General features: G+C 32.9%; 10 protein-coding genes across 17 annotated transcripts; 6 read left to right on the forward strand and 4 right to left on the reverse strand.

Moving 5' to 3' along the window:
* Window positions 1-13615: 13615 nt before the first annotated feature.
* Window positions 13616-15383, forward strand: LOC133689818 (uncharacterized). 2 transcript variants are annotated; one of them, XM_062109874.1, is made up of 4 exons: window positions 13616-14009; window positions 14474-14584; window positions 14780-14860; window positions 14977-15383. In XM_062109874.1, exons 1-4 carry the CDS (start codon window positions 13770-13772, stop codon window positions 15058-15060), a joined length of 516 nt encoding a protein of 171 aa, XP_061965858.1. In that variant the 5' UTR covers window positions 13616-13769; the 3' UTR covers window positions 15061-15383. The 2 variants fall into 2 exon arrangements, with proteins under 2 accessions (XP_061965858.1, XP_061965859.1); XM_062109875.1 differs by having other exon boundaries at window positions 13623-14009; window positions 14986-15383.
* Window positions 15384-21333: 5950 nt separating this feature from the next.
* Window positions 21334-25063, reverse strand: LOC133690204 (uncharacterized). The gene is made up of 3 exons (XM_062110427.1): window positions 23878-25063; window positions 23097-23301; window positions 21334-21943 (listed from the first exon to the last, which is right to left on the reverse strand). The coding sequence occupies exons 1-3, from the start codon at window positions 24778-24780 to the stop codon at window positions 21420-21422; spliced, it is 1632 nt and encodes a 543-aa protein (XP_061966411.1). The 5' UTR covers window positions 24781-25063; the 3' UTR covers window positions 21334-21419.
* Window positions 25064-49200: 24137 nt separating this feature from the next.
* LOC133687774 (growth-regulating factor 4) lies at window positions 49201-51777 on the forward strand. Of its 4 annotated transcripts, none has more exons than XM_062107088.1 (5): window positions 49354-49774; window positions 49940-50140; window positions 50254-50581; window positions 50854-51309; window positions 51419-51777. In XM_062107088.1, exons 1-4 carry the CDS (start codon window positions 49552-49554, stop codon window positions 51290-51292), a joined length of 1191 nt encoding a protein of 396 aa, XP_061963072.1. In that variant the 5' UTR covers window positions 49354-49551; the 3' UTR covers window positions 51293-51309; window positions 51419-51777. The 4 variants fall into 4 exon arrangements, with proteins under 4 accessions (XP_061963074.1, XP_061963072.1, XP_061963073.1 ...); XM_062107089.1 differs by having other exon boundaries at window positions 51524-51777; XM_062107090.1 differs by having other exon boundaries at window positions 49201-49774; window positions 50266-50581; window positions 50854-51777.
* Window positions 51778-52129: 352 nt separating this feature from the next.
* LOC133687773 (1,4-alpha-glucan-branching enzyme 2-2, chloroplastic/amyloplastic-like) lies at window positions 52130-69590 on the reverse strand. Of its 2 annotated transcripts, none has more exons than XM_062107085.1 (22): window positions 69302-69590; window positions 69051-69193; window positions 67500-67708; window positions 66299-66397; window positions 65436-65478; window positions 65032-65091; window positions 64267-64347; window positions 63577-63693; window positions 59243-59326; window positions 58455-58576; window positions 58186-58305; window positions 57408-57537; window positions 57189-57299; window positions 56772-56900; window positions 56570-56673; window positions 56308-56452; window positions 54686-54833; window positions 54445-54545; window positions 54141-54218; window positions 53103-53258; window positions 52744-52818; window positions 52130-52625 (listed from the first exon to the last, which is right to left on the reverse strand). In XM_062107085.1, exons 1-22 carry the CDS (start codon window positions 69438-69440, stop codon window positions 52497-52499), a joined length of 2523 nt encoding a protein of 840 aa, XP_061963069.1. In that variant the 5' UTR covers window positions 69441-69590; the 3' UTR covers window positions 52130-52496. The 2 variants fall into 2 exon arrangements, with proteins under 2 accessions (XP_061963069.1, XP_061963068.1); XM_062107084.1 differs by having other exon boundaries at window positions 69272-69590.
* Window positions 69591-74187: 4597 nt separating this feature from the next.
* Window positions 74188-83074, reverse strand: LOC133689578 (pleiotropic drug resistance protein 2-like). The gene is made up of 20 exons (XM_062109488.1): window positions 82056-83074; window positions 81862-81982; window positions 81549-81637; window positions 81251-81335; window positions 80840-81130; window positions 80630-80720; window positions 79442-80342; window positions 79049-79209; window positions 78792-78895; window positions 78481-78646; window positions 78311-78394; window positions 77816-77952; window positions 77027-77359; window positions 76606-76896; window positions 76414-76497; window positions 75937-76070; window positions 75625-75852; window positions 75240-75411; window positions 74845-75099; window positions 74188-74690 (listed from the first exon to the last, which is right to left on the reverse strand). Exons 1-20 carry the CDS (start codon window positions 82445-82447, stop codon window positions 74418-74420), a joined length of 4392 nt encoding a protein of 1463 aa, XP_061965472.1. The 5' UTR covers window positions 82448-83074; the 3' UTR covers window positions 74188-74417.
* A 7121-nt stretch (window positions 83075-90195) lies between these two features.
* Window positions 90196-95100, forward strand: LOC133689672 (serine/threonine-protein kinase KIPK2-like). The gene is made up of 3 exons (XM_062109640.1): window positions 90196-90375; window positions 91023-93260; window positions 93998-95100. The coding sequence occupies exons 2-3, from the start codon at window positions 91216-91218 to the stop codon at window positions 94830-94832; spliced, it is 2880 nt and encodes a 959-aa protein (XP_061965624.1). The 5' UTR covers window positions 90196-90375; window positions 91023-91215; the 3' UTR covers window positions 94833-95100.
* Window positions 95101-104940: 9840 nt separating this feature from the next.
* Window positions 104941-109059, forward strand: LOC133689573 (monodehydroascorbate reductase). The gene is made up of 10 exons (XM_062109482.1): window positions 104941-105135; window positions 105696-105767; window positions 106536-106587; window positions 106740-106820; window positions 106973-107091; window positions 107190-107409; window positions 107522-107640; window positions 107741-107866; window positions 108187-108327; window positions 108579-109059. Exons 1-10 carry the CDS (start codon window positions 105085-105087, stop codon window positions 108900-108902), a joined length of 1305 nt encoding a protein of 434 aa, XP_061965466.1. The 5' UTR covers window positions 104941-105084; the 3' UTR covers window positions 108903-109059.
* Window positions 109060-117888: 8829 nt separating this feature from the next.
* Window positions 117889-121749, forward strand: LOC133687808 (IQ domain-containing protein IQM3-like). The gene is made up of 9 exons (XM_062107135.1): window positions 117889-118269; window positions 118361-118469; window positions 118584-118649; window positions 118768-118856; window positions 119252-119339; window positions 119636-119773; window positions 119881-119973; window positions 120883-120984; window positions 121170-121749. Exons 1-9 carry the CDS (start codon window positions 118007-118009, stop codon window positions 121656-121658), a joined length of 1437 nt encoding a protein of 478 aa, XP_061963119.1. The 5' UTR covers window positions 117889-118006; the 3' UTR covers window positions 121659-121749.
* Window positions 121750-131244: 9495 nt separating this feature from the next.
* On the forward strand, window positions 131245-134667 carry LOC133688745 (uncharacterized). Of its 3 annotated transcripts, XM_062108348.1 has the most exons (7): window positions 131246-131419; window positions 131509-131708; window positions 132090-132245; window positions 132322-132399; window positions 132835-132900; window positions 133121-133186; window positions 133313-134667. In XM_062108348.1, exons 2-7 carry the CDS (start codon window positions 131556-131558, stop codon window positions 134186-134188), a joined length of 1395 nt encoding a protein of 464 aa, XP_061964332.1. In that variant the 5' UTR covers window positions 131246-131419; window positions 131509-131555; the 3' UTR covers window positions 134189-134667. The 3 variants fall into 3 exon arrangements, with proteins under 3 accessions (XP_061964331.1, XP_061964332.1, XP_061964330.1); XM_062108347.1 differs by having other exon boundaries at window positions 131245-131708; window positions 132093-132245; XM_062108346.1 differs by having other exon boundaries at window positions 131246-131708.
* A 611-nt stretch (window positions 134668-135278) lies between these two features.
* Window positions 135279-139846, reverse strand: LOC133689433 (subtilisin-like protease SBT4.15). The gene is made up of 11 exons (XM_062109290.1): window positions 139760-139846; window positions 138844-138932; window positions 138421-138518; window positions 138164-138307; window positions 137962-138067; window positions 137099-137603; window positions 136878-136978; window positions 136456-136677; window positions 136222-136330; window positions 135944-136157; window positions 135279-135846 (listed from the first exon to the last, which is right to left on the reverse strand). Exons 1-11 carry the CDS (start codon window positions 139844-139846, stop codon window positions 135299-135301), a joined length of 2223 nt encoding a protein of 740 aa, XP_061965274.1. The 3' UTR covers window positions 135279-135298.
* Window positions 139847-144179: the final 4333 nt, after the last annotated feature.

Below are 144179 nucleotides of genomic sequence, written 5' to 3' on the forward strand. Positions count from 1 at the left end.
ATAATGGTTTCGTACGCTTCTTCTTACAACTTGGCGTTCGGTTATCATCTTGAATCTTGAAAAAAAAAATAGAGACGGTGATAGTAAGATATTAAGGTCAAGAAAGACAAGGGAAAAAAAATATAATTATGTTGGGTAGTGGTGTATAAAATATGATGATTGACTTTGTATCTTGTTTAGTTATAATAAATAAAATAAAATAGAATATGAAAAAATTTATTTTATTTTTAATAAATATTATTGTCAAACTTACATGTTTGAAAAATAATTCAATATTATTATTTTTTTAATTTAATTTATATTCAATTTCAAGATTAATAATTTTATAACAACCCTAGTTGTAAATCCAGGATTGGCCTAGCAGATTGATTGAGAACCAACCAATTTGAGGTTTGAACTAATCAGAGTTTAAGAAGAAATAGAGGAGAGATTGACTCGATCTAATCCAATAAAAAACTCAGGTCAACTCGCAACCCGATCGACTTAGGATTAAAAAAATAATTGATTTTTTTTTTCAATTTTTTTTCTTGAAACGGGGTTGCTTTCATTTAAAAAAAAATGGATCAATTTAGGTTAACCCTTCAAATCCATGACCTAGGTCTTGTCCTATGTCAACTCCCAATACGGGTTTTAAAATTATAATAATAATAATTATTATTTTTATCCATACATTGATTTAGATCAACTTCCAACTCATGATCCTGACCTTGCCTTTAATTGACCCTCTAGTCGGGTTTTAAAACTATAATAATAATCAATTTTATTTTTATGTTGACTCGGTTAACCTGATTTGACTCTCTTGACCTGTGACTTTGATCTTTTCCCGAGTCAATTTCTAAATCGAGATTTAAAATTATGATTATAACTATTTTTATTGTTATATGTTTTAGTTAGATAATTTTGAAATTAAAAAGTTTTTTTACAACCCCCCCCCCCTCTCGCTCAATATATATATTACATTTTAAGTTGTAATTTTATTTTTCAATATAATACATGGATTTTTATCCTACAATTTTTAAAAGATTTTCATGTTTTTTTTTCATGAATTTAATGTTTAGATTCTATTTTATAGTCTTATGATTTATGAATGAAGATATGATTTATTTTTATAAAATTGATTTAAAAAATGGAATGGGTCAGAGTAATTTACCAAAAAACAACTTTAGAGTTTTTCCTAAGTAACTAGCCCGAGCATTCAAGGAGGTATTAAAAAACACAATAATACTCTAATTTTCTAGAAAAATAGAGTCAGAAAAAACAAAACTAGAATTTCATGTTTAAAAATATTTTTCCATCTAAAAATGAATAATATTTCAAATGTATACTAAGAAAAAAAAACACATTTTATAGGCTCTTCAAAGCTTTTCTTTACAAGTTTTTCATTGAAATAAAAAACATGTATAATATTTTTTTTCTATAGACAGATATCTTTTAACAATGTTAAATATAAAATTAAGTATCTCTACATTATCCTAAAAAATCGGAAGAACACTTTGTTTGCAAGGAGCCAAGGTTCGAATTGAAAAATCTTAGAGAAAGAGGACCAAAGGGAAACATTTAAATCCCGTGGGGGCCATGGCCTTGGATCCATCTCTCTCTTTTCTTTGGAATTTCAGAGCATTGCTTTGGAAACTTTATTTATTTAGCCACCCCACCCCACCCCACCCCACCCCACTGTTTGTTCTAAATAGTTAACCAATGCAATAAGGCCTCGATGCATAGTTTAATAACTATGCTCCGTTATGGGTACGGATTTGAAGTGTCGGTAATGCTCTTCTGAGTAAATAATCCACGTAGATTCATTAATCCGATCCAAACCTGATTTAATTAAGAAACAAATTATGACAAAGTTGTTCGAACTATTTTCTTTTAGTTTTAAGCAATGTATTTTTAACATAAAAAAAAAAATCAGATCGTCGGAAACTCTTTAATAATGTCATTTAACGCGACTCAATAAATTAACCTTAAAACCTATTGACCCAACTCCTTAATTAAACCAAGCTTCAAGTTAAAAGAGTAGGCGTTGTTTCCATGTGATCTAATCGACTTGACAAGTCCAAAGATAACTTGAACGACCAGTAAAAATGTTATTTGACCTTAAAAAAAATTCAAGATGATATATATTCTTTTTTAAAAAATATTAAAATAGTAACATCTTGAATTGACTCTGATTAACTCGGGTTAGCTTGTCAAATTTATGATCTAGGTCACAGACACGACCACAATGAGCTAATCTGGTTTGACCATTTGTCTCTTTCTTTTACTTTTCTTTCTTCTCTCCTCGGTTGGGCCCTCTTTAAGCTTAGGTGATATGAAATTTAGAACTAAATTGATGAATTATTATATAATTAGAGATAAAACTGAACAAAGATGGCAAAAGGTGTCTGGTGTGTGTGATATACGCGTTAGCTTGTGAGGAAAATTGTCACATTAAAGAGACGCGTACAGCTTTTTTTAGCTTTGATGGTGGCCTTCTTTAATGTTGTTGGAATCATCTTGGCAGGGGCTTTTTTCTACAACAAAGTATGGTGGTGATGCAGCTCCAATGTATCTCCGGTGATCCATTTTTTTTCCCTCTCTCAGCTCCTCATTTCTCACGCCTGACTTGTTATATTCGTCCATTCAGGGACAAAAAAGTAGAGGTGAGCAAAAAAACCAAAAAACCGATTAAACCGAGAAAACCGAAAAAAAATAACCGAAAAAACTAAACCGAAAATAAAAACCAATTAAACCGATTAGAATATTTAGAAAAATATCCAGTTCGGTTCGGTTTTTGGTTTTGTAATGCTTAAACCGGACAACCCGAACCGAAACGAACCGGTTCGGTTTAGAAATAAAAAAACTCTTTCTACCCATTAACCCTAGCAAGTTACAGTTCATATAGCCGCCCCCTCCCTCTAAAACAAGTATAAATACCATATTTTCTTCTAACTCTAAATTTTAACATTCTCAGCCGCCCCCCTCCCTGCTCTCTGTCTCTCACTCTTAAATTTGTCTTTTTATTTTTAGATAGCAAAAATCTCTCTTTCAAAAACCTATTATCCTATGCATCTTTACCATTCTTACCTGTTCCCTCTTGTTGGGCTCTCCTATTTGAGTGTGTGCTAGCTTTTATCCTCTTCGCTTTGCTTTTTTTTTTTTTTTTTGCATCTTTGGTCTCTCCCTAGCTTCAAATCAATTAGTGATGAAAGGGTTTTCCTGGGATTTCAGAGAAACCAAGATCTAAAAACTCTGCACTCTTAACAGTTTCTGTATCAATGCTATTGATGTTTTTCTTGTCTCTCATCTCTCAAATCTGTATTCTTCTCCTCCATGCTTTTTGATGATTTTATATTTCAATAAGTTTTGATTTTCTCTTTGTTTTTTTGCAGTCAAATCCTTTTGTTTTGTGTATTTTTTTGCTGGGTTTAACTTCTGGACAAGGAGAACAAAACGAAAATTGGAGTTGATTTTTTGGAAAATGGAAGCAAGTATAAAAATTTCGGTTTGAACCGGTTTGGAAGGGGAAAAAACCGAACCGAACCGAACAGAAATTAATCGGTTTGAACCGGTTTTCGGTTCGGTTCAGTTCTAAAATTAAAAATAAAATAAAATCAGTTTGGTTATTTATTTTGGTCCAAAACCGGACCGGACCGAAAATGCTCAGCCCTACAAAAGAAGGCTGCATTTTCTTTTTCTAATTTTCAATTGCAGCTATTTTATTTTTAATCTTTTAAAAAATAAAAAATCAAAATAATTTTCACAAAACTAAGCGCTAACCTAATGAACCTAATGAGAAGAATTTTTCTTACTCCACGAGAACCCCTACATCGAGCCCATTGAAACATACTATTAAAACCAACATCGAATAAATCAATATAAAAAAATCAAATTGAAATTGCTCCGTGAGTGCAATTATATGTGGATGCACAATAGAAGGACACAAAGGATTGCCTAGCTGTTTTCGAAACGGAGCTGAGTTTTTAGTTGAAATGGACATGATATTAACCCGTTCGCATCACCCAAGATTCTAATGATATGAATCTTCTGGTCAAACCGATCCGAGTCTATGTGTTGAAACAAAGAAGAACAAAATACTATTATTTTAATAATAAAAAAATTAACTTGAAAACCTGGAAAACTCGTATCCTTGTTGGAATCAGTTACAAGACAGGGTCAGGCAACCACCATGTCGGACGCATGACAAAACCCCGGTTTTATTCAAGATGGATTCTAGCTGGATGCCAACTTAAAAAGGCCACGCAGGCAGGCTTCACAAAAATCCACAAGCCTAAATATCCTAAACTGGGGATTAATTTCTCAGTTACAATTTACAAAAGCCAGCCAGCCAGCCAGCCAGCCAGCCAGCCAGAAAGGGCTAAGCTTAAGATTCCTTTTGGCTTTAACGGCCACCACAAAGATTCCCCTTGTTATGGGAGGATAGGTACACATTACACAATGATTTTGCAGATATTTCCAACACCATAAAATGTTTCACCTCTCTACGAAGCTTGCAATTGGGATCCGAGGTGGCCAGCCCTGCCTCCCTCCCTCCCTCCCTGCCTCACACTGCTCATCCGTTTTATTTCAAGGGATACGATGGATCTCCATATATCAAGGTCTTTTTTTCATATATATTTATATTTTATGTATTACCTTTTGGGATAAAAAATATACGAATGGATTTTAGGTATTCATATAAATAATATATATATATTATACAAATATATATCTCAGGTTAGATTTTGATTAGCTTTTTATCAGGTTTTTAATTGAATTTAACAATATTCATACAATATTCATTACTCATTAAATAGAATAATCATCTATAAAATCCATCCATTCATCATTGAGTTGAGATTGGATTATAATCGCTATTTATTCTTAATTGCTGGCATTTGGTGAAAGTTCTTTTCTTTTCTTTTTGTTTTGAGCAAAGCATGATGTCATTAGATGAACCCATTACCCATCTTTGCCACTTAATAAAGTTTTCGATTAAAAATATTTTGCAAAAAGAAAAGAAAAGATAATAATAACAATAATAATAGTAATGTGCCAGGTAGCAGTTAGCATGCACGCCTGGCCGTCCACTGACCCTGATGCTAGCTTTCATCAGTCACCGTTGGACGGCCCCACCACGAGATTCCTATGGCCACATTGATAAAAACCCATGACCTAAACCGTTGATCATTTTTCATAAACATTACTTAATGCTCCATTTAATTAAATAAAGTGCAATTAACGTTAGTTTGAAATTTGAACGTGTCAAGGTCCGAAACGGTCCCCCCCACACTCACCCGGAGCTGAGCTGGGCCGAGCTGTGAGAGAGAGAGAGAGAGAAGAAGGTTGAAAACCATTAACAAAGAAGAGAAGATAATGTCATTTTTAGAATATCTTACAGCACATCTCGAGCAAGCAATTTGAATATTATGTTTGATAATCAAAACAAATAATGGAGGGTGACCTATAAAATACGATTGGTTTAAATATTGAAGGGGCCATGCCATAGCCAGTGTGTGATGCTGGTCAAAAGGGTTAGCGACGCCGCCGCCACTGCCTCTTCTCCTACTTTGCCTTCGCTCTTACGCCTCTCGCTTTCATTGGTCTGATTTCGTGCAGATGATAGTGTAGGTCACCCTTTCTTTCTACTCCCCACCAAACCAAACGTTTTCCAGAAGCAGGGGGGTGGGCAATCCTGTACACAGATACACATTTTCATTGCGATTTTGTCTCTTATTAGCTTCCTTGCGCATCTTCTTTGGACGAAAGTTTTATCAGAGAATTTTTCTTTTGGGGCATTTGGTCCCTTTTCATTTTCAGCAAAAAGCGATTTCATTCTTGTAGTTCAAGTTGTTGATCTGCTTTCTTGTCGATTAGCATTATATTACTGTGTATTTCCAGCAAATGTTAAAGTGGCTATGAGCTAGTCAACTGTGGATGATAGATAGATGCTCCATTCTGTGTGAGTTTAACAATAAATTCATTCACACACATCATACCTTGTTGCTTTTCTTTTTCTTTTTCTTTTTTGTCATGAAATCCCGTAGAACTCCAGCACATCCCAACAAGAAACATACGAAACGTGTCGTGAGAGAGAAAAATATCAATGGTGGTCTTGTTTGATGCAAACTTCCATCAATTATTAATTCTGTCTCATCGGGATTATAGCATATTACCGATAAAATAAATTATTGATAATTTTATTGATGATCAAATACATATTATTAACACAATTAAATTGTCAAAGATTTACATATTATTAGCGGCAAATCCTCTGAATTTTTCAAACACTATGAAACTTTCTAAGGGACTTTAGTCTACCGATAATTCCATCTATAATTATCAGTAGCAAGGTCCTATAATTTATTTCTAACTATCTAGAATTTTCTAATGAACTTATTATTTCAGTCATTTTGTCTGTGATTCAAATTCTGTTGGTCATTTTGTCAGTATTGTATTTAATATTTTTTTAAAAATAAATTAAACAAAACGAAAAAAAAGTTTAGAACTAAAACAAAAAACCAAATTTTTATTATTAATTTAAAAATATTATTGAATACAATTTATTTAGTGGACAAAAGTTAAAGGAGGAGGAGGAGGTTTGTCGGGACTAGGTGGGCGACGAGATAGACCACATGTACCAATAAGGGTTGACAACGGATACTCGAAGACATTCACTTTATTTCTTAGGTTGACTATCTCATACGTAAGTTGGGCCGTCTCGACACTAAATCAAGTCGTCTGAGCTTCAACTTGTTCTCTTACAATCACATAGGTGGTCGAAGATAAAGAGCTTGAACCCGATTGCGAGGAACCAATGGTGATCGTCGCATGAAACACTTAAGCTTCACGTGCTAGATATAAGTGTCCCAGCTAGCCTCCGAGATGTGCAGAGGTCTGAAATCCCTCCACATTGCCACGTCTTCTCAACCTGAAAAACCTTTTTCTTTTGCATTTTTCTTTTATTTTTCTTGCACCTCATACCAGAAACCACGCAACCTGGCATGTAGAAATAAATTATCGGTTAAGATGATAAAAAATAAAATTTAAACCTTTAAAAAAATATCACATTTTGAATTCAATCTTACCTAATGGCATTGTGATTCTCCAACACCCTCTTGGCAATAGCGATGTCAGCCTATTCTCGGAAAAATAATTTTCCTTGCACTTTAATTTTATAAAATAATTAGTTTATTATGATTAACAAAGTGATTGAATTAAATACTATAAAAAATTGTTTATGTATATACTAACCTTGATGTTTTTGAACCAAACATCAACTATAAGCTTCTGTTTAGAATTTTTGAAAACCTGACTGTACTAAAACAAAGACACTACTATCGATGATTTTATCATTGACGTTATCGTGTGAGCAACCTCCATATTTGTAAACTTGAAATTCCATTCGTTCATTGAAATTAATTATTCAAAAATTATTCATTGTTGTTTGTTTTTTAATCATGCAAGAAAGGAAAACAAACTTACATGTTGTGGTCGGGTTTTCATTGAGCAATGTACTTCCTAGTATATACATCCTATTTAGAAGGGACATCACCTCTGAAAGGTAGCCTCACAGGTGCTTGTGACTTAGGTGTCTAGTCATGGTCGACACCTAGCAACCCATGGTCACTAGAAGCGCCGCCGGAAAAACCAATAACGCTCCTATCCATATTACTCATTAATGACATTTTCTTCATCATCTAAAAAAATCAAAGATTGAAAAAGGTAATAGCATTCTCATTATATTCTAATTAAAAAAAATGGCAGCACCTCCCCTATATGGGAGACTACTTAAAATTTTATTAACTGCAAAAACAACCCAATAAACATATATAACCCTAATAATTTTCTCATTCTATACTTTACATGTATCCCAACGAACTAAGTGACCCGCATTTTAAAACTAACTATAAATTCTTTTTAAAACCATGTTATCTAACCTAAAACTAACCATTATTCACTCATTTTTTTTTTTAAAAAAATACATTCATACACAAACAAGCATCTTATATGTTATAATTAAATTCTCATCTTCGTTAAGGCAATAGTTAGGACTTAACTTGTGAAGATACAGTAACTACGTTGTAATTAAAGAAAATATAGATTATATAGTGACTTAAAACCAAATCAGTGCACAAGTATAAATTGGCAATCGATCTTATTCTCAAACAAGCATTTTTCATACAAAAAAATGATATGTTCATAGATATTAAACTATAAAGTTAATCTAAATAGTAATCAATCATAAACCATTAAGTCATATCCAGTTATAAACAATCATATCCAAATTGATCATTAAACCTATCAAGTTATAACAATAATGTTTATAGAGGTAATAAATCATATTGATTTAAAAGGTTCACCATGCTTTATGCAAATTGGTCATAATAAAACTACAATAGTTCACATAAGTTATAAGTTATATTGACTTATTAATAAAAACCATTATTTAATTTATTAAGTAATAAATCATCCATTATTTAATTCATTAAGTAATAAATCATGAAGATTTATTACATGAAATCAAATACGTTCATATTGAGCATGCTTTATGTCAATTATGGTAAAACAAACTCATTTTAGATTCTAACTCTAAAACCTAAAAAGAAACAAGAAACTAAAAAAACAAGTATCTTGTTCATAAAAAGATGCATTTTGAGCTAAAAAAGTAAGCAATAAAGACAAGTTTAGGTTTTGAGCTAAAAAAATGGTGTAAAAAGGATTTCAACTTATATAAACCAAACAGTGGAAAAAAAGTAAGCGCAAGAGATTTACCTGGCGTGAAGGCATTAAGGATGAAGACTTATCTTTGTTGAGGATGAAGGTAGAGGGAAGAGAATGAGAAGGAAGATATAGAGAGAATAGAGGAAAAAGGCATACATGGAGAGAGCAATCATCATTAGTTGTGGTGCCTTACATTCTATTGGTGAAGAAATGAGTGGTTGTAAGTTATATGTTGGTTGAAAATAATTATTGGTCAAAATATTAGGTGTCTAATTTGCATGGAAAGTGGTTTGTGTTTGAACTATTAATCATTAGTCAGAAAAGATGGTGTCAACCAAGTATATAAAAGTGTGTGCTTATAGATGATATGTCAGTTAATCATAAAACAATATTGTGTTCATGAACTGTGAATGACGCCTCGTTCTGACTTCTTATGGATTGAAAAAATGTTCAAGTATGTGCATATTATACAATGTACAGTGGAAAAGAGGAAAGAGAGAGGCAAAATATGTGTTTGAGAGAGAGGAGGAGAGAGAAAAATATACGAGTGGGGAGGAGAAAATTTGGTCATTTCGGCCTTGGCCCAAACGACATAGCATGGATGGTGGTCACGAGTGGCGTGAGATGGTGACTACACATGGCGTGGGTGTAATTTGCTTGAGCTGTTCCTTGAACAAAATGCTTTCTCCTTTTCTTTCCTTATTTCTCTCTTTGATGTTTTTACGCACCATCATGTATTGTGTTAATGATTCCTCTTTTCATGTAATCTGATTTTGAGGGACAACTATTTGGCTTCCCAATTAAGTAATGAATATGCCACTCCCATTCCGATAGTATTATATTTCATAATGTCACCCTTAAAGTTTTTAAAATACTTCAAATCTACCTTTCTGTGTTTGATAATGCAACACAAGGTGCTTTTGAAAAATTGTTTTCAATTGAAAATATATGAAAATAATATTTTTTTTATATTTTTTTAATATTAGCACATCAAAACTATCAAAAAAATACTTAAAAACATCAATTTAATATTTTCTAAGCAAAAAAACAATTTAAAAACACTTTAGAAAGCATGTTAAACCACAAAAACAAACACTAAATAACTAACAAAACTGACTTTTATAATATTTATTGTAACAAAAAATGATAGTTATCTATCAGTTGTTACTAGCATTGGTGTCTATGCTTCATCGCAAGGCCGAATTAGGTTTTTTTACAAAAATAATGTTCAAATGCTGAAATGGGGTAAAGCAAGACAAAACAAAAATCGATCATGACAAACCTATAACTACGATATTCAAGGTCGCGCTAACCCGAGATATCAAGCCAAACATGTGACTCAGATCATGAAATTGAAATAACCCAATAAAAAATAAAGAGAATTATAAAGCCTTTTTTTTAAAAAAAATATTCTTAACTTTTCAAACCCGAGAACCAGATCATTAGACTAGAAACATCCAATTTAGAAAAACCATAAAGTCCAATTCCCAGTCAATCAAATATTGAAGGGTGGAATTGAAAAAAGAATTTCAATTATACAAAAAGATTTAAAAACATAGTAATTAAAAGAATGGGGATCAAAATTAAATTTCAAATTAAATTTTATATTTGATTGAAGGGTGAAATTAAAAAGAAAAATCAATGTAGTAAAAGGACAAAAAAATCAAAAGAATGAGGGTTAAAATTGACATAAAAAAATATAAACAATATTTTGATTGAAGAGTAAAATTGAAAAGAATAATAAATTTTATAAAAAGACCAAGAAAAATTATAAATCAAAACAACGAGGATCAAATTCAAAAATATAATAGCATCAATTTAAATTGAAGGATGAAATTGAAAACCAATAAAACTTTCATAAAAAGGATAAGGCAAAAAATTAGAAATTTAAAGAATAACAATCAAATTGGAGAATATAATATTTGGCAAATTTGGATTCAATGATGAAATTAAAAACAAATAAAACTTATACAAAAGATCCAAAACAAAAAATGAGAAATTAAAAAAATAAGGACTGAAATTTAAATATCAATAACCAAGTGGGTTAACGTATAATTTTCAGGGAGGAGAGAAAAAAAAGAAAGAAAAGAAGAGCCATCGAAAACATGCGCTGCACCAATAAGAAAATGACACGACGATGCTTCCAATGACAAGGCAAAAGGGTATTTTTGGATGACAGGAGGTGCCTCACGCTCCTTGGGCGTGCCACACGTGCATATCTGTTTTTTTTTAATTTAGCTAAATGCAAACTTTCTAATTAAGAAAAAACCATTGTGAAAAAACAAAAATATCCCTTGACCTCAAACTTGGTTTTTTTTCAAGGGTATTTTCATCATTTTATTATGCATTTTAATTATTTATTATTTATTATATTTGATCAAATACCAAATTGTCTCTCAACTTAAATTGCAATAACCAAAAAACTATTTTGAAAATACTCATTGATGTTAGGTTTATTTTTTTTGCTTCCAACAATATTTTAGTTGTTTCACTTTACAATCAAGATGAGAAAATATTTATTTATCTTCGGTCAATTTAAAATTGATAAATAGACCTCGTGAAAATATTTTAATATCCTTGAAAATCAGTTTAATTTTTTTTTTTGTATGAAGAGACAAAAATACATGATTATATTTTAGTAAACAGTGCTTCTCATGGATATGGAGCTGCAATATTTTTCATAGAAGCTTTAAGTTATTTTAATATAAAAAATATTGGTTATACATGTAACATGATAATAAAAAGTATTTAAAAAAAAATAAAACTTTAGTTCTTTCAATGGTTTGAAAAAAACTGGATGGGCTCAAAATCATTACTAATAATCATGCTTTTTTAGATTTTATCTGGTGTTATATTAATGAATGTTTTTCAAATGATTTTTAACTTGAAAATATATTTAAATAATATTTTTTTTATTTTTTAAAATTTATATTTTACTTTAATACATCATATGAAAAAAAATTAAAAAAATTAAATTTAATATTTTTAAAACATAAAAATCTTAATTGATCACGTCAGCAGTTCAACGTATAAATGGCTCAAACTGACCCCGGCCGTTACTTTCTACATATGGATCGAAACATCGATACAGACAAAAGCACAAGATACAAGTTTTAACATAAATGAGGAAAAAGGACACACTTAACCATTGAGCTGCGATTCTATTGAGGATTTTATTTTTTTGGACTCAATTCAGACTCAAGTGATATTACATTCGGCCGAATATGTTTGTTTTTATATTTTAAAATTATATTTGAAAAAAAAATAATTTTTTTTATTGTTTTAAATACTTTTTTATATATATATATTTTAAGTCATTTTAATATATTAATATAAAAATAATTTTTTAAAAATAAAAAATATATTATTTTAATATATTTTTAAACAAAAAAATATTTTAAAAAAATACAATTTTAAACATGACCGTATCCTTGATAAAAAAAGAAAAGAAAAGAGGTGATTTTTGTCAGTTAAACCCACAAAAATTTGAAACAAGAAGTGCTAATAAATAGACAAATTAGTGGTATTGTCTCGTGTCAATAACGCTAGACCAGGTACATTTATAGCTGGAGTTTTCCATCCACCAACGCCCATCTATACGGCAGCCCTCGGGCGAATTCCATTTCATATGGTAAAAACAAGACAGAAACCGGTGGGACTGCGGTGATATTACATGACAGTGACAATAAAAACAATGAATTGTTAATTCACGCACAAAGCATTATGGACGGCACTCTTCATCCTACAGCTTCTTTTTTTTTTTTTTTTTTTTTAGTTATTTAACTTTATTTCTTCTCAATCAAATCTTTCTAAGTTATGTTAATGTTTTTATGTTAATCTTTCTACATGTTTTTTATATAATGTTCTTTCTCTTGCAAAAAAAAGTAAATCAGCGCTCAATTTTATATTTGTTATTCAAAGAGTTATTCAATAGATGTATAAAAATGATCAATATGTAATTTCTCTATTGAGACTTTTTTTCACGATTATAATAATGTTTATTTTAAAAATAATACTTCTAATAAAAAACATTTTTTCATAAAAATAAAAATAAAAATACTTGAATAAGGACAAGAATTCTTTTGTTTTTTTTAAAATGATTTTTTTTATCTTTAATTCAAGTTATTAGAATATTTATTAGAATTGTAATTAGTTTCTATGCTACGAATCATGTTGTTGGTAACAAAATGACATGTTATAATCAAAACAAAAATAAATAAATAAATATAAATAAGAGTGGTCAATTTTTACCAAACGAATATATCATTTTTATTAAAAAAAATTAATCATTACCTTTCCTGCATATTTTTATTTTAATTTCATAAAAATAAATAAAAATAAGATTCGAGAAGTGCCGTGTAGCATTGCTTGCTTTTTCCTATGTTGTGTACCATAACTTGTAAATTTTCTTTCTCGATATCACCAGCACCGCAGCAGAGCACGACATCGAACTAGTTAAGATTAATCACAGATCTAGGTTTTTTTTACTCTGTCTTTTTATTTATTTATTTATTCATTTACGGTAACGAAATAATTAATTCAAAATTTGAAATCTGGAAAGGGTTTCTTAGCTTGTCATGTGGGGTTCAGGTGTATAATTATGTGAGAATGAGACAGACAGCATTTCAAAATTTTCAGGGTCGCATTTGATTCAGTAAAGTTGAAATCCCTAACTTTATCGGGAGGTTGTGGCAGTTTGGTCATTTCATCCACTTGCCCTTTTCTTGTAAAATTCTCAATTTTGGTTTATGAAAAAAAAAATCACAAAAACAGAGAGAATAAGCTGGCTTGCCGCTTTATTAACTTTTTCTAAAGCCAGCCAGCCAGCCAGCCAGCCATTTTATCTTTGTTTATATAGAACCACTTGCAACAGAAAAAGAAAAGAAAAAAGAAAAGAAAGAAAGAAAAAGGGCGCAGCTGTGCTAAGCCCATCATATCATAATACCCAAGAAAGCAAAAGCAAAGACACACACACACAGAGAAAGAGAGAGAGAGAGACAGAGAGACAGAAGGATTCAAGAGAGAAGAAGGGTTTTTCTTTCTGGGAAGCTTGAATTAATTAGTTGATGCAGAAAATGGAGCAGCAGCCTCAGCAACAGAACCAGCTAACGGTGCAAAACTCAGGCAGCCTTAGCTTTAGCAGCCAAATGTCTAAAGAAGATGAAGAGATGTCAAGGTCTGCTCTCTCTACTTTTAGAGCCAAAGAAGAAGAGATCGAAAAGAAGAAAATGGAGGTCAGAGAGAAGGTTCAAGCTCAGTTGGGCCGTGTTGAGGAGGAGACCAAGCGCTTAGCCATGATTCGTGAGGTACTACGCACTTCAATTAATTTGTATATTTCTGCACTTCTCTTGATTTTTGTTTTTTTAATCTCAAGTTTTGTTGTGACTGATTAAATGATTTTTCTCACTGATCTAAACCAGCCAAAAACATTGACATGAATTTCTTAGAAACACCTAGGGTTTTGATGCCAAAAGAAAGACTTTTTTCAACTTCAAAAAGTACAGATGCAATTACTAATTTTGGTTTTTTTTTCATAAATTTACTACAAGAACTGACGAGATTAACCTTGCCTGATTAATGTTTTTCAAGTCAACGACATGAAACAGGCTGTGAGACTTAAAAGCTCAAAAACCTCTAATGTTAGTACTAATTTTTTTTATGGATGTAATTGGGTTTTTGCTTTATAAACTGTCCGTCCTTGACATGAAAGATTTGTATTTTTATCTGGTAAAGCTTCCGGGCTTCAATTAATTTATAAATCTACCTGCAGGAGCTTGAAGCGCTCGCAGATCCCATGAGGAAGGAAGTTGCTGTTGTCCGCAAGAAGATTGATACAGTGAACAAAGAATTGAAGCCACTAGGACATACTGTGCAGAAGAAGGTAAAATTTCATATGGATAAAAATTAATTCAATTATCTGGATTTATTTATGTGTGTTATCACCCCGAATGGCACAGGACAATCCATATAGCCTACCCTAACTAGTTAGTTTGCAATTGAGGCTTGGTTGTTCTTGTTGTGTGTGCTGCTCACGCACGGAGAGGACCATTGAATTGGGATTTATGTTTTGCCGCAGGAGAAAGAATACAAGGATGCCCTTGAGGCCTTCAATGATAAGAACAAGGAGAAAGTACAGCTCATAACCAAATTAATGGAGGTGAGTTTCATATTTGGTTCTATTTATACGAGTTCATGAAACTAAAGCAGAAATAATGGAAATTGAAAGCATGTATATGCTCTTTTTTTCTAATTTAAATTCCTTATGTCTTTGAGTTTGAACAGCTCGTGAGTGAAAGCGAGAGGTTGAGGCTGAAAAAGCTGGAGGAGCTGAGTAAGAACATAGACTCCATGCACTGATTATAGAGCAGCAGCCTTAGTGGTGATAACTGATTAGGTTTGTGTGATGTATTTAAGGTAACTTTTTATAATTATATATTGGTGTTCTTTCTGGCTTGGTGAATTCTACTTTGTTTGTTTTAATTAGAAAATATTTGATGAAGTTTTAGCTGATTTAGGAGACGAAATACCTTATAAGCAGGTTTGTAACTAAATGTATCTTGCCTCTGCATTTTGCTTTCTTTCTTTCTTTTTCCTTGTATGTTCAACTTTGTAATGCTGTGTCCTTTAGTTTTACTTTGAGTTTGTTCTGAAGAACGGATGCCAAGACCGTCGTTTTACTATTTTCATCCCCATGATATGTTAAATTTTCGATCCCCATGATATGTTAAATAGAAGTTCAAGTGTTTTTTTTCTTCTTTTGTTTGCCCTCACGTAAGAAATAAATGGAAGCAAACTTCTGGTGATCATGAGGCCAATGGAATACTGTGAGAGGGTTTCACTTTTGAAGCTGTTCCTTGACATGGAGCCATAAACATTGCTGTTACTTGCTGTGGCCTGTCAAGAGCGCAAGTTACCTCTGTGGTTTGCCTCAGATGGATCGCAGTTTAATCGAATTCTAGTCCCCCATATTCTCAATTAATTCCCGACAAAATCGTGTTTGATCATTTGCTCAAATTCCGTTGGTCTCTCGCATAGCTAGAACCATAGAGATTGGACTCTCTGCCTTCCTAATTAACAGTAAGCCAAGCAAATTTGAAGGAAAGATTGGTTGCCTGGACAATCAGGACGACTGTGTGTTTTATACATGACAATTATACGTCCCGGAGTATATGCAAGCCAAGCAAATTTGTACAGTGCAGTGCTATGCTATTTCTTTCGTGGGAACTGCAAAGGAAAAATAGATGGTTTCCAAGAAAGGCGTATTTTATAGTTTTATTCTACACCTCCTCCAAATACGTAGAAAAAGTACACGAAAACAAGAGTGTTGATACACGGATGCTTTATTCAATATTTAGACTTAATTATTAAAAGAAACTAAAAGAGATATACAACATTTATTGTAGCCGTTTTTCTTGTATCACAATATTCATGTGCACTATGGATTGCAATCATAAATATATAATGTTTATTTTGTTGTTCAAGTGTATTTTTCAATCTCATCCTTTTAATGCTTTGTTGGTTTAGGATCTAATCTTATGGTTTGTATTAGCTAGCTTTGCTTGAGATTCTCATAGTGTTGGAAAAAAAATTGGTGCGCGATTTGAGAGAGAAAAAAACAAATTTGATTTCATTGATTTCAGACAATTAAAACTTCAGGGATAAAATTAAAACCTTTTAATTCAGGGACTGATCTGGATAAAAATAAAAAAATATTAGGAAAAGTTGCTTCCGCATGTGTAAGGCCTCCATACTTGGGCGATGTGTGTGGTGGCCTTCAACGTCCAATTCCACTCGTTCACGGTGTCTCAAATCGTCTTGTTGCGACCTACCTCCATGTGGCAATGTGCGTTGATGGTTGTCATCCGATTCGGCTCTAGCAAACCATTTTTATTCCTTTTTTTCCTATCTCTTTTATGTCTCATCACCTCAAATTTAACGTATACACTCTTTAAATATCAAAATGGGCTGTCAATTTTTTGTTAAATTTTTGTTTTTGTCAAATTTGATCATTATTTGGATTGTTATTTTTACTATTTTTTTTTTAATTTTATCATTCAATATTGAGCTTGTTGGTAATTGAGTGTAACATCCCCATTTTCTTATTAAGTAATGCACAATTTTGTTTCTAAATTTAGAAAATCACATTTTTTTTTGAAATAATAATAATTCACTGTCAGTTAGAATGGTCAATCGGTTCATATTGACACAACCAATCGGTTGATCAAATACTACTAAATTTCATCGATGTCCTTAACGGTAAAACAAACGGTCAGCTGGTTTTATCGATCAAATTAGATAGTAACCAATTTCATTATTCCTCCTATCAATTGGTTAACCAGATCATTTGGTGATCTTAAGTGGTCGATCAGTTTGTGTAATACTTCAGATATCAGTTTTTTAGACTTATCGTATCTTTACAACAAACGTATATCAATCAACACAAAACCGATCCGTTCATTTTGGGCCAATACTCAACTTGAATGAGACTTGACTCATTCATTCATTTATCCTTTATATCATCTTTCATTGATTTCATGTTGACAACAAATGCAAGTAACATATACTAATAAATGACATACAATGAACTAATTGAAAAGTAAGTGTGTGTGTGTGTGCATGTGACATCCAAAATGAGTTGCTTCTTTATATGTTGTTACTAATGTAACATTTGAAACTTACATATTTTAATCACATAACATAAGATAATAATAAGAGCTTACAATACAAGAGCTTACCTATACAAAATCGAGAACAATTCCCACCTACAAATTACAACAAAAGAATACACACACATACACACACAACATCCAAAATGAGTTGCTTCTTTATATGCCATTACTAATGTAACATTTGAAACTTACATATTTTACTTACATAACATAAGATAATAATAAGAGTTTATAATACAAGAACTTACTTATACAAAATTCAAAATTGAGAACAAATCCCACCTATCAACTACAATAAAAGAATAATGATTGAAATTTACTCATGGCGATCTAGCGAAAAACCTGAAATAAAGATCAACATTTCATTACATAAATCTATATTATTACAAAATACTTTATAGCTCCTCATGAACTGCATGATCTTATACAACTTTCCTTCAACTTTAATCCCATTTTTATTGATTGAATAAAAATCATATAAGACCTTCAATGGTCAATCACTCTGGCATTTCTATTTAGAAGCCACTATATGTATTAATTCTAATTGGATACCAATAAATCGGGCTAACCCTTATGGTTGCTAATCATTTCAGCATTGTCATTTTGAAGTCATTCAACCCGGTAATCCTAAATAGGAATCGATCAATCTAGCTAACCCTCATGATTGCCAATCAGGTCAGCATTCCTGTTCAGAAGCCATGCAATCTGGTAATCTCAAATGGATATTGATCAATTTGGATAACCTTCATAGTTGCCGATCATAATACTTATTTCATTCTTTTCAACTATCTCATCAACTCTCAATATTTATGTTACATACACCAACACGATTGAAACAAAACTAAATGAGAACTTATTAAATTGAGTTGCCTACAAGGTACAAAGTATCTACCTGAAATTTGATTTTGTCAAGCTCCTTCTCCTCGTTATACCACTCTAAAGTTATTTTCTATATTAACAAGTTATCCAATCAGTCATTGTCTTGTCGAAACATAATTCATTCCTATCATATGTATTTATACAAAAACCCAATTTATTCATCTTGAATATAATCATTCATTTCAAGTTCTTTATATTAATTCATTCTAAATACACAATTTAACCTTTAACCAAATATCTATTTAAGAAATTCAATTCATAAATTATATGAAAATTCAAACATAACATGAAACAACAATTCATTTGAAACTTCTATTCACACATAAATATACACATATACAACATAATTCCATTTATAACACAATTTCAAAACTCCTAATCCATCCCTGTTATGACCAGCTCTTAGGACGTCCTTGGGTTGTCATAATTTCTTCATGGTTTTACTTCTCTTATACCCTTTTATAGTCCCAATAGGTCAATTTCATGAGAATTTATATTATCCCTAAATTTTCCAATATAAACCCTAGCTCAATTATCATAATTCCCAACTAGAACTAATTGAACACTAATTAACTTGTTCGAATGTACTTAGGGCACCTTACCAGACAATTATTTGAGTGCTAAATGCAAACCAAATGAATTTCCTTCCTATCCTTCTTCCTTTCCCTCAAATCAATGTGACTCTCTCTTTACCAGCACACTCTCTCTCTCTATAACTCTCTTCTAAGCTTTTAGGTTTGTGTGTTTACCCTTTCAATCCCCTCTATCACTCTTAAACACGAGATCCTATATTTTGTTATGAAGAAGTTTACAAGGAAATAAGAGAATAATGGAAGATTTTCTTCGTTTAGTCATCAACCTCCCTTTACAAAGGGAGAGCCAAATTCTTTTCTTTTAATTCCCATTATATCCTTCTCTCATGCCTCTTAATTGATTTCGAGTAATTCCTTTGGTTTTTTAGTACAACAAAGTACAAACCCTAGTTAAAATTATCAGTATTCGACCTTTATCTTAGTGAATAATTCTCTTCCAAATTATATCATTTATTTGATTATGTCATTTTATTTTCAGTCATAATTTTTCACTTCAAAAAATCATTTCATTGATTTCATAACGTTGGATCCTTTATCTCATTGTCTTTCCAAATACATCTAAACATATTTATATTGTCGTTTATATATTTTCCATGAATTCATTTCATTTTAGAATTTCATATAGTTTTGAATTACTCGAGGTTTACAATGGGCTAGATAATATTTTTTTTTATTTGCTTTCTATGAGGTAATCACGATGTCATGATCGAATTTGTGGGTTTTTCGAGTTGACCCAAGTTTACTCGGGTTTTTTTTAATATTTTTTTGATTTCATCCTCCACCATTGAGTTGGTCGGGGATTGAGCTTTATAAATTTTTTTTATTTGTCTTCTGTATGGTAATCATGATTTTATGACTTGGATCACGGATCTAGAAGGTTCGTCCGGGTTGACTTGGGTCTCTTTTTTAGCCTTTTTGTAAATTGATTTATTTTCAATTCCATTATTTCACATTATGTTGATTAAGAATTGAGATTTATCATTTCTTTTTATTCCTTTTCTATGAAGTCATCTTACTCTCATGAATTGCAGGTATGACAAATTAGCTTGGGTCATCTCGAGTATTTTTTTTTTTCTTAATAGATTTTTTTTTTGTAGTTTTGTCCTTCAACATTAGGTTGGTTAGTAATTGAGCTTCATGATTTCTTTCAATTTGCTTTCTATAGGGGTTATCATATTCTTATGACTCATGTAGCGGGTTCAACCGATTTACTTGACTCTAGCCTTTTTTTATTCTTGTTTTAGATTGAATTTTTTTTTCAATATCTTCCTTCAATATTAAGCTATTTTAGAAATTAGGCTTCATTATTTTTTTGATTTGTTTTCTATAGGTTCATCAGTGTTTTATAACTCGAGTTATGGATTTTGAAAGTTCTTTATGGTTGGTTCGGGTCAATCTGATTTATCTTTGTATCAATATTTTTTAAAAAATGATATCATCCAATATGTTACTATCTCATTATTTAAAAAAGATATTGTTTAATATACATAAAATTCTGAATTCATAATTAAGTTGTTTTTTTTAACTAAAAAACAGGTTAGCAACGCATTATATATATATAAACATTTATCTAACCATGGCGTAGTGTATACCACTGACCTAGTAAAGATATATACACCCTAATGGAGAATTAAACACTATCATTAGAATTTACTTTTGTATTTGCACTTTTATTCTTAGGTTTTTATTTGAACTCTTTTTCATTCCACTAGTTATTTTTTTCAAGAATTTTAAGAAGCCAAAAAAATTCTTAAGAAAGAAAAACAATTATATAAAATAAAATAAAAATTGCAAAAACCATAACACTAAAAATCAAAAGTTTCTTAAGAAAATAAAATGAAAATTTGTGCATAAGAAAAATCGCCTTTCAATAACCATCAAATATATTTTATTAACACATACATCACCTTATTCATCATTGAATATTATTAGATAATTTTTAATTTACATGATCATTATAGTATTAGCTAATCAATTGGTGATAATGATTTTTTATTTTAGAAAAAAATATTGAATTTTAAAAAATAAATAATGAAGTAGCTAGTATATAAATAAAAGAAAGAAATTAACCAGCGTAAATAAAGAAATTTGATAAAAAAAACCCTCGGCATAAGTAAATAAATAACTTACAGAAAGCATGGTGTTTATATATATATATATATATATATTGAACTTTTTCATTTTTTTTAAATTGGAGCCACAAAGTTTTTTAATAAAAAAATAGAATACTGGTACCTAACACCTAAATATTAAGCATCAATTATTCAAATAAAAACTATAATACAGAGTTTTTTAAGTGTCATTAGACCCCATACCTGGTGTGTGTGTGTGTGTGTGTGTGTGTGTGTTAAGCAAAAGGATACGTGCTCATACATGTACATGACACCAAACAAGTTAACGTCTCACCGCAATTTTCTTGCGTTGGATCGCTTAGGCCGGGTATTTGCATCACAGTTCATGTTGGTTGTTGGGTTATATATAATTGAAAATAAATCAAATTAAGTTAATCTAATATTAATTCATTTAACGAACATCTCAGCTTGAAAATTAATGTTTCCATTAGATCCTGGTCAAATTAAGCAACTAATTCCTCAGACAGTTCCTCCACCAATAAGCCAACTATACCAAGTTCAATCTCCAACGCTGTCTCTTCCACTTGCTCTCGGTTTCCTTTCCACCCATCGAGCTCCCTTCTAAAATCTTGTCCTACCATCATATCAATGGTGTTGGACTCTACCTCTTTCCATGACTCTAACCTCTTACAGATCCTTTTTGCCATTGATTCTCTGTAGAAAAAGTTTCCTCCCCCTTCCTCGACAATGAGGTCCGAGATCAACCTCTTCATATCTCTTTGTATTTTTCTTGGAAGATAAAAGCTTGATTTACTACGTATTTCTTCTAGGATAAAAGTTTCGATGTTCTTTTCCCTATCTGACGAAATTAACTCATCATCTTCTCTGCGTTGCTCTTCTTCCTCAAGGTCACTCACTTCTTCTTCTTCTTCTTCTTGCTCTGCCATTCTTCTCTCCAGTTCAACTGGATCCAAATCTGCCAGTTTCTCAAATCTACGCAGCTTCTGCAATAGCTGTTTCTTTGCTCCTTCAAATGTCAAAAGACAACAGAAATCAATACAGCATACATGTATAAATACAAGGAAAATGGGCATTAAATGCATATGCAAATGAATAGTTTTGCAACTTGGGAAGGAACCAAATATACATGTGCAGTGCTGAAACAAACCATACCAAGTACTAAATAATATTATCATCAAACATTTTGGACAGAGACAAAGACTCCAATCTCATCAAATTCATTTATCCTGAATCATGTACGTATATCAGAACAGCTCCCAGTTAAAAAGAGGTATAAAGACAAGAAGCCAAAGTGAACAATTTTGGATCTTTATTTTTCAGTCTTTTCAATCTACAATGGGTTGGGTTAATAGCTATGAAATGGTTGGTATTCGGTGGATGGAGGGTTCCACCACATTTAAGCTACTGTCAAGTGAAAAGATCGGAATATATATATATATATAACGAAAGAAAGGCCCCGGATCAGATAACAAACACCTGGAAAAGACAAAGGTTTTGCCACTAAAGAAAGGCCAACTTATTGATACAAATGTGATCATGAATCATGTCACCTTCCTTCACCAAGATGCAGGTCACTAGTAAATTTACTGTCAACTTTCTTCCATTGTCATTATTACTAATTATTCGGTGCTAGGTTGCTATTCTCAATTCAAGTAAATCCAATATATCCTGCTCACTCAGCTAGGTTTAAACATTTGCAAACAAAACTTGCAAACAAAGCATGTAGCATCTCAAAACAGTAATACTAACAGGTTAATGTATTATCAGAATACGATCAATCGAGCTAATCATAACTAAAATGGGTTCCACCAGTTTTTAAAGGAGTTCCAGAATGATGCTTGTGGGTCACTTCTGACAACACTGGATTGGATGGAGGGGCTCGGTATCATATTCTTTACAATAAAAAAGATACGGGTATTAATTGATGTGCACACAACACCTCAAACTGATTTCATTCAACAAAATACGTCTAAAATGTGATTGGCAAGCAATCTATCCAATGGAACCCACCACAGATCATGATCATAGTCATTGCAACAGAAGCTGGTTAGCAGTACGTGCCTCGTTAAAGTAGTTGTAATGGTAAAAGATCAAACAATAAAATAAAATAAAATAAAAAAGGCAGTTCGTTAATTATAAATTATTGAGAAACAACATACTCTGTACAATTGCGTAGCTGCATTCTAGATCAAAACCGTCGTCCTCGTTGTGATCGTCATTCCCATCGTCATCATCTTCAAAGGGTGGGTCCAAAACAGAAACAGGACTACATTGTTCCTTATCTTCTTCTTCTTCTTTTTCCTCCTCCTCATCTTGTTCTTTGAATTTCTTTAAGCTTTCTACATCCCCATTGCTCTCTTTGCACTGATTTAAATCGAAATGAAATCTCATCACACCACATTGATTAATACTTAGTTTTTAGTTAATTCTATAATATAATTGTGACTTGATATACTCCATATGTTAGGTATGTGTGTGTGTGTATATATATATATAATTGGTGGGTTTGTTTTGACTTTCCTTCTCAAATAAATACAGACAGCCAAATGTGCGTACAGAAATGGGGATCTAACACAGAAAACAAAATAGGGATTTGTCCTTTCTTGCAAAAATTATTTTCTAGGTAGGCAGGCAGAGTCCATTAAGAAAAAAATTATTTCTTGAGTCATGATCAAAGTAGTCCGGGTGCTTCATTTTGAATATTAAAAGGACATCGATACCCCTAGTCTCTGTTTGATTCTTGCAAAGTAGTCCAGTAGAGTTGAAAGGCTACACTTGTCATTAACACATTCCGACCAGAATTTGCATAAAACAGACCTTATTGCCGACAATTCAAAACACGCTCAAACTCAGAGTCTCGGACAGATTTGCGAGTTGAATCGTCAGCCAGTGTAATTAATAATAAACCAAAAAAGAAAAATGAAATAAAATTACACAAACCTCAAATATGTGGCGACTAGGCGAAGTGACCGGAGACGAGAAGTCTGGGGTGCGGCAACCGGCGGAAGGGCTTCTTTGAAGCACAAAATGGAAAGGGCTGTCACAGAAACATTGCTTATCATTAGAAGCAAAATCACCATGATCTATGATGTCTTTGTTGACAAACTGATCGATGTTTTGATCCTCCTCGGACTGGCTAGTACTGCTTGAGGTATCAAAATCCAAATCCAAGGATTTCTCTGACCAAACCTCACTGCTAGGCCTACCGATATGACTGCTACAACAAGAATTAAAGCCCATCTCACAACCACATTTCTCATTTATACTGGTATCAACCATTATAATCTCCTGCCCCTGCTCCTGCTTGCGGTGATCTATCTCATTGGATAAATTTCCACGCCCAACTGAGGAATTCCACCTTAGAATCTCCTTCACTGAAACTTTGCCCCCATGATTACCAGTACGGATTTCATGATTTCTGGTTTTGTTACGATGAGTTAGTTTCTTTAATAAAGTCCCAAACAAACCAAACCCATTGTTTTGTGACTTGGTTTTGGGAGACGAAGATTGTTTTTGCACCTTAACGGAAGCTTCAAGAAGAAGCGCGGCCGTTCTTGCAGGGATGTGTAGGAAGATAGCATTAGGGCTTTTGCAAGGGCTTTTGGGAGGAGAGCACTGGAAGAGTGGGGATTTTCTCGGGTCTGGAGAGTTTTGGAAAGAGAAAAGGCAAACATTTTTGCAAAAATGTTTTTGAGAGATGGGTTTTCGCTTCTTGACTTGTACCAAGTTTGTTTTCGGGATACTGGGTCTTTTGAGCTGACAACGCCTGTCAGCAATGTAGTTCTTTAGCTGGAATGGCTCTTGATCATCTTGCAAGAGCTCGTGTAATTGCTTTTGAGCCATGAATATTAGGCCCCCTTTTCTTTTCTTTTCTGTTCTTTTTCAGGTGGATATGAAATTCAGCACCATGAAAGACAAGCTGATGAGATTTCAACTTTTGAACTAGTGAAAATGAAATGCAAAAGAAGGAAAGATTGAAGGCGAATTTATTAGATAGCCATAAATATAGCAGAGAGAGAGAGAGAGAGAGAGAGAGAGAGAGGCGAGGATGAGGAGAGTTCCTGATTCAAATCTGGGGTTTTAGCATAACCGAGGCAAGGTGTACCGTAACAAATACTTAAAAATAAAAGACACTAGCAAGGAATGGCTGCGAATTGGTGGTGGTGTTTTTGTGTTTTATTTTTTCCTTCACGTAAAATGAGGAGTAAATTATTTCTCAGTCCCTCGCTTGTGATTTTCATTACAACATAATCCTTGATGCTTGGAAATTTATCGCTTAGGCCCTGTTTGACATTGTATTTCAACCTTGTTTTTGAAAAAAAAAAATTAGCTTCAAGCTATTTTTTAGTGTTTTTGAATCGTTTTCGTATACTAATATTAAAAATAAATTTTAAAAAATTAAAAAATTAAAAAAATATATTATTTTGATGTATTTCCAGACAAAAAATAATTTGAAAAATAATTTTCATTATATTACCAAACAGGATACTAGTACTCTTATTGACCATTGACTTGTTAAAACTATTTGTTTTTAATTTTTTATTTGTTATCCCTCTAAATTCCAAATGTATCCCATTCCAATTCTAAATTCTTAGAGAGAAACCAAATAGATAACTGCGAATCAAAGCAAGGTTGTTAAAAGGTGTTTGAAAACATGGTAGCGGTTCCTTTTCAAAACGTTTTTTACTCGGAAATGCATTAAAATAATATTTTTTTAATTTTTAAAAATAATTTTTAATATAAATACATAATAATAATAAAAAAATATCAAACAAAAAATAATTAAATTTTACAAAAACAGGATTTCAACCGCGTGCCTCATAGATCAAGTTATATATATTTTCAAACATGAGGAGTAGGTTATAATCATGTTAAAGACGGGAGGACTAAAGAATAATATAGTCTTAAATAGACTACACTACAGTATCAGCACGGTGATGGTGGCATGTAAAAGAGTGTGCATATATTGTCTTTTTGTTTGTTTCTTTAGTAATTTACTGCAAATTGGGATGATGCTGACTCACAGGACATGATCGGTGAAACACTCTGCTTTTGGCTGTAACAACTACAGCTCTTTTATCGTACCTTGCATTATTTGCTATTTATTTATTATTTAAAAAAAAACATGAAAACGTTTCGCTCTTCGAGCTGCTCCCCTGTATAAATAAATGAACAGTAAACCACCTTGCCACGTGTACAAGATCGCTTGGTTGTTCGTCCTTCTCATAACCCCCTTGGTTCGGGGCAGGTGCTGTTGCTTTTCATCACCGCATTAGGCACAGGTGTCATGAAATAAAAAGACCCACTACGATACACCTGTCTGGGAAGTGATGCATTGCCAGCTGTCTCGGACAAAAAGAGAGAATGTCATTTTAGTACCTAATTTGTATACCTATTTCTAACTGAGTCCAATGGTAAAATATTTTGTGTTTGGGTATCAAATGCTTCTTAATATTTTCCGTCTAATAAGCGTGCTGTAAAAGAATCAAATTGAGAAATATTTAAAGACAAATATGTTGATCCAATCTTACCTCCGTCTAATTTCATCACTGTGTTTGTAAACTAGTCATGGTGCCTCATGGTATTTTATTACAATGTTTTGGATGTTGTAAAGATCTTCACAAAAATTAAAAATTTTAGTTCACTTTTGCATACGACTTTGTAAGTAATTTAGAAAGTTGCATTGTGGTAGTTTGATACTAAAGTAATTACAAAGCAAATTACTAATTGATGGAATAATATTTTTTTTCCCCGAGTCATTACTTATGAATAAACAAAAAAAATTTAAGATGATAATTTATTATCTCTAATTTTAGTTAAACGCTAAGTAAAGGTATATATAGATCTAAGGAACCATTAGACCCACCATCCCTAGATTCAACCAAGTACTGAGCTTAGACATGTGTGGATTTAGTGAGCAGCACTTGTTATTTTCAGGCTCAACCAAGCACTGAGACTAGGTTTGTGTGAATCTGGCGAGCCGCCAAACACACTACCTCCACACTCAGTCAAGTGTTTAAGCCTAGACTTATGTGAGCATGATCAAATATATTTTACTCTGGTGAATCAGTGATATTTTATCCTGTCAAGACAAAGATATTTGACTAATACGTAAATCTTTTTCCTTTCCACGAAGAAGAGGATCTCATGAGCTATAAAAAGAACCAATGTAACCTCCACTCGCCAGGCTCGATCTTTCTCTATTAGGAAAGCAAGATGTACATGACCTTTTTCTATATAAAAAAAACTGTTTTTTCCCTGTTATGATATTGACTTATTCATCAGAGAGTTTCTAAACTCAAAGGAGAGGATTTTTTACAGGTATTCGGTATAATTGATCAGTCATTTCATTAAAAAAAAAAACGGACCAAGTTGCTAGAACCATGAGATTAACAATTTTATTCTAGGTCTCGGCTTGACTTTTAAACCCATGTGATAAAATCAAATTTCATCTCTAATGAATCTATAAAATCTTTAAAGAATAATAATTTCGAAACAAATAAACATATCATTTAAATAACTAGACAGAAAACATATAAATCACTTTTCATAATTGTAAAAACTAATTGTTAAAGATCAAATATAATCAATGATTCCACAATTAAATGTACTAACCTTGTAAACAATGAATTTATTTAGAAAAAATGACATATTGAAATGTAAACTCAAAACATACATACAATGTTTAAAATTTTGCAAATAAATAACCATGGTTTTGTTTTTGGTCTTTATATTATGGAAGCCTACTTGATTATTATTCTCAACATGTGCAAATCTTGTTCAAACTTGAAAAAAATATTTATTTGCTACTCGCAACAAATGGATAAAAGATAACTTATCTAGTATTTGATTACATATGAGGCAATTTTATAAGCACAAAACACTATTGATAATGGAACACAAGTTTAGACTTCAGATTAAATTTTCCCCGAGTATGAAACAAGAAAGCATTAAAAGACATCAATTAAAACAAAAACTTAAAAAGGTTAGTGTTTTACTGTGAAGACATTTACATTTCATTGTGGATTTGTATAGTGAAAAGATTGTTTTGTCATCCCCGATAAAACTCATATAACTTGTTTTTTAAAGGTAAAATGGTCTTTTTTTACTAGATCTATTTGTCATTACTAAACTGAATGGAGGCAAATTTTCTTTCAATGTTTCATTTACACGGTGTAATATCTAAAATGCTCCTAAAAGTATAATTTGATTCATTGTTGACCAAGGGTATTTTTGGTTTTTCATCTTTAAAAACTCAATGAAATAACTAAATTATCATTAGAAGCAACAAAACTATGACCTAGGTCAAGGAGCTTTTTGATCTTTTCATCTTAGTTTTTTTTTTTTTTGTTATTATCAAATGTGATAAGGACAATTCGGTCTTTTAAAAATAAAAGAAAAAAGAAAAATTATTGGCATGTGTAACTCATACACCAGCGAGTGATAGGATCTTATGCCTTTTAGACAACACTTTCAGGCTCCTCTGACTGCTAAACACCGCCTTTCATGGTGGTTTTCTGAGCGAGACATTGAGATCTGTGCGATGGAGAGTCACATGTCAGCAGCGGGCTGGTGGTGTGGTTTCAATAAACTTTTTTCTTCTTTGTTTTTTCTCTCTTCTCCTTGTCAAAATACAAAAGTGTCTTTTCATTTGTTTTTTATATCCAATTTGTTTCTTATTCTTTTGAATACTATTTGTTTTTATTTTTTTATTAATTATTTTCTTCAATTTAGTCCCTCATCTTTTGGTTTCATTTAATTTTTATATTAAATTTGGTTCTTATTTTTTTAATTGCTATTTATTTCTTTTTTATTGTTTTTTTAATTGATTTTTTTTCAATTTCATCCCTTAGTATTTGATTTTCATTTGTTTTTATGTCAAATTTGGTCTCTATTTTTTTTATTGCTATTTGTTTTATTTTAAATTTTTTTTGTTTTTTTTCTAATTTTATCCCTCAATATTTTATAATTTAGAATTTTACTTCATTATTTTTTAGGGTTTGCCGTCTTTGGCATTAGTCTCGGGTTCATGCATATAAGATTATCTTAATACTATATCCAGGTCAATAGGTTAATCCAGATTGACCTGGATTTTTTTTCTTTGCTTTTTTTTGAATCATTATTTTTTTCATTTCTGCCCTCCGAGATTAGATTCTTTAGTAATTAAGTTTCATTATTTTATTCAGTTTACTTTCAACGTAGTTACCATGGTATCATATCTAGGTCATAGATTTGGTATATTAGCCTGAATGAAATCGGATCGAGTTTTTTTAAATATTTTTTCATTGTTAATTTCTTTGTCAATTTATTTATCATCGCTGCATTTTTTTATTCGTGTTATCGGAGTTATGTGAGCTTATTAAATTCAGTCAATCTTGGTCTTAGTTTTTTTTTTCTTCTTGTTAATATTCGTGGGATTTTCAATCAGACTTTATCTAAAATGATAATATTTTAATGTAAAAAAAAGCATTCATATTATACTGAATATTAATGATCATATTTGGTCTCATGTGCATAAACTTTATATGTCTAGGACGCAATGGAGAATGGGATATAGATTTGGGACTGAAATGAGATAGGGACGTGGCAATCTGAGGGGGCACACTGCAGAGCGCTAGAGCCAAAACGGAGAGAAAACGCGCGTGCCAATTAAGAAACAGAAACCGGATCTTGAGTCAGGATCTTTGGGTGCTCCTTCTCAGCCTTTGATCTTGATTACTGTATAGAGGGCATACACCATACGCGTGCGTGTAAGAGTCTCGTACGTTCTTTTCTTTTTCACCTGACCAGTCCATTTCGCATATCAACTTTATTTTAAATTTTTAAAATCAACAATCTCACCCCCACGTCCCCTTTTTATTGTTATTTATTTATTTATCTTTTTTTTTGGTAAGTAATTTATTTATTTATCTCAGTCGGTATAATATACACTCTTTTCTTTACACAGAGATGTTTATTCCCCTCCCCCCCCCCCCCCAAAGAAAAAAGGTGTTTTTGAGAAATACGATACCATGGCCTACTGGCATTAATAAGAAATGAAGCAAAATTGGACAGACGAGTAAAACAAAGACAAGAACATTAAATTCATTAATGTATTTGTTTATATTGTTGTGTTTTGTATGGATAATCATTGTGTTATTTAAATTCGTTTAATTAATAAATTGTATTTTTAAAATTAAATAAGAAGGTGAACTGAAGAGAGTTCATTTCTACCTTTGAGTCTGATAATAACCATCCACTGTTTTTTTTTTCTCCCCCTTTTAACCATTTGGCTTGGTTTATTTTCAAGATTGAATTCTACCAATGCAGTGGAGTTCCTGTATTTTTAACCATTTTATTGGTGATCTAATATAATAATATAGAGCTTCGATCTTGACAAAAACAATGCAGTGGAGTTCCTGTAGTAGTGGGTACTGGTCTATCATATACCCATGTAGCCATGTTTGCAAGGCCAAATAAAAACTTTAAATTGAATTAAAACATCACTAAAACCCTACTCAAACTTTTTCGTTTTTAGAAGAAGACAGGAGATGAATGAAGAGTAGAAGACAGCGACCGGCAAATGCCCCGTCATTCGGTCCATCGATATATATAACACAATTTGAAATTTATTAAAAATAATTTTTAAAAAATAAAAAATAAATATTATTATAATGTATTTTTAAGTAAAAAATATTTTGAAAAGTAATTGTTATTATACTCCTAAACACCTCTGTATATGACCAATTCAGTTGTCGATTACATATGAGTGTTCTAGAAATGATTGTTTTTCTGGACCATCAAACATGTATGAGCTCAAAAATTTACTATGCTAAATTTTTTGCATTTAGCATAGTAAAAAAACAAAGGAGAAATAACATAGTTTAGTGAGTAACATGCGGCATATATGAATCGCGAGTTGCATGCTTCATCTGCAACTTGCCAAAAAAATTTGGCCAAAATAGTTTTCTAGACTCTCAACTTCATACCATAAAGAAACCAATCCAACAATTCACAATTTAGAAAACACAATTTACAATTCATCTTCTAGCACAACTAAAAAATCAACACACTTCATAATTTATCAAATTTTAAAATTAACAATTCATAATTAAACATAATAAAAATTTACGTAACATTTGATTAAGTTTAAACTAAATTTATAATTCTTATAGCATTAAAGCATTTAATCTAACTATATCTAAAAATAATTATAGCTCGTAGATAAACCTAGAGTGCTTATAGACAGGCTTGCACCACCCCAACTCGTCCAATTTAAGGACAAGCTTGCAGCACCTGTGTAGGGATCAAAAACAAAATTGCCTTAACTTGTAGACAAGTTCGAAATGCTCGTGGACGATATATCATATAATACACAACCTGATGCGATCACCAATTACATACCAACAAAGCAAATCTATAATCATCTTTGATTTTTATTCATCTCCATTTCAACAATAGAAAAACACAGGATAAATCTTATTATTTAAGTTATAAACAATTACAATCAATAACTTTGTCTTGTACTTACCATACAAGCAAGTGTCTTTAATACTAATAAGAGGATGCTAATATTGAAGCCCATCAATTAAAACACTAAATGCCTAAAATGCTCTCATAATGATTTTTTTATTGCCGTCAATTATTTTAGTATCATAATCGATAACCATTCTTAAATTTGTTTCTTTAAGAGCTAATAACACTTTAGGTACATTTGAAATAACTCTTCGAGTACTAAATAACTATTTTTTTTCTTAAAAACCCACGCTTTTTAATGTGATATGTTATGCTCATAATCCTTATATATAGTAAACTAAATATTTGCAACATTAATACTTGTATTGGCTTTCAAAATTGTCAACATCACCTCAACAATAAAATTTAAATCAATCCAATGACGGTGGTGCGAAACAAATGAGTTTTAATATGTGCGTGACCTTTTTAATTTTGAGATCTAACATGAATCATACATCTAGTGATATCCTCCACGTAAAAACCATCTATAACTTAGTTTTTTTAATGCATTGAAATTACATATAAGTTTTAGTTGAACATTGGATCTTGTACTACAATGAATTATTAATATACTACTGCTTAACTGCAGTAACACATTCATACTTGTCTATGAACGTTTTTCCAACACCAACTCATCACTTAATAAGCCTGAATTCATATGATTCAAAGTTCGATCATTACATGCATTTTTGGCATACTCACCCATATCCTCAAATTCAAGAGCAAGAGGTGTTATAAATTGGTTTAGTAACTTAACTAACTCATTATTCTCATCTTCTTCATTTTTCTTAACTCTATCATTATGATGATCATCTTTATTGTCATTTGGTTCAGATTTTCCATAAAATATAGAGAAAATATCATATCGAACCAAGTTTTTATATTTATCATTTCTTGTGCTAATATTACGTTCCTTACATTACCACTTAAACCAAATGGACCAGCTGCCTGTAATGCTTGTATGGTCCTTTGAGTGTAACTTGTTATCTGAGTGAGTTTCATACTATAAGAGTTTCATCGTCTTGGTCTTTTATTCAAGTAGAGTTTTAGATTATGCAACTTGTTGTTGGTAAACCCATACATTGAATTCGCACTTCTATCACTACAATTGGGTAAACTGACATAACAAGTTAATTCAATCTCGATTTGCATTTTCCAAGTAATTTCAACTTCAGTTTCAAACAGGCTCCAGCCAAGTTGATCACGTAACATTCTAGATAATCTGGTAAGAGTTATATCTAATATAGCAGTTAGAATTTCTTACTTTCTCCATTATAAGTGATACCATTGTTATCATTGACAATGGTACCACTATAAAAATATAATATTCTAAAGCTATGAGATATTTTATTAAAAAATACAACAAAACCCAAGCCTAATTTATCTATATCGTGAGGCTAATCAAGGTATATAATTTTGATGAAATTTTATTCAACGAAGCCCAAAAGATAACATAATTGACAAAAATTCAAATTCATCAATTTTCTCTATAAGTAGTGAAATTATCACCTTAATTTATGTATTTCATAGCTAAATAACATATTTTATACATAATTCGATAAAATCCATAATTTAACCTAGAAAGCCCTTACCTCAATTCATAATCAACAACAACCCAAAATCATCGATCTTCTTAACAAATAACAAAATTGACAACTCAAATTAATGTATTTTATAACTAATTAACATAATTTAAACCTAATTCATAAGAAATCTACTTTTTCCCTAAAAAACCCCTGATTCTAAACCTTAAAACAATCAGAATCAACAATTAGCATAAATTAACACAAATACTACGAAATTAATAAAAGACAAATGTGCAATATATATATTTTTAGTGTTGCATGGGGTGGTAATAGTAGTGGGTTGTGATGGCTAAAAACCCAAGAAAGGCACATGGGTGAAGAGAAAGAGAAATTACCACTAAGTGTCATGCATTTGACTCGCCAAATTACGTATTTATCTAAATATTTTATAGACTATGTCATTTTCTCAATCTTTTTGTTACTATGCTAAATTTTAAAACAAAAAACCTCTATTATGCAACAACAAAAAAATGAAAAATGAAAAGAAATTCTTTTCTGTGTCTTTATGTGACACTCTTTCCACCGGATACTTTTGGATTTTGGCTCTTTCCCACCCTTTTTTTTCCCCTTTTATTTTATGTGCTCAGCATAGGATTCGGATGACATGTATACCCTTGCATAAAAAATAATGCTGAGACCAAGAATAAATATAGATTATTCGGGGAGGATGATACCCCTTTATAGTTTTATATTTCCTGTCATATAATTGGCATGCATATTGTTTAACTTTAATTCAAATGTTTTTAACTTGCTTATGCATGAACAAATCCAAATGTTTATTGAATTAAAATATTTTAAATAAATAATTTTATCTAAAGTCTAATCATATTTCATAGTAAATTATTAATTCTTTTATTTTCAAAGCGTAATGACACGACAGTACCAGAAGGAATTTGAAAAATACAATAGACACTGATTCCTCGAAGTGCTTTGGTAAATTCTATCTAGCCATTCCATGTAAATCTTATGAGAATACGATTTTATTAGAAAAATACAATATAATGTAGTTCAGTGGAAAATAAAATATGAAAAATACAATAATCTTATCTAGTTTGACTTTACGTGGTATGGTATAATGTAGTTTGCGTTTTCTCTCAACTATAAATTTGAAAGGTTTTGTTATTAATTAATATATACCATAATTTAGCTTAGATTCTATTGAAAACTTTGATTTAAAATCTTGATTAAAAAAAAACTAACTATAATTTATAGTTTTTTTAAACCTATTTTTTAAATTATAACCACAAAACTATTACAATGACAAACATGTACCAAGATACTGCTTGTTTTTGCGGTTGAAAATTTGTAAAAATACTAATTTTTTTAAAATTAAAATTTTTAAATATTTTTAAATTATTTTAATATATTGGTGTTAAAAATAAATTTTATAAAATAAAAAACACAAGCACAACAGAGCTCTAAACCACACCAATCACCTCTCTACGACGTGAAAAATCATTTCAATTTCAAACTATTGTGATATCCACATTTGCATTTCAGTGGAAAATAAAAGTCTTTTTTTTTTTCAATCTCATTTTTCTCCATGTGTGTTCCTTAAAAAACTCAAGTGGAGGTTCCTTATTTTAGTTGCGCAGGTTCATTGTACGAGTTAACCAGGTTGCTCTCGGAGGAGACATTCAAATCCTCATGGAAAGGAAAGGACACGTCTGCATGTTTCCCCATGCATTCTCTTCATCTAGTCATGGGGTGCTCCATAGGAACAGATATAATATTCTCACAATACGAAATAGATTTTCTTTGGGTAAACCTTTTGAGTTTAGATTCGGAAAACATATCTCTAAAGTAAAAAAAGAATTACCCAAATATCAAAATCATGAGATTTTTAAGAATATTACAATTTTAATAAATAAATAAGAAAGAGACACGTCTCTTCGACACCAAGCTAATTCCCTCGAGTCATGATGAATAAAACAAAAAACTTTGTATTATATTTAGGTCAAATATAGTGTGAGATTGGTGATGGAGACAATAATTAGTTTTGTCGCTGAATGCCTCTTTGGATATATTCGGAATGTTCCCCCACACTGCATAAGACCATGCATCTCTCCCACCGCTGCGAATTACATTAGCATAATTAATTTGATTAAATCTTCTAGATTAAAAAATTGCTTGGTTATAATCTCCACGTAGTCGTTTGATTTGGATCATTTGGAGCACTAGCCCGACAAGAACCTAATTATTGATGCTCATTTGAATTTTTTAAGCGTGCGAAAACTCAGCTTAATCTTATATTTTATCCATACGTTTCTCTCACTCATTCAATTTTAGTAATAAAAATTTAAAATTAAAAGGTTTATTTTTTCATATATTCTCAGATTCGAGTCATGTGATTGCTAATATAATAATCACTAGAAACTTACATAATTATTAATTTCATAACCAATAGGATTAATCGAAGTACATACAAATTGATCCGGATACCTACGTTAATTAAAAAAAACCATCAATTTGTTAATAATTTGTTTGATAAAATTAAAGTAGGATAAAAATCTAATTTACTTATAAGATAAATGATGTATTGAGATTAGCCCATGAGCAACCAGAAATAAATAAATAAACCCTCCAACCCTAGCATAAATTGTTCACATTCTCAGCCAACTCCTCTCTCCTTATTGGTTGGTACTCAACCATCTTTATTCCAAAATCTAATTTATTCTATGAAATGATGAGAAATTCTTTAAAATATCTATCAAACCACAATACGACTTCATTCCAAGATTATTATTATTATTATTATTATGGGTCTCTGAATCCTATAACTCAATATATCCATATGATATTATTTATTTAATATGTGGGTCCAATTATCAATTTTCATCTTATCGTAAAAATTATTCATTTACGTCATTATCAATTAATGGAGCAATTGGAACATGACACAATTAACCTAATTTTATTCCTATACTCACCAACCAACAACTAAATAGCAACAATAATTCATAATCCAGACTCACGTGTAATTGTCTCGGATTCAACCATTTAATTTATTAAAATCACCTATGTATGCTCTTAAAGTAATTATTTTACTACAAAAGACTTGACTGATGCCGTGTTTCTTTAGATAGTTTATGTAAAGACTTGCCACGTTGTTTATAATCAATTTCTTTTTTTATTGTGATTTAATTTAATTTTAATATTTGATTTTAGTTTAATTAATAAATAAGTTGAATTTATATATTTAAATGAGATAAAATTTAATTTATTTTGTTCTTTATATCATCTTCATTACTTTCATCTTGTTTCTTCAAATATTTCCAAAAGACATAGATAAATGAGTATTTTAGAAAAAAAATAGTGTTAGCATTAATTAATTTATCCTATTTAAAATTGTAAATCAGAGTATTGATCTCTAATTTATTTTTGTAGTATTTTTAGAGATTGAATTTTATTTGAAATTCAATTCTTAATACTCAAATGTATTTCAAAAATAATTTTTTTTTAATTTCTTAATTGAATTCAATTAAGAGGGTTCTAAACATGCTGTAAATATTTTAAAATAGATTTTTTTAAAAAATTATTCCTAACTTACATGATATGTTATTGGCATTTTTTAAACAGTTAAAACTCTAAGAGTGCTTAAAACAAATTTATGATATAAAATCAAAATTTGAAAATAGTAAGATTTACATGAAAATCAAATCTTTTGTTGCTCTCCTACATTCCCTTCCGACTCCTTAAAAATAAAGAAATTAATTTGACAAATCCTACTAGTGATAATTAAAAAAAAGAGAGATAAGCAATGAGATTGATACAACTGCATTGTATGAAAAAATATGTGAAGAATATTGAATGGCAGGGCAGCTACGTATTTTTAATGCTATGCCAAGACAACAAGTGAACTTTCATTTGTTTTAGTAATCGCGCTATGATGCGGATTTATTTTTTATTTTTATAAAAACATTAGGTTTGATGTTAGTAGAATCTAAGTTTATTTTGAATCTAAGTTTATTTTGGGTCCTGCACCACCAATGATCCAAGATTATTTTAGATTCTATACCATGCGAAATTCAAGGATAATTAAGTTTTGGTGCGTCTAAGCGTCACGTGTGTACTAAGGTTTGCCTAGCACACATGCAGGCAACCCAAACATCATGTTTGCGTTGGAATATGCCGAGCTCACAGGCAGACAACCCAAGCGCCATGTGCGCGCTTAGTCTGCAAGAACACATGAAGACAGCCTAAGCGCCACGTGTGTGCTGGTGTCTCCCAGCACACAAGCATCAACTCAAGCGCCACGTGTCCTCAAGTGGTTTTTCTTCGATAGTAATAATAATTTTTTAAAATATATTAATGATGATAATAATAATAATAATAATAATAATTTTTAATTTTACATTTTAAATCCAATCTATAATTATTTTTCAATATTAAGAATATTTTTTTCTAATTTAGTAATTATTTTATTAATAATATTAATTATTATAAAAATAATAATATTTATAGCACAAAAGATAATATATTTAATATTAATACTTTTGATTATAGTAAAAATAATAATATTCATGACACAAATAATACTATTTTTAATTCAAAGAATATTTAGAACACAAATTATGATATTTTTTATATTAAAATGTTGAATTATTATAAAAATAATAATATTTAGAACACAAATAATAATATTTTTTATATTAAAACATTGAATTATTATAAAAATAATAATATTTAGAATATAAATAATAATATTTTGATATGAATACGTTGAGTTATAAGAAAAATAATAATATTTAGAATACAAATAATAATATTTTGATATGAATACTTTGTATTCTAAAAATAATAATAATATTTAGACTACAAATAATAATATTTTTTATATGAATACTTTGTATTATAAAAAAAAAAAAAATATTTACAACGCAAATTATAATATTTTTTATATTAATACTTAGAATTGTCGGATATTTTTAATAACACTGCGCCACGGGCTCACTTTTTAATTTTATAAAAAATATTATAAAAATATATAATATAAATAATAATATGTTTTCAATATTAATAATAATATTTTTCTTTCAATTTTATTCATTATTTTATTAATAATATTAATTATAATAAAAATAATAATAAGAAGAATTCTAGGATCCATAAACCTTGGGTCTTTACGCAAGATCCATTGATTGTGGGTCGTGATGTCGGATCCATTCTCCTTGAGTCCAGTGTCATGACCTAAGTGCTAGGTGTCCCCAAGTGGGGTGCAAGTAAGGCTCACTCCCAGCGCCAGCCAAGCGTCGCGCCAGCCAAGCGCCATGTGTGCCCTGAAGGTGTTCAGCCTTAGGCATGTAGCCCAAACGGCACGTGTGTGTAGTGATGTGCCCAACACTAAGGCCGCAACCCAAGCACCACATGTGCGCTGGGGTTGCCCAGCACACAGGCATCAGCTCCAACGCCACTTGTCCCCACGTGGTTTTTCTTCTATAGCAATACAACTTTTTTTAAAATTTATTATTGATGATGATGATAATAACAATAATAGTAATTTTTTTATTTTACCTTTCAAATTAAATTTATGGTTGTTTTTTAATATTAAGAATAATTGTTTTTTCTAATTTAGTAATTATTTTATCAATAATATCAATTATTATAAAAATAATAATATTTATAACACAAAAGATGATATTTTTAATATTAATACTTTTTATTATAGTAAAAATAATAATATGCATAACACAAATAATACTATTTTTAATTCCAAAAATATTTAGAACACAAATAATAATATTTTTTTTATATTAAAATGTTGAATTATTATAAAAATAATAATATTTTTTATATGAATACTATGCATTATAAGAAAAATAATAATATTTACAACTCAAATTATAATATTTTTTATATTAATACTTAGAATTGTTGAATATTTTTAATAATACTCCTTCGTGGGCTCACTTTTTATTTTTATAAAAAAATATCATAAAAAATTATAATATAAATAATAATATGTTTTCAATATTAATAATAATAGTTTCTTTCAAATTTATTAATTATAAGAAAAAAAATAATTTTCTCACACTGGCAATCAGCCCAAGCGCTACATGTGGGCTGGGTCTGCCCAACACACAGGCAAACAGCCCAAGTGTCCAAGGCTAGGCAGACCGAGTGCCAGGTGGCTGTTGCCTGAGACAAGGACAGCAGGCGTGGCCTGTCCAGTGCCTAGGCCTGACACACAAGCTCCAGGTTTTCGCAACCCCATGGGTCGTGCTCCAGCCCGTCGCTTTGCGCTTGCTAGGTACAACCTCACACATGCCCCCCCACCAAATAGTACAGTCTATAGTGAAAGCACTCACAGTGCACAACACCAGCTCTACAATGCAGAACAGTGCAATCCATAGTGAATTCACTCACAGTGCACAATAGCCCGCACTACAGTGAAACATTGATTAGTTTTAGTTATAATTAATCGGTAGATGGGTTTACGATATATATTGTATTTTAAAGTATTTTTTTTAAATTGTATTAAAATAATATTATTTTTTAAAATTATTTTTAATATTAATACATCAAAATAATTTTAAAAAAATAATATAAAAAGAATTCAAAATTTGTTAGGAACATCGATCACACCCAGACGTAAACAGTTCAAATATAACATTGAGGATGGGGGATTAGACATGGCCCATTAAAAACAGTTGAACTTCCTATTGCCAAGAGGTCAACAAAAGAAAATAATAAACCTTTTTCTATAAAGTCTCATGTTTTCTTAAAAAAAACATAGAAAACACCACAGTATCATAAAAGAAATCAATTGTTGATATATTTATAATATTTCAATTAATATTAAAAACAGAAGAAGATAAAATTTAAATTCTACACGAACAATTAAATCACCAAAATTGTTCTACATCTTTGTCCCCTCCTTTTCTTTTTTCTCATTTTCAATCTTTTGCAAGCACCCATTAGTTACTAGCATTTTTTTTTGCCTTCTATTTGGTTAGATTTTTTTTTAAAAAAATTGATAATATAAAAAAAAACAAGTGTACTTGGGGCAAGCCCAAAAAAACTGCCTTGTATGTTCGGACCTGACCATAATAGAATGAACTTATCATATTACCCTGTCTAACTGCTTGTCCATTTAGGTGGCTCGAATGGACGAACCCACAACACCTTAAGCATCCTAAAACCCACTATTTAAGTCTCTACTTAGTTCTGCAAGCATCACATGCCACAGATACATATTATAAGCTCTAAAAGTCAGAATGACATTGCACACTACCTACTGGTGTTATACGTGGCATACATTAATACTCCATTTGTGACGACGACCTTTTATGCTTACACATGAACTGTTAGTAAGACACCTACTTTTCTCACCAATGACTAAATTGCACCTACCTATCTCCTTAGTAGGCATAAACTCTTCTCATCAATTACTCGAGAGCACTAGAATTTTCACCAATGGCATAACAACCAACAAGTATATGAGTTCTTCATCATTACTCCACTCATCATGAGGTAGGCTAATGTAACTGAGGTGTATAAATACCTTGGGTCACTAAATAACACAACATCACTTACAACAAAAGTTCATGCAAGAGATCATAGAACTCATGGCTATTTGAGGGTACTTATGGCCACTTATAGTAACTCAAGGCCACTCATAATCTTTTATGGTAACTCGTGGCCACTTCATTCCACTTATGGTAATTCATGGCCACTTAAGGCCATTAAAGGCAACTTAAGTCCACTCAATACATAAGTTCATTCACAATATAAAACAAAACTTAACAATAATAACTATATCGCTTGCTACTCTACTTCTCTTTCTTGGACATTAATTCTTCTCCTACAGTAACTAATTTAAGTATAAAAAGTCTTCTATTTCAATAAGGAACTTGTTTTTGTAGAAAAGCATAGAAGTAACCTTATCACATCATCATCTAGTGGCTAAACCTAGTCACTCCATTAGCCGGAGATACAGTTTTGAAATCCCAATTCAATTTGTAAGGACCTGAATAGAAGCTAGTACATTCCTCTTTCATATCACTAAAAGTTTTGTTTATGAATAGAAGCTAGACATGAAAGAGTAACTGATATCCCTACTACAAACACTCAAACTCCTTCAAATATCTATCAAATTACCATTTAAGTGAATGTGTTTAAAGATGTTATTTTATCTATATGACAACAACTTTGCACTTTTCTTTAACAAGTTACACAATACATAGATCCATTACATATACCACTAAATGCATATAAATAACTTTTGTTCCTAAAACAATAGAGCAAAACAATGTGAAACAAATAAGCATAAGAAAAATCATACTTCAACTCTTTAAATAACCCGCTCCGATCATGAAAAACATTCCCACACTACATTCCAGGTGTGAACTCCAAGCAAGATCTTCAAATAAAATCTCTATGACTCCAATGAAATCTTCATTCCTCTAATAGAAATTATATGTTGATAATGGAATATTCATGTCTCCAACAAAAATTCTATGTCTATAACCTTGTTTACAATCAAAATTCTGAGTCTCCAAGTCTAATGAATTTTCCATATCTCTACAATTAAATCTTCATCCTTCTAATGAAATCTCCATATCTTTATGTCTCCAATAAGATCTCCACATATCCATTTAGCATCTTCATACACAATGTTTTACCATGATCATAAAATGTTATCCACCTCTAGTGAAAATGTTCTTTTTCCTAGGAGGAGAAACAAGCTACCTCTACACAAAACAAAATGTGTCACTCTTTTAATACATGCATATTCAGGCTCACTATATTTTTTTTTCAATACACGAAACAAAGTTATTCTTTATGTGAGTAAAAATCATGCAAAAGTAATCATGCAAGCAAAACATTGTATGTAAACAAAGAGTAAGGGGTCCACAAATTACACAAGAGAAAAACAACTTCTCAACCATGGTCACTCACAAGTCCATACTCAGCCATCAACATATTGCAACCCCTTTTGTTGCAAACCTTATATTAAATAACATAATTTCCAATTGAGATAAAAAAAAAAATTAAGAGAAAAAAAATTATAACTAAGGGTGAAATTTTCAGTTATTAATGTAAAACTCATATGAAATAAAAAATTTAATCAGTATGTGAAAAGTATCGACAAAAATAACATGTGGACATTTGGTGATTGACATTTTTATAAATAAAAGCAAAACTCCCCTTCCCTTTTTTACATAAGGTTGACTACATCTAAGAGAAAAAAGGCTTGGATTCTTCTTCTTCTTCTTCTTTATTTCTTTCTCTAAATTCTCTCAATTTGTATGGAATGAAGATTGAGATTTAAGTGATTTTTACCAAAAAAAAACCAAATTAAACTAGAAAAAACTTAGAGATAAAGATTAGAAGTTGAGAATTAAATAGAGAAAGTTATAAGATTGGAAGAGGGAAACGGAAAGGGAAATTCTTGTAAAGTATTGCAAGAGACTTATCAAATTGGGTTAATTGGTATCGGTAAGGTGTTATTTTACAATTAAATACACCTTTATCATTGTTTTTGGCTGGGGGATTAAAAATCTTGAAATTAAGAAATTAGAATTTATGTGATATAGTGCATGATAATGTAAAATTGTTTGATTATTGGTTAAATACGGTTTAGATAACATAATTAATGAGTTAATTAAAGAAATTAAAAACTAATTATAGAAATTAAAATATTAAAGTGGCTGACCATGATTTGATATTTAGGGGAACTTAGAGATTTGATTAAATTATGTTGGATTTGATATTTTAATGATGTTGGGAGTGTTTAAAATTTATTTTGAATGATGTAACATTTGAAAATTTAGAAAGATAGAAGTATGAGAATCAATCAATTATCCGAAGCTTTAGGTTTTAAATGATGTGGTGATGTTAGAAATTGATTGAGATTTATAATTTGAATAGTTATGTAAGTTATGTCTTGAATGAAAATTTGATAAAATGGGAAAATAAAAAATATATATGTAGGATGTATGATATGTTGTGCTGGTATTAATCACAATAAAGTTTTTTAGGTAAGGCCCCATGCAAGGAAGACCATGCTCAAATCTCATTAAAATTATATAAATCCTTTTATGTAAATGGAAAACCCTTCACACATTTGATGTGTATTTATCGAGTAAATCTCACGTTTGGTGTATTGATTTGGAAAGTCTCCATATATATGATACTTTCTCCATTATATATATAATTACCTTATTTTTTATATATAATTATTTTTAAAAAAGAAATTACATGAAAAAGGTTTAGGGTGTTACAATTGGTACCATAACTTATGGTTGTGATTTGATAGATTTTATAAATTAAAGGGTATTACCGATGAACAATATGTATTACAGGATGGTTTAAACGAGGAAAGGAACTCAGAAAGATCCATTTTCTAATTAGAAAATAGATCAGTTCATTGATAGGGGTGAAAAGCAGATGAAAGATCTTTTAGGAGACACGACATGCTGAAGCGGTTAGACACGAGCTTTAGAAGGTAGACGAGTCTTTCATTTAGATTCTTGTGTCAAAGGGTGTATAAGTAAATTATATGATATAATTACTTTTAGATTGTGCACACTATTGGTGCATGATAATTAGGCAAATGAGAGCTACAAAGATACTATATTGGATTGACTTCCGAATATAATTTGAGACTAGATACTATTCCTAACAGTATATGAAAAGTAATGAGTAAGAGTTCATTACTCTTAAGCAAGGGAATATGACAATACTAGAGTATAAACGACACATTCAAGATCTTTCTATTTTTACTTCTACTTTAGTATCTACAGAACAACATCATATAGTGAGAATGAGGGATGACTTTAGATAAAAGATTAGAAAGGGATTGATCACTTTTAGGTTAGTAATAGTCTAAAAATTAGTAGAAGCTATCAAGTCCTTAGAGGTAATTCTTGAAAAAAAAAAAAAAAAAATATTGAAATAATAACAATAGATGATGTAGAAGTGGAATAAGCTAGTATCATATTTGGGTAAACCACATCTCCTAAAAAACAAAAGGATGGTGAACAAAAGCAGAGTCAACCATTTAAGAGAGAGGGAAACTTATCCTTATGGAGGGGCACTAAGTAGACCGTCTTGACCGAGTAGAGAAGAGTCTTTAGGTGGACAGTTCCATCTAGGGGCGAGTTAGGCAATGAGTTCAACTAGGACCACATCCTATGAAATGTCTCTATTCTCACAATGTAATTTCTATAACCGGGTACATCCTGATTATTATAGAGTGATAACCGATAAGTGCTCTATTTGTAGGAAAAAGAGGGCATCACTAGAGACATTATAAACATATAGAGAATGGATGTTATGTGTGAAGAGAACATGGATACCTTAAAAGAGACTTTTTAAATCGAAACCCAACTCAGAATCAACATCAATCAGTAAGTGTGGATAGATTATGAAGGGAGATAAAAAGAGTCGTTCAGTCTAGAATGAGTGCTAAAAAAGGTTAGCCTTGAGTACAGGTTAAGAGGACTTGGTAGAGGGTCTATATTATAAATCGGAGAGATATCAAAACCTCGTTAAATATAGTGACATGTATGATAACATTAAATTCTTAAAATATATATGATTTACTTAATCTGAAAGCATATATTATTTTATATCTCATAAATTTTCTTATAAACTGAATATGCCAAAATACAAGTTGAATAAAGGGCTACCAGTTAGTACACCCTTACAAAAAACCATAAATATTGATGATGTGTATGATAGGTGTATTATATTTTTAGAGGTCATGGTATGAAAGTGGACTTGATACCTTTAGAAATATATGATTTTGATATTATATCAGGGATTGATCGGTTGAGTAAGCATCATGCTAATATAATATTTTTTATAAAGACAAAGTATCCTTTAAACTACCGATTGGGGAAAAAAATGAATTTATAGGTAGGAGATGAGTAGTACCAAATTGCATTATTTTAGTGATGATTATAAAGAGATTGATAAGGAACAGATGTGATACGTACTTAACACATGTTGAAGATCCGAGAAAGGTGACATTAAGCTAACAAATGTATTAGTGGTGAGAGAATTCTCTAATGTCTTTCCAGATGAGTTACTAAGACTATCCCTAAGATGAGAAATAAAAGTCTTAGTAAAAATAATTTCATGAATTATACTCATCTCTTAGTCCTATTATAGAATAACTTTAGTAGATTTGAGGGAGTTGAAATTACAACGGTAAGAATTACTAGATAAATGATTTATCCAACCTAGCAATTCATATTGGGGTTCCTCAATAGTGTTTATAAAAAGAATGATATGACTTTTCAACTCTGTATTGATCAGAATAAAGTAATGTTGAAAAACATTCTTCTATTTCATGGATCAATGATTTGTTTGATCAACTAAGAAAGACATATTTTCAAAGATTGATCTGAGATCGGAATGTCACTAGATGAGGATAAGAGAGGAAGTTTTTTACAAGTCTATTTTCAAAACCCTTTATGGGCATTTTGAATTTCTAGTAATGCCTTTTAGGTTAACAAATACTCTATCAATGTTCATGGATTTGAAGAATCGAGTCTTTTGATTATTTATGAACAAATGTGTTATAATGTTTATTGATGATATTATGGTTTACTTTAAAAGTCAAGTGAATCATGAACAACATTTGAAAATGGTGTTACAAATTTTAAGAGAAAAAATAAGTATGAATTTTGGCTAGATAAAGTCATGTATTTTAGGCATGTTGTATATGTAAAAGGTATATATATGGACCCAAAAAAGGTAGAAGTGACGCTAAGGTGGAAACGGCCTACGAATGTAACATAAATTCATAATTTTATTAGATTAGAAGGGTTTATGAATGATTCATTAAAGGATTTTCTACCATAGCCACTCTAATGATTTGATTAATAAAGAAATAAGAAAAATTTAAATGGTCAAGGTAGTGTGAAAGTAATTTCCAAGAATTGAAAAAAAGATTAACTTTAGCCCTAATTTTGATCTTTTCTAAAGGACAAAAAAGTTTTATAGTGTACAATGATACCTATAATAAAAGCCTTAAGTGTGTGTTGATATGAGAAGGTGGGTAATATATGCTTCAAAACAACTGAAATAGCATGAAGTATACTATCTGTTGCATTATTTAGAGTTAGCAACAATTATTTTTGCACTAAAAATTTAAAGGTTTCAAAAAAATTGAACATAAGTTTAACCATTAAAATTAAACATGTGTTAGAAAATATAGGTAGAGTTAATTACAAATTATAAATGCACCACTAATTACCATATTGAAAAAGGTAAATGTTAAAGTCGATACCTTGAGCCAAAAAGGTAAGTATATAATGAGTAGTTTACAAATTCAAAATCAGATGTAGTTTTTAGAATTACACAAGATGTGAGTACAATTATGTCCAGGTTTTGGAGGATATTTGTTAACATGAATAACAATGAGGTCAGTGCCATACGACAAGATTTTAGAGGCCCAACACAATGATGTGGAAGTAAAAAAGATTAAGTTTATAGTGAAATCATAAGATAAGACACATTTTTGGATTATGATAAATAGTATCATTGCAAGAAGCGAATATATCTTCTAAATAATGATATGTTGAATGGAGAAATATTAAAAGAGGCCCATGAATCATGATTTATAGTTTATTAAAAGATTATTGTTGGTTACCTAACATGAGAAAAAAGATAACAAAATGGGTAGTAAAGTGCATTATTTATCAGCAGGTAAAAACTGATTATCGAAAACTAGTTGAAGAATTACAACCTCTTCTAGTACCAAGATGAAAATGAGAGGACATCACCATAAATTTTATGTTGGGTATTCCGAATATAATATAAGAAATAATGCAATTTGGAAAGTTTTCGATTGACTACGTCTGCTTTGTTTTTACCTATAAAAATGATGGATTTAATGGACATTTTGGTTAAATTATACATCAACAAAGTGGTTAGGTTATATGGAGTTTTGGTGTCCATTGTATCTAAATAGGATCCCTAATTTACATATAGGTTATGGTCAAGTATACAACTTGCTTTGGAAAAAAAAGTTAAAAAAGATTACAATGTTCCATCCTCGTACTGATTGATAATTAGATATGACTATTCGGATACTAGAAGATCTCATAAGATATTTTACTCTTGATTATGGAGAAACCTGGGAAAAAACACCTATCATTAGTGAAATTTGTTTATAATAACAACTTTTATGTTGTAATAGGTATGGCAATGTTTAAAGCACTTTATAGGAGAAGGTGTCTAACTCCTTTATGTTAGGATGAGGTGGGAGAAAGGAAACTAGTAGGGTTGGAACTAGTATAAATAACCACATATAAGATCCAAATGATTAGAGCACGAATGAAAAAAGCCAAAATAGATAGAAAAATTATGTTGAAAATTAAAAAAGATCTTGGAGTTTGAACTGGGGGATCAAGTATTCTTAAAGATTATGTCCTAGAAGAATGTAATTTGATTTAGGAAGAAAAAGAAGTTGGCACCAAGATATATCAATCCTTTTAAAATTATAGATATGATTGGACCAATGTTCTATCTGTTAACCTTGTTGGTCTATTTATCGAAGATACATGATATGTTTCATATATCTTTACTTTGGAATGCTAAAGTAAATCCTTCATAGGTTTTACTACAAGTGCCAAAGGAAATTCAAGAAGATTTAACATTTAATGTTAAGCCAATAAAGTCTATTGACTGGTGAAATTGTAAAATAAAATGGTGTTCTTGATAAAGGTAATGTGAGGAGACTAATTTTGAGAAGGAATAAATGTAATTCCCAACCAAAAAAGTAAATTAAGAGAATTTTTTCTTCTTTCTCCGGGCACGATATCAATGGTTCATTTCTTTTAATTGATTATTGTCAAATGTTCTTTTTATGGTTCATCTAAAAAAATTTAGACTGACCTACGATGTAGCGCAGATCACCAATTTAGCATATTCTAAAAGGGCTTGATTTTTTACTATAGCAATGAACAGTTAAAAGCCAGGTTCATTTTCATTTTGGTACTCAATATTTTTTACTTTTTTTTTAAATTTCAAACTTCATTTGTTTTTTAATTTCATCCTTCATTGGGTTTACTAGGTATTGAATTTCATAATTTATTTTTATTTGTTTTCTATGGAGTTATCCTGGTCTCATGACTCGGGTCGCGAGTTTTGTGGGGTAGATGTGTTGACTCGGGGTATTTTTTTAATTATAGTTTTTGTAACTTCATCCTTTAATATTAAATTGATTGAGAATTAAGTTTCATAATTGTTTTCTTATTTGGTTTTTATAGGGTTATTATGGTCTCATGACTTGGATCGCGAGTTTTGCAGGTTAGTCGTGATGGCTCTGGATATTTTTGTGTTATTTTTTTAATTAATTTTTTTTCTCAACTTCAGCCTTCAACATTGAGTTTATTGAGAATTGTGCTTTAAAATTATTTTATATTTTTTTATAGGGTTATCATGGTCTCATAATCCCAGTTGAGAGTTTTATATGTTTGCCAGGTTGACTCAAGTTTTTTAATAATTTTTTTTTAATTTCTTCCTTCAAAACTAAATTGATTGAGAATTGAATTTTATATTTTCTTTCAATTTTCTTTCTATCGATTTATCCAGATTTCTTGACCCATGTTTGGCAGGTTAACCCAGGTTGACTCTAGTCATATTTTTGTTATTTTTAGTTGATTTTTTTTAATTTTATCCTTTAATATTAGGTTGATTGAAAATTAGACTTCATAATTTGTTTTGATTTGCGTTTAATGAGGTTATCCTTGTCTCATTACCAAGGTCACGTATTGGGTCGATTGACTCTGATGATTTTTTGTATTCTTTTTTAATTGAATTTTTATAATTTCATCATCTAATATTGAATTGATTGAGAATTGAGCTTTAAATTATTTTCTATTGGGTTATTTCAGTCTTATCATCTATGTTTAAAAGGTTAATCCTATTCATTTTTTAGTTGAATTTTATTTTTAATTTTATCATTTATCATCATGTTGATTAAAAATTAAGTTTAATAATTTTTTTTATAGAACTGGTCAGGTTATCTAAATTAATTTTAGTGATTAAATATATTGTTTTTTTTATATTTTTATAAAATAAAAATATTTTCTTATGACTTGTTGAAATTGTTTTTTAATCTAACAAATCAATAAGATTTTATCGGACTCGGGCATTGATATAATAATACTGTAAGTAACAAAAAGGGTTTTTCTGAAACAGCAAAGTGATAGGGTAACTCTGTACTCTGGTTTCTCCTCAGAACTCTCATGTGCTGTTTCCAGAGAAAAGCTTGGAGAGCGACAGAAAGAGGACGGCAGCTCTGCAAGCTAATTCAATCTCCCTTACATGTTGAAGATTTGTTTATTATATTTTGGCTCTCTTTTCACTCACCTGTCTTGTCTGACTGACATTTCTCAAGTGCCCCCGAAAGGGTGGTCCATCTTGTCAGAACTCACTCTGGCCTGCCATAATACCAAATAAAGAAGCCGATGTGAGAGCTTTTGCAAGCATTCTCAACACGCAAAGACCAAACAAGGCTATACTAAAAACCAATCAAACAGAAAGCAACCAATCCAAACAAATCTATCTCTCCATGGACTTCCATCTGAAGCAATGGAGAAACCAGCATGAGGAGTCAGGGCAACAACCCTCTGCAAAGATGCCAAAACTCCTCATGGATCCCCATCAACCACAACAACATCCACATTCATCTGGGTCTGCTGCCTTCCCTTTGTTTCTACCTGAGCCCAGCTGCAAAACCAGTAACCTGTCAGCATTTCATGATTCAAACACAGCTGCAAACACCAGACTTCCTAGTAAGTTTACTCTTTGACTTTTCTTGCACCCCCCTCTTCCTCACCGAATTAAAGAAAGTTTCATGGTTTGCTTCAAATGTTACGTACTCAATTTACTCCCTTCATCAATGCTAGTTGATATAAGTTTCTTTTCCTTTTGTGAATGGTGCTTGTTCTGCTTGTTAGAGATCATGCGGAATAACTTTAGCCTGGAACAGTGGCAAGAGCTAGAGCTGCAGGCTTTGATCTACAGATTCATGTTAGCCGGTGCAGCTATTCCTCCGGAGCTCCTCCAACCAATCAAGAAAACCCTTCTTCATTCTCACTCTCCTCCATATTTCCTCCATCATCCTCTTCAACTACATTGCTCTTATTATCAGCCATCTTGTAAGCGCTTATAACCAAAACCTCTCTAAAAAAATGCGGAGTTGTGGATATATAGTTAACTAATTACTGTTTGCCCATATATATCAACGTGGTTTAATATCGTGAGTACGTAGTATTGCAAACAGGGTATTGGGGAAGAGCAGCCATGGATCCGGAGCCAGGTCGGTGCCGGAGAACAGATGGGAAGAAATGGCGGTGCTCCAGAGACGTGGTGGCAGGGCACAAGTATTGCGAGCGCCACTTGCACCGTGGCCGCAACCGTTCAAGAAAGCCTGTGGAAAATCCCACACCTACAATATCCACTAACATCACTTGCATTGGTATTAGAGGTGCGGGTGGTACCGCATCAGCTTGCAGTACCACACCAACCATATCAGAGGTGGTCAATGAGACTCATTTTTCGCATACACTAGAATCCCCTTCCATTCATCTCAATCATAGGTAATCTTGCAGCCAGGCTTTAATTTAATGATTTAATAACCTCATCAAAGATATTCTTGTGGATGATCCTCTGGATTTAGTGATTTAAGCAGAATTTTCAACTAACTAGGAGGAAACATGATGATGGAATCTCGAATAATGTCCTTAATTGATGGGACCGACCCCAGTTTAGAAATTCTTAGAAATATGTCTCAAACTGAAAGAATTGGACAGCAAACTACCTTTTCATTGTTTTGTTTTTGCTTTAATCTTCTTGCTCACCCTTATTGCAGCTCCAAAACTGAAAGCAAGGGCTTAATTGGACCACCACCTCCAAATGAGGTTGGTAACAGGTCTGATGGCCACATTCTGTGGCATTTTTTTGATGATTGGCCACGATCCGTTGATGAATCCGACAATATGGATGCTGGAAGCTCAATGAACTCTTTAACCTGCCTCTCCGTTTCAATGCCTGGAAACTCACCAGCATCAGATGTGTCATTGAAATTGTCCACTGGGAATAATATTGCAGAGGAGGAGCCGGAGCCAGTCCCAGCCCCGATCCCTAGAGGCAATACAAGCAATTGGGCTGCTGCAGGATGGGGCACAAAAATTACAAACCAGGTGGTGACTTCAATGGGGGGACCTCTTGCTGAGGCGCTGAGGTCCTCCACTACCAAACTCATCTCCCACGAATGTTCTGCACCAGTTATCTCGCCCCACTGTTTCTGAAACTTGATCTATTTTAGGTTAGTTTGTGGTGTAGTAACACACACACACACACACACACACACCCACACACACACACACATCAATACGTGCATTAACTAATAATGTTGGGTTTTCTGGTTGCTACAGACATCCTAGTCAAAATCTTTCAGTGGACGGTGTGTTGTGTTATTTGATTGAAATCATGTCATGATTTGTTTGTTACGTTTAATGTGACGAGTGCCTTGGCTGAAGGTAACCTTCTCATCTGACGGCACAGACATGCATGAAGTTGAGGCAAAGCAGGTGCCTGGTCCTTTAATCCATATACAGGCTTGTAGTTGCAGCCTTCCAGGTTATCTATCTTTTTTCTTTCGTGTTACGCTCTTGCGTAATTATGCTTCATTCTTCAATTTAAATCAGCTCATGTCATCATCCGTTATGGTTTAAATCTCACCATTAATCCGGTATTCAACGACATAAATTAAATGAACAATAATTTGTTGCCATTTTATCATGTAATAAATCATTTTCATTCAATCTAAATTATTTAAATTTAATAATTTAGATTTAAGGAGCAGAAAATGATGGCCTGGAAACACATGCCTTGTTTCAAGCAATTACCTTTTCTGGCCATGGCTATGGTAACCAGAAGCAATGGCAGTTCAAAACACCATAAAAGAAAAAAATGCTACTTCCCTGGCACATAAAAAAAGTAAAAAGGCCATGCTTCTGCATACATGGAAACAAAAAGAGACAGGTCAGGCAACATGCATGATAATAAAAATCAAATCTCCAAATTGAATAGCCACCCGGTGACTGCTACCCTCACGAGCGCCATTAATCGGCACAACACTCGCATGAGAAAAACTAATCAGACAATCACATTTTATTATAAATGCGCCATTATTTACAGGAGCATCACAATGTGCCTATACAAGAAGAGGCCTGGTTTGAGCTTGGAGGGGCACGATGACTTGACCAGCAAATACTACACAGATGTCAGACAAAATTTTCTACATGTTCAACATTGTTTGGTCTTCTTTTGATCCACTGATTAACAATTGGCATAATCTCTGCCTTTGCTCGTTTTTCTTGGTTGTGCTTGGATGACAAAATGCTGGCAACGGCACTAGGATTGACTTAAATCATGGTCCTCCATGTACTATGTCGATTGAAGATGCCTGATGCCATTCCTAAATCGAGAAAGGCTTTGTTGAGATCAATATCAGCCCTCAGCAGGTTCATTTTCACTCTCAGCAGTTTCCAATTCATCCTCCACCAGAGCATAGACCACAGCCGTTCTACTTGGTGCATACACCAGGAAGGAACGAGGCCGGTCATCATACCACCCTTCCTGCACAATCACCACATAAATGTTGACAAATATTCTAATATTTACAAGGAATTGCCCAGTGGAAGACGGATGAGGATGAAACTAAATTCAGGTAACAAACTTGAGAGAATTTTCTTACTGAGCTGAAGTACTCAGCATCCTTATCAAGCCTTTTGAAGCCTCCAAACAATGGATCATCAGAATCTAAAACAATCTGCAGGCAAAGAACAAAATGTGTTTTATAAATAGAAGTGGAAAATTTGAGGCAAACTAGCACAGCACGAGGCATCAACTAGATTACAAGTTTTAAAATGCTGGGGATTTACAAGAAATCTATAAACAGAACTGAACTGAATTGAAAGCCTACACAATCCTAAACATAGATTAATCAATACTGAGCATACAAAAGGAAGGGCACAATTAGCGCTGTTGATTTTTTTTTAATTTTCATAACCTTTATTACTTGTGCAAGCATATAGAAAAGGTTACAGTGAATACCTTGTACTTTCCTGGCTTTAAGCAGCCTACTCGGTAATCTGAATAACTGTTGGTCCAATGAAAATTAAAGACAAAAACCAAGTTCCCTCTTTCGAAGACAATAACTCGATCCCCTTCGTTTTTCCGTGATATATATTGGTGCTCAGATGTCATGAACTGCAAAAACAGTTACCATTTAAGCCTTAACATTTTTAATTTATTTTTTACATTTATCTTAAATTTTGCAAGCACAGGGTAGCAAACTTATAGATTTGCTGGTTCGGTATTTCATGCCTATAATTGAAATAGAAATGAAGGTGAGAATGATCCTTTGTTGGGGATGGGGTTCAACAGTCTAAATTAAGCACCAAAGATTAAGCAATTTCAAGGACAGATATAGTCAGCTAATATTCAGTGTATAAAACTCTAAAATTCCAAACCAAGAGAAGTGAACAGAAAAAAAATTGGGAAATGAAGTACATTTAAAAAGACTTTAAAATGTGAACGACTTTTAAATGCGAGCAATCTGCTTAAACCGTAGCTGTTTCACAAGCAAGATGGAGAATATTTTTTCTAATCTCGATTAGAGTTAAAATGGCTTGTCAATATATTTTTAAAATAAATAGTCAAGTGTAACAGTTAAAAAGAACAGTACCAGTGTGTTTGAAGACCTAGAAAGAAAAGTTCAATTTTCTTATGAAAAGAGAAAAATATAGCTCAATGTTTGCAAATATGTTGCTATTGGAAAGTGGTATGGTGGGACATGATTTGAAATGATTTCAACTCTCTTACAGGTTAATGAGATACGCTTTGCTTTGCAATATCTTGCAGAGATTTGAAACCATGTGATACAAGTAAATAATTGCAGGCTTCCACCATCTCAGCCCACAGAAATGAAATAGAAAACACGAATCAAGCTAGAATATGGAGACACCGGCTCCTTTACCTTGCTTAATATAAGATGCATTCAAGCAAATAAATAAATATAAGTTCATAATCCATAAATGCAGCTCACCAGCAGCCAAAACTATGCTACATAACAGTATGATAGGAACTTACACCATAGATTTCTTCAAGATGCTGCATTGCCCGATCAAATTCTTGCATTCCATGGTATCTTAGATATTCTGCATCCCCCTGGGCACGCATGAAAAATCAACACATGTCAGGTGTGAGTAAATTCCAGAAACCACGGTGGAAGAGCTACTTTGTTTCAACAATTCTTAAAATTCCTCGTGGGTTCATCAGTTTGTTTTTTCAGTGCAAGTAATGGTTATTAAGACCAACACTTTTTCAAGCTCCAATTGAGCCAAGAATAAACTGCAATGGTCAGATTAGGTTTCAAAATCAGGCACAAACTTACTAGATCGAATCTACGCCGGCATTTATCAAAACTGTTATTATTGCCTGGAATAATTTTACCAGTAGGAAGGCGCTGATCGCCCCTTGGGAAATCAATCCACTCTGAGAAGAATAAAAGAAAAGAACACCGACATTATAAAAGCTACCAATTTAATAAAAATTCATTAAATGATGATAGAACCAATAAGAAGACATTAAAGAATAGTAATAACCATGGTAATAAAATTCATAAATATTCTTACCAGGGTGTCCAAACTCATTTCCCATAAAATTCAAATATCCTTCTCCTCCTAAACCCATGGTAATAAGCCGGATCATTTTGTGCAATGCTATTCCACGATCTACAAGAGGAGTTGATGGTCTATCAAGAGCCATGAAGTCGTACATATCCTGAGACAAATGGAGAATTAGAAGACTGATTCCCAGCTTGATAAACCATAGGGTTTTATGATGTGGAGTAGGAAGAAAAACAGAAAAATATAGTAGAAAATGGTAAATTTTTTAATAACTAGGGAGTTTGTAACTTTTGGGATCACTGCTCTATAGGAAAATATTTATATATAAAGCAAAACGACATGGTGTCTCATCCCAAGAATTTAAGATTGTGTTTTTTTCCTCATTCCAAATGTTTAAGATGAAATAACACAAAAAAAAAATAGAATGACATGTTTTCCTTTGATAAATACAAATAAAATGACACATTTTGGAGTCCCTAAATAGTAACATCCTAATGGTTCAAGCAGTGTGCCTAGATAAAAAAAAAATTGTATTGCTGACATGACACTATAATGAAAGGGATCATGCCTACAATTACTCAACAACTTCAAAAACTTTATCAATTTAATGTCATATAGAAGATAGATGTAGATCTATTCAAATTTTAAAGGTTTAATGGCGAGCCCTAAACTTATTATCCTGTTCCAGCTTCAATATCCTTCTAGTTTTAGCCATAACAGTGCTGAATTTTCTGTTTCTATTGTTTTCCTCTTGCCACCCTGCATCCATTGATTGGCACATGAACTTTTGGAAGAATTTATATTTTCCTTGGTAATTTTAGTGTTGTTGTTTAGTTTAGGAATCCTCTAGTTATTTGGGTTTTCAATTTTCATGTAACTTTGAAATGTGATTCACTCTATAAGGATCAGGATTTAGACTTGGAACTAATATAAATAAGGTTGCTTTGGCTAATTTACAGACATCTTTTATTTCCTATAAATATACTGTAGAGGTTTCTCTACAAACCGGCAAATCAATGTTTATATGTTTGAGCTTCAATTTTCTTATAGTTTTAGCCATTATATCTGCAGTAATTGCTGGTTTCCTCCTCACCCTACTTCAACTCTGAAGAAAGTACTCTGATAAAATAAGATGAATAAAGAAAGCTAATCCCTAGATATATGCACCAGATGCAAAAAGTCTTCTTGCTAGAGTCAAGTTCTCCAAGGGGATTGCAAAGAAAAGTTTGTTTTCCTTACTGATTTTGGTGTTCTTTTTTAGTTTCACAAATCCTTATGCTATTTCGATCTAGTTATGTATATCTGACATTTAATGATAGTAGTCAACTAGGATTTGTGGCAATTTCTATTCCTACAATGGTTATAACTACAATAAATAGGCTATCAGAGGTATTGTAGAAGACAAATCAGTTTAATTAATATTTACAATAGTTAGAATTTCTACGAGCCCTGCACCTCATTCTCTTCTTCAAACTTCAAACTTGTTCAAATGTTAACCATTATTTTTCTGTTCTACCTACTGCATCATTTCTCCCACTGGTGTAAACAGTCAAGAGAAAAACAATATTCTCTAATAAACATGTGCATAAATTTTGATTTGGAATGATATGGGAAAGAACTCATATAACCTTGTCCATCAACCAGAATGCAATGGTCTTGTCACCAACAAGAGCTTGGTCATGACTTTCAGCATATGAAACGCACTTTTCCAGCCACCTTCTGTTAGTGAGAGTGTGTACAATGTCACCCATTCTCCAGTCTTCATCCTTCTTCCTACACCCAGTACAAATAGAAAGTGACTACCAGAAAAGACCTTAAAATAGCATCAAACAAGAAGATGCAGATTCAAGGCAGTCAAAAAGAGGTTGGAGAGTTTCAGTGGCAACATACTGGAGAAGCTCAATCCATTTATCAGCAATGGCCATGTGGAGGCGATAATCAAATCCCACGCCACCATCTTGGACAGGAATGCAGAATGTTGGCATTCCACTGACCTGCAAAGTAAAAACGAAGATTATAAACATGAGCAAGCAGAGAGGTCTGGCATTGGATTAACTGTAGCTGTTGATTCCTCTAGGGGGCAAAAACTTACATCTTCACCAATGCTAACAGCCTCAGGGAAGAGACCATGAATCATATCATTAACAACCATCAGATATACGACAGCATCTATGTCAGTTGCATATCCAAAGTACTCATTGTAGTTTCCAGTAAAAGTCATCTGCATCAAGTTGGAAAAAATAACCAAAGAAAATATCTGTCATTCAATCATAAGTCAAATAGAACACCAAACAATTAAGTTCCACCACCCATAGCCCTAATAGAGCTAAAAGGAAACATCAAAATAAGCATAATGAGCCTAGCCATAGTAGTCAAATAAGGTTTAAGAATCAAGCATCTATAACTTTTGTCCCTCTAATTGAGCACATCCAAGGCTTCATAGAACTTGAGAGATTGTTACCTGATTAGGCAAACAAAAATAATATACCCTAAAGAACCTAAATGATACCTGCAACCCATGGTGGGTGTACATCATCGAAGTCACACCATCAAATCTGAACCCATCAAACTTATATTCATCCAGCCACCATCTTGCATTTGAAAGAAGAAACCTCAGTACCTAAACCAATGAGCAAGTATTTAGTCCTCACCAACTATAAGAAAAAGACAAATGAAAAATAAAAATTCCAGACAAATACTGTTGCTGAAGATTCAAAAAAGCACATACTTCCCAGCTCCCATAGTTGAAAAGGCGAGAGTCCCACATCCAATGATGTCCCCGTGAACCAGAGTGGAAGTAGTGATTATCAGTTCCATCGAACATATTCAAACCATCCAAAGTATTGTTCGATGCATGGCTGGATTCATTTGATATTAGTTGTCAACCAAAAGAAAGATTATTACTAGGAGATCAAGTAATAATCGGTAATGAATGTTCACTATGATTTATGGAATGAAAGATTGAATAAAAGCATTAAAAAAGTTATTTATCCAATCAAACAGAATAAGTGACACCCAAAATATTAGCAAGCACACTTAAGAAAAGAGCTGCTATCATACCAAACTTACTGAATGATAGCATGATGAGTTCACAAATGATAGGTTCTGTCCTTGCCCATTGTTGACTTGTCTCAAAGACATGGTTTAGTGAAAAATAAATAAAAGCTACGGATTAATGAAGGTTGTGATTCATGTATTCCTGCACATAACCCTAGATGAATGACTTTTCATCTCAAGATTCCAATTAATCTTCAGAACATATTCTTACTTTAAGATGGCTCAAACTTTTCTAATAAATACTAAAATACAAAGATGTAAATAGTGGTTATTCAAGAATGAACATTTGAAAGCCACTACACCCAAATAATAATTTCCATAATTCATGCATTTTTCAAGTTTGTTTCTTCCTCTTTAACTTATAGAAGTCAATTCGCCAAAATCATCAGAATTTAAAGTTTAGAGTCTACACCAGTCATTTCTACATATTGTACTTAGTGGAAAGTTACCTGTGAACAATATCCATGAGAACAAGCAGACCTAACTCGTGAGCTCTATCTATCAGAGACTTCAGATCATCAGGGGTTCCACATCGACTACAGGGTGCAAAATAATTTGTGACATGGTACCTTCATATCATCAAAAGGAATTCATGAGTTTACAGGGAAGCAAAAACTGCCCACTATGCTAATGAACACCAAGCTTTGGGAAAATATACATTTAAAAGAAAAAAGGGGAATAATAGAAAGTGGAGCTTTATCCTAAATAAAGGAAATACCCAAAACTAGCATAATATGAATGCTCTTGAATAGCCATAATCTGAACAGCATTATAACCAAGTTTTTTGATCCGAGGAAGCACATCATCTCTAAAGTTGGCATATGTGTTGATTAATGGCTCCTGCATTTAAGAAGTGGCAAAATTACGAGGGATAGAATGAAGAGGCTGCAAATTAAATAGGAATAAGAAAGAGAAAGATTAAAGAGTCCAAATAAAGGTCATGCCATAATGTATTAAGTTCTATAACCTAACCATTCTCATCATGCAGAGATATTTCAACAAAATACATAAATTGTAAAAATTTGGCGTGGTAATTGAAAGAAGGAAACCAGAAGTATGTAGTAAAAATAATCACTATGACAGTACCCTGAACCATTGCCTTTGATTGGTGTTTGTTCAATCATGCAAGAGCAAGACAATATGCTTTCGGGCATATCGCATTGTCCAGGCTTTGAGGAGGACCAGAACCCTGAACAAGGTTGCTGGTACAGACCACTGTTCTTTAAGAAAATGTCATCTTGCACTATTTGGCAGGATTAGTGAAGCATGAGTATAGTGACTGGTCATGCTCCATCATTATAGAGGCATTTGTAGATACTTCTACCATGAAAATTCAAAGAAGCATTCTGCATTAACTCCCAATTTCTTTTTAATAAATATTTGCCAAGATATAAAACAGCTCTACATGTTTGAACACCATCCAATCATGAATGATTTTAATCACCAGTACAAGGAAGCAGTGAATAAGAGCTTGTAACATGAGACATAATGGGAGAAGATGCACACCGTACTACTCATTCCGACATGAGCTTCATAAATCCTAAGTGACTTTGGTCTCTTTGGTTGAGGATGTTTGAATATATACTTTTCCTGCAAAGAATTAAGCAATAGCATCAATGTGCAAAGCCACAGACCTCAAACAGAAATTATGAAGAAAATGGAATAGATTTTCAATCATTTAATACAATCTTGAGTGTTTTACATCATGAACCGCAGCTAATGCTTGTTGGTTCTCAAATGAACACAAATTAAAGCCACAACTAATAACGGATTATTCAAGCATATTTTTTATGATATTTATGCATTTGGCTTCTACTTCAAAGCTTAAGTTTTTAGATCTGATGCTTGTTCAATATGATGATTGATTTTATTGACCATTGGTGTTGTAGTGAGTAGCTTATAGATTTCACTAAGATCATGAAGGACAAGAGGCTCATGATTGTGAGTTACTGGACAAAGAAGTAATCCAGGATGGCTTCTTCTTCTAAGGATCATTCTTTTGTAGAATCATCTGAATCTTCAACTTGCTTCTTCTTCTTCTTTTTCATAAATCAAGTAGTACTCTTTATTAGAAAGAAAGAAAAAAAGGAAACAAAGACGGGTGATAAGGCAACACCAAGCCAGACAAAACTAAAGAGCACCACTACCACCATTATAACTCACATGGATGAAAGTAAGACATGACAGAAGCTACAACCTAGAGAGAGCAAGGCCCAGCCAAGACAAACACACAGGGTAAAGAGCCTAAGATACTAAACAACCAACACAACAAAAGTGCTGGGGGGCCCAAAGTTACAACACAAGAAATTGGAAACATGCTTTCATACGACATAATGGTGCCCAGATCAGGCAAAACAAGGACCAACAGACCCAAGAAAGACTGCAATCAAAAACAAGGAACCCTTCAATACCCTTCATGGCAGGCCACACTTGATCATCATGAAGAGTGAGTTGGAAATCTTTAAAAAGCCAATCTCTTCTCTTAACTATAATAACCACGGTTTCATCTAAGTTCAAAGTCTCCAAGACTTCATTGATGGGCTCCGACATTCTATTATCCACCACCATCTTTTCATCAGCAGCAAACATTCTTACTGCACTAAACATCAATTGATTTTAACTTTTTAAACCTTATAAGCAACATGGCTAATCTTTGAGAAAATAGCCTTGAGATACAAATATAGATGTTTCTTTTCTTTTTCCTGGCTTCAACCTTATTTCTTCTTCCCTTTCTCAACACAATTAAGGGAATGTGAAAATCATCAATCAAAGAACTTTGACTATTGTATGGTGCTGGAAACAAGACATGGGGCAAAGAAATTGGCAAGGGAGAAGTGTGAATCTTGTTATATTCTCATGGTTGAACAAATGAAGGACTGGAAAGCTGCTTGAGATGGGACTTCAGAAGCAGGCATAAAGAGTTGGTCCAAACCAATCCCAAAGGAAAGGTAAAAGCCTTCTATGCCATCTCCAAGACAAACTTCAGAAACACAAAGACCTTGACTGTGCATGCTGCCTAGGGGCCTGTGGCATTTCCCATGTATTTGAATTTCCCCTGTTTTTCCATGGAAAGCCCATCTGCAGCATCAATGTACCCCTCTAATGGATTATCTAGGTTGTTTGGAGCAACGAAGTGTTGCCATCTGCAATAGATTCTCCAACATGATATGAGAACCATTTGCATTGGAAGAATTGTTGCTTATCAATGGTTCGCACATCTCATTGGGAGTGTAACACCTCTGGAAAAGGTGAAAAACATGTGCTAATCTTCATATATTTGGACAACAAAACTACCACCATTGTTTATTACAGAAATGGTTTGATTGATGATTTTTCTATCCATGGCAATCATCAAAACTCAAGGCAAACAAAGGAGACTAAAGACTAGAAAACATCTCGGCAGTGAGCATAAAGCAGAGCACCATGAATTCTTAAGAAAATATAATGGGTTAACAAGCAGGGATCCTCATCCCTATATTATCCCTATATTATCGATTTTATCTTGATGAGGTCCCTCATCTTTGAGATTTCTTAATTCAACCTTTGTACCATTGTTTTGTCCATAATGTTATTCCTTCCATCACTAACGGTATTGTTTAACCAATAACTTTGAAATAGTTTTTGGAATATACTTATTTATATTAAAAAAATATCATATAAAAATAAGAAATAAATTATTCTTTTTTAAAAAAATGTTAACAGCATAAAATGAAAATACGAGAACCAAATAAATAAAATTGACAAAACTATAACCAACCAATTTATCATTCCTTGATTTATAATTACATTTTTATTAATTAAAATTGTAAAACAACAAAAATTATGAAATTGAGTGAAAATAAAAAAGAAACAAAAGGCTCAATTAAATAATAAAAATCATTTCCATTACAACCTTTCATTATCGCACCAGTTTAAAAAATTATAAGAAATTCAACTAAATCCCAAACAAACTTTTAGTCACTAGCACGACCCTTCTATTATCAAACAACTATCTCTAAAAAAAGTTCATATAGTAAAAAAGTTGGAAACCACGTAACAAAATTGGATTTTTTAATGAAATACATAAGAATTTGGACATGTGGTTTGTAATAGTTTGGTTTTCATGAAAAAAATGCGAGAGAAAATCTAGATGCCTTTTTTTTAAAACAATTTAGTTTAGATTTTGTTTTCATTTATTTTTTTAATGTGAATTGATTATCTTATTTTTTATTAGTTTAATTCTCTTTTTAATTTCTAAAATGATTAATTATATGCAAGGGCTAATAATCATTGTTAGGACTTTAATATTTATAATTTTAATGTTTGTAAGCTCTTAGAATTCATTATCTATTTCTTATTTTTTATGACTTTTTCAAATATAAAAGAGCATATTCCAAAATTATTCCAAAATTAACAGACAAATAACGCCATAAGTGACAGGTGGTCCAATGGTATTGACGAATCAGTAGTACAGTGATTGGATTAAGAAATTAAAAAAAATGAGTGTCATTAAAACAAAATTGATAATATAAGACTCTTGAGCTCATTCACCCCAAATATAACGATCTAAACCAATGTCTTTGCTATCCATGGTCTAACCAATCATAAATAAAAACCTAAGCAACCACTAACAGTTTAGAGAATTTGACCCGTATCATCAGGGGAGTCAAATGTGAGCTGCAAGGATACCTCCCACAGGTCTTATCCTGCAATGGAATGGACCAGAACTTACCATGGCAGGGCCACTTTAGGAGTATGTACTATAACAACACTTCTTTTGAGCCATTCCAAAACTTCTTTCTGCGCGTGCACCAGCCTGTTAGACCATTAATAACTGGGTCTGAGGGCTCCGAGTATGTGTTACTAGATGCAACAGCAACAGCACCTAACAATTTCGGGAAAAGGCTACTCTTTGCTGAGTTATTTGGATATTTAAATTGACCGTTGAAAAATTGGCATTGATCAATAAGTTGTTTTGAAACAACCTCACTAGCCCTTGTAGTCTTAGCATGATACACACATACTGATTCCTTTTTAATCTCAGAAAGGAGATTCCCCAGCCACCCAAACAGATGCGGAAAGCCCATCTGGTCTTTGAAAGTGGATGGATCATGTGTATATGGAACTATTAATTTTAATAATTGAGTTTCCCAGGATTCAACCACCTGACTATATGGTAATTATGATTCTAATACTAGACCAAGACACAGTCCAGCCTTGTATTTCAGCAAGTATTTTCTGTCCCTCCCTTTCTCTATCAATCTTCGCCTCACAACCATGTAAAAAACCATACTGCCGTCCACAAAACCTCCTCCCCTCGTACCCTCCTCAAACTATCCATCCAAGCATAGCCAATCTTCCTTGCACTCCTCATCCTTTATGCTGAAAAACTCCCTTAAATCTCGAGACCTTTGGAATGCTTTCTTACCCTTGAGGCAGTCTGAAAATACTAATAATGTTTGACTTGTATGGCTCTAACTAACAATTTTAAACTTTGAAACCTGTTTGTTTTTCAATAGTAATATACAGTAAAATTAGAAAGTGAGGACATTATTTGGTGCAACATTTTGAAAACTTAGGGAGTTATTCCTTGATGTTCCAAATTCTCAGTCTCCCAAACAAAGTGCATAGTTAGTCGCTTGAGGGGTCACTTGCCTAAAAATCTATAGCTCAGGATTAGGATCAAAACTGACAATTCCTTTTCCTAAACTCTAAAGGCTTGCTTAAATTATTGCTAACATTATTTTTAGATTGACATTTTCTGTTGCCTTAACCTAAGTTCATGATAGTGTATGCAAAATATAGGTCCAAATCATCACAATATATTCAGCAACCATGAGAAACCCAAGCAAGAAGTGTACCTCCTCCGGTGGATCATAATAAATGCCATTGTATGGGATTTCTCCTGGAGCCTGTACTGAGAACTTAATCCAAGCAGGAATAGAATCTTTAATGCCAGAAGGAGTATCCATGCGTATCTACAAACACGCAATCAAAAACAGATTCACCATCTTTGATGTATTTAAATAGCGGAGCAAAGTTTTTAAAACTAAACAAGCTCAGGGCCTTGAATAATACTTATAATCATCTCCTTTTGCAGCTGACTGGAAATGAAAAGATCTAGCTTAAATTAAATGCAAGAAACTAATATGAAGCTGAAGCCGATATCATACATTCAGTTTGTTTTTCTTGTGTTGTGAATACTGAATAGCAAAGTTAAGAAGACAAAATTACACAGCCAAAAGATCCTTTTCTTGTTGTGTAAAAGTGGCTTGGTTTCACATGATATTCACCGGGTGCTGAGCAAGAGGCTCCTGGTATTCTTTTAAAGTTCAAGAAAACAACCAGAAGAGACAAAAAAATCCTAGAAGCTCTCACTTTGTATGGAAATGCACATTTTTAGACTTCAAATGAAAGTCGCAAACTTATTTCTCTTGTTTGCCAAAAGTGACAAGCACAGAAAAAAATTCATGAGCAAGGAGCATCAAGTTTAATGCATAAACTCTAATTTACACGGTAAGATTTTAGTATTCGATCTTGAGATGTGTTACCTTTACTCGAGAACCATGGGGAATTGGTGGTGAACCATCTGCATTGTTTGGAAGGAACACTTCCCAGACACCAAATTCATTCTGTAAAATAATAAATCAGTTGCTTGGAATTTAAATAGTACAATAGATCTAACAAGGAAAAAAAAAGGAGTTTAAACACAACTATGAAGATATTACATCCTGCAAACACCCATCATTATGGCATATTCTTACTGGCTTCTCTTTCGACCCAGACTCTCAATAATAAGTTAATTAAACATACTAGTACTAGTATGTATTATTTGGACATATCCTTGAAGCTTTCAGATTCTACTACAGATTCAAACAACTGTAAAATGAATAGTTTTCCCAGTTTCCATTTCCAAACAAAGACATATCAAAGCAATATTTACATTTTTCTTTTCTTTTCTATTGCAGAAGAAAGAATGATCAGAAAAGGAAAATGAGAAAGGCAGGAGTTGGAATAGACAGAAAGAATCCATAGTAGAGCAATCCAATATAAAGATTTCCTTTTTTCTCCATCAATAAATTGAGTAATGTATGTGTTTATGTAAACAGAATCTGAAAAAAATGAGCAGATAGTAGAAGACTGTTGCTGTGAAGTGTACAGGAGAAGAAAGGGAGACAAAGCTTCAATGCACTTTACCAATCATTTGAAAAAATAACAGACAATTCCAGCAAGTGTGAATAATACCATTGGAATTATGCAGAAAATATCCATCATTGGATCCAATGCTACATAAAGCAAAAGCATAGATAACATACCTGGGTCATGACATCTGCATTGGGATTCCAATTGTTAAAATCTCCAATCAATGCTGCCCACTGAAATAAATAGTAACTAGTCAATGTACGAACATATTTGTTAGGAACGAAAAACAATCATCTCATAGCCAGTCAATTTGTTAGCTTGAATCAGTTCGGAGGGACATTGTCTCTGACTAAAATGCTGAACAAAAAAGCAGCCTCTCTTGTAAATTTATAGAGGCTTATGCTATTAACAGCATATGCCCTTTGTTTGTGCCTGATTATACATCCAATTGTTCAGTAATACAGGTGCCATGACTAAATAGATCAGATTTGAGAATAGGCAGTCCTGAGATAACTGCCTTCTCTGAGATTTACTATACAAACTAAGGACGACATGACAGAATCGAAACAGCACGGACCTTAGCTCCTGGTGCCCATTCCCTGTAGGTTATTCCTGTTTCACTGAGAAACCAGTAGAAATTACAATCAGTGAGAGTGAGATGTGCCGAGGAAACTAAAATTGATTGGCTATAAAGAAAAAATAAACACTAGAATAGCAGACTAATGGTTTTTTGAAGATAAAGCATGATAATAGGTAATGAAACAAATAGAGCATATATGAAAACAAACAAGCGATGAGCAAGTAAATTAAACAATTGCCATCACAATGAAGGGAGAGAACTCAGTTTATGCATTCAATTCATGGGACCAGTACTTACAATCTTTATAAGAGGCCTGGCTAGGACATGGGAATTTTTTTCCCATTTATTTGTTCTTGAACCACAACAGGCATACAGATCTGCCTAAATCTATCCAAATGCACTATTTCTACATTTGTGAACCTTAACCCTTGGTACAAAATTTTAGTCAGTTTTTTTCCCAGTTCATTTGATGACCCATCTCTCATCTTTGCAGTTTGGGTGCTATGCTTATCCTCAGAACAAGAGTCACTGAACTAAAAGAAAAAAAAAATGTAAGTGTCACAACACCAACTGAAAATTCTTGTGAGAACCTCTGATGTTGAAAACAATCAACTCAAGGGCCAAAGTGTACATTTGCAATGCAAAGCAAAATTACAAGAATTTCTGTTGTGTTTTCCACTTTTGAGATCATCTCGTCACTAGTTTCATTTTTTGATACAGCTCATTTACTTTGCAAAAGAAAATATAAGTGAAAACACATTGCATTATGTAACAGCAAAAATGGAAGGTGCAATTGGCGATGCCAAAAATACTAGAAAATGAATGGACTTCAACCTGCAGAAATAAAAAAGGTAGAATACCTGCGTATGAAACCAAGCTTTTCATAGCCACGAGAAAACACTTCCAAACCACCTTCATACTTGTCAATTTCTTCACGAATTCTTTTGTACTGTGAATATCTATGATCATGAAAAGATTAAATTAGCTATAGAATGTTACAAAAACTTTATCAACATCTTCAAAATCATACCTTGAAAATATATATATATATATATATAGACACCTATCAATATATTTCTACACATATACGAACAAGCTAGTCTAAAGATAGCAAACAACAAAGTATTGTACTATAAAAGAGAGAATACATGGAGCACTTCTCTCCAGGCAGCAGTTGTCATGTTTCTAAACAAAGAAATAATCACACCTCAACCTTACAACTAGACTCAACAATCATATCATATATTAGGTCCTTTCAGGAAAAAAGAGCACTTGGGTTCATTGGTATGACTCTAACAGCATTGAAAACAACAAACACTTTTTCATGCAATATCTTGCATGATTTTAGTAAAGAAAAAAAATATGATGTGGGCTAGTGCGTAAGTTAATTACACTATCCATATACAGAGAAAATAATGAAAACAATAAATGGATATGGAAAGAAAATACAGTAAAAATTTCTAGGTGATACAGAGGTATCCAAGTGCTAGCATACCATGGCACAAAATGAATTAGTATCTAATATAAATTGAGAAAAGACAAATCCAAAACAGTCTTCAAAGAATTAAGTTAACACACTTAACAAATTAGTTGAAACTTCATATGATATTACTCTTTGTTTACAAGAATCATCAGGGCAAAAAATGCTGAGGACTGGGGAGGAAAAGAAGTAGAGGATATTCATTTGAAATCTTAGTCAGCTATTTCAAGCTATTGTTTAAATAGATACTCCTATAGTCCTACTTTATCTAAAGGTTGAAATAGAAATATGTCTGAAAAAATGCAAGAAATATCTACTGGAGTTTGATCTTTAACATGAATGCAGACTGAGGATATCATCAAAAACAGACACCTTCAAAAAAGTACTTCTAAAAAACAATATTAAGAGGAAAAAAAACAATATTAAGAAAGCTAATGATAAATGTTGATGCTGAGAATTATCACATATGATCACCAAAACTTTAGTATATAACATGAAGCAATTGCTCATTTATTAGTTTTACTTTAAGTTCTCAACACTTAGTTCTAATATCTTACACGAGTAAAGATAGAGTATCTCACCGGTAATCAAGATGTTGACGGAAACCTGTCAAACTTGGATCTATTTCATATATTCTCTGCCCAGAGCCAGGTGGGGGGATAGACCTAGATTTGGCTTCAGTTTTACCAATGATTATTGACTCGCTCAAAGGAGCAGTTGTCTCGTGCTTTTCCTTGTCTTCAACAATCTGATTATCTTCCATTGTTAGACACTCTACATCATGAGGTACCTAACACGAGAATCAAACTGGTAAAAGGAGGTGCTGATTGAAGTGGGAATTGGATATCAACAGACAGTAAATCCATCAACACCGTTTTCTGGCAAAGGCATCAAGAAACTAAAGAATAAGCAAGATAGACCAATCAGCCAACCACAGTTTCTCACGCACACTGTAAGAGCACATGACTTTAGTTACACCAAGCATCTTTGTCAAAGGAGATGTCATCATGAGGATGACAGTCAAGTAGGCCTATAACTTCAACGATATCTAGATTGATCCTGTAATGTGTTTCAAAACGTGCAAATGCAAATTCTCAAAATGAGAATCTATTACCTAAACCTTCCAAAATCTCAGGCCTTTCTTATATTTATATTTTCCCAAGATCATCCAAGCCTGGAAAGATCACAAGATCCTGATGAAGCAAGAACAATAGAAGAGCCTATATAATACCTTTAAATTGTCACAGTTTTTAACATCTGGCATGCAAATAACCATGCTTCAGGTTCAAGTTGAGACTAAGTTTAGGCTATCCAAGAGTTCTCAATTTTTTTTTATCCTGTAACTTCCTTTTAAATGTTCAAATAGCAATTTTATCCTCTCTCATTCTCAAGTCACCACTGGTGCCTCACAGATCCTCGTGTTAGTAATGAATTGCATTGTTTGGTTACTTTGAACATTACATGTCCATATACAAGAAGCCACCTCTTGCATCTAGCAGGGGACAAGAAATTAAAAAAAAAAAAGGATACAGATAAAGAAATTGTTGAACCAAAGAACAGCTTTTCATGTTAATGTAGCCTACGCTTTCTGAGGATGAGAATTTCCCAGAAGTATATAATAAGAATGAGGTAATCAAAATCTAAAGGGTAAAACAAAAAAAAAAGAAAAAGACTTGGGAATATGTACATAGAAACAAGTGGAAAATATCCATAGAAAATTCATCCGTGCCCTTCATTTTGATTAGAATATATAATAGCTCGTACAGCTCAATGGCTCGTGGAGAGATTACTCGTTCAAAATGAGGCAAGGGATCAAAGGTCCACCATAAAGGAATGGTATTGGCTCCTAATTTAGGTGGTGGTAATAAAAAATAAAAAATAAAACTTTAGAAGATAAAAGGTGGGAGTCGACTCCAGTTCTCAATTTGTAGGAGTCTTGAACACAAGGGTTTTGCTCCACATCATTTTGCTTCCTTTTTTTTTTTTGTGCTTTTCCCTGTAAGGATCTCATTTTCTTTAAAAATCAAATGCTAGAACATGATTTGTTTTCAAATGCAAAACACTCTAAACTGAGAATCAACAGCATGCGTCATGAAAGCAGTATGCAGCACGTGGACAAGGAGAAGACAAACCAGAGGATCTTCTGAAGCGTTGCCATCGGGGGGGACAAGGACTTTCTCAGGTGTCGGTGTGGTTGTTGTTGTAGCAGTAGAAGTAGTAACAGCTAAATTTGGGGAATCGGAATCGTAAGAAGACTTTCCAGCAAGCATCTTCACTGCAAACAAAATCATTGATCAAGAATCAAAACCATTAATATATATATATATATATATTGAAAAATAAAAGGCAAAACCTTTGGCAGAAAAATAGAAGGGAGAGTTACAAGAGGATGGGTCTTTCTTCGAGAAAAAGGAGAGGCCCTTTCGACACAAAGGATCGCCATTGAAACTTGATTGAGACTTGGTGTTGCACACTGAAGGAAGGCAAGGAAAACGTACGCCTGATATAGCGCAGTACACCATTTCTTTCTTCTCTCTTCTCTTTCTACGACTAGAGATCTAGCTACAGCTTAAACTTAAAAGCGTGAGCACCGGATAATAATAATTAAAAGAAAATAAAAAAGGTGAAGAAGATGAAAGCGGAAGCGAGAGTTGCGTGAAATCCGAAATTAGAAAGATTTGTAGTGTTATTATTATTATTGTTATAGGAATCCATCCAGTGGCAGAGTGTCGTACATAATACGTGTGCAATGGAGAATGGGGATGGGGTTCTGTGGGTCCTTTCACTGTATCAGAATCATTCTCCGTCGTCCATCTCACTTCTATCACTCTTTTTTTATTCAGCATCCACTCCAGGGCACTCCATGTGGGCCCCTTTTGCCCTCTGTTTTTACTACATATGCTACGTGTCAAGGGCAGAAGATCAGAAATGAAAGGCCATGGATGTACGTGTGGCTGTTAGCGGGCCATCTCTCCATCCGGGGAAAGGAGGCCTTTTTGCCATGTTGATTGAGTCTCTGTTCTCCGATGGATCTTTTTGGTACATTCTTTTTCCTTTCCTTCTTTTAACTTTTCCCGTCTATAAGGATTTTTTCCTTTTTCGAAAAGTATCACCGTTTTTTTTTAATTCGTAAAATAGCAAAATTTTTAAAAAAAAAATGGTGAAATCACGTCATTTATATATGTTGCAATTTAAAAATGAGTATTAGTCACGATTTAGAAATCTAATATTTAAAATATATATATATATATATATAATAAGATGTACAAATTATATATATATATAGAGACAAAAAAAATAGATTTTAAAGGTACTTCAAAACTCTGATTATAACATTAACAATACTATTGAAAATATTTTGATGACATGAATTTCAACATCATCAAAAAAAGATCATAAATAGTGATCAAACACTTGTTACCAAAGATAATTAAGCCAATCGCATTCTTTGAACTACAAGTGTGACCTAATTATGTCATCGTTGGTGACCTTTTCTAGTATTATTGGATTTATCTCGTCAAATTTTTGTTGATGGTACTGAAGATGTCGTAATCGGAGTTTTGATGTACCTCAAATATCTCTTTCTTTCTTTTTCTCTCTCCTCGTCGTAATTTATACAATACATTTCATATTTTTTAAAAAAATATCATGTTTTTGAATCACAACAAGTTTGAATGTTGTATTTTCCAATTTAGACATGTATAAATTTTGTTATTTTTCCCATTATTTTTTTAACTGTGTTATTTTGTCAATTGTTTTAAAAAAAACTCGTGTCAAAAGCAATAATACCCATCAAAAAGATCTTTTTTCATGCATCTCTAAGATGTCATTATATTAACATTAATAGATAAATCAGAAGAGGTCATTGTTTTACTGTTACTTCACCGTACATTCTCTCATGAATTTTTATTCATGAACAGTTTGTTCCCTTAATTTTTTTTTATCTTCAAGCTACAAGATTTTTTCAATTTGGTTTTGGAAGTTTGTTTTTTGTTGTCCTAGGTTTTTATGTTCTCTTTAGATTTCATTTTATATGTGGCCGAGAGTCATAAATTATCTTGACATTTCATGACAAGTTGATTTTGCATGAAAAGGTTTAAAATCATTACATATGACAAGATTAAAAGAAGATGGATCAAATTTGACATTAACAGTACTTAGCAACCTTTTTCCATGTTATTGTTCCATAGTCGCGTATGTTGTTATCTATTTTTGACCCCATAAAAAATTAATACAAAAATAATACAAAAAAGACACACATGAGGAAAGCCTCGAGGATTGCTCAAATTGGTGGTGAATGACCAAAATGACAAGTGAAAAGTTGAAGGACCAGAATGTACAAGATTAGTAAAATTAGTGACCTAATTTTGATTGACAAAAAAACTATTCGACGAAAATATTTGTATTTGGGGTAAAAATATATAAATTTAGACGAGTAAGGACTTAATGAGGATTTTGGAAGGCTTGAGGACTTAATTACAAGGAAATAAATTTTTTGGAGTCAATTTAGGTGTTAATTAGAAGAAATTGAAGTTTGAAGACTGAAACTGAACTTTGAAAAGTTTAATTGGTCATTAATGGTTTAATTATAAAAAATTAAAGTTTGATAGCTAATTAGGAGTTTGACTGAACAAATTCAAAACTAATAACCAAATCATTAAAGGCACGAGACTTCAAGAGTTAAAATTGACTAAATCAAGGGGTAAATTGAATAAAATTGAAAGTTTAATGGTCAATTAAGGGTCCAAATACACAAATTAGAAATCAAATACCAAGATAAAAATGACGTTAAACTCTGGGGTTGATGATTGAGTTTGACACGGGTTAAATTGAATGAGATTAAGAGTTTAGAAGGCAATTTTGGGTACAATTAAAAATAATTGGAAGAATATGAACTAAAATGAATTCTATAGAAAAAACTAAATGAAATTAGTGTAGCTCTACGAACATATCAATATTCATTGAAATAGTGATTTGATAAGTAACCTCTCGCCCAAAAAACCTTTAGACTAGGCAAGGGGGGCAATGTGGTCTTTTCACCATAATAGAATATTTTAAACAATTTATTCAGGGTTAGGTTAATAGTTTTATTTTCTTGTATGATAAAATAACTAATATACCCCTACAATAAAATAAGATATGATGCCTTTCAATCAGGGGTGCTATGGCATTTTCAATTTTTTTAAAACAGTTAAATTACTTTAAAGACAAAATCAATATAACTCTCTCATAAAAACTTTTTTTTATCCTATTACATTGATTTTATTATTAATTTGAAAGTTATTTAAGGGAATTATTGTAATTTATATATATTAAATATTATTAAAAAACCTATTGACAGGTGTGAACAACCCCGCATCATTTAGGCAGTGCATGCAGGGTTGTCCCACCATCAAGCATTGCCTTCCAGGGCAGCATTTTGAAGGTCTATACGCTCCCTACATGATAGGGTTGTGTGTGTGTGCCAAACATGTCACTGGTTTGGTACAGGCGATCATTTTTTTATTCTCTCTTTCTTCCTTAAATTCAGTTCCAACCCCTTTAAAATTTCAGACCAGCTCTTTTAATTTTTCCTTCATATTTGGTCAATGTATTTTCTATTACTACTTTTTTTTTAAAAAAAAAACAACAAGCTATAAAATTACAAATGTTTTTCAATTTCAATCCCTTTTATTTTTTACTTTTTCAAATTTGACCCTTATTCTTTTAATTGATATTTGTTTTGTTTAATATCATTGTTTAGAGTGTTCTTTTTTATATAATTTTATCCTCTATAAGTTTTTTTCTATCAGATTCGATCCCTAATCTTTTTATAACTATTTTTTTTGCTTTGACAAGTTTTTTAAATTAATTTTTTTTTTATGATTTCATCTTTCAAAATTAAATTATTCAGGAATTAAGCTATTTAATGAACTCGAGTCTAGGATTTCATAAATTACGAGTTTTAGATATTAGACCGAGTTTAGAAGTTTTGCTCGAGTTTACTTGTTTTTTTTTTTTAAGCTAATTTTTTTTACCATTTTTTTAGAGTTTTACTTTGTTATTTTTTTATTGTATGCCTTCTATGAGATTAGTCTCAGGTTCATGACCAGAGGAGTTACCGATCTCAAAAGTTAATGCATGTTGACTTTTTTTGATACTTTTTTTAAATCAATTTATTTTAATTTCATCGTTTAACATTTAATTTAATTAATTGGAAAATTATCTTCCTACCTTTTTTGTTTCTATTTTTTTTATTAGGTTATCTAAATCATTTGCTCATGGGTGTGGAGTTTTTGGGTTAACCATATCAACTCATATATTTTTCCATTGCTATGAGGTTAGTTCTAGGTTCATGACCAGAGTTACTAGTTTCAACGGTTAATGTATGCTAACTTTTTTTTGTCCTTTTTTAAATTGATTCATTTTAATTTCATCTTTCAACATGTGAACTTCATGATTTTATTCAATTTTTTTTTAACACAATCGCCTTGGTATCACGACCAAGTCAAAGATTTTGCATCTTGACTTGGGTGGGCCCGAATCGAGTTTTTTGACCTTTTTTTTAATTATATATATCTTTTAATTTTCATCTTTCAGCATTTTATTTTCTAGAGATTGAGCTTCATATTGTTTCTTTTCATTTTGCTTTCTATGTAATTACCAAGATCTCATTTAATTTATTAGAAACTGATTTTTGAACTTCTTCCCCGTCTTTTTTTTTTATATATATATCTTTTAGTTACACCCTTCAACATTAAGTTGTTGATGATCCGGGTAGGCTTAGATCGAGTTCTTTTACCTTTTATTTATTATTTTTTTATCAGTTTATTTATTATTGTTGTTGTACTATTTAAAACACTATTTAAATTAATATCTCATGTTTTTTTTCCGCTGAAAAAAATTTGGTGGTTCTGTGGACGTATCTAATATCAGATCTATTTTGAGCATAAAAGTCTAGATCCATAAAACAAGACTAGTACCTTTTGAAGATTTTCTAAGGTATCATCAATGAAAATGCCATTCGTGGGTGACCCAAGTTCTGATCAGAATTCTTCCAGCAACGGAGAGGTTCGAACATGAAGCTTCTAGAAAGAAAGAGATTCTGATAGATGTATATTAGCGTTTGTTATTCTCGGCGAAAAAACAAAAAGCCCCAGCAGAGGTGAATCATTTTTTCAACGAAGAATTGAATCTAATGCATATCTCATGAATGGAAAAGTAGAAAAGTTGTTGAAAAAAGGAAAAGAAAGGAAGGGACTAAACTAAACATTCGATTCAGCTTCTTAATTCTGTAGGAACACATCTGTTGCCGTTTATTAATAACTGCCCTTATGAAAGCCAGGTCAAAAGAATGCTATGGTAATACACACAAGATCGAGAGGGGAAAAAAATTCAAAAAACAAAAAAAAGGCCAAAAACAGGGGTGACGTTTTGCTTCCCCATCTATGAATAATTACACCTTTGATTTTCTGTATTATTAAAACTGTTCTAGGACTATAGTAGTGAAGCTGGAGGTTTTATCTCTTCTGGAAGTTGAGGAACTTGATACCATAGGAAAACAGAAAGAAGAAGAGGACAACCCATCCAAGATGGGCGGCAGCCACGGCAGGAAGAAAGTCATATTCAAATCCCAAGTATCCTTTGAGGAATTCCTTTATTGGCACTTCTTCAGACTCGCCAGGTACGCTGATTGTATTGGTTTTATCACCCACTTGAGATGTCACGAGGCCGTATAATGTCCAAGCCACTGGAGAACACCAGTAGTACCACCTCCACCAAATAGGTATTTGCTGTAATGAATGAGCAAAATTGTTAGTTTTTATTTACACAAGGAAACGAGCAAGGGTTTGGGATGAAAAGCATGCATCATCATTCATCAATTATAAATAACAACATTGCGAATGATTTATTAAATATAATGCAGCTGAGTTTAAGATTGCTTACAGGCCTAGGAAGAAGGAAACCAGAGAACAAGTTCCAGAAGGACGTGAAGAAGGACATGCAAATGGCAGCAATTTGTGGGGCAGGGGTCAATGCAACAACCATCATCCCAAACAATGTGAAGTAAACAAAGCACATGAATATGAAGTAGTAGAACCACAAGAACTTTGCAGCCGTCCACTCGAAGCCCATCATGGAGAAAAGGAGAATGCTATAAACAATAGTTTGTACTGCTACATAAATTGCTTCTATGGCCACCTGCAAGAAATTATCCTGTCAGCCTGAAAGCATGTATAACGACATTTGAGTCCTACTGATCATGGTGAATTAAGAGAAGGATGGAGGATGGGGGTAGAAATTGTCCTGTAAATTAAAAGAGGCCTCCCACATATTTTTACCTGCGCAAATGCGTAAGGCAATGGGGAGTACATTCCAGCTGCTCTTTCGCGATAGAAAACTGTTCTCTCAATAGCAATTATAGACTGCACTCCCGCAGCATTGGTTGCACCAAGGAAAAGCACCGCCGCGTACATGGCTCCGAAAACATTCAATAGATCTTGCTGGCTAAATCTGTTAACAAATCAAATTTACCTGTCAGTATGAGTGCAGAATTGAAAGCAAGAAGATAACATATGGCATTCAAAAAATGTGCGAGTTCTCAAAATCAGGAACGTTTCCCTCCCTTTTGAACAAAATACAGGCTACTCCTGCCGTATACTGGTATAAATTAAGCAATAGTATGGGTACAACAATTATTTTTCAAGACAGAATTCAAAGCCTTACGTCTTCTGTCCTTTGTCCCAAAAGATGAGACCGAATATTATTCCAATGGCTAATGTCATGAACAGACGAATGGCATTATAACGAGGGTTTCTCCAGTAAGACCAATGCTGTTTCCAGAAACAAGCTTTGCATTGAGTAAGAAAAGTTTGGGAGTATTGGGTTCGGAAGTAGAGATCCTTGGATCCTGGTGCTGGTGTGCTTAGCTCTTTGATAATTTCCTGATTCCTCCTGAAAGCATTTCAACATAGAAAATAAGAAGAAAACTAGAAAACTCTAGGCAATTTATGGCTATCATGATATATCCAGGCTTACTGATAGAGAGAGGAGTTGGCATATTGTTCTGCGAAGTCTACATCCAGTTGTGCCTCCATTGAAGGAGCACTAATTTCGAGCATCCATGTTGCAGGGTTATACGCATCTCTTATCTTGGGAACACCTGGGACAGCCTGTATTTAAATAAAAATATTAGTTGATATCATAATTTCTGTCTATATGGATGCTTTTGATAATGGTTGTGCGGAATGGCGCAAAATGATCCTTATAGCCAACCTCATCTAGTTTGGGATTGAGGCTTGGTTGTTATATCACAATTTATTTCGCTAGAACTTGAAATAACATTCTACAGTATTAGACTACTTAATTTCAATGCCTGGGAAATGGGAATGATCAGGAGCTATGCATGGACATGAGGCACGATTAGTAACCCTACTATTTATTCCCTAGAAGAAAGGAAAAATTCTTTGATGCTAAAGGAATCATAGATGGAAACAGGACAGGAGAAATTGTCACCTCAAAATATTCTATGAGCTTGTGAGAACGGTGACCAAGAGATCCGGCATAAATGACTTGACCTCCTCTTTTCATCAACAACAGCTGGAACAAGAAAAATATCAAGTTGCATTCAAATTTGACACACACAAAAAAAAGGGGGGGAAATCAAAATCAAAATCAAAAGGCAAAATTCAAAAACTTGAAATTTACCTCATCAAAAGCTTCAAAAATGTCTATGCTAGGCTGATGAATGGTGCACACAACAGTTCTACCTGTGTCCACGGTGTTTCTGACAGTACGCATCACGATAGCAGCAGCTCTAGCATCAAGACCAGAAGTTGGCTCATCCATGAATATGATAGAGGGATTAGCTACCAATTCTACTGCTATGGTCAATCTTTTCCTTTGTTCTGTTGATAGGCCGTCTAAACCTGGAAGTCCAACTAAGGCATCTCTGAGGGGATTTAGCTCAACCAATTCCATAACTTCTTCAACAAACATCTGTGGACCATATAGTGAAGATAATAAGAATAATAAATCGCACAAGGAAATTAAGAGAGGGTAAGATCTCTGAAGAAAAAAGACTTCTCAAAAATCCAGGAATAATTGATTACTGAGAAACATTACATACCTTTCGGGTTTTTGTATCTATATCTTTAGAAAGACGGAGCCAGGCTGAGTACAGAAGAGATTCATAAACAGTAACACGAGGTGAATGAATGTCATTCTGTTCACAATAGCCGCTCACACGAGCAAATGTCTCTTGATTCTTTGGATAGCCTGAGATGTTAATACTTCCTTCAATGTAACCACCGGTCTTCCTTCCAGCTAACACATCCATCAAGGTGGTCTTCCCAGCACCACTTACGCCCACAAGTGCAGTCAATATCCCTGGTCTAAAAGCACCACTAACATCTCTGAGCAGTTGAAGACGCTCTTCATCAATTCCTTGACTCTTCATTTCCTGGCATGGAAAAAACAACCTTTGATCTCAATGTCCAACAATATAAACTAAGTTTTTTTCTCTAGGGGAACATAAGCTGCCTGCAATTCATCTTTAACATGGGAAGAAGTTTTTATTTTATTTTATTGTAAGTTGAAAATCAGTTTAACTCTTCAATGCATTAAAACAAATCAAGAACCTTCATGTGTTCCAGAGTTGAAACTTTTTGCCAGTAGCAGTGAACTTTCAATGTTACCTAAGGGTGAGAAATTTACATTTGAAAATGTTATGTATTAGGCTAATATGTTTTCTAATCAAGAACAATGTACACATGTTTCCTGACATGACACTTTCAGGAGATCCGCAACATCCCTGGTTATACAGATCGAGTGTATCTCGCACAGAAAAAAGAAGTTTCAAGAACAAAAAACTTCGGTGTAAATGCCCCAAAAAATGAAAAACTTGATGACGACTTACATCAGGCATATCCACATAGTAGCTCACATGGTTGAATGCAAGTGAAAGGGGTTGGAATGGCAGAACCATTCCTCTTTTTGTTGAATTATCCACTGCGCCACCAATTTCTGTAGAATTTCTCGTTGCCATAGGAATACCTGTAATTGATCACAGAATAAAATATAATATCCTAGAAGCTCGATTCCACAAAATAAGCATGTTTACAATAGCAACATGTAAATGTCACGACTGTGAATTTCTCCATTTTCCAGACACTTATTCATTCCAGTCGGAGGGCACAGTTGAGGTAGTTGGGATTTTCTGAACATTGGACTGGGATATGTTAATATCATCACAATATCAATCTTCTCAACTAATACTCATGTTCAGGCATATTGTATGCTACCTTCTTGAATTAAGTTAGAGCCATAATTAACTTGGTGAAATGTGCTATATCTGCAAAAAGTGAAGGGAGGGGGGACAACAGAAAAGGAAAAGGCTTTGAAAGTGTCAGACCTTCTGCTCTCTGTTGTCCAGATGATGTCTTCTTATTCTTCTTCGCATCGTCATCCACAACGACAGCTTTTGAGTCACCCAAAGCTGAAAGAGAATTTCCATACATTTGTCATATTGAAATTTCATCTCCATCCAACAACCCAGAAGGAGCATCAGGCTGAGTGACTTACGGTTCAAGAAAGTCAATGCTCCAATAAATAAAACGTTGAATAAAAGCGAAAACCCAAAGAGTGCTCCGATACAAATCCAAAACCAATAATCATCAGTAAAGAAGCCTCTAGCCTTCAGAAGCACTTTCCCAACAGTTTCTCCAGCGAAATTAGAGTCCGTATTATTCTGCAATTAAAAAACGTTATAGAACTTTGATGATGATTTATTTTTGGCGCAAAAAGCTTGCAGGCTCCATAACATCCATTTAAATTTGAAATTAAGAGAATATTGTATCTATAATAGAATGAAAATATAAATTAAGACATCTTACCACACTCCATCTTTCGTCAAGGAATTCATTCATGACAATGGCATTCTGTCCATACATCATAGGAGAGGAATAGTAGCCCCAGATCATCCACGGCTCAATGTCGTCTGTAGCCAAAGGGTGAAAAGAATGCTTAACTAAATCATTTCCTTAGAGAGAATCTAAAGGATTCACAGGTTTTGTTGAAAGGAATAGCAAGTTGATTAGATGGTGTTTTGCATTAAATACTAGATGCAATCGTAAAAGGGCTGTCTGTTTACCTTTGGCAACAATGAATCCTCCGAGCACGAAAACCAAAAGCAAGGTGAAGGTCCCTAGTGTGTTTGCAACGACTTGTGTTCTTCCAACAGCAGCAATGAAACGAAAGAGGGCCAGAGCCATCTGATGTATGCAAAAAAATGCAAGGAACTGTCTAAAGAACCTGAAGAAAACAGAGGAGATGTTTGTTGGTAAAAGTTATTGAAGCGATTGTAAATTCACTCAATATATTTATCCTAAGAATTAGTACATGAAAAAATAAAATGAAAATCTAACATCTAACTAAGAGGCCATCCGCAACTACATAAAGGAGAAAAAAAAAAAGTTCCCAGCAAGTGCAAATGGAGTTCAAATGAAAAGGAGTTGGGAATTGCAAAACTTCAAACCCTTCTTACCTGCTAGCAGAAGGAGCGAAACCAATTGTGTAATATGTTAGGATAATCCATATCGCTGATTCCATTAACGATAATGGAATCCTGAGTACCCATATTGGTAAGCCGAAAGCCCACGCAGGAAAGAACAAGAAATCCCTCTGTTTATAGAAGACAGGGAGCCTGAAAACTGTCATTGAAAGTTCTGCCATCCCATTAAACATCACATTGACTAGACTGAAAAACAATGCTCCAAAATATTTTTGTCCACCTAGTACAGTCCCCACTTTCATTTCTGTCCGAAAAAACACTGTGAAGGCAATTATTGACATGATTGTTATCTGGGTTGTTTTGAATATATACAAAAAAGAGTTCCGCTTCATCAGCAGCCACTCTCTTGAGAAACATGCCCTGAACAGCTCCCAATTTGAGATGCCATACTTCTCTGTGACCAATGCAGCCGGATGGGCCCTTGATTTATCATAAGGAGTCCTAAGATCTGAAGCAAGTTGTTGGCCGACATGAAAAGAGTTGAAACCTTGCACAAACTCAAGAACTGAAATAAATCTGTAAGGTATATTCTTTCTGAACCAATATTGTTCCTGGTCCTTCTTGGAAGTTACTTCTTGCAAAAAGTCAGCAGCTCCTTTCCTATCAGGGCATCTGAAACCCATGTGTTCAAAGAATTCAAGGACATGCTCGCGTGGACCTTGATAGACAACCTGACCCTCTGAAAGCAGGATAATGTCATCAAAAAGCTCAAATGTCTCTGGTGCTGGCTGTAGGAGAGAAACTATCATAGTTACATCCATGGTATGGACCATTTGCCTCATGAACTTGCAAATCTGGAAAGTAGTGGCACTGTCCAACCCTGTAGATATTTCATCCATTAAAAGAACCTTTGCTGGTCCCACCAACATCTCTCCTGCATTCAGTTTACACGATGCGTCTTAGCAAGCAACATTGTCAAAAGGAAAACTTTATTGAAGAAGAGCAAATGGAGAAAAATGAGTTTTCAGGAGCATAGACATTATAGGTTTCCAAAAGCAGAGTTTACTGTAAAGATAACCGGTACAGCTGGTGTTTGAACAAATTTTGAGAGAACTGACAACAAGCATTATTGATACTAGTAAGTGACAAATGGGATCGCAAGAGAGTGGATTTTTCTATGTTCAACAGTTAGTTAAAACTACTGAGGAGGGGGGGTGTTACCGGTAGTCACACGCTTCTTCTGCCCTCCAGAAATACCCCTTTTCATGTCATTCCCAACCAAAATATCAGCACAAATATCCAATCCGAGTATCTGCAGTTAAAGATTCTTAAGGAGTCAATCTTGCAACTTGAGTTGTTCAATAGAGTAGCAAAATAAAGGTAAGAACAGGATGGAGATGGACCAACTTTAAATGCAGAAAGCAACCAAACCTTGAGAGTATAATCAGTGACCAAACTATGTTCCTGTCCTGACATTGCTGTGGCTTTCATGAACGCGTCAATTTCTGGATCTGGCTTAATTCCTGCTTCTTTCTCACGCCTAGAGAGTTCCGCCAGCAGTTCATACCTCGTGCCCACACCTAAGCAGCGTCCAGAAAAATCCAATGTCTCTCTGACTGTCATTTCTCCATAATGAAGATCATGCTGACTAATGTAAGCACAACTCCTCTGAGGAACAAACTCTTTCAATTCATGCCCACAATAGGTGATCTTCCCGGATGACTGTTCACAAAGAGAAGATTAAACAAGTTTAAACTGAGATTAAATAACTTATCATACAGCCAGTTAGGCAAAGGGCTAATAAACCGAAAATGATTTAGCTTCAAGATTCATGAAACATACTCTTAGCTCCCGGTGGAGTTTGCCTGCAAGTGCCATTAGCATTGTTGTTTTCCCCGAGCTTGGAGGACCCAGAAGTAGGGCCATCCTGAAAATGACCATGTGAGCAATAATAAACGCGAGTATTAGAAAAACCAGACTTCATTTTTCCATCAGATAAACACAAGATGAAAGAAGATGAAGAACAGATATTCAGTATACAAGCATCCACCCCCCCACACGCACACCCCCCTTTTGCCATCATCCTGTTCCTACTAATAGAGGAATTAGAATATATCAATCCGTAGTTTCAGAAAAATACCGTGATGGTTTGACAATTCCACTGATATCTTGAAGAATCTGAACTGTTCTCTTCTTTGATGGAGCAAGCCCAACCAATCCAAGAATACTCTAATGTACACAAGAAATTAGAACAGAAACACAGAATAAGTAATCATCCATATTTCACTTGATCAAAATGGCATACACAAAACAACTATATAGCTCATGTCAATAATCATTAACAAATTTAATCATAATCAATTCAAAATGAGAACAAAGCTTCAAGAAAAAATAAATTCACCACCCTCTTTTTATAATCAGTAAAAAAGAAGAAGAGGAAGAAGAAGAAGCACCTCTACTGCATTCAGCGTGGCATTAAGTAAGGTAGGAAGTGCTCTGCTCCCAACAAAAACTTCACCCTCCACTGATAAGTGCTGAAATCGAACTTCAATTTTTGGAATCTCAATCCCCACCCTATACATGGAGAAATTAATTAAACCTCTTAATCAAACAGAAAAAAGGAAAAGGAAAAGGAAAAATTATATACCTATCAGTCCTGTCTCTAACTCTCCTCAGAAACTTTTCATTGTCTTCTTCAACAACTCTAAGTATGTTCTCCATCAACTGCTTCTTATCTTGCATTCCAAGCCTTGTTACATCAACCTCACTTTGAACCATTCTTCCATTATCAAGTACCTGCCTTAGAACCCCTTTCCTCATCCGATCATAAGTCGGCAATCTCTCGATAGCTGCCCATCGCAGCTCCTCCTCGTCGTCCATCTGCTGCTGCCTCCTCCCGCTATTCTGGCTGAAAACGTCCACCGGTGCAGTCCATGCTTCTCTTATGCTAGCAGACGCCCAGCTCCTGTAACTAAAGCTCCTCCTGCTGCTGCTGCTCATTGATCTTGCCAGATCATCTCCGGCTAAAACTGCCGCCATCTTTGCACGTAGTTATAAAAACAAAACCAGTAGTACGTGTCTGCAATTCTGCCCTGTTGTCTTTATAACTAAGCTATACTTAATGATTTTAACAGCTACAAGTAGTAAATAAAACTCGATCTGACTGATTCTACAGGTATTTCACCATTCATGGTTGGGGAAAGAAACCTGAAACTCCACCAAGAGGACCCATGACTCTCTGTCTCTTAACATTGAAAGAAAGCGGCAAATGTGGATGTTAAGAATTAGTGGAAAGACTATTTAAAAGAGGAGAATGGGAAATAACCACCAAGTCAATTGGAGGGCTGGCTGGGTAGTCTCCAGTCAAGTTGCCGGCTTTTATAATTTAAGTTTGAATAGCACGACTTCTCCCCCTCCCCATCAAAGTTTATTATCTTCTCCACAGTACTGTGAAAATTCGAAGGGAAAGCATCAATGCTAGCCGTCTCCCTGTTTTTTAGTTTATTAGCGTTTGATTCTTTACGTTGTCACGCCTTGTTCTAGTAGCCGGTACCTTTGCCATTCAACCGTCCATTTCTTCTCTCATCCGCCATGAACGAGTCAGTCAACAAAGAAATTTCGTCTTCAAAAAACACCCGCATCATTCCTTTATTATTAATTAATATTATTGGAATAAAGAAAACCAGTTTATATAATATTTTTTTCAGGCGGCATAATTGATCTGCCGAGGTGGATGGAGGCCCACATCCTCCTTGCACCTGATATTTAATAATCATAATGTTTAGCAGCCTCCAGCCTCTCCCACCGTTAGTGGTCGTTCCGTTAATTGCGTCGGCTTCTAGAAAGTCAAAAGGATGTGGATGAGTTCGGCAGAAAAGCGCTGCTTTATTATTTATTAACTAGTAAATAGTAAATATCATTTATATATTTATGTTTTATGTCCGTATGTATCATGCTGTATTGAAAAAAATTAAATATTATATATATATATATATATAAAATTAGAATCGGTATATTTTAAGTTGAATTTAATAATATTTATACACTATTTATTAGCCATCAAATCCAAAAAAACAATACTCACGTGTAATCCATTCCTGCTTACCGCTGCCGGCCACCATGCGAAAAGAAAAGTAACGCCATAATGTTTGAGTGCCTTTGAATCCCCCCCGTGTAACGTGAATTTCCACTGTAAATGCGCACATTCACCAGCTCAGCGCATTCAAGGAAAGGTCAATTCTAGAATGCCTCGTCACCTCACTCGGACACTCGATGAGGGAAACGATAAAATAGACAGCAGTGATGGCGGAAGCAGGGGTGGTATCGTCGTGTTGCATGGTGGAGGTTGCTCATCGAGTTTTCGGTCCCACTAAGCAGCAAGTGGATGACAAAATATCATCACATGAAATTAATGAAGACACACAAAATAACACCGACAATTTTTCACATACTTTTTAATAGATATATTTTTTCTACTCGATAAAAAATATGTTAGTGTGAAGTCAAAATATATACATTGATTTTTCAATTGCTTTGTATGAAATACTAGATGAAAATACTTTTATATATTATTATATTATGAATTATTATATTCTTTAATAGAGATTTTTTTAGAAAAGCTATTATAATAGTTTGACGGAAAAAACTGTCATATAATGATTTTTATAGAAATAAAATCACATAAAAATAGTTTATTAGAAAACACAGAATACCGTAGCATATTTTATTATATGTATAAAAGAAGTAAAAATAAATTTGATAAATTCAAAATTAGGAAAATAGAGAGAGAGAGAGAGAGAGAGAGAGAGAAACAAACTAGGGAGCAGGGATGGAGGCCTATGCATGCTATCCTCGCGGAAAATTCAAAATATCAGAGCATATTTTATTACATGTATAAAAGTAATAAAAACAACTAGTTGATAAATTCAAAATTAGGAAAAACAAAAAAGAATAAAGAAGAAACGTGGAAAAGCAACGCCGGAAGCTTCTATTCTTTTCCATCTTTTAGTCAAATGTACTATTCTTAAATCTGTTTTCCAGAAAATACTCCTCAATTTTCTAAATAACTATTAACGTGGATATGTGTGTTATAAAAACTGATTTAACTGAGGTTACGGATGATCCATATCAATTCATCTTTAATTTCTTTATTTTATTTTTAAAAAATATAAAAAACCGAATTTTTTTCATTATCCAGATTGACGGGTTGATCCACCCGGCCAGATGAATCTTATAACCAGGTTCTCTATTGCCACGTCATCAGTAGTCTTCTATGATCTTTTAATATAAATGAAAACAGATGCGCTCAGCATTGATTTATTGTGGTTAGCTATGTGTACGTTGATGTTATTATTATTTTACCAATTGTGTGATGACAAAGCCGGTTATTTATGAATACTAGTATAATGCCCACGTGTTGCTATAGAGCACTTTTTAAAATATATTTTTATTTAATTATATTATATAAACTAAAATAGATATTTGTAAAAAATGTAATGATTAAAATTCTAGAGGAAAAATACTTTTTAGTTAAAATTATCTTCTTCTATTCATGTAATTGTTTTTGACAATAACATATATATTTTTATTAGCAGAATGATTTATTAAATACAAATTAATGACAATTCAAAAAATATTTGTCAAGATTCTAGTGAAAAAAAATCACTACACAAGAGAAGGAATTTTTCTCCCATCTCACTCTCAACGCCAGGTTCTTTAAAGGACAAAAAGGGACAAGGGCATAATTTGCTAGAATGAATGGTGGCTCAGAGACTTTCTTCTAAGCCAAAATATCCGGAAACTGCCCAAAAAGATTCAAAAAATGATTCCACTAACAGATTTGTTGTGCTTATTAACGATGAAGAGCAAGGAATTGATGATCTAATATCAGTGGATATAGTAGATAGATTTTAAGACGCAAAGATAATTATCTTTAAATATTAATTTGTTTTATTATATTTGCGGCCAAATTAAAACAATATACTTTCAAGATATATTAAAACCTTAAATTTATAGACAATAACTTCTATAAGTTTATTAAGTAATTCTGTGTTTTGCTTACGATAAACATGAACATAAAATTTGTAAAGAAAAATTAGGAAGAGAAAGAGATTGTTTTTAATTAATTTTTATTAACATCAAATTGATATTTATTAATAAAATAATATCTTTTTAGACCAACGTGTATGTAAAGTTTAGAAACACACCTCTTCATACCAATATATATGTAGAGTTTAAAAGGCAATTTATTATTCAAATTACTTGATTAATTTGACAAGAAATGTCATGCATAATTATTACATTAATTAATTCTAAAAACTAATTACCTTTAATTAATTAATTATGAAAATAATAATAATAAATCATTTATGTCACGGCCAGGTGCCGTTATATATATATTGGCTTTCCTCTGACATCTAAATTTATTAATTTTATATCTCTTAACAAAATCTCTTACTTTTACTTTTTAAACGTGGGATAAATTACTTTTGAAATAACTAGTATAAAAATTATATTTTAATAATACATGAGGGAAATATTTTCACGATGGGTGCTTCGTACCAACAAGATCCGTCATCTAGCGAAGCCCATCCCCCCGGAGAACACCTAAAGTGCCCAAGCCACGAATCATGTCACGTGGTAAACCAAGTCTTACAGCCCCATCTAATTCCACTGAATCAACATCTCAGGCCTAAGGCGTGACCTCCCATGAGCCATAGTGCTCATAAGAACCCTTCCAATGAGCCCATTCCTTCAGCTGTTTATGGGCTGCCAACGTACTCCAGCATGCTGCGAGTACCATAATAATAGAAAAATGAAATTTAAAAACGCTTTTGAAAAATTCCCAGTTATAGCAGGCAACTAACTAGTTTTGTCTAAATTACTTTTCCTATGATAACTTTTGTCGGGGGCCTTGACAGTGCCATGATAATAGAAATAATGAGTTTTTCTTTTCTTTTTTAAAAAACAGGGCAGTAAGTTAAAATACTTTACAAATCAGTATAATACATTTTACTTAGTTGCACCATTCCAGTTTGGAAACACGGAAGAATTCGTGTTTTTAAAAGTTTTAAATTTTATTATTTTTATTAAAAATTATTTTTTTCTAAATATTTTAATATGTTAATTTTAAAAATAATTTTTAAAAATAAAAAAAATATTATTTTAATATAAAAAACATTTTAAAAACAACCACAATTACACCTACAAACAAACAATTACAATAATCCAATTAAACATAATTAGATTATTGCGCCGCTCGCAGTGGCGCATTTTTGTTGTGCGGTGCCTGTGGAAGAGGCGCAACTTGCCAAGGAAAAAAGAAGAGGCTAGTTGCGCAGCTCTTATTGGCTCAATTAGCCAAATTATCCAATGACCATATTAATCGAAAGCAATAAGCCAGCATAAAAAATGGTCTTGTCTTGGTACTTGTGTAATAATGACATGCCCAAAACTAATTGAATGCACGAGGCCAAAACAAAAAACAATTGGTTTTATCTTGGTATTCATATGGAATAATAATGACATGTCACATGCTTATTATTTATCTTGGCTAATAATGAATGGGTGTCTTTATTATGCGTAATGAAGGGAAAATAATAATAAGGAAACTGCTTTCTAGAAATTAGAGGGGGGAATATGGCTAGTCCCCCCCGCCTCCGGTGGGAGTGACGAATAAGCCAGTTTTTTTTTCTGAAAAATTATATAATTAGCATCTAAAATATAATTAAATACATAGCATAAGATTAATATCTATTGGTGAGATAATATAATTTAGAGATTCTATTATTCAAAAACGTGACATTTTAATAATATCACGATTCAGAACATCAACAGTAATAAAATGTCGTGTCTCATTTAGAACCGTCATATTATTCAGGAGATTATTTTGATAAACGACTGGATATTTGATAAAATAGTTGGACAGTAGTCAAAACGGTCTAACTGTTTTGGTTATAGTAAGATTTTGACATATTTTTGTGTTTTAAACCTGAAAAAGTTTATAAAATCATAGTTTTCGTTAATTTTAAATTTTATTTACTTTATGATTTTAGAAAGTTAAGATTTTATATTTTTTATTAAAATCTGGACAAAGTTATTTCTATATAGAAACTATACTTGAAAAAATTTGTCCCGCTAACAAAACCCTACAAAAAACCACAATCAACAGATTCTAATTAAGCTTAACATGTTCTCATATTTCATAATCATAAGTAGCCTCATGAATGCAACACATGCACATGCAAAATGAATAAAAAATAATTTAATATTCAAGTAATCTAAAAATATATAAACATAACTTATCTATATACCCATGTTTACGTTGTTTACTAAATGATTTATGCTCATCAATAGCACGACTGGATCCAGCTCTTGCTCCTGTGTGAGTGGTCTCATCCTCTGTCACAACATCATTAAAAGTTAGCCTCTCATCAATAATAATGGCGGTGGCAACAAAGAGAACGATGGATTTTCAATACAAAAACATCAAATGATGCTTTAAAACCAGAATGAGTTTGATTTTTAGTTGTTTTAAAGGAAAAGTCTAAGTGATTAACGAGTTTTTTAAGAGAGAATCGAGGAAGACGATGAGTTTTTTTTCGAGAGAGAAGGAGCGTTGTATGTTTTGCTGGTATTCGATCTATTTAAATTTTAATTGATATTGTACTTTAAAAACATGATATTTAATAGATATCGTAATCTAAAAGCGCAATAAAATTAAATATGTAATTCCACTAAATCTTTCACAAGCAGTACCATTCCCTTAAATTTTCAAGTTTATTATAGTAATTTAATAAAAAAAAACTTTTTTGTAGCTAGTTGGGCCACGAGCTTTTTCTTAAATGTGCTGGTTTACAAAAATAAATAAATTGCTGTGTTATTTCGAGAAAAACCCCCAAAAGAATTGGTGATGACAAGAAAACCATGTGGTTAGATCACAAAAACCTTGAAACGTTCTGTCGGCCAAACAGAAAAAAAAATGATTGACAGAAAAGTGTCAATATCAGGTACGGATTTTTTTTTTCCCGTGAAAAAACGGTACAGAAATGTTGAAGGGTTATTGGATGGAAGGCATGCATAACAAAGATCAATATCTTTAGTTTAAACGAAAGACATTATACATTGGCTACCGTAGCAGGTTTAAGTTAAGGTATGGACAAAGGTTTAAGATACTCATTTAATTCTTAAAAATAAATAATATATATTTATCAGTTATATTTTATAAAATAAAAATTGTCATTCACTCAACAAAAAATTCAAAATATAAAATGAAAATTATCTAGGACCTCACTTATCAGATATATATATATATAATAATAATTTTTTAAAATATTTTAAAAATTCTCATTTTATTTAAAACTCCATTTACATTAAGCTGGCTCTGTTGGCTAGGAAATCCTACAATGTGCATCGTAAATGATTTTTCCTAAACCAATGAGAGGTTTGATAATTCAATCCTGGGAAAAAATGGCGTTATTACAAGTAAAGTTTCCTGTACAAATTCATTAAGATATACGCTAACAACTTGAGGCCAAATTAGATTTGCGAGCCTTCATTGTGCCATTCACTATGCCACGTCAAAAAAAAAAAAAACCTCAAGCGATAGAAGCATATTTAAATTAAAAAAAATGACTCAGCATAAACATGAGTGAGTAAAAAAATAATAATTTAATTACACAGTAAAAGAAAAGATAATATACATTTAATGAACAAATAAGAACACAAAAAAATAATAGGAAAACTAAAAAAAAAAGTCATTGAAACAGAAAAAATGATGAACTTATGATTTCAGCCAAACAAATAAAAAAAACTAAAATAAAAATTTAACTTGAACCAATTTAAATGAGTATGTCAATTGTACAAGCCAGATAATGAAATCAAAATAAATTAATAGAAAATAAATAAAAAATAATAATATTTAATTTAAAACAAATTAAACATAGAGAGATGCAATTAAAAAATAATAATTAAAAAAACAAAAAAAACAATAAATCATAAAAATAATTTAAATTTTGCTACTTGAATCATACAAATAAGATAACCTTATAGAAGATAAATCAGAAAATATTATAAAATTCAATTAAAAATTAATTTTAAGTTAAAGGACACAACATAACACATATTAAAAGATTATGAATTTAAAAGTAATTAAGTTATCTTACTATACTAAAAGAATAATAATAATAATAAAAAGACTAAAAAAAGCTTTTGAATGTAAGTTTATTTAAGGGGTAACAAAGTAATTTTATTGTGTAAGAAAAAAAAGAAGTAATCAGACCAATCTTAGCTTGAATCACGATGAAAAACTGTATTGCTCCTAGGACTTAGTTGGAAGATTTATGATTAAACGATAAATCTGTTATTATACTATTACAATTAATAATATTATCATGTCCAGCTTATGATTTCGTTAATGTTACGTATTTACTATAGTACACTTAAATCCCTTCGGTCTCTGTACCTTCAGGTTCAATTGTCTATTTAAAATTGTTTAATAAATAAATAAACCGTTCAGACAAATTGTTTCAAAAGTGTCCTTGTCATCCGATAAAATAAAAGGAGCACAGTAGATCGGTCTGTGCATATTTAAGTTCAATACAATCGGCAAGACTAGTCTCTCTGTGATGTCCGTCGTCGATTCCATCATGACACACGTCTACATCTATCAGCATCCCCAAATTTTTTTCTCTTACGTGAGTCCCACAAGCATGAATGGTGGGACCCTTCACTACAAAATAATCAGAGCCCAGCCAAAGCCCATACACTCCACAGCCAGTGTATGACTACCAAACAAAGAACACGAGCAGCTGCATTACAGCAAGTAAAATTATATGTCCTCTCTCTCCCCCTCTCCCTCTCTCCATCCCTCTCCTCCTGGCCTTCTTCCCAAAATGCTCAAACCCTGACCCTATTAGGGTTTTCAGCTCCCAAATCTAATTCCTCATCGCCATATTTCTCTCTCTCAGGTTTGCATCATTATACCTCCATCTCTCTTTACATTTTTGCTTGTGCTACTACTTTCTCTCTCTCTCTTTTTCATTTTTTTTATTGCATATATATGTAAATTATTTCTCGTCTCTTTGTTTGCCTGCCTTTTCTTTTTGCCTTCGATCTTACTGTTATGTATGGAATCTGATTCATGAAAAATCAAATAAAAAAAATAGTTGAAGTTTTAATAATCCTGGAGCTGAGCATTTTCTTTTTAAGTTTGAATGTTAGCTAGCTCGATCCACATTTATCATTATTATTTGAAATTATGAACAATGTAAGAGGAGCTTTGAATCTTAATCTCACATAAATCAAAGTAAATAAAAAGAAAAAAAAACTATTACATAAAAGTAATCGAATACACAAAGTAACTTGAATTTTTTTCTAATTTTCAAATGCACCTTTGTTAGTAATTGTATGCGTCCGTGTGGATTTGAGAGCGTTGAATTTTAGAAATCTGGTGAAATGGACAATAATTAGTTTTAATAGTATAGCAAGTTGAATTTATCAGTATTCTGTTGCATTGCGCGTCCCCATTTTGTTGTGGTTGTGGGAATTATTGGATTGTATTATAGGAATTCCATTTCTGATTAATTTCTGTTATTTGAACTTTGGTGAACATCAGGGCTTTGGATATTGCAGTTTGAAGTGAGATAAAGGAGCTAGCAGACCATTCAAACTATATAATCAAACAAAGGTCTGAAGTATATTTCTCATTTTTAGGTCTTCAAAATGTTCAACTAATGGATTAGTATAAAACATTGAGGCTATATTTGAACCGGGACAAGAAATTTGGTGGAGTAAAAGTGGCTTGCATAATGGGGTCTTATCCTGGTACTTGTGAAATTGTTGAGGCAGGGGAAGAGCTGGATTCAGTTGAGCATTCTAAAAGAGCTTATCAATCTTATTCTGGATTAAGAGAGGGTGGTGATGGCCGAAAGCATCCTGTGCTAAAACTGGGATCCAAGGATTCTTTGGAAGATGATATCAACCAGCTTTTTGAGACTATCAGTCTTAAAAATTCATCCAAAGGTTTAGGTCTTTCAAGTCAGGCTGGTACAAGTGCAAGTCCTTTAAGGAAAAATGCTATGAAAAGACCGATTACAGTAGGTGTGCCTCGTTCACCTGCGATTGGAAATTCTGAGCCTGTGTCTCTGAAGCAGGCATTACGGGAGCTATGCATTTCTAAGGCATCAGAAATGGCTGCTATGAAGAGGTCATCGAAGTCGGCGAACTCTCCAGGTCTCTCAGAATCTGGAAGGATAAAGAGTTTGTATAATTCAGTAATAGTTGAAACAAGTAGACCTGGGCTTCCCATAGTTGAAATATCTTTGGTTCCGGAAGAAATCAAGTCAAACGTTTCTGAGAAGTTGCCTCCGCAACTTCAGGTGCCCAAGATAAAATCATCGAACCAGAGTGCTCAGTCTTCTCCTCGGTTCCTTGCATTGAAGTCACCTAACCAAAGTGCCAATTCTTCTCCTCGATTTGTTGTTCCAGCTACGCAGGATGCTATTATGACCTCATCAAGGCAGAGCGAGATTGTTTCTGCATCTCAAAAAGTCAGACCTCAAGCACTAAAATCACCAAACCAAAGCTCTCTTTCTTCCCCTAGGTATGTTGGCCAAAGCATGCAAAATGGTATTGAGACCACACAGATGCATAATGGGACTGGTATTGCACCAAGAAAAATTGGAAGTCAAGAATTAAAATCAACAGCTCAAAGTGTTTGCTCTTCTCCTCGATTTGCTGTTCCAACCTCACAAAATGGTACTGGGATCGCATCAATGCAAAATGACATGGTTTCTGCATCAAGACATTCTGAAAACCAAGCTCTGAAGATGGAGAAGGTGCTGAAAAAGAAGCATACACCTGCTATTTCTCTATCTCATTCTGTTGATAATACCTTAGAGCTAGATATGGATGTTCCCACTTCAACCAAGGCAGCAGGTAAAGCACCAGCACAAAGATTTGGTCGTAAAGGCAGGTTTCACTCAGCATCTTCTTCGATCAATGGAAACAGGGCAACCAAGTTCACCAGAAACACTCCACGTTTAGCTAAACCAGCTTTAAGGAACAAGAATTCAGTGAAGAAGAAAATAAAGCAGGGTGCGACTTCTTCTGCTTGCATTCCTAGTGAAGGTAATAACAGCTTGTTTACTAGCACTGGTCAGCTGGTCTGTCAGAAATGCCAACATACTTTTGAAATTGTAGCTGAAGATTCCAACCAAGATTTTCATGCTCCCTTGTCTTCCAGTCTTGATGCTGAAGTTATCTCAAGCAGTAAGAAATCTAAACCAGAATTGACTTCAAGCAACTGTAATAGAAATGGAGCCGTTGGAAAAGTGAAGAAACATTCAAAATCAACACAAAAGGAGGAATTTTCCCAAAGCTCAAACAGTAGCCTTGGTGATCATAGCACTAGTACAAGCAACAGTGATGAGAGCAATGCAAGCAGATTGAGTTGTGGTAACAGGCCCCACATGTCGAAGGATTTCAGATGGGAAGCTATTTGCCGTCTTAAGATGCAACATGGAGTCTTAAGTTTGAGACACTTCAACCTCATAAAAAAGCTTGGTTGTGGGGATATAGGGACTGTTTATCTTGCCGAGCTTTTGGGTTTAAACTGCCTGTTTGCTATAAAGGTCATGGACAATGAATTTTTGGCAAGGCGAAAAAAGATGCCTAGAGCCCAAACAGAAAGAGAGATATTGAGAATGTTGGACCATCCTTTCCTCCCTACACTGTATGCTCAATTCACATCAGATAATTTATCATGTTTAGTTATGGAGTATTGCCCTGGTGGAGATTTGCATGTCCTAAGGCAAAGGCAGCCTGGGAGGAGTTTTTCTGAACCAGCAGCCAGGTAGGATACTCTATGAAAGTCCATAGCTCACATTTGCTTTCGCTGTCGTGTTCCTAATTACACTGCAGAGGGAAAAACAAATAACAGGGATGCAAGAAACACAAATGAAGCCTGAATACTAATTAAGAAATGCATAAAAAGCTGTATCAGATGCAAGAAGACACCATTCTTGCACTAAAATCACCAAAAGCCATTTTCTTAACATCTTCAACATTCAAAATGATTTCTACGTGCTTAACATTCTTCTTTGCCACTCAGTCAAATGTTGCTCTCGTTCCTTATATTCAGCACCATTGCTATGAATTGTCTAGACGGTCTTTACTGTTACATCACCATTTGTGTTTCAAAATCTGCTAGTAGAGTTTTCTTGAAAGGTGAGTATGAGAGCCCTATCGCTTGCTATGCTGGTGTGTTTTCTTCTTTTTTATTAGATCCAGGGCCATGTTCATTGTTTGGTATATTTGTTGCTCAAATTTATTTGTGCACTATCTTGGGCTATTTCCGCTTCAACTTCTGCTGCTCGTTATTGGTGCTCGGTAAAGGTTTGCATGGAATCCAATTGGGCAGCTAAACATCAGTTTGATGTTCTTTTTACACAAAAGTAAAATTCTTCCCTTGGAATTCTGTTATGAGAAGTTTCCAATGGAATTATTTTCGTTTGACTTTTCAGCTTTTACTGTTGATGTTCATATTATAGGTCTTATCCCATACCTAATCTTAACTGGTGACATCTGTAGGTTTTATGTTGCTGAAGTTCTTCTTGCTTTGGAGTACTTGCACATGCTTGGAGTTGTCTACCGGGATCTAAAACCGGAGAACATTCTTGTTCGAGAAGATGGCCATATTATGCTCACCGACTTTGACCTTTCACTGAGGTGCAGTGTAAGTCCAACTCTCCTGAGATCTTCAACCGATTCAGAGCCTGTAAAGATGTCTGGTCCATGTACAGAGTCTAGCTGCATCGAGCCATTATGCATTGAACCATCCTGTCAAGTCCCATGCTTCAGTCCTAGTTTTCTACCTGCTGCTGCAAAAGCAAGGAAGCTAAAAGCTGAAGTTGCTGCCCAGGTTAGATCTTTGCCACAGCTTGTGGCTGAGCCCACAGATGCACGCTCGAATTCCTTTGTTGGGACCCATGAATACCTGGCCCCTGAGATTATCAAAGGAGAGGGCCATGGAGCTGCCGTTGATTGGTGGACTTTTGGTGTTTTTCTTTACGAGCTCCTGTATGGCATAACACCTTTTAAGGGTTCTGGAAATGAAGAAACGCTAGCCAATGTGGTGTCAGAGAGCCTCAAGTTCCCTGATAGCCCTCTTGTTAGTTTTCAGGCTAGAGATCTTATCAGGGAACTGCTAGTCAAAGAGCCGGAGAATAGGTTGGGAACACACAAAGGGGCTACTGAGATCAAGCAACACCCTTTCTTTGAGGGCTTGAATTGGGCACTCATACGCTGTGCCATCCCCCCTGAGGTACCAGAATTGTATGATTTTGGGGTTTCAAAGCATGGACAGAATACCCAGTATTTGGAGTGTAAAGCTACAGGAGAGCTCCTTGAGTTTGAGTTGTTCTAAACGTCGCCTCTCCTTCCCCGTTGTAACTTGTATCTATAAATGTAAATTCGAGAGACTATTGTTGTCAAGTTGTCATTTATGGCATGAGACGTCAATTTGACGGCCGAGGGAGTACTCTAAACAGAGAGACATGTCAATAAATTTGTCGAAATTAGGTTCTCGTGTTTTATGTTGTTGGTATGGATCCCAAGTTGGGAAGTAGGACCGTGTTGAGATTTATGGTCCAGACGTGGCCTTAGGTAATGAAAATTCCTTGTAAATTCCATGACATCTAAAAGACCACAGCAACTTCTCACGTCATATCATTGATCCATTTTAACCCTTCTAGATCATAATTTAATCTCGACTCGTGGATACCGACTCAACTTGACTATAGAATAAATAAATATTTTTTAAATAGTTATTTTGGTTGACAGATAATTTATAGAGTATAAATATTGTAAAATTTAATTTAAAACCTGATTAAATTGAATTATATATTTATAAAACATTTATATTTTTCTTAATATATATATATATATATATATATAGAGAGAGAGAGAGAGAGATAAAACGCATCTATATGTATAATATTTATCATTTAATATACATATATATACTTTAAATATATATACTAATTATTTTATTTTTTATTAAATAATAAATAATAGTGAGTACCTAAAATCCGGAAGGATAGTTTAAGGATATTTAAATTTTTTATCCGATGGATAATAAATAGGATATGAATATCAAGAAATCCGACATATAGGTATCCATTGCCATCCATAAATTTCTCCCTCTTATTAATTTTTCTATTACATATATATCTTTATATATTCATATTTTCTTATATATAATTTTTAATCATTTTTATAAATGAAAATTCCTCTCAAAACTACAAAATAAAAAATATAGAATAAGTTGAAAACACCATAATAAACCCACAAACATAAAATCATTAACATCTTGTTCGGAGCCAAATCATATGTGAAATTGAATTCAATTCCATATGTGATTTAAATTCAATTGATAACTAGTATAATTTTTATATTTAGAATAAAATATCAAACTACATAATTGAATTCAATTATATTGTTTGGAACACATGTGGAATTGAATTAAATTTGACTATTTTGTTTTTAATTCAGAATTGCATAACACACATTCTTAATGAATAATTTAATATTGTAACAAATATTATAAGGAACTACCTTTCCATGATAAGATGAAAGATAAAGAAAAGAAATGTATTAGTTACTAGAAGATTTTTTTTTATATATATAACTCGTGTTTCTATTTGTTAAAGGCAAAGATTATAAGATGACCAAGGGCCAACATCAGTTAAAAAAAAACCTTATATTCAAGTTTCAGTTTTATCATTCAACATATAGATTATTGAGAATTAGACTTTATAATTTATATCAATTTTCTTTTTATAAAGTTATTCTAGTCTTTTGATTCGGGTTAGTAGGTTAATATGTTAAAACATAGTAACTTTTATGAAGAATAAGTAAGTTTTGGGAGAAGTAATCTTATTGAATTGAAACCAAGAGTTGGCTATATATATAGCCTTACAAGTAACGTAAAACTGAAATAAAATAACCCACATCAAAGCAAACTTTATGAATGTTGTTACATGCTAATAAATAGATCAACATAACATACACTCCCTAATCAATAGAGATTTAACAAAATATTAATTAGAAATAACTGATAACTTAGAAATAACTGACAACTTAACATTCTCCCTTAAACTGATTGTTGCTTAGCAATTAGTTTATATCTAGTTCTGGACACACTCCCATCAATCCTCGCGGCTTAAAAAATGCATCTAGTTTTAGTGGCTTAGTCATCACATTTGCTATTTGATCTTGAGTGCCACAATGAATCATCTTTACAGTGCCTGTTTTTGTAAGCTCATGAAGAAAATGAAAGCGAATGTCTATGTGTTTACTGTGCCCATGCATTACTGGATTTTTGGAAAGCTTAATTGCTGAATTGTTATCATAGTAAACAATAATAGACTTACTTTGAATATGTTTGAGCTTTTCTAGAATTCTTCTTAGCCATACTACTTGACAAGCACAAAAGGCTGTTGCAATGAATTCAGCTTTAGTGGTGGATAAAGTCACCACCGGTTGCTTCCTTGAAGACCACGACACAACTTCTACACTCATTTTAAAAACATAACTTGATGTGCTTTTCCTGTCCTCTAAATCCCCAGCATAGTCACTGTCTGTGTAGGCTGTTAATTCCTCATCTTCTTTATTTTTGTAAAACACACCATAATCTGTTGTACCTTTCAAATATCTTAAGATTCTTTTAGCAGCCTGCAAGTGAAGCTTGGTAGGATTTGCCATGTATCTACTGATAAGACTCACGACAAACATCACATCTGGTCGAGTAGCAGTTAAGTACATTAAACTTCCCACAACTTGTTTGTAGAAAGTATTGTCAACCTTCACTCCATCTTCATCTTTTGAAAGCTTACATCCAGGAACAATGGGATTATGGACTGGATTGCTTCTGTCAATTTTAAATCTCTTCAATACCTCCAATGCATACTTCTTTTGATTAATAAATATTCCATCTGCCCTTTGGACCACCTCAATACCAAGAAAAAATCTCATCTTCCCACGGTCAGTCATGTCAAATTCACGCATCATAGAACTTTTAAACTTAGCAAACATAGACTCATCATTCCCTGTGAATATAAGATCATCAGCATACAGACTTACAATCAGAATTTTACCTCCTGCCTTGTTTTTTATTAACAAAGTATGTTCATATTGACATCTTTCAAATCCTTCCTTCACAAAATAAGACTCTATACGATTATACCAAGCTCGTGGAGCTTGTTTAAGTCCATATAAAGCCCTTTTTAACTTGTACACCATCTGCTCACAATCCTTTTTCACATATCCAAAAGGTTGTTCCACAAAGACTTCCTCATTCAATTCACCATGTAAGAATGTAGATTTTACATCTAACTGGTAAATAGTCCATTTCTATTGAGCTGCAAGTGCAACCACCAAGTGAATTATATCTAATTGTGCCACAGGTACAAATACTTCAGTGTAGTCTATTCCATGCTGCTGAGCATAACCTTTGGCTACTAGTAGTGCCTTGTGTTTATCAATTTCTCCATTGTCGTTGAGCTTAGTTTTAGACACCCACTTTACTCCAATCATTTTTCCTCCAGTTGGTAACTCCATCAACTGTCATGTATTATTCTTCTCGATTGCCTCTATTTCTGAATCCATAGCTTTTCTCCACATTTCATATTTCACTGCATCTTCATAATAAAATGGATCATCAGTCAATAAAGTCGCAAAGTTTGCTATTTCTTTATCATCAGAAAGACCTTCTCCACTGACATAATCTCTCATCCAAACTGGAGGTGTCTTGTGTCTTCCTGCATCGGAGTTGGGTGGGTTTTCTTCAATTAATTCATTTGAAGAAAAATCCTCTATTCCTTCATCTGTAGGAGCAGCAACACTGTCTTCGTCATTCCTTTCATCTGTAGGATCAGCAGCATTGCCAGCAGCACTGTCTTCTTCATTAACATCAATTATGACTGCTTTGTCTTCATTATCACCCCATTCTAAGTCAACGTTAATTGCTCTTTCATGACTCTTGTCCCAATCCCAACTCTTATCTTCTTCAAATACAACGTCTCTGCTCATTATGATCCTTTGAGACATGGGATCATTTAACATGTATGCCTTTGATTCTGCACTAACTCTAAGTAACACACAACCCCCACTCTTGTCATCTAGCTTTGTTCTATTATTATCAGAGACATGAACATGAGAAAGACATCCAAAAACCTTAAAATACTCAACTGAAGGTTTAACTCCCCTTCATGCTTCTTCTGGAGTCTTATCTTTTACTGCAAAAGTTGGACTCCGATTTAGAACATATATAGCCCAATTGACTGCTTCAGGCCAGAACGTCTTTGGCACTTTCTTTTCTGACAGCATGCTATGAACCATATTCATAATGGTTATGTTCTTTCTTTTTGCAACTCTGTTATGTTGTAGAGTATATGCAGTTCTCAACTGTCTACGTATGCCATTTTCACGACAAAAGTTGGTGAACTCGTTTGATGTAAATTCACCTCCACGATCAGTACGCAGACTAGTTATGTTTAAACCTATTGCCTATTCAACCAAACTTCTAAAGTTTTTGAAACTGACAAAAGCTTCTGATTTTTCAGTTAAGAAGTAGACCCACATCTTGCGACTAAAATCATCAATAAAGGTAATCATATACCTTTTCTTGCTATTTAAGATAGGTTTGATCGGCCCGCAAATATCAGCATGCACTAGTTGAAGAATATGAGAAGCTCTCTATGTGCTCTTCTATGGAAATGAATCTTTTACCCACCAAACAATCCCTGCACAACTTTGTAGGAGTCTTCAATTGTGGTAAACCATGTACCATCTCCTTGTGTTGAAGTGTTTTTAAACCTGTGAACCCCAAATATCCATATTGGCAATGCCAAAGTTACGTTGAATCTTTTGTGATTGTGTTGAAACAGGTGGACTCTTGTGGCTGAGATGTAGCAAGTAATATAAACATTCTGTTTGAAGACATCATAGTCTCTATGATCAAGCCACGTTCATGATGATAGATCTTCAGCTTTCCACGTTGAATGAAAATGTAAAGTCTTTTTTCTTGTAACTGCCCAATGCTTAATAAATTATTTTTAAGATCAAGTACATAAAATACCCTAGTGATAATCTGAACAATCTCATTTACAAGAAGCCTTGTGTTGTCTTTTCTCATCACTGTCATGCTTGAATTGTTTCCTAGCTTCACAGATTCTCTAAACTTTGTATCAAGATCAGAGAAAATTTTCTTTTTCCCACACATGTGATTACTACATCCTGAATCAAGAAACCACACACTCTCTCGGTTAGCATTTTGACAATTTACATCGATCATCAGCAACATCTCTTCATCAACTTTCACATAGTTAGCCTCCTTCTTTAGCTTAGGACATTCCTATTGAAAATGTCCTAGCTTATGACAGTAATAACACTCCATAATGGCCTTGTCAAAGTTTTGTCTCCCTCGTGCTCTTCCTCTTCCTCTAAAGTTTCTATGGCCTCGACCCCTTCCTCTAGATGGACTTTTATGAATAGCTTGCAGAGCTTGTTCTTCTTCAATATGAGAACTCATTCGTTGTTTATGCAAAAGCAAGCTGTTTTGCAACTCATCAATGGTGAGAGTTTCTATATCCTTAGATTCCTCAATAGAACACACCATATAGTTAAATTTGAGAGTCAAGGATCTCAAAATTTTCTCAATGATAGTAACATCTCCCAAGGTCTCACAATTTGCCTTCATCTTATTGGCTATGGTAAGGGTTTGAGCAAAATATTCATTCATAATTTCTCCTGCCTTCATGTGAAAAACTTCAAATTCCTTCCAGAGAGCCTACAGTTGTGCACGTTTGACTCGTGTGGTACCTTGATATTTTTGCTTCAATGAGTCCCAAATATTCTATGTTGTGTCTTTGTTCAGGATGGTCTCCAGAATGGAGCGATCAATTGCTTGAAAAAGGTAATTCTTTGCCTTTAAGGTCCTTCAATGTCTGATCTTCAATGGCTTTCTATTGTTCGTCTGTGAGCACTACTCCTGCTGTTGTTATAGGAATTCCATGCTCCACCAAGTTCCAAAACTCCTTCGATCTCAGAAAGTTCTCCATGAGCATAGCCCAATGTTCATAATACCCATCAAATTTTGAAATCGCTAGTTGTACAAAGTTGCTGCTTGCTGACGGCATGTTCTCACTGTGACACACTTTAGAAGACCGTTGCTTCTTGTATTTCAATCAGGCTTAGTGATAGGCTCTGATACCAAATGTTAAAATAGAGTAACCTTTATGAAGAATAAGTAAGTTTTAGGAGAAGTAATCTTATTGAATTGAAACCAAGAGTTGGCTATATATATAGGCTTACAAGTAACGTAAAACTGAAATAAAACAACCCACATCAAAGCAAACTTTATGAATGTGGTTACAAGCTAATAAATAGATCAACATAACATAATCTAGGTGATGCACCTTATCTTAAAAGTTGTTGAGCATCAAGGTCTTACAGAGTAAGTATCCTTTAAAGTGGAATAAATAGGTGTTGCTTTAAGAAGAAAGAAAGAGAAATTGTTTGACTATGGTCATTTTTTTGACAATTTTTTATTTTTTTAATTTAATCCCTTAACAGTGGGTGATTGAGAATTGAGCTTCATATCAAAAATTTATTCGCTTCATTTAGGGTTACTATAGTTTTATGACCCACGTCGCAAATTAGGCAAGTTAACTCGGGTTTTTTTTTGTCTTTTTTAGTTAATTGGTTTTTTGATTTCATACTTCAATATGGAATTGATTGAGAATTAGGCTTTTTAACTTGTTTGAGTTTATGTTCTATGAGGTTATTCTGGTTTTATGACCTGAGTCACGAGCTTGGTTAGTTGAATCAAGTGGTTTTTTATGTCATTTTTAACTGTTTTTTTTAATTTCATTCTGTAACATAAGGTTGATTGAGAATTGAGCTTAATAATCTATTTTAATTTTTCTTTCTATGAGATTATCCTAGTCTCATGATATATGTTTGACAAGTTAACCTAGGTTGACTTGGCTCATTTTTTTATTTGATTTTTTAATTTTTTAAAATTGGATTAATTAAGAATTGAGTTTAATAAAAAAAATTATTTTCTTTCTATAGGGTTATTAGGGTCTCATAACCTCGGTAGTAGATGTCATAGGTTAACTCAAGTCAATCTAATATGGTGTTGTTTTAATATTTTTAAAAAGATGTCGTCTTGATTTTGTTAGTTAAAATATATTTTTATCGGTTGTCCGGGTTTTCTTCGGACATGCCAAGTCAACCAGGTCACATCAGACTAGTTCTCATAAAGTTTAATTTTTTTTTTTTGCTAAAAAACACATTAACAGCCCCTGAATATTTTTTTTACGTCCAAAACATATTTGATCTAACCCACAATATAGGACAAGCAATGATCTAGTATATTATTAAATAATTTAACACGTGAGACTCTTAGTCTTATTTTATTGAAAAAATTACTCTATGCCTATGAAGTTTTACTTGCAATTATACTTTGCCTTTGTAATTTCATAAATTATGATTTGCATACAGGTCAATACAAAACTAAAGTTTCAATGTAAAGATAAATTTACCCTTATATATAATAATAAAACAATCTAAATAATAAATCAGTCCATCTAAAATCTACTCTTCATAAAAAAAAACCCAAATTAAATTCAAACTTTGATGAATTCATTCTCTCCTCTCCAGGAACATAAAATCTCCTAAGAATCATAGCATAATCTTTTTTGTTCAATTAATTTTTTTTTCTTTACTTGTGATGTAATTTCATTTTGGTTGTGGATTGTAAATCAATTATTCTTGTGATTTCTAAAATCCTAGAAAAATCCCCGAGTTAATCTCAAAACCTATTTTTCACCTTCAAAAGCTTCGAGAATTATTTAATTGATTTACATGTTGTGATAATGGTAATTTATTGATTACTAAACTTGTTGATGGGTAGATGAAGAAAGCAAGGATTAAAGCCTTATTAAAGCCTTATTTTTTAATTGATATATATATATATATATTCAACATGGGTTGATTGAAAATTAAGTTTTATAATTTGTTTTAATTTTTTTATAGGGTTATTCTAATCTTATTACCCGAGTTATGGATTTGATAAGTTAAACTAGATTGATTAAGGTTATTTTTGTGTTCTTTTTTAATTATTTTGTTTTTCAATTACATACTTTAACATTATGTTCACTGGAAATTGAGTTTCATAATTTATTTTAATTTATTTTTTATGAGGTTATCCAAGTCTTACAGGTTTGGAAGGATAACCTGTATTAACCCATGATTTTTTTTTGATTTTTTTGATTTCATTTTTTAATATTATATTGATTTGAAATTGAGTTTCATAATTTATTTTGATTTACTTTCCATGGAGTTATCACGGTTTCATGATCCGGGTTACGAACTTGGCAAGTTAACCCGAGTTTATCCAATATGTTTTTATTTCAATATTAAAACAAAAATGCCACCTTAAATTTTTTGGGTGAAATTAAGTTCTTACTGGCTATCCAAATTGTTTTTAAACACTCTGAATCGACCGGGTTACATCGAGTTGATTCTTACACAATTTAATTTTTTTGTACTAAAACACACATTAACAGTATCAAAATATTTTTTTTACTTTAAAAATAATTAAAGTAAATAAATTAATCTTACATGTATCTAAAAAATTAATCCTACCCGCATCTAGTGATACGTTGAAGGAATAGTAGAATTTATTCATCATTTTTGCTTAGCAGATAATCTGAGTAGAATTGAACTGAATAGAGATTGAGAAGAATGATAATAAGGAAGCAGCATTTGAAGGTTAAATGGAGAAGGACTGGAATGAGGGGATCCTTTGTTTTCTCACGGGACAAATAATGAATCCGGGAATGACGTCATTTGCAGATGAACCAGTCATCACCAATGACGTCTTCTTCCACACTGACGTCAACGTTGTCTGCTATCGTGTCTGCGTGGACCAAACCCTCCCCTAAAATTGGATCACAATTCTAGGAGTCAAAGTCCATACACGCTAGCTAACAACTTCACCTTTCTGTCGTTCAAAACCCCAAACGGCAGTTCAATCACAATGTGAACGGAATAATCCTCGGCCATGTGAACCCATGCCCCCTACAAGCATACGACTCCCAGAGAACAGAGACGTGGAGGATGAATTAAGTAAGGACATCTGTCCGGGTTCATATCTCTAAAATAGCTATCCACGTTGTATCCCTCTCAGGTAACTTTTCATCTTCTTCTTTAAAAAAGAAAACATGTTACTCTCCTCTCTATTTAAAACAAAAATACGTTACTCTTTGCAATTGGATCCATCTAATCATCAATAAATTTTACTTCCTTTCTTAATTTTTTAAATTCAATCTTTGAAGTTATCAATTAAAATAATTATGAGAAAAAAAATATTTCAATCTAAAAAAATTATCAAAGTAAAACAAATAGCAATAAAAAAAATAAGGATAAAATTTGAAATAAAATATCGAGGGATGAAATTAAAAAAAAAATTCAATTAAGAAAATGGTTCGAAACAAAACAAATAGTAATCAAATCGAATGATTGCTTTAAATTGAACTGAAACCAAATCTGACAGTTAAAAAAACATTGAAGGATGATGAATTTAAAAAAAATCAATTTTATAAATAAATTTAAATAAAATAAATAGTAATAAAAAAAACATGGATCAAATATGAAGAAAACACAATCTAAAAGGTTGCTGAAAAATTTAGTGGTTTGGACGCAATAATCAAGAAGAAGAGAAAATGTTGTTGGTGCCAAAACAGTAGTTCGTACACCACACGTGCTATTCAGGGATAAAAGGATTATCGAGACGATTTGAACCACACTCCAGAAAGCCACTATTTGGCTATCAAACATCTCCTTACATTTCGCTTGATTAGCACAGAGGTGTTCCACATGATGGTGCGTGCAATGCACACATTAACTAAATTTTTTAAATAATAGTTTAAATTTATTAAGAGATAAAATTATCATCATTCAACTTGATTATAATAAGAGAACCAAGATACAAAAAATCATTATATGTTGTTTAAATTTTTTTAAAAAATATAATTTAGTTATTCTATTATGTTTTAAAAAGTGAAAAGTAAAAAAGTGTTTAGATGTCAATTTAATTTTTTTTAATAATAAATTTTTTTATTGTACTTGAAAAAGTTAAAAAAATAAATTTATTATTGATCAATTTATAATAATTAATAGGTATTGTAAAAAAAATTGAATTACCTAGTATCAAGGCTATCGATGTTTTTTTTTAAAATAAAATAATAATTATTAATGTGTCTAGCGATGCAAAGAATTGGCGTTGGATCTTGGCTTATTGTTAATTCGAGGAGGTAAAAAGAAAAAAAAAACTAGTGGACGGGATTCAATGCTGTCGTGGCAAGTGGACGGTCGACATTTGTTAACGGTGTTAGGCCTGCAATGTGGCGGAACAGCTTTTACTAAAAAAAGAAATAAAAAATATAATTTCTAAACAAGACAATAAAAAAAGCTTAAAAACCTCACCAGTCACACTAACCATTTCTCTCGGTTACACACAGCAATACTTTTATAAGAAGATAAGAAGGAAGCACAGAAATAGTCGCAACGTATTCAGAAAGTGAAGGAGAAAATCAATCACAATATCAATGGCGGGGAAGAGCTTCAAGTATGTGATCATCGGCGGTGGTGTATCTGCTGTGAGTCTTTCTCGATTGACATTCCTTCTTGTTTTATATGATCACTTCTAGCATGTGTTTCTGTTTTTGAAGATCGATCCAAGATGTGTAGTTGATGTATTTTTTTAATCTCTTCTTTTTTACAGATCTAAAATTTATTACTCTTTATTTCATTAATTTGATTACCGGTCGTTTTCAGAGAGCATGCTTTCTTTTTTTAATATTATTAGATGAATGAAATAATTAGTAAGAAACTATGGACTGTTCGCTTAGTGAATTATAAACGAAGCAAAGATTAGGCTAAGACATTAAGGCAAAACCTAGCCGAGGATAACATTTTGCTGTTGTTGTTTCGGTTAATATTGTTTTTTGATTCAAGTAGAAAGAATCTGTTGGTTTTTGTCTGCTCAACTTGCTTAATTGAAGCATAATATAAATGCCTAATCAGTTTCCGCTCTTTGATGATTTGACAGAAAGGAGACAAGGCTAATTGCCTTTTGTTTTCTTTCATTTGTTCTTCTTTTTTTCGAGCATGGTAATTGACTTCCTTTTTTTGCCTGAATTTTTACTCCACATTGTAGGGATACGCTGCTAGAGAGTTTTGCAAGCAGGGGGTTAAGCCCGGTGAGCTTGCAATCATCTCCAAGGAGGCGGTAAGCCTTTTCTTTTGACCACATGTCAAATAAGTTTCGGATCATTGCTCGCAAAGTCATATCATGTGTTTTGTTACTCCTGCAAGAGCAAGATTGGTTCAACGATAAAGTTTGTCTGCATGTTCTTATCAGTGTTTCTACCAGTTCATTTTGTGGACTTATACTCAAATAGTTTAAAACAGAACTTTAATGTTATCGGTATACCCAGAGCTTGTTTCATATTTATTACGATGTTGAAGATGTGGTAACTTTTGAAGATTCCGCTTGGTTCTTCTTTGATAAAACTTCAGAACTTGGTGTTGTATTTTACAGGGCTGAATTTTCTTATTCAAATTATGACTAAAATGAAAGAAATAAAAGGGTTTCAGAGAAATTTGATGAGTAAGAATTTTAATTAATTAAATGGCACTTTAGATAAATGAAGTTGATCCTGCAAACAACACATGTTCACATTCTTGCTTTAGTGTTCTCACAGGATGCTAATCAATGATTTTTTGGTTATGCTGTGGTTAATTAGAGTAGATGGATACAGTTTATCTTGTGAACAGTATGTTATTTATTTTATGAGCATGTGTTTTGGTCATGGTTTCACTGTGATGCAGTCTTATACAATGTAGTAAAGTTCATGAAACTATTGAAATATTGGGATCCTTTAATATAGACACATGGTTGTGGTTTTGGATCTGCTTTCTTCCTGCTCAATATGCTGTTTCTAGTACCTTTTTTAGGGTGTCCTACAGTAAACTTGTATTTCTGCTATTTCTACAGGTGGCTCCTTATGAACGTCCTGCACTGAGCAAGGCTTATCTTTTTCCTGAGGGTAATCTTGTTAATACGACAAATAATTTTTTTTGAATGCAGGGTTATTTTGTTGTACTCTTCTTTGACAGGATTTTATTGACATCAAACTTGGTTTCTTTTCCATTTCTACTCAAGACAGCTTTGTTCACCATGAAAACTTGTTTCATGTAGGAACTGCAAGACTTCCAGGATTCCATGTCTGTGTTGGAAGTGGAGGGGAGAGATTACTTCCTGAGTGGTACAAAGAGAAAGGTGAGTGCTACTTTAATTTCCCCATGGAGTCCATTCTTTACCTTTTATATAATGTATGAGAAATTATAAAGCACAAGAGAAAAGTCTGTTATTGCTGGAAAAATAAGGAGAATGGATGAGGTAACATTATCCTATGGATCTAATGCCTGCAGGGATTGAGTTGATCCTTAGCACAGAAATAGTGAAAGCAGATCTTGCTGCCAAGACACTTGTTAGTGCAGCTGGAGAAATATTCAAGTATCATATTTTGATTATTGCAACTGGTTCCACAGTAAGTTTTATAGCTCTGTTTCAAATAATTTCCTGATCAAGCATCCTCCTTTTGGCCTTCTTTCCATGAGCAATGATTTATTTATTTCTTTGATACAGGTCATTAAGTTGACAGATTTTGGTGTCCAAGGAGCTGATGCCAAAAACATTCTCTACTTGAGAGAAATTGATGATGCTGACAAACTTGTAGAAGCAATTAAAGGAAAGAAGAATGGAAAGGCTGTAATTGTTGGAGGAGGATACATCGGTCTTGAACTTAGTGCAGCTTTAAGAATCAACAATATTGATGTTACAATGGTTTATCCTGAACCATGGTGCAGTAAGTGGATTACTTTTTTAATATTTGTTAAAAATAAATGAAAATCCATCTCACTTGCTGGATATCTTACAGTAGTTTCTCCAAAATCCTAACATAGACAATGTCCGTGCAGTGCCTCGCCTTTTTACTGCTGGTATAGCTGCCTTCTATGAGGGTTATTATGCTAACAAAGGAGTCAAGATCGTTAAGGGAACAGTTGCTGTTGGCTTCAATGCTGATTCAAATGGAGAGGTGAGGATTCAACAGACCGTCTGAAAAGGCTGGAGATTGCATATTGATGGGAATGAAAGTATTATTGGTTGAATTTTGTTTTGTGTTCTTCTTCTTACAGGTAAAGGAAGTGAAACTAAAGGATGGTAGGGTGCTAGAAGCTGACATTGTTGTTGTTGGTGTTGGTGGAAGGCCTCTTACAACACTATTTAAAGGGCAGGTTGAAGAGGAGAAAGGTGGAATAAAGGTCAGTGATGACTTTTGACATCACATCAATGCCACTATCATAGTATGTTAGTATTGGGGGTGAAATATTCTGATATATTAAGTACAACAGCAGAACATTATCATCAATGCTACCATCATATTATGTTAATTGTTAGGATTGGTGGTGAAATATTATGATATATTAAGTACAACAGCAGCAGTATCTGAGCTTGCCCTTGAATATTGATCTACTGAGGGGGATGATGTATGTGCGGGTTGGGTGTGTGTGTGTTTTATCCCACAGTAATGACCAGACCTAGAATCTGTTCTTAACATGTTCCACAACTTGCTTATTTGCAGACTGATGCATTTTTCAAAACTAGTATTTCTGATGTATATGCTGTCGGTGATGTCGCCACATTTCCTTTGAAGTTGTACAATGATATCAGAAGAGTTGAACATGTTGACCATGCCCGTAAATCAGCTGAGCAGGCTGTGAAGGTAGGCAGTTTTCTTGCTTTTGTGGTTTCGTCTTCCTCTAACCCAAGTGAGCTCAATTTGTCTAGATCCATTTCTGTAAATGGCGCTTTTATATCCTATTTTACAATCCTACTTGAGATATCAACATGGAGGGTTTTCAAGGATATTTTTGCAGTAAACAGTATCCTTGGCTGTGCTAAGTTTCCATCTATTGGAACTGATGTATTTACTCTCTTTTTATTTTTTTGTCTTTTCGTCTATCTTTTTGGCAGGCCATCAAGTCAAATGAAGAGGGGAAAACAATTGATGTATATGATTACCTTCCATTCTTCTATTCTCGTTCCTTTGATCTGTCCTGGCAATTCTACGGTGACAATGTTGGTGATGCCGTGCTATTTGGAGACAATGATCCAGCATCACCCAAGCCAAAGTTTGGATCATACTGGATCAAAGATGGGAAGGTTGTCGGAGTTTTTCTGGAGGGTGGAACTCCCGATGAGAATAAAGCGATTGCCAAGGTTGCTAGGGTCCAGCCTCCTGTTGAGAATTTGGACGTGCTGACAAAAGAAGGTCTTTCTTTCGCCTGTAAGATATGAAATTTCCTTGCTTACGAGATCAAAAGATTATATCAAAGGTGTTTCTATCAAGAATGTAATATGAATAGCTTGCGAGCTCTAATAAGGTGGTTCTTGTAGTTGCTATCTTGCTTGTTGGATGATGTTTGTTTTAATACATGTTTCATGTTTGGGATTAGTCTCTCATTTCTATTATTTGAAGGAGCAGCGCCGCCCTGCATGAGCAAAAACTTCCAATGGAATTTGGTGGCTTGTTTTATGAATATTTGCTTGCTGAAATTATCTGAGAAATGCATGCGAAGGATGATATGACTATGACAGCACGTCCTTCTTGATTGATTTCTTTAAAGCATGTGCATGCTCTAGGATTTTCTTGCTCGTTCAAACATGCTTCTACCAGCACCTTCATGCGATAACATGCTGCTTAGAACTTTTCGACACGTGTTTGCATTTTGATGATGTGATTTGGTCAACTACTTGTGTTTTGATGTTTTTCCAAGCATATTATTCTAGGATTTTCGTCGTGTTGCTTTCTAATGTTTTACTGAATAACTGATTTTCTGGTGCATACACAACTGAACCGCTATCTCTATGTCATGGTTGTAAGAAGATATTTGATAGGTATAACACACAACCTATCAAATATCTTTTGTGGTTGTAAGAAGATATCTAGTGAATGACTAATTTAAAGCATGCGCGCGCGCACATTACTCTACTACAGGTTGGGAAAAAAAGGATTAAAATGCGAAAAAAGAAGAATGTGAGGGGGTGTCTCCGTACTTTTAAAAACTTTAATTATTAATCGAAGGCTTGATAGGTATGTTTAATATAAAAAAAAATTAGAGAATTATGTGTTAAATGTTAGAAAGAATTGTTAATATTAACTAAAGATTTAGGAAACTTAAAAATAAAACAAATTAAAATATTTGATTTTTGTAATATTTTTTTTAAAAAAATTTTATTTAATGACATGGCATTATATTTTTAAGAACAGTAAAACAAAATAATTTGCTAATATCATTCCATGTTTTTCTTGTTAATATATTTTTCCCATCAAAAACATTTTTTATGTTGTTTATTTAATAAAAATCACAAGCAATAAGAACAAATATATATATATATATATATATATATATATATATATATATATATATATTGAGATAACAATGTTTTAAATCAATTTGGGTCAACCAGAATTTACCAGTTAAACCCATAACTTAATTCTTGGATCCAATTTTAATTAGGGTTTTTTAGAGTTTTCATTCTTTTCCTGTACTTTAATTTCATCATTTGTGTTCTTAATTAACTTGAAAACTTCTTAGTTTTCATAATTGCATTCATAGGAGTATTGATCGGAATCCTTTAATTCACGTGTTTTTTACAAATTAGTGATTGGTTTTCAAATTATACAATTTTCTCTTATTTGACCACTAAACTTTTAATTTGTTTTAATTTGACTCCTGATTTCATAAATTTAAATTCTTAAATGTACGTGCCTTTTGCTATTTGATCATTGAGTTTGAATTTTTACAACTAAATCCCTAATTGGCCTCCAAACCTTTTGTTCTTTGCAATTAAGCCTCCAATTAAGTCAATTAAGCTCATTAAAAGTTTGATTAAGTCTTTAAACTTAATTAATTTTTCTTTATTTAAACCCCCGATTATGTCAATTAAACCCATTAAAAGTTTAATCAAGTCATTAAACTTAATTAATTCTTTCAATTTTGACCAAATTGACTTGCAAACTTAATTTTTATTCAACTAAACCCCTTATTAAGTTAATTGAAACCATTAAAATAATAATTAAGTCCTTTACCTTAATTAATTCTTCTAATTTTGGCCAAATTGACTTGCAAACTTAAATTTGTTTCAATTAAGCCTTTTTTTCAACCTATTTTTTTCATTTTCAAATCTCTTATCCATCTAGGATCTTAATATACATTTATTTATTTATTATTACTATATAAATTTTTTGGAACCTAAAATTAGGTCATGACAACACATGCTTTTTTTTTTAAAAAAAAGAGGTCATTTGTTATTTGAGTTTTCAATTTAGCCCCCAAATTTTAGTTATTTGTAAACAATAAAATAAATATTATTTTCTTAAATTGAGCATCAACTTAGCATTGTAAACTTTTTTTGAGACAACAAGAATTATATAGCAAGTTAATTAAAATAAACTATCAAAATAATTTCCCAGTAAAAGCAACATTTATCAACGAAATTAAAAAAATAAAACCATGGAACAAAACAAAAAATGCTAAAGAAATAAAAAAAATTGAAACATGGTGCAAATCTACAACGAATCCTCTCACACTGCAAAATAAAACAATGAGAAGTTTTAGTTTTTTTTTAATAATCATGTGTCATTAGTTAGAAAAGGTAACATGCTCAATATAGAAAAGGAAATACAACTAATAATAAGTTATATATAAAAAAGGGGAAGTTAATACAACTACTACTAATAATTACTAGATGATTGACCCGCGCTATGCTTTAAGTCAAATTATTTTTTTTTAAATGTAAAAAAAATATTCAAATGTTGCTAATGTTTTTTTTCCCTACTAGAAAAAAATTAAATCGTGTAAGGGTTTACTTGATGTAATTCGATTGACTTTATTGGTCCAAAAATAACCTATACAACCCGTGAAAATAATATTTGACTAAACAAAATTTTAAAATGATATATTTTTTTAATATTAAAATAACAACATATTAGATTGACTTGAAATAACCCAAGGTAACATGTCAAATTCATGACCCAGGTTATGAGACAATCATAATAAATAAATGAAAATCAATCATCTTCTTTATAAAATATACAAAAGATATAAATTTAAAAGATAGTTATATTTAGTTCTTTTCAATATTCTTTTTCAATAGAAAATTTAGTTAGTTAATAGTTGGCACATATGCGCTATGTTATGGGATGACCAAAATGTTTTTATACATAAAAAAAAATCCAGGTCTCGAAGAATTATTTGGTATTGTTATTAAACCTAAAAATATAGTTGTTTTGAAAATATTTTTTCAATCAAGATAGTTTTTCATTGTAAAATAAAATTTTCATACGTGTGTTAAATAAAATAAATCAAGAATTTTATGTGTCAATAAATAATAATAAATATGTTGATTTAAACCAAAGATTGAGTTAGAAAGCTAAGATAAAGATGCATATTAGAATATTTGATCTTATATCGCCTATAGTTTTTCAAATTATTTTTATCTAATCATAGAACAATTTTTTTTTTGTTAAAAACAAGCATAAAACATAAATCTCTCAAGTGTAAAATCAATTTTCTTATTAAAGTATCTCTTGTTTATTTCAGAATGCAAGGTTTTTAACTGAAATCATGATCTCTGTTAAAACCATTATTGTTAAAACAAGTTAAGAAAATATCAAAATAATATTTTCATAATTTATGTATGATTGAAAGCTAAAAAAAAAACCATAAATTTTGTAAAATAATTCTTATTCTTATTTTTTTAATTCCTAAATAGATTTTTAAAATGACTTATTATTGATATCATTTTATTGTATTAGATACATAGTAATTGAAAAATAGATTATTAAAAATTCAAATAAAAACTTATAATATTATTTAGATAACATAACAAAACTGAATAGTAAGTGACATCTTGATAAATTTTTCAATGCAAAAAAGACCTCAAAGAAAAAAAAAAGAAGACAAAAAGAGCCAGGCCCACAAACCAACCTAGCCTTGCTTGATGACATGACATGTACCTTTTTTAGTAAAACAAGGATCCACCATCACCTTAAAACACTTCCACTAAATAAAATATTTTAACACCAATTTTACAGGTTTATCATAATTTCATATCACTTTCATCCAATTAGATTAGAGAGGGGCTGAATTAAACAAAAAAAATGAAAAAAATAAAATAAAAAATAAAGAGTCTCACTTTCATATATTCGTATAAATAGTGAAGCAGCACCCCATCAAAAACCATAGATGTTTTAGACATTTAGGTAATCATCTAACTGCAATCGATAACAGTAATAAATAGAAAGAAATGAAATATAAATAGCAATTATAATTAAGAAAATATAATTTTAAATACACAAGTGTGAAAAAAAAAAAACATAACATCACGTGGCCACGCCACCGATGACATGGACGCTTTAGGTGAGCAAACATTGAATAAAGACAGGCAGTGCATAAAATAGCAGAGGCCATAATAATAAATGTTGAAACCATTGCGTCAGCGCTGTTGACTTGGAGATAGTATTTCATCCGGTTTTTTGTATTTTAAATTTTTTTATTTTTTTAAAATTAATATTTTTTAATGCTTTTAAATCATTTTAATGTGATAATATAAAAAATAATTTTTAAAAAATAAAAAAATTATTTTAATATATTTTAAAATAAAAAATATATTAAAAAAAAGCCATAATCATATTTTTAATGGGTGCGATTCTTAAGTTCTCACTCATCACCTCTGTACGGATAAAAAAAATAAAAAAAGAAAGCATGTATCGCATTAAAAGTATTTTCCAAAAAGAAGCATGTATCGCATTAAAAGTACTTTCAAGTTTCAACGCCATGAATATTCTTAAACCATAGTCAATTTAAATTCATTTTTTCTGACATGTTTTTTATATGGATACAATATGTATATAGACAAAATAAATTCCCTTAATTGCTGATAAAAAAGAAAAGAAAAAACCAGAAAACAAAATCGGACGATCCACTATATATATCCATAACTATATATAGAGTTGCAAACTCGAAATTTTATTAACTTCATGATGAGCGAAAATGGATTGGAAGGCAAGACGATCCACTCGGTTTTTTTATTATTTTTTTAAAAATAAAAATATTAAAATGCCCTTCGAACCAAAAATGACATATAGGGGTACTCTTGTCTTTCCACCTTCAAATTTGAGATAAAAAAAAATCAGCTTCGGTCGAGGGTTATTTATGTCATTTTAACCTTGATTCTTCGTTGCTGCTGTTAGGTGGAATCACGAGCAAGACTTAATCTTTTTATATTGTTAAAATTAATTATAATATTTTTATTTTTATTGATATGCAAGTCACTAGTAGCCATAAAAAAAGACTAGTGGTAAACGTCACAGCTTCACGGTGATCACACGAGTAAGACTTGAATCTTTTTATACTGTTAAAATTAATTATAATATTTTTATTTTTATTTTTATTGATATGCAAGTAACTAGTAGCCATAAAAAAAGTACTAGTGGTAAAAGTCAAAGAGCTTGGCGGTGACCAGCTCCCAAAGTTGAACGAGACTGGCTTTGTATTTTAATCGTTTATTGTAATATATGAATGGTTGGATGACGTCCTTCTCGTTGACGGGCTTTTTCAATAGAAAATGGCAAATCCTGTACCGTTTACGTGCTGACGTACCCATCAATTTTCGAGTACTAGTTGTAGTATCTTTGCTAACCTTTAAGCCTAAATAAGCCGACAAGACAAACCACTGCGTACAGCTTCGTTCTTTTTCTTATTATTGTTTTTACGCAAATCCGGACAAACATCAATTAATAGCAGGTTTGGTATTATTGCGGAGATTGGATTTTAAATTATTTTTATTTAAAAATTTAATATTTTTTTTTTGACATTAACGTATTAAAACAATATAAAAATAAAAAAAATTAATTTAAAATAAAAAAATTTAATTTTTTTCTAAACACAAAAACAAATAGTTTTTAAATTCATTTTAGGTTTGGGACAGCTCCTCTCCTTTATGTTACCTTTTTTTCATTAAAATTTGTATGCTCCTCACTTCTAATGTAATTATACCTGGATTTAGGTGTGTTTTAATCAAAGTTTTTAAAAATTTAAAAATTCTATTTTTACCTCAAGTTTATATTTTTTATTTTAATATATTAATATCAAAAATAAATTTAAAATAATAAAATATTATTTTAATACATCTCCAAATAAAAACACCTTTAATGATTACTAATATTGGAAACCATCTAAAACCTAGCACCTTTACTTTCTTGTTCATCTACTTACAAGGAATGCCATTCCCACCCCCAAATTATAACATTCCCCCCCCCCCCCCCCCCCGAATTTGAAGAAAAAACAATGGAGGTCAGGGAAGAGAGGAAGGGGATAGCTGCCTACTGTTTGAGGATGCATAAATTCAATATCCTCCCCTCTTCCTGCTCCTTTCGTTTGCAAAGGAGGGAGGAGACAAGAAAGAAAGCATGAACCATAAGGAACACGAGTGCTTAGAAATCGTGTCAAGTTTTCTTTCTTTTTGGCTTTGAATCAAAATCCCTAGTTTTGATGTTGCGGTTTTTGGGGATTCTCGACAGTCCATTTATTCTGTTCACGATATATTATCTCATCATAGTCTGTGTCTGTGTCTGTGTCTTCATCACTGTCTCAGTGGTTTTTGTTTTCTTTTCTTTTTTCTTCTCCCGCGTGCTTTTCCAATGATATAGCATTTGGGAGTCGTATAAGAGGAGATTAGTAGTAATTCTAATTTCAAGGTGTCATTGCACGTAAAAAAAAAAACAGAGAGAGACGCGAGCGAAAATTAGGATTCGGTTTGTTTTTTATCCAGAAAAATAATTACAATAAAATTTTGAAAAGTTGAAAAATATAAATTGAAATTGTTGCAAATCGGCTAATTTGGTTTGATTTTTTAACATAAAAATCAGAAAAACCTTTAATAGCCTATCTCTTTCACGTTCCATGCAAAAACTAACAATGGACGCAGAAAGAGAGGAATGCTAGGGTTAAAAATTTAGAAGGGTTTAGATAGTATTTTTTTAAACTGAACCGGTTTGGTTCGATTTGGTTTTCTCGGTTTCAGGCTTATCAAATCGAAACCGAACCGAATCGAACAGTTTTTTAAAAATTCTAATTAGTTTAATCTGTTTTTTTTCACGATTTAGTTTTTTCAGTTATTTTTTTTCTGATTTTTTCTGTTTAATCAATTTTTCAATTTTTTTACTTATCCCTAACGAAAATGGATTGGAAGGCAAGACAATGATATGTTAATAGTGTTCAAAATGCAAAAGGAATAAAAGGTTGCTATCAAAATGACTATTAATATTTTTTGCCTCTTTTTTTTCCAACTTTCAAGAGTAACTTTGACAATTTAATTTCCTGGAAGGAAAAAAAAAACATCATCGTAGGAGATTTGGAGAAATATCAAGATGTTTCAATAAAATAATGGTAAAAAAGAGTCAGCTACAATCAGCTACAGTCAGCTACAACATAACATGTACAGGACTGTTTAGTCAGCCTGCAAACATGAGAGGACTGGGTTATGATTAGGTTGAAAACACACGGATTGAAGAATAATTTACCTAACAATCAGCTATGTTCAAAAAAAAAAAAAGGAGTGCTGAATTCATTGTGAAAGCATTGATGACCAAGATTCGTTTTACTGTTAATTTGCACCCTGTTTCTTTTGACTTCTATTAAATTGAGAAAATAGGACAAAATGCTATATTTCTTCATTATAAAAACTAAAAAAAGTAAGAATTATACTAGCTACATGCAATTTTAGATTTATTTTATTAAATAAACATATTAAATTTTCTTTTCATAGTTACAAATTTTTTTATACTAAAAATTATCTTTTTTTATTTTAAAATATTTTTTTTAAAAAAATTACACTTTACAACTTATAGTTTAGTTATTAACTCACTTACTTACTGTACTTTAAAAAATTACAATTTATATTTTAGATGAACAAGAATTTTCATATTTTTTTTTGTTATATCTAATAAAATTACAAATCATCCTTTAAAATATATATATAATTTAACCAAACAACATATTTATTTTCTCTGCAATTGAATAATAATATCTCTCATTAAAAAATTAATTTCTCCTCTTTCCAAACTCAAATAAAATAAAAAAACACAACCTGTTGATCTAATTAATTTCTCACATGATTTCTTTTTATTTCATCATGCTTCATGTAACGATGCTAGAATCTCCCATGGGTTTCATCTAGAAATTTTTAATAAAAAGCAAGTTTTGAATTTTTTTTTCAAATGAAGATTGAAAAATCATTGCCAGTGCATTTTGGTTTTGTTAAACCTAGTTAATTCATTTGTTTATAGTTGTTTTTACTCTATGTAAATAAAAAAATTATAAATTTATGAATGTCCATTTGTAAATCTCAAAGCTAGAAACACCCTAAAAAAAGTCAATTAGTTTTGTTTAATTGACAATAATCAACATCTAAAACACAATTTTTAGTCTTGTTTTCTAAACACCTTATAAAAAATCATAATTTAAAGGTCATGGGTAATTGTTAACAGGACTCTAATTTTTTTTTTAATCTTTCCTTCAAACATGTTTTAATTAAACTTTAACACTTATATTAACTTTTTTTTAACAATTATGGAACCTAATTATTTAGATTTTATTGGAAATCCTAAAAAAAATCCAAATTGTATCCCATGGGTTACTTATTTATAGAAACCTAATTTTGTAATCTTTGCTTAAAAACATGTTTGATTGTAATAAAGCTTCTATTTTAAAAGAAAAATTTGCAATGGTAATTTCATGTATTTTTATTATTTTAAACTAACATAAGCTTTTTAGCTATTAAAAAAAATAATTATAATTTTATAAAAAAATAATTTTTTTTGTTATTTTTTTTGGTGTTAGAGCGAGGGTAAAAAATACGGGTCTCCTAAAGTTCAGTAATTTTCTAAAATATAGCAAGTGTAGAAGCTTTTATTTTTAACATAGGTTTTTTTAGTTATTAAATAAAAAAATAATTTTGTAAATAATTATTTTTTTTTGTTAGAGTTTTTTTTTGTGCACAATTTTATAGAATAAAACTAATCTCATTTAGGATTTATAATTATTTCTTTTAATAATTGTGTTTTTTAATAATCAAACTTGTATTTTAATTATTTTTAAAATATAATAATATCTATGATAACATTTCATTGGTTGATGATAGAGAGAGGATAAAAAGTGCTGGTCTTGGTCTCCTCTTATTTTATTTTATGTGCATGTCTCATTGTCTATATAAAACCGCACAATAAGCCTGTAAGCATCTGCGAAGACGAAGGGAAGAGACCGAACAAGTGCGAGAGTGAGATTCTTTCTGCAGAGGATAGTATTATTCTGTTTTCATTTCCACAAAATTACTGTATGGAGGTTGAAACTCAAACTCTCTCTCATTTCTCCTACTCCCTTGATGGAAATGACATTTCTCACGATCTCCGTACTCATGAATCACCGCGGTTCGAAATGCTGAGTGAGGAAGCCCAGGTCACCAATTCCTGTGATACGGAAGATCCAGTTGGCGGCGCGTGCTTGGACAGTGCTGCTGCTGTCAAGTTGCAGAAGGTCTACAGGGGTTATCGCACCCGGCGCAGGTTAGCGGACTCCGCTGTCGTCGCCGAAGAACTCTGGCAAGTAATTTAGTTGTTGGTGCTTCAAAAATCAAGATTTCTCTAGATTTTATTTTATTTTAATAAATTAATTTTTGATGAATTTTTAAAGGTGGCAAGCTATAGACTATGCTAGACTGAATCATAGAACCATTTCCTTCTTCAATATGCAAGAAAGTGCGGCTTCGAGGTGGAACCGTATTAGCTTGAATGCTTCCAGGGTCTCTTCCTTCATCTATGCTCGTTTATTTTTATTTTTATTATATAATTAGATGTCCTTTGTTTTTTGTTGCCTTTTTCTTTCTAACATCATATTTCGACTATTTCTTTGACAGGTGGGAAAGGGTTTATCCATGGACGTTAAAGCACAAAAATTGGCTTTTCAACATTGGATTGAAGCTGTAATTATATCGTTTTCTTCTCTTAATAATATTCTCATATGGGAACACCTGATGCTGTGTTCTTCTTTCTTTCTTTTTCTCAATTTGCTGATAATATTTAATATTATGATATAATTAGATTGATCCAAGGCATCGATATGGGCACGTCTTGCATTTGTATTATGAGGAATGGTGTAAGGCAGATTCTGGTCAGCCATTCTTTTACTGGTAACCCGATTTTGCTTTTCACCTCTAGCTATGTGATTTTTCAGGGTTTTTTTTTATTTATATAATTTCCTTTTTGTAGTATAAAATGAATTTTCAATTTCAAAAGTTTATTCCTATTGGATTTGCATGCTATTTTTTTTAATTAATTAATTAATTCCACTCCTTTCAATGATAATTTTCTTATTTAGATTTAGCCATAGAGTGAAAATGAGACAGTGCACAAAATTCCATAAAACATTAATTCATATCCATCTTCTTCCTAAATGCAGGAGTATTTTATTTTGTTTTTATCTTAGTAGTTTTAGAGGCATAACAATGCCAATATGTGACTAGTGTCAATAGTTGTAGAAACTTTATTTGATAGCTAAACGTGTTTGCAAATGTACTCTATTTAGGTTGGACGTAGGAGATGGAAAAGAGCTTGATCTCAAAGAATGTCCAAAGTCGAAGCTTCGAGAACAATGCATCAAGTATCTTGGACCAGTATGTGCGCCCATACTCAACCACTACACACTTATCATTAAGAGCAAATATTGCAAATTCAATTCATTTCCATAGATAATCCAAACAGTAAAATTGAATTCAATTTGTGGTTTAGTATTTTATTCCAAGCATAAGAATTGTAACAGGTTATAAATTGAATTCAAATATATGAATTGAATTTTTTGTTCCAAACAATCTGCATGTTAGTTATTACTTGGAACAGAAATCCCATAGTAATATCGAGGAGTGCAGTTCCTAACATGCTGCCTTCTATTTTCTACTTGATTTTGAACCAGCAAGAGAGAGAACATTATGAGTATATCATTTCTGAAGGCAAAATCATTCACAAACAAACTGGAGATCTCCTTGATACAACTCAAGGGGCAAAGTGGATCTTTGTTATGAGCACCTCTAAGAGACTATATGCTGGTGAGGTAAGAGGTTCATTGATAAGAGCAAGCTTTGTTATAATTCTCCCATAATTGCAGTGCTCCTACTTAATTTAGAAAAGAAAAGTTGATGCATCATTGGTTCCTTGCAGAAAAGGAAGGGAACGTTCCATCATTCAAGTTTCCTGGCTGGGGGTGCTACGGTAGCTGCTGGAAGGTTGATGGCAGAGGATGGTATTCTTAAGGTATGGATTGGAAGGCATCGTTGATTGTAAAATTAGTCATGGTGGCACTTTTGGTATTGAATGTTCCTTCAAAACTTGTGTGTTTGTGTATAAAGTAATTGTATGACACGAAATTGGTATTCTTTTCTACTTTTAAGAGTCCCTGCCGAAGACCTGTTATGTAGCCATCCATCCATGTATTTTCTCTGACCAAGTTCCAAAATTCATCTCCAAGAGATTAGGATTCGTCCACACTAGAGGTACAACCAAATCCAACCTTTCGCCACTTAATGTATCCTAAGAAATAATCTGAAAAAGGTCATGCAGACTTCCTTGGTGTTTTGCCAGCCGTAGTGTTTTTCATTTGAAATTGGCTCATGGCTGACTTGTAGTGCTTTTGCGTTCTTTTAAATTTCTGCATATTGGACATTTGCGGGGCATACATTTTGTTATGATATTGGCTGGCTTCAAGTGATGAGGGAATACACATGAGTTTAAACATCTGTTCTTGTGTTGTTTGTTCACGCGGTGCACATCAACAGTCTTCTTACACTTTTTTTACAGGCTGCACCTCAAACTGGAGGAACTTGTACTAAATGGACATTCATTTGACCATCAACAGAAAAGAAATCACTGTAGAAAATCAATAAGTGATGAAAATTCTAAAACTTTTTTAAAATCGTGGTCAGATGAATAAATTAATTCAATATGGTGTGTAAGTCATTGGATTTGTATTTGATGGGATACCTGTAGGCCCTATATGGATAGTGGATCGTTTTTCCTTTGCCATCTTCTTCTCCATATTTGTTTACATATGTGTTCTGGTGTTCTGTTCGCAACCACAACCAAAGTTTCAGTAAAGGGTTTCAATATGTGTCATGTTACTGATTAACTATTTTTATTGATGAATAATTGATTTTGACATTGCAGTCCATTTCTCCATATAGTGGACACTACCGACCATCAGAAGATAGCTTCAAAAGCTTTTTATCCTTTCTCAACGATAATGGAATAAATCTTGATGAAGTCCAGGTAGTTAATTTTGTCTTAAGTAATCTAAAAAGCCTTCAACTTAAAAGTCCTTGTAAAGGTGATTTGGTCGTGATCATCTTTGCCATGGGACTGTATCCTTTTGAATTTTTTCTGCTAGTATTGTTTTTTGTTTTTGTTAGTGGCCCGGTTATTCATGGCACAAATTCAATTACCTGTTGCTCCAGATAAACAAGGCTAGTGAAGATTCTGACACCTATGACGATGGCAAATATAATGGAAGTGGGAGGATGATTGACCTTATAAGGAGTCTGGAGCCTCCTAAACTCAAAATAGAGGATGATCCTATCTCCGAATTGCCAGAAGTTAAACAAGCAGAAAAGAAAGGTGAATACAAAAGGACCTTATCCGGTGGCCTTCAGAGCCCGAGAGCTGAGGTGCCCAAGGCGACTATACTGCAAAGAATCAATTCTAAGAAGGCAGCAAAATCATACCAATTAGGGCATCAGATTTCTCTCAAGTGGTCAACTGGTGCTGGCCCAAGAATCGGGTGTGTTGCTGACTACCCGTTAGAAGTTAGAGTACAGGCCTTGGAGTTTGTCAATCTATCTCCACGAACTCCACGCACTCCCACTTGCTGGCGCACTTCTGGTCTGGCATCACCCGCAGCTCAACCCACACAAGATTTGCCAAGCGGTGATGGGACCTCTCACTAGCCCTTGCTCTACTATCATTTGCCTAGTGGATTGTCAAGTGAATGCTAATGACAAAAAATAAAATGCCAATGATATCTTATTTGGATCTAAATGCGTTCCAGTTCATGATCATTAATTTGGGTTTTTCTTCAATCCACTTCCATGGAAACTTTACATTTTATAGGAACACAACACGCGTGTCCGAGCCAATCGACCCGGTCCAGGTATCTTAGCTTCAATTATGCTTCCCAGGAAACCAAAAAGCGTTTAAACCTCAGTCAAGCCAAGTCATCATCTCAATATTCATGTTCTTCTCGCAATTTCTCCCTTGTCCTTGAGAACCTTTTCATTTCACGCTCGTAGTCCCGGTTACCGAAAGGCCTCTGCTCGCCTTCCTTTACCAGAGTTTCATCTATAGAATTGTCATCTTTTATGGGATATGGATTTGTGATGAATGGTTGGTGATGGCGGGAACAATCAAATCTATATATAAGCTTGCGCTAAAAACTAGGACAGGTGAAGCTCATGAATTAAGTTGCTTTTTGCAATGCGGCTAAACGTTGTGCTAAAACGTTGTTTGTTTAAAATTTAAAATTTAATTTTTTTATTTAAAATTTATTTTTTTAGATTTTTTTTTGATATATTGGTGTTAAAAATAAATTTTAAAAATAAATAAAAAATAAATTTTAATACATTAAAAAAAAACATTTTGAAATGTATTCTCTACCTGCTCAAACAATTTTAATTTTGACATTGTTTTTGCTCCAAATTTGTTTTTGCTCTAGATTTTTTTTTTAAAAATGGAAATGTTAAGCCATGGAAACGTTCAAAAGTAAAACAAAAATTAACATTTTCAAAAATTTAAAGGCTGAGATTATTTATTTACTTTATTCCTCAAATATCTTCAAAAGTTTAGGTTTTTCCCAAAAAATTATTTTGATTCCTAAAACCTCAAAATAATAAAATTATCATTGATCATAATTCATAATTAAAATAATATTATCCATAATTCTCAAAATAAAATTCCCTTGAAACATTTCATTAAATAATTTTTGGGCAGCAAACTTTCTTAAAGATTGACACCATGAACATGAACAAAAGTAACCCAAAAAAAAACAAAAGCAACCCATAAAAAATTAACTAATCTTCTTCTCTCAGGAGATATTGTTAGGAGATTTGGATATAATCATAAATATATTTAAACCATTCACTACAGCCTTCCTCTGTCCACTCAACACGAAAAAAGAGTTTCATATGTTAGCTATTTGGAGACAAGCAATGTTCCACCTCCACTATGTGCTTAGTGGGAATACCTAATTTCCACTTAGCACAAGTGAAGGCAAACGGTGGGCATAAATCATGGCATGATTTATACTCTTTACTCTTAAATTAGTATATACATGTGCTCATTGTAGAGCTGAGCTCCGTGTAGTGGCAGAGAAGAGTGAAAAACACACAGAGAAAAACCATGAGAGAGAAAGCTGTAGAGAGAGCTTGAGTGTGTAAAGTTGAGTTGAGAAGAGTTTTCTCCTCCTCTTTATTTGTATTGTTTCCTTGATTGATTAATACAAACCAGTAGCTTCGTGGAGTAGGCAAGTTGTCGAACCACGTAAATTGATGTGTGTTTGAGTTCTGGAATTTCTCAACAACTGATATCAGAGCTTGTTCTTGAAAAAGAGGGTGTTTGATCCAAACTCAAAAATCAAAGTTCTCCAAACGTGTTTTTGAACATACCATCGTGTAGAGGAAGAGGATACGAATTCACTGGTGAAAACCCGGCGAAGAACCGACATCCTGCATGCACGCACGCGCCGACGAAGACACTGCCTACGCGCTCCCACGCGCATCATGTTCTCCACGCGTCGTCTCCGCCCGAATGCCTGCATCTGAAACGGGTTGACCCGCCACGTCATCGCCAGTCTGCAGCCACGCCAGCTTTTTTGCACAGTCATCCGCCACGTCATCCGACCAGTCAGCAACCACGTCATCAATTGCCACGGCAGCAGAAGTCACGTGTGCATTGACACGTCAGCAAAAGTAGGCCCCGTATTGCTTACGTGGATGCCACGTCAGAAAGCCACGTCATCACTCTGGGTTGTGATTTAGTGCTTCGCAAACACTATTCTGGCCTGACACGCGGCTTCATCTGCACCGTCTGTTGACCTAAAACTTTGACTGTTAAAAACTGAGCCATCCGAAGTGCGATTTGGGTGATCTCAGTGTCGTTTCCAATAGTTTTGGCCATTCCGGACACATCTGTAAGGTCAGATTTGACAGATTCAAGTTCGAGAAGTGTGAAAAATAGCAAATGAAATAAAAGCTGCTGGAATTGAAAAATTTGATGGAACAAATTTTGGATATTGGAAAATACAAATTGAAGACTATTTATATGGAAAGAAACTTCATCTTCCTCTGTTGGGGAGCAAACCAGAGAATATGCCAGAAGAAGATTGACAAATTCTTGATAGACAGGTTCTGGGCATTATCCGGCTATCCTTGTCGAGAAGAGTTGCTCACAATGTTACAAAAGAAAAATCCACTACAAAATTGATGGAAGCCTTGTCTGGGATGTATGAGAAGCCCTCAGCAAATAACAAAGTGCACCTGATGAAGAAGTTGTTGAACTTGAAGATGACAGAAAGCACCTCTGTGACACAACATCTCAACAACTTCAATACCATCACAAATCAATTGTCATCTGTTGAGATTGAGTTTGATGATGAGATCCGTGCACTCATTTTGCTAGCTTCACTTCCAAGCAGTTGGGAAGGTATGAGGACAACCGTGAGCAACTCAGCTGGAAAATCCAAACTGAAATATGATGACATCTGAGACTTAATTTTAGCTGAAGAAGTGCGAAGGAAAGACTCAGGTGAAAGTTCAAGTTCAGGATCAGCTCTCAACATTAACACTCGAGGGAGGAGACAAGATAGAGACTTATCCAGAGGCAGATCCAAATCAAAATACAGAAGTAAAAGCAAGTCCGGACCCAGAAAGTAGATTGAATGTTGGAATTGTGGCAAACCTGGTCATTTCATGAGGAATTGCACAAAATAAAAAAAACCTGAAGCTGACTTTGCAAACGCTACCACAGATGAGGTGCAAGATGCTTTGATTCTTGCTGTACAAAGTCCAATTGATGATTGGATTCTTGATTCTGGTGCTTCATTCCACTGTACACCACACCATGAGATGATGCAAAACTATGTTGCTGGAGATCACGGTGTAGTCTATCTGGCCGATGGACAACCAATGGAGATTGTGGGTATAGGAGAAGTGCAGATCAAGACAATGAATGGATCTATATGGAACTTGCAAAATGTAAGGCATGTTCCTGGACTAAAGAAGAAGTTGATCTCAGTCGGACAACTTGATGAGAGTGGTCATTCAATCCTTTTTTCTGGAGGAATGTGGAAGGTATCAAAGGGAGCAATGGTTTTGGCTCGTGGAAACAAAACTAGAACCCTGTATATGACCACAAGATCAACAGACATAATTGCCTCTACTGAAGCAGAAAATCAAGCACAACTATGGCACTGTAGACTCGGCCATATGAGTCAAAAATGGATGAAGATACTTTAGTCGATGGGAAAGCTGCCAGAGCTTAAAAATATTGATCTAGACATTTGTGAAAGCTGTGTTCTTGGAAAACAGAAGAAGCTCAGTTTCTTAAAGGTTGGCAGGACTTTAAGACCAAGAAAGCTAGAACTGGTACACACAGATTTATGGGGACTGTCTCCAATAGCATCTCTTGGAGGTTCTCGGTATTACGTAACTTTCATTGATGATTTCAGCAGAAAGGTATGGGTCTACTTTCTGAAAAATAAATCTGATGTGTTTGAAACATTCAAGAAGTGGAAGGCTATGGTTGAAACTGAATCATGTTTAAAGTTGAAATGCTTGAGATCTGATAATGGAGGAGAATATATTGATGGAGGTTTCAAAGAGTATTGTGTTGTTAATGGTATCAGAATGGAAAAGACCGATCCAGGCACACCGCAACAGAATGACATTACTGAACGGATGAACATGACCATCAATGAACGAGCTAGAAGCATGAGGTTGCATTCTGGGTTACCTCAAATATTTTGGGCCGATGCAGTTCATACTGCAGTTTACTTGATCAACCGTGGACCATCAGTTCCTTTGGAGTTCAGATTGCCCCCACAACGGTTCACACTTCTACTGAATTATATTTTGCCGACAGATGGTGGTGAGCCGCTAAGTTATGAAGAATCATTACAAGATGGAAACTCAAGCAAGTGGGAGTTAGTCATAAAGGATGAGATGAGTTCGTTGCTGAAGAGCAAGACTTGGGACCTAACCACACTGCCTGAAAGAAAGAAGGCTTTGCAAAACAAGTGGGTTTACAGAGTAAAGACTGAGTATGATGAAAGTAAACGGTTCAAGGCGAGACTCGTTGTAAAAGGGTTTAAACAAAAGAAAGGGATTGACTACTCTGAGATATTTCTCCAGTTGTGAAGCTCACAACAATCAGAGTTGTTCTGGGGATAGTAGCAGCAGAGAATTTATATCTTGAACAATTAGATGTAAAAACAGCCTTTCTTCATGGAGAATTGGAGGAAGACATTTACATGCAACAGCCAGAGGGGTTTGAAATACAAGGAAAGGAGAAACAAGTCTGCAAGCTAAAGAAAAGCTTATACGGCTTGAAGCAAGCTCCAAGACAGTGGTACAAGAAGTTTGACAACTTCATGTGTAGTTCGGGATACACAAGATGCCAGGTTGATCATTGTTACTATGTCAAACATTTTGACAACTCCTATATCATTCTACTATTATATGTGGATGATATGTTGATTGCAGGATCCAGCATTGAGGAGATTGACAAGCTGAAACAACAATTGTCAAAACAGTTTGAAATGAAGGATCTAGAAGCTGCTAAACAAATACTTGGCATGAGAATCATCAAAAATCAAGACAAAGGCATACTAAAGCTTTCACAAACAAAGTATGTCAAGAAGGTTCTCAGCAGGTTTAGTATGGATAATGCTAAACCAGTAAGGACACCTCTGGGGAATCATTTCAAGCTCAGCAAAGACCAGTCACCAAAAACTGAGCTAGAATGTGGATACATGGATAAAATTCCATACGCCTCAGCTATCGGCTCTTTGATGTATGCTATGGTTTGTACCAGACCAGACATTGCCCATGCAGTGGGAGTTGTAAGCCGATATATGAGCAATCCTGGAAAGCAGCATTAGGAGGCGGTGAAATGGATCATGAGATACTTGAAAGGTTCATCAGAGACATGTCTCACCTTCACAGCTGGTGGTTTGAAACTTGAAGGTTTTGTAGACGATGATCTAGCATGAGATGTTGATAGCCGAAAGAGCACTACATGATATGTATATACTCTAGGAGGTACTGCTGTTTCTTGGAGTTCTACCTTGTAAAAGATCGTCACTCTTTCAACAACAGAAGTTGAATATGTTGCAGTCTCAGAATCTGCAAAAGAGATCGTATGGCTGCAGAGTTTTCTGAAAGAATTGAGCAAGATGAATGGAAAGGGTACTTTGTATAGCGACAGTCAGAGTGCAATCTTCCTTGCCAAGAATCCAGCATTTCACTCCAGGACTAAGCATATTCAGATCAAATATCACTTCATCCGACAATTGCTAGACGATGAAGAACTAATGCTAGAAAAGGTCTGTGGAAGCAAGAATCTAGCTGACATGTTAACCAAAGAAGTTACACTTGATAAACTGAAGTTGTGTAAAACTTTAGTTGGCCTTCAAGGATAAAAGATGATTTCATTGTCTGTCTCTAAGTGGGAGATTGTTAGCTATTTGGAACAAGCAATGTCCCACATCCACTATGTGCTTAGTGGGAATACCTAATCTCCACTTAACACAAGTGGAGGCAAACGGTGGGCATAAATCATGGCATGATTTATGCCCTTTACTCTTAACTTAGTATATACATGTGCTCATTGTAGAGCTGAGCTCCGTGTAGTGGCAGAGAAAAGTGAAAAACACAGAGAGAAAAACCGTGAGAGAGAAAGCTGTAGAGAGAGCTTGAGTGTGTAGAGTTGAGTTGAGAAGAGTTTTCTCCTCCTCTTTATTTGTATTGTTTCCTTGATTGATTAATACAAACCAGTAGCTCCGTGGAGTAGGCAAGTTGTCGAACCACGTAAATTGATGTGTGTTTGAGTTCTGGAATTTCTCAACATCATACACTATTAAAATCAGACTAGCCACATTGAGTTCCAAGAGGATAATCAGAAGCCCTGAGGTTGATAAAACCAAATCCCAATCTTTGCAGCTTCTTTTGAGTGGAATTGCACATTCACGAAGGTTGATAAAATACATGGAAATCATCCACTGCTGATAAGTAATGAGCATGTGTTAGTAGTTTTTTTAAATAAAAAAATATTTTTCCAACTTAAAAAAACACTATAATGCCTTTTATGAGCCCGAGAGTTACAAAATATTAAGGATAAAAATATATTTTTACTGTTTTTTAAGAAATGAAACATAAAAAAAATCATTGGTTAACATTTTTAATTTTTTTTAGTATTAGAAATAAATAAATACTTAATAATTTAAAGTTTTTGAAATGACTAAATGAACTCGTGTCAATAGTTCAAGAATTTATTGATGTTGGAGGTAAATTTATTAGTTTACCATGCAAACGAATTAAAAAGAACAAATATACTTCTAAACAATTTTTTAATGGCTAATGGCTAATGAACTTTAAAAAAAGATTAAATTACCTCTATTACTAAGGTTTTATATTTGTTTTTTAAATTTTTTGTTTGATTTGAGATATAAAATATAATTTTTCAACTTTAGGGAGGAACTGAAATCATGACTAAACTTTATGAGATTTTTTTATATAATTATTATGTATTATTTATCAGTTTAGTAATTTCATAATAAGTAATACTTTAAAAGATGTGGGAAAACACTTAGCTTTCCCATGCCTGTACTCTTATATATTATAATTATAATTATAATAATATAAATTATAATTATACTTATAATAATATAATAATAATAACATATACTAAAATACTTTGACCTATTTTTTTTTTGTTTTTTTTTGTGTTTTTTTAATAATTTTTTTAATTTTGTTTGTTAATGTTATTTTTTTTATTTAGTTATCAGATTTTCATAACACGGATCCTGAGTTTGACGGGTTAACCCATAATTTTTTTTAATTAATTTTTTTCATTTAGTTTAGTTTGTTAATGTTAAATTTCTTTTTATTTAATTATCAGACTTTCATGACACGTATTCCGGGCTTGACGGGTTAACCTGGTTTGACGGTTTAACCAGTTAACCCGTCAATTTTTTTTTCTATTTAGTTATCAAACTTTCATGACGTGAATCTCAGGTTTAACGGGTTAACCTGTGTTGAAGGGTTAACCCAGTTAATTCAGATTTTTTTTCCTTTTTTTCATTAGTTTTTTTCTTCCTGTTGATTTTTTTCTATGTTTTTTTTCATTAATCTATTTAATTATCATACTTTTATGACACTACTTTGTAGCCAGACCTACATCCAAGGCTATTAAGTTTGGTGTTGCAGCTAAACTCACTTAAACATAAGTTATGCAAGTTTAATGTTATTATTAATATTATTTTTGAATCAGGCGTTGCAGTCAAACCCAAAACTTTTGAATATAGTTTTAAAATTGCCAAAATCATTTTCCTTGCATTTTGTTCCTCCACTCCATTGTCAGCCCCTCAGAACTTCAAGTTCTTCACCTTTTTCTAGACGCTTGTATATACTATTATCTGTTAGTTAAAACCTTCCCCTTCAAGTTGTCTCATGATACAAATGATCTAGAGCCTAAACTGAGTTAGGTAAGTAAAAATAAAGAAAGAATTGATCTAATATGACTTAGTAAAAAATTAAAATTAACTGTGTCAAACCATCTAATTACCATACTGATTCACTTACTCTTAATTTTTAACATGGTTTTTAAAAAATATTATAAATTTATATTTAAATTTCAATAATTTGTTTTTCAATTATCACATATCTAATATGAAAATAACAATACCAATAATAAATTGTTTATGAAACTCAATTTATTTATTTTTAGTTTTTTAAAATTTTAAATAGATTTTGAACATGATTTTAGCATATTTATAATTTTTTTTAGCTTTCAATCTTTTTTTTTTAGTTTTTTAAAATCTTAAATAGATTTTGAACATAATTTTAACATATTTATAAAATTTTTAGCTTTCAATCATACTTCAAATATGGACATAATATTTTGATATTTTTTAATCTTGATTTAATAATTATAAGTTTTTTTTAACAAAAATTATAATTTTAATTTAAAACCCTGTGTTTGCTAAAATAACATAAGAGAGATGTTAATAAAAAATTTATTTTAGTTGAGAAATATATGTATTGTGATTATTTAAAATGACTTATATTTGTTTTTAATACAACTGTTGTTCTATAATTTGATTAAAAAAATTAAAAATTTATATATAATGTAAGATTAGATATGTTAATATACATCTTTATTTGAATTTCTTAACTCAATATTTGGTTTAGACTAATAAATTTATTATTATTTATTAAAATATATAATTTTATATTTATTTTATTTATTGCATATATTAATCTTTTTTTGCAATAAAAATTTATATGGATGAAAATGAAATTTTTTAAATAATTATATTTTCAGATTTAATAAAAATATCAAAAAAATCCTCAATACCTGAATATTTTGCTTTTTACGTTTAATTGTTTTTATACCAACGCGGCATGCAAATTAGTATAATAGAAAAAGTATGTGGATTGTGGATATAGATAGCAAAATGTAATTTTTAAACATAAACCCTAATTCGTACACCCAATTCAATTCTAGTTAATTCACAAACTTACTGCACTGACGACACGTAGGTAAATTGCCAACTGTAATTTTGAAACATAAACCCTAATTCGGACGCATAATTCAATTCTGGTGAATTCACAAACTTACTGCCCTGACGACACGTAGGTAACTTGCAAATGAAAAGAAACGGAGCAGAGTAGTGTCGTAATAAGAAAGTGGACCCAACTAACGCCACCAACCAGCAGTCTAGTCGGGACACGTGAATAAAAATCTATTTAATACGGTAGTAGTGTAATTATTTTTTAAAATATTTTTTATTTAAAAATATTTTAATATATTTTCTAAAAATAGTATTTTTAAATTAAAACAACAAAATACCTAACAACACATAAAAAAATAATTAATTTTTTTTTTAAAAAAAACGCTTTCCATTACAAAAACAAAGCCTAAATGAGCTCACAGCTGTAAGTAACCAGGTGTCATCTTCGTACTCAACAGCTGTAAGCCCACTCCGCAACTGCAAGTCCTATTTATTAAATTAAACAACAGTAAATGCAAAATGGCCGGCTTCCCCCTTCAGTTTTCATTGCCGGCTCGCCTAGACGCGGCAAAATGGACACGTGGAAAGATATACTATCATCTCCACGTGTAGATCCAAAGCCTTGCCACGTATGTTATGGCCTGTTACCCAAAATGAAACTCCCGGTTGGGGCGCACGTGCGAGGGCTCACGCGTGTGTAGCTAGCCAACGTGGGCTAAAAGAAAACTTGGCAAGCAGAGATACATGGGCGCGAGTTACCAAAGATGTTGAGCAGCGAGCTGGCATGACACGTGGCGAACGCACAGAATCTGTGGGCTAAGCTAACCAGTAGTAGAGAGTAGTAGGAGTAATAGTCTCTCTCCTCTCTCTTCTACTTCTAAGTTTTCACACTAAACCTTACCTTCCCTTCCCTTGAAGTATTGAGTGAGTGATATTTGTCTCTTGGTTTTATTTTGTTCTTTCTTCCCTGTAATAATAACCATTTGGGTTCCGGGTTATGGATTTGGATTTAGAGAGATGTTCGGTTTCGAGTTCGGGTTCTTCGTCGGCGGCGGATCGGATGGAGCTCGAGGCGGCGGAGGCTTTGGCTGATTTGGCACATTTAGCGATGCGAGAGAGCAGCGGCAGTGAATGGGGAAGCAAAGGCAAACGAGCTAGGAAGCGAGTCAGGGCTGAGTCTGACTCGGTCTCCACTTATTCCGATCTCCCCCGGGTTCGTTTTTTAAATTTATTTTTATTTTTCTGCTCTCCAACTCTTATTAACTACATAGTAGAATACTTCAGCGTATATATTTTTTTTAAAGTCAATTTTACTTCTGCACCGCTTCACATGAATAAAAGTGGAGTATAGTAAAATATTTAACATTCGAATTAATTAATGTATTTTTAGTTTCATCGAATTAAAATAAAGTCACCAGTCTAAGCAGTAATGTTAATGCTAATCTTACCGGAAATTCTTTCCGAATTCACTTTCATTTTTTTTTAAAATTTTTTTGAGGTCTAAATTTGTTACGCGCGGCTATACTGCTTGCCCTGTATCGGTAGATGCACCGAAAGTAGTAGCACTATTGAGATATGTTTTTTGGGTTTATAGCAGGATCGAGCAGTTGTGGATCAGCAGCCAATACATAGAAATGTAGTGAAGCCTGCAAGACGAGAGCTGGATGCAGATGTGCCAAAATCAAGTCCTAGTTGTGCAACAAGTTACCCATCGTATGGCACTGGCAGGTCTAGGCTAAATTTAACTGAGGTAAATATTAATTCCTTTGGGACTGCAATGTTGCTTCGCTGCTTCCTCAGTATAACCATCTGACTTTTCCACACAGGCTGAAAAGGAAGAACGAAGACTGCGTAGAATATTGGCAAACAGAGAGTCCGCTCGACAGACTATTCGCCGTAGACAGGTATGTTATGTTTGCTTGATTTGGTGGATTGTTTTGCTTCTTTGTTTGAGTTTTAGCTAAGCGTTGCCCAATGATGAATGGCTATAAAAATATCAAGTAGCTTATATCTGTTCCAAAGGCCAATATCTATAGATTGTTTTTCCTCGTCAAATCAAACTGCACTTAGCTGTAATAGAGATCAAATGAGAGGTCCACGATTAAATTGGCCATTAACTACTCATATATTGCCCTTTTCTTCTATTGCTCGAGCAAATCTAGTTCAATTAACAACAACTTGCCATTATATATTTATAAGATTTTCTGTGCATGCCTAATTATTTTTCTGTTCTTTTTACTTGTTTAAACATTTAGTTTTGTACTCCTTAATCTTTGAAGTGGGTAATTTATGTCTAGTCATACTGATTCTCAGTTACTGTATTTGCCCTCTTGCTTCAGGCTCTGTGCGAGGAGTTAACTAGGAAAGCTGCTGATCTGTCATGGGAGAATGAAAACTTAAAGAAGGTAGGCACTAGGCATTTTTGCTTCTCCTGAAACTTTAGCATCTCCCACCAAGAGGGTTTTTTTTTTTTTTTGTGATACTAAATAATTCTGCGAGTAAACATTTTGGTAATAGTTTCAGAGTTTTTCACGTTCTTTGCTTTTTTTTTATGCTTGGATAAAAATCCATTGTCTTATGCTAATATAAGCTTTTTCATATTTGACGAAATTTCATTCTGTGCAGGAAAAAGAGCTGGCCTTGAAAAACTATCAGTCTTTAGAGACCACAAATAAACACTTGAAGGCACAGGTGAGTTGTAGATCACCCCCCATATTGGTTCTCCTGTTTTTCCTCCTTGGATCAAATCTTGTGGTTGATCATAACAAGACAACAGAAAAGTATTTATCTTCTTATTGTAATTTCCATTCTTTCCAGATGGCTAAGCAAATAAAAGCTGAGATGGAGGCATCTCCTGGAGACCTCAAGTCAGCCCTTGTTGACATACCTACTACTTCACCTACAAACTGCCCATTGCTTGTATATAACCAACATGCATTTTCACCTCATTGCTGGCCTTCTATTATTCAATCTTCAAATCCTATCCAATCACATTATACAACTAAAAATGCCATTGTAATTCCGTCAAACATGCCCATGCCAACTAATGGAACACATGATTCATCACAGGTGCAACAAGAAAACACTGTAATTGTCAGTGGCCCAAGGACACCTGTATATTTAGTTTCCTGTCCATGGTTCTTTCCAGGTCCTGATCATGGGAATGGACTCCATGCTCAGCCTTCTTTTAACTTTAAACACAGACAAGATGGGACTTCGTTGAATAATCTATGCTGTGGTAGTTCATCTCCAAAAGCTGCTGCACCTATGGAGAACCGGCATTCCTCTTTATCCATTATAGTTAAATCAGAAACTACTAGCTCAGAAGAAGTCAGGGTTATCAATGATCTAAATGAGACACCAGTAGGATTTACCCTGTATGGAGGTGGTCAGTGCGAAGGAACTCACCCTAAAGAAATGATTCTTACTCCTGTACCTCCAACTTCTGTTACGCCTGCAGTAGCTGTTAAAAATGAAGCTGGGCAAAAGTCAGAGTATGCTTTCGGTGCTCATGGTATTTGCACAAAAGCTAGTCAACTAAGGTGTGCTTTACCAGAAAAGAATCAAGACCCGTTTAAATTCCCGAGCAAGAAGCTAGTGGATGCAGCTTCTGCAGCAGAGGCAAGGAGGAGGAGAAAGGAACTTACAAAACTAAAAAACCTCCATGGCCGCCAATGTCGATTGAATTGTTGAGTCTTTGGCATAGATTTGGATGGGTTTTTTTAGTTCCAGGAGCTTAAGCTGGTTGGAAGGATTTGGGAAGCAGGAAAAAACACTTCTAAAGGGAATACATATTAATCGGTTATTTGTTAAATCTTTGGGGACTACTATCAAGTTTTGAGGTTCCAAAGCTCTTTATCTGTCAGCCGTGTTGAATTTGGGGTAAATTTTAGTAGCCCTATTATTTGGCCTCAGTAGCTCGACATGATGAAAGCTTCCAATTAAGAAGACCTCAAGCATGTAACCTTTTTCGTTTTCTTTTCCCTGTTGTCTGTCTTTGGAAGTTTGCTGTCGAAATGGATAATTTAGCAAAGTGAGGCTGCCATTTTGATGGTTGAGATGGAGAGGGCAGCAAGAACAGGGTGACTTCAAAATTAGTTAATGGTTTGTAACATCATGTTGTAAGATGATGCATCTTTTTCTGAAAGCGCATCCACGAGTTTAGGCTTAAAGCCTTGAAATCTGTTTTTATTGTTGGTCCTTGATCATCTTCACTAGAATGATTGCTGGTACTTTTGCATCTTCTAATTATAACACTCTGTTATGGCCAAAAAACATGAGTCCATCCCCAACCCTGTTCTGATCCCTTTTTACTGCTGAAACTTTTGTAAGTAGCGATTCCTGTGGATAATTAGGGTTCTTTCCCGGTGCTCTCTAGAGAGCAACTTTTTCATTGTTTGTTTGAAATGCCTGAGCTAGTTCTTATAAAACACTAGTCTAGCTCTACCCTTGGCGTTGTGTGTTTACTCAATGCTACATTTGGGCTGTGGCAATTTTCTCCGAGGAACATGACTTGGAAATTGATTTCCAAGTACAAGGCAATGAACAAAATGAGGATGATGGTGCTGTGCGCATGATTCTGTTAGAACCTTCTTTCCGGTAAAATTTAAGTAAGCAAACATTTAGGATTGCAGTGCGATAGAAATATGGATAAAATGCAAGGAATTGATGCGTCTCTGCAATTACTGAAATCTTTATTTACAGGAAAAAAATAGGAGAGTTAACTTAAACATTAATACTAAAGATGTAATTATGAAAAACGAGCAGACAACAAATCTGAGTAAAAAAGTACATAAAGAGTACCTATTGCGATGAATTGTAGATAATAATGGGGCTCCTAACAATGTGCTTTGAGTCGCTCCACTCGAGTAGAGCTGATAGGATTCGAGTCCCGTTTTGCATGGAACCACCCTCCACAAGAACCTTGAAAGATTGCTTTTGATGTGGCCGATTGAATTTCAAACTGTTTGGTACAATTTTGATTGATAGATCCTTTGGTGAAGTTACAGTCGCCTTATAAACTGAATTATTGCCATACCCTACATTAGTCAATGTGCGGTAGAACACAGCGGAAATGTTGGATTCGGCACTCTTGAGCTGGGCATGCATGGAAGGGTAGTTGAGGCCATCCGTGCCTTGAGCAGGCTGGAAGTTGGAGCACCTGTACTTTTTCTTGCCACCTAGTAGTAGACTGATGGTTGTGCTGTTGTAGCCTTCCTTGCATAGGAATCTAATGTACCAACTCATTGGAATGTCATAGACAAGTCCAGGGTGCACCGCCTTCAATGGGTTTATTTGCCCTGATCCAGATCCTAACTCTGCATCTACGTCTTTAATCTTGATAGGCGTGGCTGGATAAGAAAAGAGATGCATTGGAATATCACTTTCGAGCACGCTATCAATCAAAAATTCTTCCTAGTAAATATGGTTTTAGTAGAGTTTTGTCACCTGTAGTCATGAGTGCAGACTTGATCGCAGCAGGTGACCAGTCGGGGTGGAAGGTCTTAACATAGGCGGCGGCGGCTGCAGCATGTGGGCAAGACATTGATGTTCCTGATATAATGTTGAATGGGGAATATCGGCTGTCATTTGGATCCCCTGTCACTGTTGCCAGTTTTGAGTAGGCAGCTAATATACCCAGCCCTGGTGCTGCAATATCAGGCTGTCCAACTGGGAATTTTAGTATGTGGAAACCACATAAAAGAAACTAGTAAGGTCTCACCCACCTTAAGGATGTTGAGGTTGATCAACTGAGGTCCTCTTGATGAGAAAGATGCTACAGAGGGAGCACTCATGTAAGTAGTTCTCGTCTTGTAGATAACAGCGCGAGGGTTCCTGCAATTCATTTATCCCAAACGCCAAAAAGATCAACACCGTATACCATATCGTGAAAGCTCTTATATATTTTTCAGATAGTAATAGGAGCAGCTCTATCAAGAGTATGATCAGAAACCAAGTACCTGGTGGAGTTGATGTACACATCAATCTTGTAGCCATCCTTGAGCTGGACGCTGGTTCCAGGTATTACGGTGGCATAGGCTGTGTCTGTTGGTGCATCAAGCGACGTGATCACTCCAGCTCCTTGAAGCTCTTTTATAGTGTAATCCTGGCCGTTGCTCCCCAGGCAGTACACCAGTTTTCCTTTCACTTTGTCCATGCTTAGAGTCCCATAATCGCAAGCACTGTCATCATCGTTTAAAACAGAAACACTTGGTTAGGAATTGAAAATGCAAGCCAGAAACAAGCACCATGACATGTACGCGCCTAGGATTTCGACTTAAACACGGTGAAGAAATCAAGTAAGAACAGGGGGTGCAAAACAAGGCTTCAGTTTTCAAGTTGCTTTGGGTACATACCCTGAAGCATATTCCCGGACGCGTACCTGATATTTCCGTAGTGATCTCCTGAACTGTTGGATGCACGGGCTCCATCGATAAGAGGGTATGTCTCCTTTTTTGGTGAAAATGTATTAATTGAAATTCCCTATCATCAATCAGAACAAATTTGAATCTGCATATATGAGCTTTCTGCTGAATGGGTTCCTAAATGTTCACTCATGGAGTGATTAAAAGACAAGACTCAAACACACACAGATTAACTTACAGTGGCTTTCATGCCATTGCCCAGCTTAACTGCAGTTGTAAATTGCCTGTCAATGCTAGTAGCGGCAACTGTCATGATCCACGGTGCAACGTTTTCAACTGATCCTGGATAAGGCCCGTTATTCCCTGCAGAACAAGAGGTCAATATACCTTTCTTCATGGAATGGAATGATCCAATGGCAATCGGGTCCTGGAAAAAACTCCTAGAAGCCCCTCCTATTGAAACTGATATTATGTCGACCCCATCAGAAATGGCATCGTCAAATGCAGCTAGCAAATCCATGTCACTGCAACCAGATCCCCAGCATACTTTGTACATGGCAATGCGGGCTGATGGTACACCTCCACGTGCAGTTCCTTGTGCTATGCCATATAAGCTTGCATCCTTGACAGCAATACCAGCAGCGGTTGAGGAAGTGTGGGTGCCATGTCCGTCTAGGTCGGCTGGACTTGGGTTTTCCACCTCAAAGTTCTCAAGATTGTAATACCTTGCACCAATAACCTTGCTGCCACAAGTTAGAAAGTTTCAGAGTTAAAATCATCAAGAGGGAAATTGATTTAAGTTTTGCCTGTTTTCTCCTAGTCCTGGTTTTTCGTCTTTTATCTTATGTTTTTTCAGAGAGATGATGATTAAATAACAAGAAAATGCTTTAAGAAAGTTGTGAGCTATATTGAATCATAACCTTAATTTAAGATCTAATGATGGATTGACTCATGTTTTTTCTTAACTCTGTTTTTCCATAATCTTAACAAACTAAAAACAGCAACGACACCAAAGGAGAGTAGTATTTCATTTTGTTATTAGCACATTTTTGTTCTTCATGGTCGACATATCATTGACAGGAAAAAACAGAAAGGAAATACTTGTTGCAGCCCGTGAAGTTGGCTCCCTTGACACATTTTCCCTTCCATTTTGCTGGGACAGGCCCGTAACCTTCATCGTTGAAGCTGGGAGCATCGACATAAATACCTGGACACAAAATAGCATAGAACTTTTTTTAAAAAATAAAAATCCCCCCTTTTTTTTTTAATTTCTTGTCAAATAAAGGAACATTTTACTACTCACCAGTATCCAGCACACCAACTATGGTATTGCTCTCTATATCAAGTCTCCTCCTCGCTGTTTGGGGCATTCCCAGAAAATCCCATGATCTTGTTGTGTGAAGTCTGTTCCTAGTATTTGCAAACACTGACACTACACTATCTTCATCTGCATCAAATGTAGAATGTTACAGATAACTTAAGCAACACAGGATGTGTCTAAAGCTGGATTGCACTTGGACAAGTATTGATATCCTCGATCAGCAGTATATATATATATACCTGAGAGTCTCTTCACTTCATGGGGCAACAACCTAGCAGCAAAACCATTGAAGTTCTTTCCGTAGCTATATATTTTGGAATTCTTGGCAATAGATTCGCTGAAAAGATATCAATAATACATAAAATTTAATGCTGTCTCATCCAAAAGTCTTACTCTGCATGTACTGTTGTTAAAAGTATTTAAATAATAAATTAAAGCCAATAGTATTCGAAACTGCTTCGCTTCGCCGAAGAAATTATTAGGTACAAAACAACGGGTAAATTATATTTGCTTTTCAGGATGCTATGATGCATTATGATAGTCCTGTATTTTTATATTTATTTGTAACTTAGTCATGATGTGAGTTCTCTGTCCACAAAAAAAAAAAAAAACATGTAATTGAGAAGAGGTTATATTTTGGGTAAAAGGATGGTGATTCATACTCTCCGGTAGCAGCCAAAAGCAGGCTGTGGTGTTCGTCTGACGTTGATATTCCCGCTCCACGCGCTTCTCCCATGTAGACAATGTACGGCTGATGATCCCAAAGCAAATTATTAGCCAATGGTTCAATGAACATGAAACTTCTAAAAGTATTTTAAAAAGAATTTAATTTTTTTTGTTTTTTTCTTTAAATAGTTTCTTTAAAATTGTTTTAAAAATATAAGAATATTTACACTATTACTATATACGCGCTTATATTATTATCCTTCATCTATAGTATTGTTATCCACTATCCTTTACCAATTATATCTTTTTATTTTACTCTTAATAACTGCCTAATATTTCTAATTCTATTCGTCCATTAAACATTCACATGACAACTCTAAAATTTAAAGATTGATCAAATTTAGAGTTAAGAAATTAATTTAAACTAAAATATTTAGAAGAATTAAATCCATATAAACTTGAAATTAAAAGGAAACTTTGAATTTAGAAGCTACGAAAATTAAAAAAATAAGAAAATCTCTGAACTAAAATGAAGAAAAAATAATTTTTTTATTTTTTAATATTTATTTTTGTTTAGTTCATCTTTTTTCTAAAAAAAAAAGAAATTCTGAGTGCCACACGAATGCATAACAAATTATGTTAATGGGCATGGATGAAGGGTTGTAGGAAGGGTAGTTAATAAGTAAGATCGATACTAAAGAAGAAATGTGTAGGAATACAATGCATGGCACCTCGTTAACTACATCCCGAGTGATTGATGAGGTGTTTAATAGAATAATAATAATTATATTTAAAAAAAACTAATTTTGATATTAGAATATCAAAATAATATAAAAATATTAATTTAAAATAATTTTTTTTAAAAAAAAAAAAACATAAAAAAGTCTACAAATGAGCGGAGACAAAAGGTACCTTCCGTTCACTGCCATTGGATGCGTGAACTACAGTTGCAGTGGCTACTAACGCAAACACGAGGAGATTCTGTGTCACTGTCTTCATTGTAGCTCGCTCTCTCACTAATATCATTTTAAGGTGAGAATTTCTTGCTTTATAAATAGGTTGTGAGTGGAGAGCATCGACCACCAGCCCCTCTTGCTGTATCGATTTCTGTTAATCAGGCACAAAATATATGCCTGCAGAATAGATCCTTGGGGAGGAGCAAGTCTTGAGAGTTTGGTGGCTTAGCTTTTGGATCTTCACTTGCTCGGTCATTATAAATTTGTGTTCCTCGTCAAGACAAGAGGCTTGTCCCTCGCATAATTAGTTTTATTACTAAAATTATAGTGATTGCTTCCCGTGTGAAATATATTTAAAATCATTTTTCTTATGTGAATTTAAAATTTATAAATCAAAATTGTTTTTGTTAATAACATTTTATTGAAAAATAGCTGAGAAGGAAGGGGCCGGGGAGGTTATTCTTCGTAGAAATGTTGTTGATATTACCATCCTTGTCAACCCATCATTCATTGTTGAGGACGAAGAAAAAATAAAATAGTGATTATAGAAGAAATCGAAGATGATGGAAGCTGGCTTACAAGACTCCAATGGCAGCATGCATGCAATTATCACCTCCTGGCATGCATGCTTAATAAGATCATGACCGATGCTATATAATTTTCAAAAACTATTATGAATATTAAGAGTTTTAAATTGTTTCCTTTACTCATATATATTAGGTCATCTTAATTTCAAACTATTCAAATGTTAATTAATTCATAATAAAGTATATTTAATTGTAGTTAATTATTTGTTTAAATCAGAATTTAGTGGAAAGTAATATCAAAAGTTTTATTTCATTAAAGGTTCTTTTCATTATTCAAGCTCAGCAAATAATAAATAATTCTTTTTTCGAAAAAGTGTGTTAGATATAGATTTTGACATAAAATCTATACTCTTAGATTTATTATTAAAAATAATAATAATTTAGTAGAAATTCAAATTATGGCTAACAAAATTCTTAAGCAATACAAATATAATACATGTTTTTCTTTTTTTATAATATCAATTGAATTAGATTTGGACTCATATTAAAAGAAAGAAAAAAAAGGCAATTGATTAAAGTGCTCGCAATGTAAATTTTGACAATAGATTTAAATATATGAAGTTATTAGAATTGTGTGGTTGAATCTGTAATAATGTCCAGAAAAAATGAAACTAATTTTAGTATAATTTAAAAATATTATTAATAAAAAACACTATATATCATGATTTTAAGCAAAACTATTCTACGAAATAATATAGTTTAAGCAAGGTAAACTAATTGAGAGCACTGTATCTGCTCTCAGCATTCCATAAATGTTGTCTACAGAAGTATTTTTCAAAATCTCCAGATCTTGATTTCTGATGCTCGTCGGAAAAAAAGAAAAGAAAATAGTCAATTTCTAATATTCGTTCTAAACATATTAGACATGTATGGGCTCATTTCAGGCATCAATTAGGCTCAATAGTGTGACTTGAGCCCAACACTTCAGGCCTGGTTTTTTCAGGATCCCCAAGTAAGTTTCTTGAGATTTTTAATTGGTTAAATACTTTTTTTATTTTGATCCTACACCTTACACCTTAAGATATATAAAAATCTCTTATGGCCTGCTTCATCTTCATTTTATTAATATATTTGAATAAAATACAATTAATAGCCAACAATATTAATTTATAATGATAAAATTACTTTTTAGACTTAAATAAAATGATAAGATTCATGAGTTATAAATATTTCATAAATCACTAAGGTAAATAGTTCATAATTTTTTATTTTTTATATTTTTATTTACATATTTTCATAATCTCTACAAAAATATTATTTAAGCATTTAAGAATCTTTATATTTATTAAAAGAGATCTTTTACAAATGATTAACTTTACTCATCAAGCCACTACACTCTTTAATTTCTCACACCAAGTTACCAAGGTACCACTCACCTTAAATTCTCGTATCAAGCTACCTTTTATCTTGATTAAAAAGAATAAATCATATTACAAGAAATAAATAATTAATATGTTATTAAATTGGATAAATTTTATTCCTAAATACCTTAAATTTTAGAAGTACCTTGAATTTTGAATAGTCATATTTATAAAAACTGGTTAAAAAAATATTAATTTCTTTTTAAAATTTATTTTTAACATTCTCAAGCCATTCCATGACAGATAATTGAGACAAACTGAGTGAAGATGCATAACAAATCTACATGATACTGTCATCACGAATACTTCTGTTAAATAACTTGAATTTTGAAATATCATAAAAAAAGAAATAATTCTCTCACCGTAAGTTGTATAAAAAGTTACTTTGGACTGAGACAGCATTTATGCTTTCGGACATCAAATATTTCATTTTGATTACTAAGTCTGAACTGATTCACTGTCCTCTAACACAACATTTCAATTTATAATTGTCACTGCAATTTATTTGTGGGTGGCGTTCTTTCTACTGTTATTTTCACTTCATGATTTTACGGGGATGATCAAAATAACTTCTCCTATATATATATTGAAGTTAATTTCGGCATATTAAATATAAATAAATATCTTTAAACCTTACATAAAATAAAGTTAATATGAACTTTAAAAATCTTGTATGAAAATTAGTGCCATTGATAATTTCCTTGTGTTTTTATTTCTTTTTTATTTAAATATTAAATACATAGTTAATTCCGAAATAGGTTATAAAATCTTGTGATTTTGTTGCTATTTAGTTATTTATGCTTTTCTTTTATTTTTTTATGCAAATATTATCTTTATACTTGGATATCATCATCAATACACTACTCTTAGGTATTAATTAGTAAGAGTTTTATTTAATACTATGATAATTCCTTGAAATAAAAAATTATTTTATTTGAAATAAAGTTTGAATAAAAAGCTACCTATGTATAATGTTTAGAACATTTTGGAGGTGGGAATTCAATTTAAAAGGATATATAGAGAGGGGAGGTCATGCCAGTCTGTTAAACTGTGGTGTGGGAGTAACAATTAAAGTAGTGGGGATAGTCGGAACGCTGTGTGATGCTGACGGATCACGTTGTCGGTGGATCTGAAGTGGTCAAGCTTTCGAGCATTCAGCTATGAATCCTTGGCTGGCCCTGCACTGCAGCAGTGGACAGCACGAAGCCACAAACCATCTGGGAGTAATATTTGCGCGTTAGTCTGGAACACATGCGCGCAATGTAGACTTCATGGTTCCGTATCTGCAGCCCCTGAAAAGAGTAGCTTACGGGTGGGTAGATGTTGATTTTTGTGTTTATCTACCTAGTTTTAGTTTTTTTTATCGACGATATCTAAATTCATGCAACTGTAGACATACTGCTACTTGCTTTGGCAAAAAAGAAAAGAAAAGAAAGCAGCTTCCACCCCTCGTAGTAGCGAAAAGGACTTCATGGTCATTTATTTTAAATGATTAATTCTATAATTAAATGAATGAATACATGTGGATGGTTTTTCAAGGGGTTTTTAAAATCATAATTGCTGTGGAAAAAAACTGTAATGATTATTAATGAATATTATAATAAAAAATAAACTAGAAAGAATATAAAATTTAATGTGGTTTGATAATGTGTTTACTTTCACACACATGATGAGTTTTTATTTCTTTTACATAGTATATATTTCTATATACCTAGTCATCCAAAAAATCTTAACAATTCAAGAAATATTAATAATTTTTCATAATATTTCTTTACTGTATTGTGAGGGTATTGTTTCCGCATCCCAAACCTATTAATCATCCATGGCAACAAAACAATAAATAAATCATAGAGACATAAATATTGTCGTTCTGCTATGCTTCGCTTGAGACGCTCCACTCTTATATCTGTTTATGAGTCATAAACTCCAACAATAACAAGTGTAAGTTTACTTTTCATAAAAAAAAAAAAAACATTGGTATATTAATTATATATGTAATAAATAATTAATGGAATTTTAATGTCTTGGGGGGGGGGGGGGATGAAGACATGGATAATTAAAACACCCTTCATTTATTTATTATTTCTGTATTATCATCATTCATCCGAAAATTGAAAGGGTTGAATTTTCTGTATTTCTCTCTCTAATTTAGAGGCAAAAATCCTAGCCTCTCTCTCTTTGTGTTCTTCAGAATCCATAAATTGAATTTAAAGGCCTTCTTTTCTTTACTTTCCTCCATGCATCACTGTAAAAAGAGAAGAGGAGAAAACCCATCTCTCTTGTTGAACCGATTTGTTTCATTATTTCCTCTTATTTTTCAAGCTACAGATGGGAAAAAAAAAGCTTGAAATTAACAATTAATGGTATGGATGAATTCTTTGATGATATTAATCCATTATGCTCTTAAACTTATTATTTTTCAATGTTA

The sequence above is a fragment of the Populus nigra genome, chromosome 3, assembly GCF_951802175.1.
Source record: "Populus nigra chromosome 3, ddPopNigr1.1, whole genome shotgun sequence".
Lineage (NCBI taxonomy): Eukaryota > Viridiplantae > Streptophyta > Magnoliopsida > Malpighiales > Salicaceae > Populus > Populus nigra.

What these genes read in the sequence shown, in the direction of transcription:
- LOC133689433 (XM_062109290.1), bottom strand. Translation starts at nt 139,846, where the DNA reads ATGAAGACAGTGACACAGAATCTCCTCGTGTTTGCGTTAGTAGCCACT. An exon ending in TGAAGTGAAGAGACTCTCAG is followed by an intron (nt 138,308 to 138,420) that starts GTATATATATAT and finishes CATTTGATGCAG; the next exon opens with ATGAAGATAGTGTAGTGTCA. An exon ending in AGTTGGTGTGCTGGATACTG is followed by an intron (nt 138,068 to 138,163) that starts GTGAGTAGTAAA and finishes TTTTGTGTCCAG; the next exon opens with GTATTTATGTCGATGCTCCC.
- LOC133689578 (XM_062109488.1), bottom strand. Translation starts at nt 82,447, where the DNA reads ATGGCGGCAGTTTTAGCCGGAGATGATCTGGCAAGATCAATGAGCAGC. An exon ending in GTTAGAGACAGGACTGATAG is followed by an intron (nt 81,983 to 82,055) that starts GTATATAATTTT and finishes CTCCATGTATAG; the next exon opens with GGTGGGGATTGAGATTCCAA. An exon ending in CCACGCTGAATGCAGTAGAG is followed by an intron (nt 81,638 to 81,861) that starts GTGCTTCTTCTT and finishes TGTGTACATTAG; the next exon opens with AGTATTCTTGGATTGGTTGG.
- LOC133687808 (XM_062107135.1), top strand. Translation starts at nt 118,007, where the DNA reads ATGGAGGTTGAAACTCAAACTCTCTCTCATTTCTCCTACTCCCTTGAT. An exon ending in TTCAACATTGGATTGAAGCT is followed by an intron (nt 118,650 to 118,767) that starts GTAATTATATCG and finishes TGATATAATTAG; the next exon opens with ATTGATCCAAGGCATCGATA. An exon ending in TAAATCTTGATGAAGTCCAG is followed by an intron (nt 120,985 to 121,169) that starts GTAGTTAATTTT and finishes CTGTTGCTCCAG; the next exon opens with ATAAACAAGGCTAGTGAAGA.
- LOC133690204 (XM_062110427.1), bottom strand. Translation starts at nt 24,780, where the DNA reads ATGGCTCAAAAGCAATTACACGAGCTCTTGCAAGATGATCAAGAGCCA. An exon ending in CTAGTCGCCACATATTTGAG is followed by an intron (nt 23,302 to 23,877) that starts GTTTGTGTAATT and finishes GATTTAAATCAG; the next exon opens with TGCAAAGAGAGCAATGGGGA. An exon ending in CAGCTACGCAATTGTACAGA is followed by an intron (nt 21,944 to 23,096) that starts GTATGTTGTTTC and finishes TGACATTTGAAG; the next exon opens with GAGCAAAGAAACAGCTATTG.
- LOC133688745 (XM_062108346.1), top strand. Translation starts at nt 131,493, where the DNA reads ATGGATTTGGATTTAGAGAGATGTTCGGTTTCGAGTTCGGGTTCTTCG. An exon ending in CTAGGCTAAATTTAACTGAG is followed by an intron (nt 132,246 to 132,321) that starts GTAAATATTAAT and finishes TTTTCCACACAG; the next exon opens with GCTGAAAAGGAAGAACGAAG. An exon ending in ATAAACACTTGAAGGCACAG is followed by an intron (nt 133,187 to 133,312) that starts GTGAGTTGTAGA and finishes CATTCTTTCCAG; the next exon opens with ATGGCTAAGCAAATAAAAGC.
- LOC133687774 (XM_062107088.1), top strand. Translation starts at nt 49,552, where the DNA reads ATGGACTTCCATCTGAAGCAATGGAGAAACCAGCATGAGGAGTCAGGG. An exon ending in TGCAAACACCAGACTTCCTA is followed by an intron (nt 49,775 to 49,939) that starts GTAAGTTTACTC and finishes TCTGCTTGTTAG; the next exon opens with AGATCATGCGGAATAACTTT. An exon ending in TCCATTCATCTCAATCATAG is followed by an intron (nt 50,582 to 50,853) that starts GTAATCTTGCAG and finishes CCCTTATTGCAG; the next exon opens with CTCCAAAACTGAAAGCAAGG.
- LOC133687773 (XM_062107084.1), bottom strand. Translation starts at nt 69,440, where the DNA reads ATGGTGTACTGCGCTATATCAGGCGTACGTTTTCCTTGCCTTCCTTCA. An exon ending in CATTCTGGTTGATGGACAAG is followed by an intron (nt 54,834 to 56,307) that starts GTTATATGAGTT and finishes CATTTGTCTCAG; the next exon opens with GATATGTACGACTTCATGGC. An exon ending in ATCTTGAAGAAATCTATGGT is followed by an intron (nt 53,259 to 54,140) that starts GTAAGTTCCTAT and finishes CTGTTTTTGCAG; the next exon opens with TTCATGACATCTGAGCACCA.
- LOC133689818 (XM_062109874.1), top strand. Translation starts at nt 13,770, where the DNA reads ATGCAGAAAATGGAGCAGCAGCCTCAGCAACAGAACCAGCTAACGGTG. An exon ending in GCTTAGCCATGATTCGTGAG is followed by an intron (nt 14,010 to 14,473) that starts GTACTACGCACT and finishes ATCTACCTGCAG; the next exon opens with GAGCTTGAAGCGCTCGCAGA. An exon ending in TCATAACCAAATTAATGGAG is followed by an intron (nt 14,861 to 14,976) that starts GTGAGTTTCATA and finishes TATGTCTTTGAG; the next exon opens with TTTGAACAGCTCGTGAGTGA.
- LOC133689672 (XM_062109640.1), top strand. Translation starts at nt 91,216, where the DNA reads ATGGGGTCTTATCCTGGTACTTGTGAAATTGTTGAGGCAGGGGAAGAG. An exon ending in TTTTCTGAACCAGCAGCCAG is followed by an intron (nt 93,261 to 93,997) that starts GTAGGATACTCT and finishes TGACATCTGTAG; the next exon opens with GTTTTATGTTGCTGAAGTTC.
- LOC133689573 (XM_062109482.1), top strand. Translation starts at nt 105,085, where the DNA reads ATGGCGGGGAAGAGCTTCAAGTATGTGATCATCGGCGGTGGTGTATCT. An exon ending in TTATTGCAACTGGTTCCACA is followed by an intron (nt 107,092 to 107,189) that starts GTAAGTTTTATA and finishes TCTTTGATACAG; the next exon opens with GTCATTAAGTTGACAGATTT. An exon ending in ATGCTGATTCAAATGGAGAG is followed by an intron (nt 107,641 to 107,740) that starts GTGAGGATTCAA and finishes TTCTTCTTACAG; the next exon opens with GTAAAGGAAGTGAAACTAAA.